The sequence below is a fragment of the Lissotriton vulgaris genome, chromosome 11, assembly GCF_964263255.1.
Source record: "Lissotriton vulgaris chromosome 11, aLisVul1.2, whole genome shotgun sequence".
NCBI classification, from domain to species: domain Eukaryota; kingdom Metazoa; phylum Chordata; class Amphibia; order Caudata; family Salamandridae; genus Lissotriton; species Lissotriton vulgaris.
This window is the reverse complement of record NC_141699.1, coordinates 329,468,800-329,592,661: the sequence shown is the minus strand read 5'-3', so window position 1 is coordinate 329,592,661 and position 123,862 is coordinate 329,468,800. Positions and strand designations below refer to the sequence as shown.

Sequence of the window (123,862 nt, the reverse complement as noted above, 5' to 3'; positions counted from 1 at the left end):
GTGAGTGGGGGCTGCACGAGGTCCAAAAATGCCTCCATCTTAGGTTCCATTTTCATCAACAAGAACTTGGTGGACAGCCTACCCAGGGATGTCGAGCAATGTAATGTTTCAAGGTTATGGTACCTTACAGCAACCAGTAACTCAGATCTCTGCAACCTCGGGCAACTATCCTCAGGTGTGACCCAAAGTTGGGGCAGACCAACTTGGTAGAGAAGAGCCTTAACGTGGGACAACCATGGTATGTTCTTGTTCTTTAGCTGTCCCCAAATTGCAACAAATTCTGCTCTATAGGATACAAGCTCTGGCACAGACCAGAGCCTTCTCCAGTAGAGCAGAGGTCGTGCAGCTGCCAAATCGTTAATAGGCTCCAGGCCCATGTCCAGCCGCAGCGTTATGAGAGGAGTACTTTGGGGGAGGCCAAGCAAAATTTGCATGAAAGCTTGCTCTACCTTTAGTAGACTATATATGTTCGTATATCCCCAAAGTTCTGCAGCATACAAGGCTGCTGGCCTTGCCTGGGTACGATAGATCTCAAGTGCAGGGGTGACTGGTTTAGATTGTGAAGTTCTGTGGAAAGTGCCAATACCCCTCATGATCTGCGACAATCTCAGTGCGGATTTAGACACTTGGTGGTCCCAGACAAAATGCTCAGTCAGCGTGACCCCTAGATAGACAAAGGTTTTGATTCGCTCCAGCGGAGTGCCACTCAGAACGGGACTCGGGCGGGTGTGCCTCGGGGGATTGAAAATCATAAACTTGGTTTTCTCCAAGTTGACCTCCAATCCCCGCGAGGCACAAAAGATCACAAACCCGTTCAAGACCCGCTGGATGCCAGTTGATGTCAGCGACAACAACAAAGTGTCGTCCACGAACATCAGAGCGGGCACCCGACCAGAAGCCAACTGCGGGGCATCAGTGTCCCTGACATTATTAAGATCGTCTATCAGGCCATTAACATAAAGGCTAAAAAGTGTATTTAAGGATTCGAAATTGGCCCGCCCAACACCTCCATTTCCGCTCGGCTTAGACACAGGGGCACCGACGGACAGGTGAGTGCCTTAATGGCTTCTCTGGCTGATAAAATAAGATCCGCCTTTTCACATGAAATAATAAGAGTATAAGGAGCTGAATTGGTCTCTGTTTTTTACTGGTAAACAGCACAAGGGGACTCTTGTTGCCCTTTTCCTCGTGATATAAAACAGCTTGCATTTCTGGGGAGCTCAGTCACAGTTACCCTCCAGATAAATCTCTATGCCCCTCTCACCAACACCCCTTGAATGGGATGGAGGAGCAGTTTGTTTTGTTTGGTTATTATAATGAGGAGGTCATTAAATTGCCAATAAGCGTATTAGGTAGAGACATCCCCAATGCTGGGAATACGCTGTGTGACATGAGATATGTTGCAGGATATGTAATTTCAAGTGTGTCATTAGGGATGTGGAGAGAGGGCTCTGTGTTGGCAGATGGGTACCTATCACACGTTTGTTAGGTTTAGTGTGTAGAGCAATTTGCTTAGGCACCGTAAAGTTGCGTACTTACTGTGTTCTTTTTTTCTACACCATAGAGCGGGGCCTCGTTCTCCCGAGCGGTTGCCGGGTGAGGTGAGGTTTTTCACCCACACAAGGCTGGGTGAGTATCACCTAGAGGAAATGCCTCTGGGCGATTAAGCTATTATGCTTGTATAGATGCAGAATACAAAATATTCATGCAGGTGTTTTTCTGTACAGTGGTCTATATTCTGGTGGCTGTGTAATTGTGATTTGGTGTTGTTATACAAAAACATCTTTTCGTTTGTTGATAGGAAGAAGACTATCTTCTCCCAGCAGTGGACGCCCAAATTCCTGGTAGATATGTATCTGTTTAATAGTAACATTATCGTCATCTCTTCCCAACTCATTACTTGGGTTTGGTTGCAGTAGCTATTTTACATTTCAAGGTCCTGAAGAAAGCCGGGGTAAAATCCCCTTAGGCTGAAACATGTCGACCATACTGTACAGCGCCATGGAGTAATAGCCCTCCACTAGGCGTGTTTTTAACTTTTTGACACACAGACTTCTGTATGCACACTTAGTCAGAGCCTGCGTAGTTAATTTTATTTATCACCATTTCTTGAGCACTGCACTTCACTTGTCCACTTCTTTGGCAAACACCATGGCTAAGATTACTGACATCCATTTTCACACTAGCACTAATCGGTTGGATGTGATATGGCTTGATCAGAAAGTCCCACGTGACGCATACTCCACCAATAAGGGTGGTCTGATGGGATTTTTTCTAGCTTGTTTGTTTCCAATAACTACCAACGGCACTGACACACATGCGCATCCAGCTGTTTTATAGTCACTGGTATAGTCATACACCCCCTCTAGACCTGGTCTGCTTTGTTGTATGTCATAAAAAGTGTAGGGGCCAGGACACAGCCCTGGCGTACACCCCTGGTTACAGGGAAGCGGGCCGAAAGTTCTCCATTTCTCCCGCACCTCACCTGTGCATAGTTCCCTGTATGAAATCTAATTAGGGCATTCAGTAAGTAGGGCGGAGACCTAATTCTTCCAACACTACCCAGAGTCTCTCCCTGGGAACCAGATCGAACTCGGCCCGCAGGTCCACAAAAACAAGGTAGAGGCTGCCACCCTCCACTCTTGCAGTTTTCCAATATAGGACCTGGAGCCGGAAGATCTGGTCCAAGGTCGAGATGCCGGATAGTAATTAATTTAGGGTATACCTGCATTATTATCATATGAAATCTCTTTATTGATGTCACAATTGCCTTATTAAACTTCGTGTTTTCCCACTGTTTTTTCAAAAATTTCTCAGGGGGAAGAGAACCCCACAAACCCACCTTATAATGGCCAGGCTCGCCAGCTGCACTCGCTCGTCATAAGGCCCTCATCCCAAACTTTTTTTTTACGCCCCCACCACTTTACAATGTCACCAACCCCCACTGAGCTAAAGAATAATGATGGATTCAACCCAGATCTGTGACTGGAGGGGAGTGTCTGAAAAGTTTCAGTGCTCCGTCCATCATCTCCTTGTGTTTGCTTTGTTCACCCCAAGTTGGCAGGGTATTTCCAGACCTGGGTCCCTTGCTCACTTTGCCACTGAATTCAAGCTAGTCTGGCTAATGAGGGGTGTTACCCTATACCGGTCCCAGGATGCTTGTTTCTGGTCCAGGGAAGACCTGGCTTGGCAGTTCGGGCTGGACTATTCCCATGAGGAATAGGGTCAAGACTGATTTGCATATGGCTGGGTCTGAACTGGGGTGTCGAAGTGAGCTAAAGAATTATGATGGATTCAACCCAGATCTGTGACTAGGGGTGAGTGTCTGAAAAGTTTCAGCACTCCATCCATCATCTCCTTAATAATAATAATACTGGAGCTTGTAAAGCGCGACAGGTACCACAAACAGAGGTGTCCCGGCGCTGAAGCAGCAGGCATTGCGTGCCGAAGGGCTACGGTACTAACAACCCATCCTAATCTGACCTAAAGAGCCAAGTCTTGAAGGCCTTTCTGAAACAAGTTTCTGAATTAGCCTGTCGGAGGTTCCCTGGTAGGGCATTCCACATTGTGGCCGTTCTAACTGTGAGTGCTCTACCACCCAGACGTGCTTTCTCAAAGCGGGGAGTACACATCAAATTTTGAGAGTTGGACCTCAGTGCTCGATTTTGCTTATAGGGACAGAGTTTTTTCTTTAGATAGCCAGGACATTTTCCATTGAGGGCCCGGTAGGCCAGAGTCATGGCCATAAACTTGATTCTTTTATCTACTGGGAGTCAGTGGAGCTCATGTAGATGCGGAGAGACATGGGGTCGAAACGGTATGCGTCTGACCAGTCTCGCAGCCGCATTCTGTGCCATCTGGAGGGAACAGATAGAGTATTTGGGGAGGCCAAGATATAAGCCTATTGCGTAGTCTAGCCTAGATGTTACTGTGGCATGGACTACGGATTTGCGTCAGTCTTCCGGTGTAAACATTTCCGAAGATTTCTTAGTTTACTAAAACATGTAGCGGATACCTGCTGTATTTGGGCCAAGAAAGAGAGGTCAGCCTCCCATCTCCCACCTAGATTTCGGATATGTGTGGCAGGGGATGGCGGTGGACCCATTTCTGAGGGCCACCACAGATCTGGATCTGGCACTGGGCCCTTACCGAAGAGCAGAACTTCTGTCTTCCCTGCATTGAGTTTTAATTTGTTTGTGTCTATCCATAGAGCTATGTCTCGCAGACACCTTTTAAAGTTCTTGAAGGCATCTACCGTCCGCTTCTGAAAAGGGTAAACCAGCTGGGAGTCGTCGGCGTAGGAAATCACTTTCACTCCCCAGTTAGCAATCAGAGGAAAAAGTGGAGCTAGGTAGAGGTTAAAACGTAAAGGGCTCCGAGCTGAACCCTGAGGAACACCGCACCAAAGATTTTGAGGTTTAGATTCAAATGATTGTAGGGCGACTCTCTGGGTGCGACCGCTTAGATATGATGTCAGCACTTTCCTCCCAAAGCCCACCTGTTGTAGTCTTCGGACCCGTATTGTATGATCGACAGTGTTGAATGCAGCTGACAGATCCAGGAGCACCAGCAGCGCTGATGCCCCTGAATCCCGCAACCATTTTACTGACCCTGCCACCTCAAGGAGAGCGGTCTCCATGCTGAACCCCACCCGGAATCCGGATTGTGTATCATGCAGGGCGCCATTACTCTCAATAAAGTTGTTCAGTTGGCGCTGGACCAGCTTCTCCAACATTTTACCTGGGGCGGGGAGCAGATAGATAGGTCTAAGATTGTTAAGGTCCCCTGGGTCACCATTTGTTTTGTTTCTCAGTGGGAGAAGCGTTGCATGTTTCCATTTATCTGGAAAGATGTCTGTGTCAAGAGAGGTGTTCCATAGATGCAGTAGTCCGTCCGTCAGGGAAAGGGACCGCATTTTCCACAGTTTAGGAGGGCATGGATCATCTGGGGCAACAGAACAGCATTTTTGAATTTGTTCTAGAGCATCTTGAGGCGAGATAGGTGTGAAATTAGTGAACAAAGATACCTCCACCGCACCCACAGGTATATTTAATTTCTCAGTTGCTTAAGATGTCGAGAAGGAGTCATAGAACTTTCAAATTTTATTGGCAAAATAGCTAGCAATATTTTTGCACAGAGCTAGGGACGGTATCACTTCAGTCTCTATCGCTTTGGGTTTAAAAAAGGTTCGGACCACTTTAAAGACCTCTCTACTGGAATGATCTGCGTTGTGGATGCTCAAGACAATATAATCCCGCCTGGCTGCTTTTAGTGACTAATGAAAATCTTTTAGTGCTTTTTTGTTGATTACCTTTGCTAAGTCACAGTAGCCCACTCTCCACTGGCATTGTAGTTGTTTGCACCTGCTTTTAGCTTCTTTGAGCGGTACAAAAGGGGGTGGTGATGGACGGAGCATCTGAATCAATCAAACACTCACACCCAGTCAAAAGATCTGGGTTTAATCCATCACCGTTCTTTAGCCCACTCTGCCACCCCAGTTCAGACATGGCTATATGCAAATCAGTCTGACCCTGTGCCTCATGGGAACAGTCCAGCCCGAACTGCCAAACCATGTCTTCCCTGGACCGGAAACAAGCTTCAGAGGACCGGTTTTTGGCATTCCAGCCGTCTTCAGCCCGGCTTACTTGAATCCAGTGGTAAAGTGAGCAAGGGACTCACGTCTGAGCATACCCTGCCACACTTATGGCGGCCAAAAGCGGTACAAAAGGGGGTGGTGATGAGGGCATTTGAGAGAAGGAGCGCAGGGAGACAGTCTAATGGATTTCACCACTCCACAGCAGCGGCAATCCATCGATTTGTAGCAGCTGCATCTGCATTGGGGTTAAAGGATAGATGAGGATAATTGTCCTGCAGAATAGGGCTTAAAGATGCTGCAGTCAGGTTTTTCCAGTTTCTTTTTAAAATTGATCTTTTGCCCTTAACTTGTCCAGGTTTAGACAGAATAAATGAAAAAGGATTCGGGTAATGATCAGACCACACCAAAGTGTAGGGAGTCACCATATCATGGGTAGTAATGTTTAAGAAAACTAAATCAAGGGTGTGGCCCGCTTTGTGCGTCGGGGAGGACATCAATTGTATGAGATTGGCTCCTGCTAAGGACGAGACCAGCTGCGCTGCTTGTGCAGAGTTAGGGTCATTCATGTGCAAATTAAAATCTCCAAAGGTCATAAAATTGGTATACACTTACAATTTTTGAGCAATAAAATTGCACAAATCGTGACATGCAGCCGCTGCACAATCGGGTGGTCTGTAAATGAGTATACCCGTGATGGAGGAAGAGGGGTTGATTTGTAGGCAAAAATTGAGTCCTTCAATGCCCTGCACGTTGAAGTATGATGATGGATTCAACCCAGATCTGTGACTAGGGGCGAGTGTCTGAAAAGTTTCAGCACTCCATCCATCATCTCCTTGTGTTTACGATGTAGGAACAACAGCATTCAGGGGGTCTTCACTTGTCTCTACATTTAGATCAGTGCCTGACGTTCGATGAGCTATGTTGGAAATGCGAGGAATCTTGCGTAATGGACTTCCCAGGATGTTGAGCAGTCACAACATCTCCTTTGCTGGTCACAACATGCTGTGTTGACGAACAAGCACTCTATCTCTAGTGAACATAACGTCTTTAGCATGTCAATGTTTGTCTGCATAGGCCTTCATTTTCCTTTTATGATTTAAGTATTTCATGTGAGTTTCCTCCTCAGCATTTGTTCTTCTTTTGGTACAGTGGACTAACATAGTCGTCATTTCTCTCCTGAAGATCAAGGTTGCAGGGCTTTCACCTGTGGTCGAGTGAGGGGTCGAATAGTAAGTTTTAAGAGTCTAACTTAAGACGGTTTTAAGGTTGAGCTTTTCTAGTACAGCACTCTGGGCAGCTTTCTTAAGAGTACTCATGAAACGCTCAACAAGGCCATTGGCCTGTGATCAAAGAGTGGCGCTCTTCTGTTGCTTCACATTAAGATGACTGAGAACATCTCTGAATCTCGATTGTTGAAAGGTGGGCCATTGTCAGCTTTAAGATCGTAGGAACACCCCATATAGTGAAGATGCCATATAATCTCTTGGTGACTCTTTCTTGAGTGATAGATGAGAGATCTTCTATCAATGGAAAACTGTATTATTCCTTAACAATCACATTTAGGTGATGTCCGTTGGCAACTCTGACATGTTTACGGTGTTATGAGTGATTTTTGATGACAGGCAGTTGCATAGATGAAAGACCTTCAGTTCTCTTGTCGAGATGTGGAAACCAGACTCTGTCTCAGAGAGCACATTTGGTGGCAACAATTCCACAATGTCCTTCATGGGCCACTTAAATTATCTGTTGTCTCAGACTCTTCGGAATGATAATTCTGGAACCGCTTACAATAATGCCTTCCCAAGTAATGGACAGTTCATCTTTGACTTTTTTAAACTTCTGGTAGTCACTGTCACTGGTAGGAGGACAAGAGCGTTGGTACCAAGACTGATGTGTTGTAATGTCTTTCAGGTTTAGAATGTCAATACCTTGACTCGTGGCAGTGACCATTTGTTCCTTCAAAATAACAGCTGGGGTGCTTGATTTCACATTGAAATTTATATATGCTTCAGCCGTCTTAGAAGGGTTGCCAGGGCACTGTGAAGGCACTCATGAGAAGTAGTCAAAAGGGTTTTGAACTTTCCCTGGATGATGCGCAATGGTGTAGTTGTATTCTTGTAATCGCAGACACCAATGTTCAATGCGAGGAGGCATTTTTGTCTTTAGACTGCCAAAGATGGTCAACAATGCTTGATGATCTGTCACAAGTATGAAGGGCTTCCCATACAAGATTACATGGAAATGTTCACAAGCCCAAATCCCTGCTAAGCTTCCTTTCTCAGGTTGTGAGTAAGCATGCTCAGTTTGGGGCACACATCTGCTTGCATATGCCACAATAAGTCTTTGATTTTTGTGTGTGTCTGCTGTCTTGTGCAAAGATGGCTTCCAACCTCAGTATGAAGCTTTGTTTCAAAGTAGGCCATTTTAGTAGCGTTCTCAATAGCTTGTTTGACTTTCTTTTCTGGAATCAATGCTCACATTCATGTGACTGGTGAGAAGGAACCTTCTTTTTTGTCAGGTCTCTTAATAGCACACTGACCGTAACAAAGTCTTACATAGACCTTGAACAATAGCAGGCAATGCCAAGGAATGAGCGCAACATAGAGACATCTTGTGGGGGGACTGGCAGTTGGCAACACTTGCACTTTAGCTGGATCAGGTATCATGCCCCCATCAGATAAGATATGGCCAAAGAATTTTAACTTTGTCTTATGAAACTCACATTTCTCAGCATTCAAAGTTAAACCTGCATCAGTGAGCAAATGACACACTTGCATGAGAGCTTTTCTGTGCTCCTTCTGTGTAGCTCCGAAAACCAATATGCAATCACTATAATTGAAAGCATTCATGACAGGCTGTATGATAACTAATGACATCTTGGCAGCTGATGACACACTGAAACGTGGGGGCATATTATCAAGGAATGGGTATAAAATTATCGCCGCTTTAGCGGCAGGAAACGGCCGGTAAAGCGGCGATAATGGGCTTGATAATATGCCCTTGAGAATTCCAATAGAAGCCCATGTTCTGGGCAGCCCATGTCCATGTTCAGAATTCATTGGGCCTTGCAGCAGAGAGGGTATAGTTTTAACATGACAATTTAGGAAAGGAAATACCACATTAGAACCTGAATAAATCAGATGAACTGCAAAAAACCCTTCGAATGCAGAAAAAAATTAGAGGCACAAAGATAAGTAATGGAAAAAACTCTACTATGAAAACATTCCACTTTAAAAACTTTAAAAAATCAAAAACTGGCAAAGTTACATTTCTGACAGAATGCGCAGAAAAAATGATCTTCCCTGCACAGTTGCCTTTACCAAATCCTATGTCACTAACAAACACTAACAGTACGCGTCCAGGAATGATCCTTTGCTTGATGTCTGTATGGGGTTTGTGAACTATTGTGACACCATTATCTAGATGGCCCCTTTAAATTGTTGTCGCTCTGTTGAAACCTGAAGACGGGTTTTTGATCTAACGTCCACTGGGTAAGCTTGTGACTAAGATATATTCCGACCAGGAGAAAAAAAGGAAAACAAAAATCGTTACTCTTGGAACTGAAGTACCTTGAAGGCAGTCTGAACAGCAAAGCATTTATTCGAATGTGCTGTGTCTTTCAATTACTAAACCCGTCTATAGAATGCATTTTAATTTCTTACATTTTGAGCCGGAAATCTGCATATTATATTTGTTATAATATACAGGAGAATTTCAAACTGTAAAAGTCTCTTTTTTTCCCACTGAACTTGTTGAATATGAAATACTATTGAGATGCAAGAAAATAAAAGGTCAGCCCACAGCAGAGTTCATCTTTCGTTTTTATTAAAATAGGACAGACATAATGTTTGTTACAGATCGTTTGAAAAGCTATATAAAAAACTCAAAGTAAATGAGAGGCAAGCGACACACATTTGTTGAAGTGAGATATAGGTTATGCTAAAGCTATGGTAGGCAAGCCTACTAAAAAAGGACAGTAAGTCACACTATAATGAGCATTTTCTGATTTAAAGAAGGGCTATTCTCTGTTTCCGCAAAGTAATTTGATGTATTCAGGCAGTCCCTTGATTACATAGTGTTGTATAACACTGCACACTGTGTCTGTTTTGGAAGGCGAGGGACTCGTTACCTTTTTCATCTGGGAGACACAAAACACACTTTGGGCTACTGACTGAGTGTCAGAGTGATGTGGTAATATTGGCAAAGTGAGTGAAGTAGTTAAAGGTAATGGAAGCTACTTGAGAGTGAAAAGATTACAAATGTTTACATTAAGATTATGGTAAACCTAAGGTAAGGGAACTTTTATAAGGACTGTCTGAGATTCTTAAGATTTTAGTAGCAAGATGTGTATTTTGTGAATACTTGCTTATGGGCTTTGACCTGAAGTGGACACGCTTAAAACACATAACACTTGAGGGTGAAAGTGCACTGAACTCCTGATCAATCTTTCTCCCAAGAACTTTATAAAATGTTGTTCTTCAAAAGCATTTTGAAAGCCTATTTCCGCCACTGTGTCCGTTGTTGATGTGCCTACTTCAAACAACACTGACAAGAGAGCCTCTATGTCTTGGGTCCCGTCCTCCACATCACCCAGCACATTGGTCAAAAGAGAGTAGGCTCCAGAACCCACTGCCAAAGGGTCGAAATACTGTTTTGCTCTAAAATATTGATTGCAGGACAATTTGAACCCCTTGCGTGCTCGTGACGGAACCGTTCCGTCACAAGCCTCTGGTGGGCTGTGCTGGTGACGGAACGGTTCCGTCACAGCCAGCTCGCCGCGCCTGTGCAGCGCGAATTCCGCGCCTGGGCTGTGCAAATTCCGCGCCTGTGCTGAGCGCTCTATTAGGCGGGCGGGGCTGTGACGGAACCGTTCCGTCACAAGCACAGCCCACCCGAGGCTTGTGACAGAGCGTTCCCGTCATGTGTACGGGAGCGCCGCGCGGCCCCCCTCCCCCTTAGCACTGCGGCGGAATAGCCGCCGCAGCTAAGGGGTTAAAAGCCTGCACAGTTCAAGAGACAACTTTTGATTTGAAGAATACATTATTTAATCCAATTGTTTTGCTGTTAAAATGTCTCCTAAAGGAAATTTTACTAGTTCCATCAAATTCCCACCCGCCGAAGTGATACAAATTCTAGAAGCTTTAGTGGCCTCAAATCGGTTCTGAAGTTCCCAAAAGTAAACACCTCATCTGTTTTCAAATCCTCCGAAAGGCAACATGTGTCACACTTCAAAATACCCCTAGAAAATCCTCCTCAAAGTACATTGATTTGGCCAAAACGTTGCAGAATTCTCTGGTCGGCATGATGTCTTAATAAAATCAACATGTCAAATTTATACAAGAAGCCTGAATTTGACCAAACTGATAAGCATGTTAATATTCCACTATCCCTTTACCCCGCTCAAACAAGTTTGAAGTCCAAGATTTACCTTAGAATGGAATCTTTCGTAGCATTTCAGTTTCTCTACAATGGCTATTTTGCTCTTCTTATTTTTTGGGGGTTAAAATAAAACGAGGCAAAAATTCTAGAGAACCTACTTTCTATACTTGCTAGACAGAACCTCCAAATCTGACAAAAAAGGATGGGTAGATTGATAAATTTGTGAGTCTCACTACACATGTCTAGGTATAGCCTTAATGTTTAAAGAAGAAAATATAAACTATTTTGCTCCTAATTGTCCATACAACTCTGGCACATAGTCGTCGTATTGAGCCTGGAAACAAGTACCAGCAACAGGGGCTCCAAGATTGTACTTTTTACGGAAGGTTGATGTACAGAATTTGGCACGGTGGTCAACAGAGCGGTTTCCAAGGACAGGCTCTTCACACTTGATTGGGCCGTGCTGCTCGTACACCACCCACACATATCGGTGAAGACCTAGGGGAAAGAAAATAAGCATTATAACCAAAATGGCAAAAGTCTTGGACCAAATAAGAGGACAACAACAGACATGAGGGCTGCAATTGATACGGGTCGCAACAGACCTACTTCTATGAATTGTACATTCTGTCACTAATTATTGTCATTTGACATGTTATCAGTGATGTCATAAATGGTGCCATAGAGCATGCCATGAGTGATGTAATATGTGAGGTCCTAAACAGGGGATGGCGGAGGTGCAAGTTATTGTTCGCTCAACTAACTATAACTGGTGAATTTGTGTGTTTTTTTTTTTTTAGTTCAAAACATTATTGTTGTCATTGACATATTCACCCAACTATAATGTTCATTTAACCTTTGCTTTTTCTAGTGAATTTCTATTCTTTTCTTTTTTTTTAACATGAAGTAATATTTTATTACAACATGTAAAGCCAACCACCAGCCGCGCACGGCACAGGAAGCCAACCCTACACTGCACACTGCTTTGGCTGTGCATAGCAGGGGGTTGGCCACAGAGTCTGGTCTAGGGCCAAGCCCTGTGGCCAATCCCCCCACCCCTCCGAGCCAGCACCATTGCTTACTACTAAAGTGGAAGGGGTGGGCCAAATGAGCGGAGCTTTTAGGTGATTTGGCGCCTTTGCATACTCAGCAGCAATTAAAAGGAAGATTCATGGACTCTGCTTTCAGACGAGGAGATGGCAAGAAAGAACCCAGTTGTCTTGGACAGTCACTACATAAAAGATGGTGCTCCAATAAATCAATGATGCATTCACCTCCATCAAGCCTTCCATATTTATTTTCTATGTGCAATTGTAAAGAAAACACAATGTCCATCAGCCTGGAAATGGTTGAACACTGTTGCATACTACTAATGTGGAAGGGGTGAGGCCAAGCGGGTGGAGCTTGTAGGTGAATTGGTGCCTTTGCAAACTTCGCAGCAATTAAAAGGGCTAATATTAGCCCCTGAGCCTTATTAGGCGCGGGGCACCCCAACCCCCACGGCCTTCTTTTTAAAAAGGTGGGTGCCCCAGTGCCCACCCAGGGCACTCACCATGCAGACCTTAGAGGCCGTGGGGGACCCACCCATAGGGCCTAGGGAGGCAGGGTATCTCTACCCTGCCACCTTATATCACTTTTTATTTTATTACTTCAAGACAGGGGATTAAGCCCCTGAATCTTGTAATGGCTGTAACAAATGTTGGAAGCCAATCAGATCACCTGCTCCCGCTGGAGTCTGACTCCTGCAGGAAAGAGATGGCCCAAAGGGAAACAAAGCACCCTGGGCCAGTCAGAGCACTCAAAGTTTAAATTGGTGCTCCTACAAGACTCTCTCGAACTCTTGTGGACCCAACAGTCCGGATATACAATTATATTTTAACCTTAATATCGTCAAATAACTACTGAATGGATTTACACAAAATCACAAAGAGCACAATCCGCTAACCAAGATCTATCTTCCTGCCAAATGTGGTGTATTTCTGTTTAGCAGTTTTGGCTGTAGCCCTGGCAAAATAAATGTATAAGTGTATGGAAAAAGCACAGGGATTTTGAATTTTGGGACCCTCTCTTTTTTTCTCAGCCTTTACTTGATATATATATGAGCAAAGGCTTACCTTGAAAAAGTTCCAGGCGGAACGAAACATGTCGGACATAAGCCACAAGCTGCTTGTTTTAACCTCATTAAAAAGCTACTGAAACGAGGCTTCCAGGTGTGACCAACTGTTTTTTCCTCCGGGATGAAACCCTGTTTTAATACGTATCGGCGTGGTTCAGCCGAATGGACTCACACCGCCACAAGAGCGCCAGCTTTCTCCCGCCTTGAGCCACCTTGCAGAATCGGAAAAACCGAAGAAGGGAGAGGGGCGCCACCGAGGACTGGATCTCGGCATTGGAGAGGTGTCAGTCTTGATGCAGACTGACCCGAGGAAGCCGGTCATTTTACCGAGGTACTTGAAGCAAGCGTCGCCAGAACAGCAGCGCAGTGCTCAACCCACTGGAGGGTTTTTAAATGAATCACAGGCTCTTCAAAGCACTGTCCGACCTCTCGTGTCAAAAAACAATTAACTGTCAATAACAACACTGAGGGAGACACGAAACCGAATAAAACAACTTGTGAAGAACTCGGACGATGTAATGCAGGGTCTGCAACCGGAGCACGACCACAAGTACCACAATGCATTTTTCACAGGAAGTGATTCCGCTAATGAATGCCACTGGAGGCAAATAAAATGACATTGAAAATCGATCTGTGGTGTGACGCTGAGCAAAGGCTTACCTTGAAAAAGTTCCAGGCGGAACGAAACATGTCGGACATAAGCCACAAGCTGCTTGTTTTAACCTCATTAAAAAGCTACTGAAACGAGGCTTCCAGGTGTGACCAACTGTTTTTTCCTCCGGGATGAAACCCTGTTTTAATACGTATCGGCGTGGTTCAGCCGAATGGACTCACACCGCCACAAGAGCGCCAGCTTTCTCCCGCCTTGAGCCACCTTGCAGAATCGGAAAAACCGAAGAAGGGAGAAGGGCGCCACCGAGGACTGGATCTCTGCATTGGAGAGGTGTCAGTCTTGATGCAGACTGACCCGAGGAAGCCGGTCATTTTACCGAGGTACTTGAAGCAAGCGTCGCCAGAACAGCAGCGCAGTGCTCAACCCACTGGAGGGTTTTTAAATGAATCACAGGCTCTTCAAAGCACTGTCCGACCTCTCGTGTCAAAAAACAATTAACTGTCAATAACAACACTGAGGGAGACACGAAACCGAATAAAACAACTTGTGAAGAACTCGGACGATGTAATGCAGGGTCTGCAACCGGAGCACGACCACAAGTACCACAATGCATTTTTCACAGGAAGTGATTCCGCTAATGAATGCCACTGGAGGCAAATAAAATGACATTGAAAATTGATCTGTGGTGTGACGCTGAGCAAAGGCTTACCTTGAAAAAGTTCCAGGCGGAACGAAACATGTCGGACATAAGCCACAAGCTGCTTGTTTTAACCTCATTAAAAAGCTACTGAAACGAGGCTTCCAGGTGTGACCAACTGTTTTTTCCTCCGGGATGAAACCCTGTTTTAATATATTTATTTATATATATATATATATATCTGAGAAAAAGGGGTGTCCCAAAACACGTTTTCCCCATGCAATTTCTTATAGGACCTTTAGCCGCAGCTACAGCCCGAACAGCTGAACGGAATTACACCAAATTTGGTAAAGAGGTAGCCCTTGGTTCAGACTCGTGCCTTTTGCTTATTTGGTGTAAATCCGTTCAGTAGTTCCTGAAAAAATGACAGTTAAAAGCATTTATAGATCTATGGGCTCTGAGGGTCCGCGTACCCTAAGCACACCCTGCCATGCACGAGTTGTATTTTAATTGGCTGTCAACACTCCAAATCAGGAAGTGTTGGCAGCCATCTTGTGCCTCGGTTCTACGCCGAGGCACAAATGCCGCAAAATGCGAAAAGGGGGCAGGGTATACACACCCTGACCCCTAGGCCTGTTCAGGGGGTTTACAAACAAAAGGAGCTCAAGGGGGAAAAGAAGGAGGAAGCTGCCCCCGACTCAATCAGTATTCAGCAATAAATGCCTGCTCAGGGGGTCCCACAAGGACCACAAGGCCCCCATTTTTTCTTATTTTAAAAATCGCTGGATGTGCATAGGATCCGTGCATCCTGCTGCTGGAAAAAAAAACCGAAGCACAGGCTCCCGCACTTTAAAGGTTATTAGCCCCCCGGGGGGGGGGGGGGGGCAAATCCTGGGGACATTTAAAAAAAATAGTGTGGGAGTGGTCCCAATCCCCCCCACACTGCCCCGGGGATCTTTCTGCTACGCAGTTCTGTGTCGATTACTGGATGTACTACGAATTCCGATTTACTCACCTGTTATCAGGAGAGACCTCAATGCAGCATCTTTGAGCCCAGTACTGATCCTGAAAAGTAATTCTAACCATACTTACCAGTAACTTGTATTTCCTTCCATAGGAATCCATTGTCTGGTTTTCATCAGAAAAGTTTCTAAGGGTCTATTTTCACAAACTACAAATATTCCTTAAAAATCGCCTGTATGACTTAAACACATTCTTTCAACTGTTTACAGGAGATGCACCAGTGCTGGATTCAGGATCCACCACTGAGTAAGAAAAAGTAACGATTACACTACTTACTTTCTAAGTGAATTTCCTCCCATAGGATAACATTGGTGATTCTATGTGAAAAAGTTTCTAAGTGTCAACTTTTAAAATACAATAATATTCTTAAAAATCACTACTGTAACCAAAACGCTTTTACTCATCTGTTTACAGGAGATGTCCCAGGACTGAATCTAGGATCCGGTCCTGTGGTTAGAAAAGTAATCCATAAAGTAACTAATTGCATTTAACTAGAATTCCCATTCAGCTCAATGTTGCATTGTGTTTGAAATTGTGTTGCCCATTGCAACAACTCTGACTACTGTACTTAAAACTCTATTGCCTATTTGCAAAGTATTTAAACTAAAGTAATTCATTCTGAGAAAGTATATTTTGTAATGTAATGTATAATGTAATTACAATGTAATTTAAAAAATAAAATATCTAAAAATGAATAGCTTAAAAACATTTTGTAAATCGGTATCAAAAAAATAAATATAAGAATTAATACATTTAAAAATTGTCATTTACAAAACCTTTGAAATTCACTGGAAAAAACCATAGGTTTCAGACATGTTATAGTTAGGAATTAGAATTTAAAATCCTTTGAAATTCACTGAAAAAACCATAGGTTTCAGACAGGTTATAGTTAAGAATTAACACAAGGTATGAGGATGACCGCAGCAATCCGATGTGGTTATGGTGTTCAATAGGTGGAACCAAAGTCTGTATCTTATAGGTACACCGGGTGTTCACCTCATGGATCCTGAGGTGATAGTAACCAATTGATTGCGAAAATCTTACAGAGAGTAAGAATAACCCGGGGCACTCTTGGGCACAATGTGTGCAGTGTATAAGTAAATACGAGTAATCCAAGGTAGAGTATATAGTTTACTCAATGCATGTAGCAAGTTTTTTCATAATTGTCCAATATTCCATCATATTAACATCATATGGTGAAATTATAGAAGCTTATCCATCATTAGTTGTCCATAGTAGATATATAAATCACTATTCCACAAATTGTCAAATCCCCGATGCATTTCGCACTGAAAAGCGCTTCTTCAGGGGGTCTAGAAAGGTAAAATGTACATATTTGTAACGATACTAGATCACAGGAGCCAGAAATACAAAGAAATAAATGAGATAAAAGTAATAGTCGTACCTAGAGTCGGAACGTAACTAGTGCAGAAGTGCATGTTCAAGATAAGAATAAGGACAGGAATCATGAGTGCCAATAACACGAAAAGAGTGAGTAATGGAACAGTGTCTAAAGATACTAGTGCCGTTTAAAGAGCGGGTACACATGTAAAGAATGAATAAAGTGCGAGATTAATGAGAGCGTGCAAGCCTAAAGGGTAGTGATAGTAGAAGGGGGATGCATGGTTGAATAATACTCATAGGGAAAAAAGGTGGTCATAACATAGAAACCAATAGCCGTAATTTAGACAATAGCCAAAATACAAACAAAAAGTCCCAGTGAATTAGCCAAACTCGGTGCCCAGCCGGCAAAAGTGCAAAGCGAGTGCGTCTAACGCGAACTGAACAAATTCTCACCGTTAACTGTGGGAAGAAGAAGCATCGGTAAAACCGTGTAGCGGAGAAAGCCAGGTCCCGGCTGTCTGTGAACCCGGAAGACGCCGCGCATGCGTGGTGCATAGGTATATTCCCAAAGGAAGATGAGCATAGAAAAAAGACTTTCCGTGTGTGAACCGTTATGTGCATTGCAGAAGTAAACAGCATGTGATGCCCCCAAAAATTGTAGATAAAGATATAACCAGAAAGTTGGAATATGTAATTGCATGGGTGTGAGATAGAAAGTAGAAAAAATAAAAAAAATGGAAAATGAGGAAAGAAGTGAGAAGATACATAATACATAGACCATAAAGTGATCAAATCAAAGGTCTAGAGTATAACAAAAAATAGGAAAAAGGTGGAACGTTACGTACATAAGTGGCAATATACAAAATTATCATTAGATAAAAAAAGGGGTGAGAACAATCTGAGGTAATAAGGAGAAAAGGCGAAACTAGATAGTCAAAAACCATATTGGTCACAGCAGTAAGAGAGATCATAAAACACGAACTGGATAAAGTGTACAATTGTCAGAAATTCACAAGTGACAACTAAATTCTAGTCTTTCATTTAAACCTTTTGGCTGTGTAGCCTGCAAGCGATATATCCAATATAGTTCGCGTTGAAGAAGATGTTTGTTATTGTCTTTATGAGGCTTTTTTTCTATTGTTTCCAAGATTAGGAACCGAATTTGACTGGGGTTATGTGACTGTTGTATGAAGTGTGCAGCAATGTTTGACTTCAAATTTTTTGTGCGGATATTACTCCGATGTTCATTCAACCTTACTTTAATTTTTCGCTCAGTTTTGCCCACATACGGTAAACCGCATGGGCATTTGATCAAGTATACTACATTGCTTGTGTCGCAAGTAGCTTTAACTTGAAGGTTGATGGGAGTTCCTTGGGTTGGGTGGGTCATTTTGGATCCAAGTATTATGCTATTGCAGTGGCTGCAGTTATGACATGGAATAGTTCCCTTAAACATGGTGTTGGTTACAATTGTAGGTTGTTTGATTAGAGCTTGTATGGTCTTGGTACGTTGGTATGCAAAAATAGGGGGCCTCTCAAAGATATGGTTGAAGTCCATTTCGGATTGTAGTAGTGTCCAGTGTTTGCAAATAACCTCTTTGATTCGGCGAGAATGAGTGGAGTATTTGGATACAAAGACAGGTCGAGTATCTTGATGCTGAACTTTGCATGTGGGTTTTAGTAGATCTTCACGATTTTTGAGTTTTGCTCTATCTTCAGCACTGAGTGTGATAGTTTTAGGATAACCACGCTGGTGGAACTTGTCAATAATTTTGGAACTGTTTTCTTTGTACAACTCTTCTGTCGATGCAATGCGTTTGGCTCTTAGTAGTTGAGAGTATGGTAAATGACGCTTAAGGCTGGGTTGGTGAAAACTTTTGTGATGCAAGTAATTATTGCGGTCTGTTGCTTTGGTGTAGATTGAGGTTGTGAATCGGTTGTCACATACTTTAATGAGTACATCCAGGAACGAAATTTCCGTCTTGCTTATTGTGTGAGTGAATTGAATCCGTTCATTCACTGTATTAAGTTCATTGATTGCAGACAGAAGTTGGACCTCGTTTCCCTGCCAAACGAGGAAAATGTCGTCGATATATCGAAAGTAGGTATGCAAGAAAGGTTGCCATAGAGAATTTTGCAGGATGTGTTGTTTTTCAAATGCATACATGAAAAGGTTAGCATACGCTGGAGCAGCACAGTTGCCCATAGCTACTCCAGATAGTTGAAGGTAATATTGATTGTCAATGGTTTTGAAATAGCTGTGGTGTAGAATAAATTGCATCAACTCCATTATGAAAACCTGAAGTTCCAAGGGTTTGTATGTTTGCACTAAGGCTGTCTCCAATGCTTCCAACCCCAAATTGTGGGGAAATGAGGTGTACAACACGTTAACGTCGATAGTGCACAAGATGATGGTATGGTCAGTGGGAATCTCAATGTTTTGTAGTTTGTTCAAAAAGTCTTTGGTGTCTTGAATGTACGTACTCATACCCTTGACACTGGCTTGTAGATGTTTGTCGATATAGGCTCCAGTAGGTGCATGTATAGAATTGGTGGTACTGACAATGGGTCTGAATGGCGGTTGTCTCAAGGTTTTGTGAATCTTAGGTACAAGATAAATATATGGTACCTGTGGGTAGTTTTTGATAAGGAATCTTCTGTCTCTGTCAGTGATAATGTTGGAGGACACTGCTGTGTTCACGATTATGGTAAGTGTTTCTTTGAAAGTGGTTGTGGAATCAGAATTCATCAACATGTATAAGTCAGAATTTTGTAGGTGTTCTTTAAGGCAATTAAGGTAGTATATGGAGTCCAATACTACGATAGCTCCACCTTTGTCCGCTTTACAAATCGTGAGTGACTGATTGTTGGCAAGTTATCTAAGAGCGTGCCTTTCTTGAATCGTTAGATTGCTCTGATTGTTTTTTCTAGTACTGAAAAGCGTGTGTAAGTCTTCTTGAACCGCACGTTCAAATACATCAAGGACCTTATGGCTGATAGGAGCCATAAAATTGGTGGGAGGACGTAAACCCATCAGGGTGTCTTTGTTATCAGTGTTTTGTGGTACACATATATTGTCGAAAAAATGTCTCAAGCGTAGTGTTCTCATGAATTTATAGAACGATATAGAAATATCTAGTTCATTAGTTTGATAGGTGAGGACAAAGTTCATACCTTTCTGTAAGACTTGTTCTTGTGCCTGAGTTAAAGGTATTTGCGAGATGTTGACCACTAAATTTTGTGGCTTCTGGTCGATTTGGCTGGTGGAAGCAATTTGTCTCTGTTGTTTACATCTCCTCGATCGTCTATTAGTTCGGGGCCTACCTCTAAAAAAGGCTCCGCGGTGGTGGTAGTTTGAGAGTTATTTCTTGATTCGGTAGTACTTTTAGAAGTAGTAGGTTGTTCTGATGTTCTACTATCTGAGGGTACAGGTTGTTGCCTTGGTCTGCCTCGTGGAGGCATTGTGCGGGTAGAATCTTCTGAAGACGATGTTTCGCCATCTGTTGATCTATTCGGTTGATTACGATTTTGTCTTCTAGTCGCATAAATTTCGGCCCAGTTATAGACTTCACCTAGCTTGTAGTCAACAGTGTCGCGTTTGAATTTTCTTAGTTTTCTTTCAATAATTTCCTTTATGTATTTATCTAATTGAATGTCGATGTCCTCTAATGTACTTGCCAATTCTTCTGATGTCATTTTTTGACTTAATTCATGTTTTAGTTGTTTGACCTCGTTTTCAAGTTCTTCTAAGAGTTTGGATAGCTCTTCGACTATTAAAAGGATAAGGTCAAGTGAACACTTGTTTAGTATTCCATACCATTTTTCCGTAAAACGTGGATTGTTTTTGCATAATGTTGATTTTAGAGGGATTCGCAAACCTCTGGGCATGCGCTGGACACGATGATATCTAATAAGTGTCGAGGCATGAAGTCTCTGATTGATCTCTCGTTTGGCTGTGAATAGTAGTTGACGAATGTTAGCTTGCGCTGAACCGGTACTTGAAGCAATATAGTCTGGCTCTTGGATCAATGAGTATATCCTGTCGGTATCGTTGGTGGTGAATTCAAAAGCATCTGCCTTGTTGTTGGTCAAGTTTGCAATGTCTGCGTATGACATGGTTGTAGAATTGTTGTGGGTGCAAATGCGGTGTGAGCCAGAGGGAAATAACGCAAGGTATGAGGATGACCGCAGCACTCCGATGTGGTTATGGTGTTCAATAGTTGGAACCAAAGTCTGTATCTTATAGGTACACCAGGTGTTCACCTGCTGGATCCTGAGGTGCTAGTAACCAATTGATTGCGAAAATCTTACAGAGAGTAAGAATAACCCGGGGCACTCTTAGGCACAATGTGTGCAGTGTATAAGTAAATACGAGTAATCCAAGGTAGAGTATATAGTTTACTAAATGCATGTAGCAATTTTTTTCATAATTGTCCAATATTCCATAATATTAACATCATATGATGAAATTATAGAAGCTTATCCATCATTAGTTGTCCATAGTAGATCTATAAATCACTATTCCACAAATTGTCAAATCCCCGATGCATTTCGCGCTGAAAAGCGCTTCTTCAGGGGGTCTAGAAAGGTAAAAGGTACATATTTGTAACGATACTAGATCAAAGGAGCCAGAAATACAAAGAAATAAATGAGATGCAAGTAATAGTCGTACCTAGAGTCGGAACGTAACTAGTGCAGAAGTGCATGTTCAAGATAAGAATAAGGACAGGAATCATGAGTGCCAATAACACGAAAAGAGTGAGTGATGGAACAGTGTCTAAAGATACTAGTGCCGATTAAAGAGCGCGTACACATATAAAGAATGAATAAAGTGCGCGATTAATGAGAGCGTGCAAGCCTAAAGGGTAGTGATAGTAGAAGGGTGATGCATGGTTGAATAATACTCATAGGGAAAAAAGGTGGTCATAAAGAAGAAACCAATAGCCGTAATATAGACAATAGCCAAAATACAAACAAAAAGTCCCAGTGAATTAGCCAAACTCGGTGTTCAGCCGGCAAAAGTGCAAAGCGAGTGCGTTTAACGCGAACTGAACAAATTCTCACCCGTTAACTGTGGGAAGAAGAAGCATCGGTAAAACCGTGTAGCGGAGAAAGCCAGGTCCCGGCTGTCCGTGAACCCGGAAGACGCCGCGCATGCGTGGTGCATAGGTATATTCCCAAAGGAAGATGAGCATAGAAAAAAGACTTTCCGTATGTGAACTGTTATGTGCATTGCAGAAGTAAACAGCGTGTGATGCCCCCAAAAATTGTAGATAAAGATATAACCAGAAAGTTGGAATATGTAATTGCATGGGTGTGAGATAGAAAGTAGAAAAAATGAAAAAAATGGAAAATGAGGAAATAAGTGAGAAGTGAGGAGTGAGAAGATACATAATACATAGACCATAAAGTGATCAAATCAAAGGTCTAGAGTATAACAAAAAATAGGAAAAAGGTGGAACGTTGCGTACATAAGTGGCAATATACAAAATTGTCATTAGATAAAAAAATAATAAGGAGAAAAGGCGAAACTAGATAGTCAAAAACCATATTGGTCACAGCAGTAAGAGAGATCAAAAAACACGAACTGGATAAAGTGTACAATTGTCAGAAATTCACAAGTGACAACTAAATTCTAGTCTTTCATTTAAACCTTTTGGCTGTGTAGCCTGCAAGCGATATATCCAATATAGTTCGCGTTGAAGAAGATGTTTGTTATTGTCTTTATGAGGCTTTTTTTCTATTGTTTCCAAGATTAGGAACCAAATTTGACTGGGGTTATGTGACTGTTGTATGAAGTGTGCAGCAATGTTTGACTTCAAATTTTTTGTGCGGATATTACTCCGATGTTCATTCAACCTTACTTTAATTTTTTCGCTCAGTTTTGCCCACATACGGTAAACCGCATGGGCATTTGATCATGTATACTACATTGCTTGTGTCGCAAGTAGCATTAACTTGAAGGTTGATGGGAGTTCCTTGGGTTGGGTGGGTCATTTTGGATCCAAGTATTATGTTATTGCAGTGGCAGCAGTTATGACACGGAATAGTTCCCTTAAACATGGTGTTGGTTACAATTGTAGGTTGTTTGATTAGAGCTTGTATGGTCTTGGTACGTTGGTATGCAAAAATAGGGGGCCTCTCAAAGATCTGGTTGAAGTCCATTTCTGATTGTAGTAGTGTCCAGTGTTTGCAAATAACCTCTTTGATTCGGCAAGAATGAGTGGAGTATTTGGATACAAAGACAGGTCGAGTATCTTGATGCTGAACTTTGCATGTGGGTTTTAGTAGATCTTCACGATTTTTGAGTTTCGCTCTATCTTCAGCACTGAGTGTGATAGTTTTAGGATAACCACGCTGGTGGAACTTGTCAATAATTTTGGAACTGTTTTCTTTGTACAACTCTTCTGTCGATGCAATGCGCTTGGCTCTTAGTAGTTGAGAGTATGGTAAATGACGCTTAAGGCTGGGTTGGTGAAAACTTTTGTGATGCAAGTAATTATTGCGGTCTGTTGCTTTGGTGTAGATTGAGGTTGTGAATCGGTTGTCACATACTTTAATGAGTACATCCAGGAACGAAATTTCCGTCTTGCTTATTGTGTGAGTGAATTGAATCCGTTCATTCACTGTATTAAGTTCATTGATTGCAGACAGAAGTTGGACCTCGTTGCCCTGCCAAACGAGGAAAATGTCGTCGATATATCGAAAGTAGGTATGCAATAAAGGTTGCCCCTGGTCATATATTCCTCACTATATTCATACACATGGTTTTTCCATCCCACATGTTATTACACCTCTCCAGGGGACTTCTATATATATTTTCTGTTAGCATTCTGGTTTGCTAAAGAGAGCGTATACTCTGTTTTGCACTGTATGGCCATTTTTACCTATTCGCCGATTTATATAAATGTTGCATCTCTTGCATTGTTTTCATCCTTGTCAACCATGTATATGTATATGTGGTTCTGTTTTAGCTGAGTTTAATATTTACCTGAGGATTTTCTTTCGTTTGTTGGTACTATATAGCATTCAGGAAATAGGACCCACATGGTCTCTTTCATAGACTCTTGGCGTCGCGCGTATCTTTTTCTCTTGCTCGCCGTACAGAGTATTTTTACTCTTGCTGTTGTAGTTTGCTAATTTTGTCCGGGCTTGGCTCCACCCCGTTTTTCCACCATGAGCATGATCCTGTGACTAACCTTCAGTCATTTAAACTCTTGGTGTGCACCACTCCGGTTTAGAACGTCTACGGCGCTGCAAATTTTCATGCCCAGCAGCCCATTTGAATGTTAAATGTCGTATACTTGTAAAGCGCACAGCTGCCCCAGCAAAGGGGCGTCCGGGCGCTATATACCGCTGGTGAACCCATCCTGGCTTTCCCTGTGAGATGGTCCCTCCTGGGCATCTCCAAGGTGAAGACAAGCATCCCCAGCCCTGATGGGGCCGTTAGTAGAGATTAAGCAAGCTATTGCCCAGAGTTGCTGAGTGGGACCCATGGTTGGAGTAGGCCCCGAGGCGAGAATTATCGAGTCTGCTGACCATGGCCCAAGACCCTGCAGCGAGTCGGGAATCGAACCCTGGTCCCGGGTCGACCTCTGCTTTCGGGTCTGTCGCCTCCAACCAGTGAGCCACACCACTTGTTTATTCGTGCGACACGCCTAACCCGGTAAGCGTTTCTGTGAGCAACTTTTGCCATGTGCGTTTTTAGCTCAGCATCCTTTGCACTTTGTAACATCTTGATACCATTCAAGCTTGTTGTATATTGCTCACCACATGATTAATAAGATAAGCTGCATCATATTCGGCGCAACCTATTTTTGGATCTCAATATACTGGTACTTCAATCTATGCTGGTATTTCACGCTTTGTAACATCGCGGTTGCCTGTCTTTTCCTCTTTGCACCTCTTACTTGTTTAAACGCTGTAAATAAACCATGGTTATCGCACTGAGTGCTTTTTTTATTACTTCTAGATATTCATTTGCATTTCTCTATTGTTTCAGTTTTAGTACATCGAGTTCCATAAGTCCTGTTTGCGCCTTGCCCTCCATCATATTCTTTATTTAAGGGTACGTATTCAAAGAGCCTGTAACCTTCTTGGCTGTTTCATCTTTTCCGAGCAGATTTTGCAGCTCGCTCGCTGTAATTATCACGTATAATCATACCTCTTGCTTATCTCTCTGATTTTTACAGCATTGAATCTTTCAACTTTATTGGGTCGCGCATAGCTATATCGGGCTTGAGATAGATTGATACATCAATATGTAACTGTCTATTTTTATGCTTTTATACCTGTAGAATATCATGCACCCTTCGTATATTGGGTTCCTTTTTTAGGCTAACATATTTCTACATTTGTTGGTCTCTTTGATCTCTACAGAGCCACTTATCATCTTCCCTCTACTGTGAATATATCCTTCTACACCATTGTACCTTTTTGGCTCACTGGACTGGCATTGTTTCAAGGACCTCATTTTCTCCAATTCCTTTTTCATTGTGGAATCCAGTAAAGTAAGTATAATTTTTCCCCCTCCTTGTCCTTTCTCTTCATGATTGCATTTTTCTTCTATAGTTGAGGGATAAGAGAATTTTTAGGACCATTATGTAGTCCTTGCCAAATTTGTGTATCTTTCTTTTTTTATTTAGATAGAATTCTCTTATTTTTACGGAAGATCATCTTGTTTTATGTACTTTTCCTTGGAGAAGTCACTACATTATGTGCTAAGAATAGTTTTTCATCTTTGGTTTGTTATTTCTTATCTTGTACCTTTGATCTGTAATGTATGTTACAGTGTTGTTTCCTTTGCTTTTCCTTACAGGGCTGTATTTTTAACATGTATGTTTAGGCCATTATTTCTTGATTTGTTTCTTTTTTGGCTCGCCTCTTTCATTAGAAAGTGAATGTGAGAATTTGTATCAGTGATTTTACCCTTCAAGTTCCCCTATTTCATCATTACTGCATGAATCTGTAACACAACAGTGACACATTTTGAATAAATTATATTTGATTTCCTTATACATATTGTTATCCCTTTTCAGAGCACAGCTTTCTGTGGTGAAACTTTCTGTCGCAACGTGGGTTGAGTCAGTCGTACACCTGGTACAACTAAAAGACCTGACAATTCATCTAAACAAAATTATCATTGTCTTGTCGTCATTATATATCGTATATCATCCATATCACTTTTTTTGTAACAAATTAATTATGATATTTAACTCTGTGTGGATGTTTGAGGTTATATGGTATTAAGTGAAAGTGGCAAGAATGTTGTGCGCCTGTGAGAGTCTCTGTAGCTAAGGTTTGTCATTTCTGTTCTCCAATGTATTTATATGTTTTTGTATAATATATCCAATAATTAACTAATATAAAAAAAATCAATAAATATTTTGTATTTTTCTAATATATTTTTGCTTTGAGTGTCACTGTTGCGTTTCCCTTAATTAGGTTATAGGATTTGCTAATGTTTTTGAAGTAGCCCTAGAAATTTTACATAATTGAAACCGTGTTTGACTGCACAAAAAGACATAGGGAGTCATTACGATGTTGGTTGGGAAAAAGTTTGACCGGCACTACAGTGGGAATGGTACCGCCCAACTATTAGTCAGGGGTTCCACCCACAATATTAGAATGTAACCACCCTACGGGAGGTCGGAAACAAACATTTATCTATTGCAGCTTGGGCAGCGACCGGAAAAGGGCTGCAGCACAAGCTGCAATAGAAAAATGTATGTTTTCCAACATCCCTGCACCATGTGGAAGGCACAATGCAGTGCCTGCCACATGGTACAGGGCTGTTTAGGTGGTCCCCCCAGGCCCCATGGAGGAGTGCCAGAGAGCCCTTCTAGGGGCCCCCAAAGCCACTTTTCTCCTGCCCTTTCATGGCGGGCGGACTGCCATGAAAGGGCATACGGAAAGATGGATCATAATTCCCATGGTGGTGCCTGAGAAGTCACCGTCTCCATAGTGTGGAATGCGATCCAACCGACCACCTAATGGGCTCATGGAGCCCGTCAGAAGCTGTCTGTCGGTCCCTGCACCTATGCAGTCCGACCGACAGCATCGTCATGCAGCGGCCTGACCGTTGCCTTAGGTGTTGATGGGACCAACACCGACATGCCGTCAGTATCGGTCCCACAGACATCATAATAACCCCCATTGTTTAAACATATTTCCAACATTTGCAGCAGCATTTGAGGATGTTTAAATGCATCAACATTTCTTTGTTTCAAGAAATGTGCAGATGTTTGTAAGCCCATTGTATGTTGAATGGAGGTATACAATGCTACTACATCAATTGTTAAGAGAAGGTACTCTGTTCCAAGATCTATTATTTTATATTATCAATAAGTCACTTGTATCTTTTAATATAGGCACTCTAAGTTCTCACTATAGGGGATAAATATTGGGCCACATATATTGATATTTGTTCATATAGTGAGTTGCATGCAGATGGGTTTACCTGGGGGCGGGGGCAGTCCAGTGCTTATGGATTTTTGGCAAGGAAAAATGTGTTGGTATCAATGGATGTGTGACCATGTGATACTAATATTAATCATTACTGATTAGATCCTCTCCTAGTTATGCTTTCAAAATGGGGTTGTACTTCTGTGATCATCTTATTTATAGGATTATGTTCCAAATTTGTGTAGCTGCCCTTTTCACTTAATTGTCACATTTTATATAGTCTTCAGTGTGGACTATTACCACATTGGCCCACTTATAGGCGGGTTTAATGATGGTTAATATTTCCCATGAGGTTCTTAAAGGCCAATCTCTCCTTCATGCTTACATTTTCTGATGTTCCTGGTTGACGTTGGTTTTTCAAATTCTTTAGATCCACAATAACAAGGTCATGGGACCCATCTATTTTATTGCCTGGGGAGAGTGGTGCACAGAAGTTAAAGTTGGGCTTTAGTTCACTAGGTCGATGTGTGTTCGTTTTGATTGCCAGTTCATTGAAAATATCCAATTCTATCATATCTTCTTCCTTCTTGTCATGCAATAGGTCAAAGACATTTTTCAAATCAGAAATTTGTTCAATTGAATGTCCATAGAGTCATTATTATATGATCTTTGTTTGGTGTGTGTTGATGTTCTGTTTCATGGCATAAACTTTTTTAGTCGTAGTTAAAATGGGTTTCTGGGTAAAATGTTAGTCATATTTGGTCCATTGTTGTTTCCGATTTTCAAGAAGATATTATTTTCTTCCAACTGACTCTTCTGGTTTTTATCTTTCTTTTGAATGACCACTTTGTCTGCCTCATCCATGACGTCTCCCTTTTGGAGCCTTTTTTCTCCAAATTGATTATTCTCATTTCCTCTAAAAAAGTGGACTTTGTTGTTGGTATTGATTAAGAGGTACTTTCCCCTTCGCTAAGTTCCTCATCGGATTCAATTATTTCCTCTGTTGAATGTTTAGAAATTGTTTGTTCAAAATCATATTTTTATGTTAAATAATCAAAATGCTTGCAAAAGTTAAAATTGACCCTTCATTAGAGTCTTTCTTATACCTTATAAGTTTGTGATGCTTACGTTCTTGAATCACTTCCACATGTTCATCTAATCTGTTTTCCATCTCCTTCCACCACATTATGAAGTCTTCTTGTTTGGAATTAGTTTTAATCTGAACTTCAATCATTTCAATTGAGTAGTTTGTTTCTTCTAGATCACTTTTTGCATATTTGATTACATTTGGTATCATATTCTTTGAACAATTCATGTTCATTTCTCCCCATTCTTGTAACCTCACATCAGAATGGTTTGACATGATGAAAATTCTTAATCCCCTGGTAACTCGCTCAAGTACTATACATTTTTCTAAGGCGATGATGTTCCAACTTTTGCTGATTTCTTTTTTGTACAGTCTTTCCAATTGCATAAAGGTTTGTTTAAATGACATTGTTATGGTACCTGGTTGGGCATTGTTTATATTAGCAGTTGTAGATTGTGAACACACTCCTGTGAAGATTTAATTTGCCTTCATGTTCCTTTTGGCTACCCTAGCCTCAATAATTCAATCAATGTGCTGTTTCAATACATAAAAATGATCTATTCTCACACATGCTTGTATCTAATCGAAATTGCTGCAATTAATCTCTAATGCACTCTGTGGCCCAACTTAAATCATTATTTCTGATTCTTGTTAGAGCTAGTGGTGAATATTTACAAAGGGTGCTTGGACATCAACAATTTTTACATTCCTATATGATATATTATGATTCTTACTCCAGGGAGTCTACCATCCAGGTGGGACCTTGCAATGCTGTCTTTTTGACACTCGAACCCTAGGTATGTCATAGAGGACTCCACACTATTTGCCAATAATATCTCTTAGTTATCTTGGTACTCTTGTTATAGGTGGGATTAGTTGGGTGACATTTGTTTCTCATATCAATCAATGTGACTGAACCTGATTCCAAATAGATGTTTGTGTTGCACAACTGATGGAAGAAAGCTATAACATTATAATTCCGATTTTACGAGATGTGCAGATGCAAGTTTCTACTGTATACTGTGAGTGATGTTTGCTTCACGCAGTTTTCTATAAGTAAACACCTGTTGTAACGGTTAAAAAGGTACTAGGAAAGTTGAGCTCTTGTGTTCACAGCACCTGCTGTTGACACAATGTTGCCTGGTAACTAATTGAGAGTGTTTGGGAGAAGCGTGTTCTAAAGTAATCAAACATTACCACATTCTAGTAATCCGTGGGATTCACAGCACTTCAAAGTGCAATTGCAAGGTACAGGATGTATGATGTATAGATCACATAAAAACTAATGAGATAAAAAAATACTCAAAGATTGCTCAATTTTATTTAGCTTGTTCACTTTGTTTATCTTTGTTATATTTTTTATACTTTTTCACGCTTATATTTCAAATAATTTTAGATGCAACTACGGATCCCAGGTTGCCACATTATGGTTAATATAGGTAGATAGTATAAAAACAATCTGGAGGAAGGGAAGTACTCAACACAAGAACAAGACCAAGAAGGTCAAAACCTGATGGTGAAATTGAGGAAAGCCAATAAAAGTCTATAATACTTGCTCCCTAGAGTGCAGCGATTTGTTTGCACTTGGAAGAAAAATTATAGGGAAGGATTGGTCTTCCTTCCTTGCCGGCACCAGCTGACAGCATTTGCCCGGCAATTATATCTAGACCACATTGTTACATTAAATAAATATATATGTATATATATATATTCACTGAAAAAACCATAGGTTTCACACACGTCATAGTTAGGAATTAGCATTTAAAAAACCTTTGAAATTCACTGAAAAAAACATAGGTTTCAGCCACGTTATAGTTAGGAATTAGCATTTAAGAAACCTTTGAAATTCACTGAAAAAACCATAGGTTTCACACCAGTTATAGTTAGCTGTTCATTTTACTCATACAAAACCTTTGAAATTCCCCCGTTATAGTAAGTTCAGCTAACTATAACTCGCGCGCCCGCAATGCACTGCGTATGATGTCACATATTACATCACTCATGACATGGTCAGTGACATCACTGATGACCTCATCCAGTGGATGTGTGCCTTTCTGAAAAATAATTTTTTTTATATATGTATATCTAAAGGTCGATGGAAGAATAAATGGGCAAGTAAGTGTCTAAATGGATGACTTTTTAAAAAAAATTGATTGTATAACTGACTGATTAATTGTATCTCAGTGAATACATGGGTTAGTGAGTAATGTTTAAATATGTAAATATCTGTATCAGTCTCACACATTTTTTGAATAAGTGGCTGCATGGGTTGGTGAGTAGCTACATGAGTGTCTATATACCTTATTAGTTGGTTTTTTGAGTATCATTATGAGTGTCTGAGTGTTCATATGGTTTGGTGGGGGATATTACTTAGCACATAGATGCATTAATGAGTGACTCACTGTTTATATGTGTTTTGAAGACAGCATGTGTGCAGGACTGTATGGGTGGATGAGTGTGTGTATAGGTGTGTTAGTGAGTGAATGACCAACCAACAAAATAATAAGCTGGAATGCGGAAGGCTTGCTTGATAAAATCAATAACCCAATGTGGCGATCCATGGCATTAAATCACGGTAATATATGCGTTCAAGAAACCTGGGCCACCACGGAGCTTCACATTATGGGTTACAAGACATTTTTCACTCCAGCTACCCCCAGCCAAAGTGGCAGACACAAGGGGGGTTTGTGCACTTAAATTTCAACCACTATGGGACTCCCAAATGTTAAGTTCTCCTCTGATGAATATTATCAAATCATAGTCACATCTTGGGGACATTTACAAAATATGGTGCTGGTGAACATTTATAATAATATCCCTCCTGCATCAATAGAACACGCCATTGACAACCTATTGACTGATCTCACTAGAATCGAGGATTATATGCCAGGTGACACAGCTTTGTTATGGTAAGGGGACTTTAATTGTCCTCTATGTCCCCGAGGAGTGGCGGGTGTGTGCGGGATGGGGGACGATAACGAAGGGGCCCTGAGCCATTTCTCCCATTCAAAACTAGGTGAGCTGTTCAACTCTATATTAGTTCATTTTTCTCTGTCATTCATCAATGAACTTTGCACCCCCGCCAAATCATTCAGACCAACTTTTAATGGGAGGGGTTGCAATTCGATCATTGATTTTACACTCTTATCATCTAGATATGCAGGGGTTGTGCTCAACTGGGATACCATCGACATTGCCCTCAGCGGTCATTATCCCATTTCTGTAACCTTGAAGGTTAGGGATTACGCTCTGAACCAAAAGAACAACATTATATACAATCCAACTCCACCATTATATACAATCCAACTCCAAGTAGAACTGGGTTTCGCATTAAATGGGACAAGGTGGTGTCTACGAATTTCATTCAGACACTCGTAAAGAACACTTATGAAGATTTTATAATCTGCCTGTCCAATGAAGGCGACGCTTAAAACGTTGTTGGTTCATTTGTAAAAATCTGCTCAGGAATAAAACACTCATTGACCAGAGTATCCCGCAACCCCCCAAAAGAGACTAAGGGATGGTTTAATGGGAGTTGTACCAAGGCACTTGTCGCTTTAAAGAAAGCACTTCATTCCTCCCCTAGGTCCAGGGAAAATATTCAGAAAGCCAGGCGTACCTATCGGGTGGCCATATTAGATAGGAAAAAAGAGCTAAAAAAGCTGGTGTGGTCAGCCCTCCACAAAGCTTCGGAATTGAAGGACAACACTGCCTTCTGGAAAGCAGTCAGTGCTCCGTTCCTGCAAGATCCCCAAGGTCACCAAATAGATCAGGCAATCTCAGCAGAATCATGGGTTCTACATTTTGAAGGCCTGTACAATAAAATAGACCTCAGAGGAATAATGCCCAAAGATCCGGAGGCACTGGTGGCCCAGAACCTGAGAAGTTCCTTCCCACTGGGCATCCAGTTCCATCTTGATGAAGTGATTAAGGCACTCCTAGAAAGCCCGGCGGGGAAGGCACCAGGGCCGGACTGCGTCCCAATAGAGCATGCCTGACCTTTGGGCTCCCCTACTGACCAATGTGCTTAACTGCGCAACTAAAGTAGGTTTCATTACAACCTGGCCGGAGGCTATTGTGGTCCCGATTTTCAAAAAAGGGGATAGTAATGACCCTGCATGCTACCAACCAATCTCTTTACTTGATGGTCTAATGAAGGTCGCTGGCAGGATCATTCTAAATAGAATGCAGCACTGGCTGGAAGAGCAAGAGGTCATCTCCAATTTACAATATGGGTTCATGGCTAGCAAAGGAACCATTGAACAGGAACTCAACCAAGCAATAATAACAGCTAAGTATATCCATGTCAAAAAAAGAAATCTTTACGTAACCTACGTGGACCGAAGCTCTGCATTTGATTGTGTTGACCATGAGATGCTTTGGCAAACACTATCCGATATTGGTCTAGACAATCAAATATTTACGTTTATTAAAGAACTCAATAACGGGGCAGGTGCACGTGTCAGATTTGGCAGGATGGGCGAGTGCTCTGACATGTTTCTGATTCACAGAGGAGTAAGACAGGGGTGCATTCTAGCTCCCCTGCTCTTTACTCTATACATTAATAAGGTAGGATCCGTTCTGTCTGAAGTTTACCACGACTACCCCACAGTAAATGGGACACCCATTCCAATACTCCTTTACGCGGACGACGCAGCAATAATGTCCCTGACTAGGGTCGGCCTACAAAAGGCGGTGTCAAAATTCTCAGAGTTTATGAAAAATAGAGGCCTTCGTGTGAATGTCTCTAAAACGTACACCATGCCATGTGGAACTAAGAATAGAAGGCCACCCTGCCCAATTTCTTTGGATGGCAAACAGGTAGAGCTCACCGATAGATTCTGCTATCTTGGCATAAACTTTGAAAGAAAGGGCTCCTGGAAACCTGCTGTAACTGCTAGGGGCATTGCGTTTACTAGAGCTACTGGCGCCTTGGTTAACTTTGCCAAAAATGAAATGAATGAAATGAAATGAAATTTGTTTTGTAGAGCGCATGGCTGCCCGAAAGCGTCCCATCGCTTGCTTAGGGAACCCGTCCTGGTATTCCCCTGCGAGATAACCCATTACTGGGCATCCCCAAGGTGAAAGCCAGGCATCCCGCTGCGAGGGGCCGTTGTGGAGATTAAGCAAGCTATTGCCCAGAGTTACAGAGTGGGACTCCATGATTGGAATAGGCACCGAGGCGAGAATTGTCAGTTCCGGGGAAATTTGAGCCCAAACCCGCCGAGGCGGGGAATTGAACCCTGGTCCGGGCCAGACCTCTGCATCAGGGTCTGCCGCTCCAACCACTTGAGCCACACTTCTCCACGGCTAGGCGGAAGACCAGTCAGAGAACTTCTCCAGATTTTTAAGGCCAAATGCATCTCTACAGGCACATATAGGGCCGGCCTCTGGGGGATTGAGTCGGTGGATACTATCCAACGCATTGAAAATCGCTTTCTACGCTATCTACTGGCCATCCCAAGGAGCACTGCAACATATGTGGCTCACATGGAAGTAGCACTGCCATATATCACAGACATTATTAAATCTTCCCCAGTCTTGTTATGGCATAACGTGTGGGTAAATCCAGAGACCTCCCTGAATAGAGATGTAATAAAGGATTGCCTGGCATTCCATGGGGTTGGCAACATTAAATGGTTTAACTAAGTTAAAGACCTATTGAAGGAAATCGGGCACCCGGAATACTTCGCCAACCCAGACAGCATGGTGAATGTGCCTAGAAGCACCCTTAAACTCCTCTCACAGCATCTGGCGAGAAAAAGATGGCGGGTAGAAAATCGCAAGAGGACGGTCACGGAGCATCTCCTGATTATTGATACCGAGGGGGTTTAGTTGTATCTTCTGATTGAACAACCCCCTTTTAACCGTATGCTCCTGACTCGCTTCCGTTTAGATTTCTTCTATAGATTAACAAGTTTCCCTCCGTGCAATGACTGGTCGAGAGAAAAAAGAATATGCCCTTGTGATGATGTTTCTTACCAGTCTAACCTCCATTGTATATTTTTCTGCACTTTTTATAGTCATCCGAGGAAAAAACTGTTAAAACCCTTACTTGTTTCTTGGGCCTGCGTACTTGTAGAGGAGCATATGACAGATTAAAATCTTTAGAAAATGAACGTACCATCGGAATTGGATCTTCCTTTTTGAAGGCAATCATAAGATTTAGGAACACAATGTAATTAAATATGGACTGGAATGTTCCTAGCTCGCGGAATGTGTAACAACCAAAATGAATTCTCCTACTGATTTGTTGCCTTATACTATGATATCCTTTTGATTTTAACATTTTTACAAGTTTTAAATATTTTTTAATAATGCTTTGTAATCGTAGTCAATCAACATGCATTGGTATTAATTATCTCTTTTAAATGTCTAATTTGTTGTATGCTTTCATGAATCTGTTTTTACAATTTGAATAAAGCTTATTGATTGAGTGAATGACTGTCTCAATACTGTCTTTATGACGAAGTACGTATATGTTAAACTACTATGTGTGAGTATTGGTGTATATAAGTGAGTATATATGTGAGTTAGAGATTTGAAGAGTTCCTGTATAACTAGGTATGTGTTTCTATAAGTGATCGTTTAAGAGAGTCAGTATGTGTATGTTTGTGTGTATAGCTGTATATACAAGTAAATGGATGTTTGAAAGTTTATTTGCATGTGTGAGTATATGTGTAAGTAACTCTATGGATGAGTATCGGTGTGTAACAGGATGTATAGGTGTATGAGTACATATGATGATTGAGTATATGTATGAGTGACTATATAGAACTGTTGGTGAATGAGTGGATGTGGAAGATGATGTTGGAATAGGTTGTTGTAACTGGTATTGGTATGCCATTTTCTTGAAAATTTTTGTTTCTGTTTTTGAATGTGTGTATCAAAGGTTATATTACAGTGAGAGGAGGTTTGATTGTATATTCTGTCAGTGATTTTACAGTACGTGTTGGCATCCTCCAATTGTCGGAGAGCTTCTGTTTCATATTGAGTTTTAGTTAGTATCACAATGTTCCCCCCTTTGTCCGAGGGTTTACAGACCAGGGAGGAATCTTCGCACAGTTTCTTTAGTGCCAATTGTTGTGTCTTCGAGAAATTACTTTTCTTATTGATATATTTATTATCATTCCTCAAACGTACCAGATCTTTTATCACTGCATCCGCAAAGGTATCTATAGCGTCTGTTCCCATAGTTGGCATGAAACTGGAGACCGGTTTAAATGTACTTGCTCCACCTTTTGCTGTATCTCCATGTCCACCAACATTTGAGTATTCCCAATGTCCAAATCAATGCCTTAGTTGATTTCCATTCTTAGTCTGTAACATGTATTCATGAATCTGCTGAAATGATTTGTCGATAATGAGTTAGTAATGGATTGTATTTAATGTAAACATTGATTAATATGTGATTTGTGCTTTATGGAATTGTGCTTACTATTGGACACTAAGATAGCCCATCTAGGGCGTGATATGTATCAAGGAGGTCATTGTGTAATTGAATAATGCAGGCCATGCCCATCCAGGGCTTTAAGGAACTATATGCACTAAATGCACTTTATCGGTTTTGTACCCTTGGTCATTTTAATGTGAAGGTGCGCATTTGACATAATATAATCCTGCAGTCTAGGCATACGTTATATAACGTTTCTAGTATTGGTTTGCACGTTACAATATGGCGGCTGCCACTATGTTCACAGTGTGTCCTCTTTTGATGTCAATGGTATACATGCAACAGTTAAATAGCACTAATGGGCGCGGCGCCTACCATGCAACAATTGACGAAGGCTAAACGCTGAAACGCGTCTTGATGTGCTGACGGTTTCCAATAAAATATCTGTTGAAAACCACCCCGTGAGTGCAGCGATCTTTAACAGGTTTATGACCTGGAGGATGTTTGGAGCAGATATATTCTCCATCCTTCCTTCCGGCGGTCGCCAGTAGGTATATATAGTTAGGATTTTTTCTCTATGGGACTTTTGAAAATTCTATGTCTAATAACTTTGGCGTTTGTGGACGGAATCGGCTGAAATTTTCAGGAAAATGGCACATTTTGTTTCTGAGCAGCCCCTGAAAATTTAGGGGGGCCGAGAAAAAAGGGGGGTCCCAAAACGCGTTTTTCCCATTCATTTTTCCATAGGGCGTTTGGCCACACTTTTAGCTTGAACGGCTGAATGGATTTGCACGAAACTTGGCAAAATTGTAGGGACTGGTAGCCCGATGTGCCTTTCCTGGGTCTCAATATATGTGCTCCAGTGGATTTTGAGAAATTAACGTTTAAAAAAACAGATATATCTGTGACAGCGTCCCGGGTAGCGCACCAGTTCGCGTACTTTTCGCGTAACGGAGCTTTGCGAAGCGAAGCTGATTGGCTCTCCGGTGTCTGTCAACATTCTAAACAGTCCGGAGCGGCCGCCATCTTGTCTCTCGGTAGGATCGAAAGACAAGAGGAGGCCAAAACGAAAGGGAAAATGACCATAAGGGGGCATAGTAGATCCTCCCTGACCCCCTAGGTTTGATGTGGAGGCTTTAAAAGGGCCCCGCGGGGCAAAAAGAAAAAAATAAAAAAATTGTTTTTTTCGTGGGGTGCGCCCGGTACGCGCACCGGAAAGCGGTCCGGGGAGCGTACTATAAGGAAACAAGAATGATTGACTTCTAGAATTCTAGTAATTTTTCATAAAGGGAAGGTAGTTCTTAAAAGAACTTTTTTTATTATTTTTGTTGTTTTTTATTTTTTTTATTATTTTTCTGAACACTTTTTATACTTTTTTTGTATTTTTTGAACGGTTTTATATTTTTTTGTTTTTTTTTCAGGGGAAAGAACGAAAAACAGGCATTAGAAACGGCTCAACAGGAGCAACAAAAAAAAAATCACTTTCTGGGGCGTTTTGAGCACTTGTGATTTTCAAATGCTCTGTTCATTAATGGAAAGCTCATTTCGCCGTAACAAAGCAAACCCCCACAATAAATGCACACCAGCTTGATATGTTGAAAATTAGTTCGAATAGCGGGGACCATCTCCCTCGCCTCTGGTCCCGAAAGACTTTCATGGGATGAGGTGGTGGCCACAAGAGTTGGTGGATTTTCACTTAGGTTACGCACCTCCGCCATACTATAATTTATAGGATGCCACCTTTGCATGTGGCGATGCATTGTATAGTTTCCAAAGCTATAATTTTTATCCGTGCCTCGAGACAGAGGTTCTTTACATATCAGGCATGTAACATAACGTGCATTCACCTTTTTTTGGCCTGCAGGAAATGAAAAAAACTGCCAAATAAAATTGGCCTTGCGGTGTGATTTCCGGGGCTCTTCAGGGAAAAATTTTATTTGATGTACATCTTGTTCTTCTTCTTCCTACTCTTCTTCAGTATTGGGAATAAACTGGGGAGGTGGCCCATCCTTCCTAGGAGGTTGTGGTGGTGGTGGGGGTCCACCAGCTGCAGCTACAATTGAAGCCATCTTCCAATAATGAAAATAGTTCTTCCTCTCACAAAGTTGAAAGTCAGAGTGAGAAAAATAGGAGGGGGCTTTCATCATTTTAGAAAAAAAAATGTTCTAAACCAATGAAAAGTGTAATTTTTAGGTCACATGACCTAGCTTTACATCATTCAGAAATACAAAATGAAATCAACCAATAAAAAGTGTTATTTTCAAGTCACATGACCTGTTATGCTTACGTTACGCGTCCCGTAACGCGACCCGGATCGCTTCCGAGTACCTGCGCTTCGCGCCTTGGCTTGCGTTCCAGAACGCTTTCGGGTGCGCTAACGCGGCGCGTCATAAGACGTATTACGCGGTAACGCAATACATCGCGCTTACGCGACGCCTCACGATATCGTTTTCTAACGTGGTGGTTGCGCTAATGAAACGTTTACCGGTTCGCGGAGCGGGTCGCGGAACCTTATTAAGCTAACAAATAAATATAAAGATATTACAAAAATATAAAATATATTTTTGAATTAGAATAAGAATACATTTTACAGCTTTTGATATTTGCTATTAAAAAACCATTGAAATTCACTGAAAAAACCATAGGTTATAGACCATATATAGTTAGGAATTAGCATTTACAAAACCTTGAAAATTCACTGAAAAAACCATAGGTTATAGACCATATATAGTTAAGAATTAGCATTTACAAAACCTTAATTTACTCGCACAAAACCATTGAACTTCGCATATATAGTTAGTTGCACTAACTATATATCGCACACCCGCAATCCACTGCTGATGATGTCACATATTACATCATTCATGACATGGTCAGTGACATCACTGATGACATCACTGATGACAACTCAAATGACATCACTGACCACATCACTGATGACATCATTCATGTGATAATACGATGAACCTCTTCAGACTCTAATATAACCTTAGATACACTCAGTGTAAACAGACACTCACAGACTGTCACTCATCCATGGAGTTACTCACACACCTAGTCAGTCATGCAAAGAATCAATCACACCTCCATTTCCTCAACTATACACACCTTACTTATTCAAACATATTGTAACACATATTTACTCTCTTATACAATCACTAATACAAGTTTACAATGATCCATACAGCCACTCACACATTCACTGGCTCTTATGCACAGTTATTTATATATGTCAATCTCACATGTACTGTGTTTTACATATATACTTACTTTGACATGTAGCACTGAGATATCCATTCACTCACCAATACACTTATGCACACAGTCAACCACCCATACAGCTGTTCCACATGCACTTTTGAACCCATACATCTAGTGAATCAACTGCTCACACATCTATGCACAGTCACACACCTCCCAGCCACCCACACACACACACTCACTCTCCCATACAAATACTTGGGCAACCAATCAATAACCCATATAGTTAATCATATAGCTACTGATCAACACATGCAGCAGTTTACAGAACAACAGACATAATGATGCACAAATTAAGACAGTTTAGTCACTAACCCATGCACTCAGTGAGACACATTTAATCACTCACTCATACAGTCAGTCATGCACCTACTAAATCCTTCATCCAGACACTTATACATCCACTCATTCTTCAATATGTAAGACATATTTTAACTTTACAGAAACATACAGTCACTGGATGATGTCATCAGTGATGTCATCAGTGATGTCATTGACCATGTCATGAATGATGTAATATGTGACATCATCAGCAGTGGATTGCGGGTGCGCGATATATAGTTAGTGCAACTAACTATATATGCGAATTTCAATGGTTTTGTGCGAGTAAATTAAGGTTTTGCAAATGCTAATCCCTAACTATATATGGTCTATAACCTATGGTTTTTTCAGTGAATATATATATATATATATATATATATATATATATATATATACACACCAAATGTTATAGGGACATTATAGTTAAGTTCGGATTTTACGCACACAAAACCATAAAATACAGCAGTTATACTTATCTCAAGTAACTAGAACTTGTGCTCTAAAGTAACTAGAACTCACGCCCCTGCCATGCACAGTTTTCTCATTAATGATTTCACTGCAAATGTTGCAGTGATACTATCCATTATGTAATCAATGATGTCATGAGTGATGTAATATGTTGGGTAATTAGCACTGCATGGCAAGGGTGCGAGTTATAGTTACCTTAGAGCATGAGCGATAATTACATGAGTTAACTATATACCTGCTGAAATTTTATAGGTTTGTGTGTGAACTCTTAACCTAGAACGTCCATGTAAACTTTCTAAGGTTTCTTTAATTATATTTCCTAATGCCACAGTAACCTTTTTGTTTTTTTTGTGAATTTCACTGTTTTACAAAATATAAATTGTACTGTGATTTGACCCACAAGTTCAATTTACTAATATGCAGTTTCACAAGTTTATAAATAAATTTTATTCACACATTCATTCTTATTATATATTTTAAAACTAAAAATGAAGGTAAGGTAAAGTATGTGCTCTTTCAATTAATGCTATGTACCAAGTCTTTCTATTCTTTAAATTCATTTTATGGATCTAGAGATCCATTGTGAATCCTCTCACAAATAAGGGGTATGCTGGTTATATTGGACCCATTCAATGCTAAAACAAAAACTAATTTAATACAAACATATGCTATTGCAATTTCTATAAGTAGATCACTGATAATGTGTGGGTGCATGAGTTTGTGTGTGTGTGTGCATTGGCTGTATGGGAGTGTGAATAGGGGTGTGAGTGGTTATGGTGTTCTGTGAATGGTTTTGTGGGTGTATGAGTGGGTGTGTGAGTGGCTGTATGTGTTTTCTCTTTGTGGTTTGGATCCGCAAATGCACCTGACTCTGTGAAGATCTGAGTGGATCCTTGTGAGCAAAAAATACAAATAAAATGTTTTTGGACAATTGTGTCCCAGGAGTAGTCCCTCACAGACTCCTCTATCAGTCCACGGCGTCAGGGTACCTCAGCAATAACCCTTTCTACCACTTTTACATTACACCTCTTCTATCACTTTTATATTTTATTCCCCCCCTGGGAACAATTTCCCAATGCCCAAAATGGTAGGCACAATTGTCCTCCCAGGCTGTTCCAGCCAATTATGGCATTGCTGTTGGTGAATGGATCCATGGAGGATCTGCGGCAGGTCCACACCTCTAGATATACATAAATCTTTTTACTTTAGTAACTCCACAACTGCTGTCAAAATTTAAACCAAATCACAAAAAGCAGTCTTTTTCTGGACCAAGATCCAGATTACTACCAAATTTGGTGTAATTCCTTTCAGCGGTTCATGTTGTAGTCGTGTTTAAAATCCCTATGGGAAATTGCATGGGGAAAAGGTTTTCTGGGACCCCCTTTTTTCTTGGCCCCCGCTTGACGGATCGCCCCAAAACCTTTTAGACCACAGCTGAAGTAACTGTCAAACTAGTTTTGAACATTTGGTGAACATGTGTTAAATGGTGCCAAAGTTATTAGTAAAACAACATACAATTTTCCTATGGAAACTAGATCCTAACCATAACTGCCTACTGAAGATGGCTGAAGTGGGCTGGGCCACTGATCTTTACTTTGTGATATGGTGGCAGCGCACATTATTTGAGACACTTTCGAACACACAAATGCTGAAAAAGCACTGACTGACAGCCCTTAAATAAGCATGTAGAATATGTGGGAAATTATGGGAGGTTCTTAAGGAGCTAGGCGTTCCTCCACAATTGCTACAGGCAATAATCAGACTCCACGTTGGCAATTTTGCCCAGGTTTGGTGTGGGAGGGATGGTGCGTTGTCTACTAGGTTTCCAGTTCACAGGGGGGTAAGACAGGGGTGTGTCCTTGCACCGACCCTGTTTTGCCTCTTTGTTAACAATGTCATATCCCATCTCGACAATGTTAGGGACAATGATGCTCCTAGGTTGGGAGGTAGTAGGGTCCCGGCAATTATGTTTGCAGATGATACCCTCCTGCTCTCCAAATCCCCGATGGGGATCCAACGGGTACTGGATGGGTTCGGGGATTTCTGCAGGGCGTATGGCCTGGAGATCAACGCAGAAAAAAAAACAAATTCATGGTATTTAATCCCTCCTCAACAACTAGGCCCAACCCAATCCTGGGATCCGAATGGTTGGAAAGGGTTAGAACGTTCCAGTATTTGGGGGTAACTTTACATGAAAATGTATTGTGGGCTCCGCAGATAACAAGATCCCGTTTAAAGTTATCCCAATTGGTGGGAGCAATTCTGAAGGTTTCGAATTCATCAACCTTCAAACCTGTTAGTCCAGCCTTGGAGATGTACAAAACCCAAGCCAGAGCAGCCTCTTCCTACGGTGGTGAGCTATGGGGCCACAAAGCTGGGATAGAACTCATCAAGGTGGAAAACAACTTCTTTAGACGCTTGTTGGCCCTTCCCCAAGGCACACCCTTGTTACCCCTAAGATTAGATCTGGGGCTCCCCTCAATAGGGGACGAATTGGCCATAAAACCATTGAGGTTTTGGCACAGGTTATAGACCACGGGCGAACTTTCCCACTACAGGCAAGATCTCAAGAACATCCTGGACCTAAATCACACTGACAGAATTCCATGGGTGGCATATGTCAAGTGAGAATTCTATCGCCTAGGACTTCCTGAGTTGTGAGACGATCCCGAAAGAGGTTGTCAAGGGGTGTCATGCAAGATGGTTACTAAGCTTTTTAAGGATAAAAGCCTAATCTCGCTCGTGTGTACATCGAAAGTTGGCACCCTAACTGAACAATTTTTGGCCACCAAAAATTCTTTTTACTTTGGAGGTTTTGTGGACATCATATTCCCGATTCTTGCAAGGAAGCTGTTCATTCAATGGAGGTTTGGAACACTGCCCCTTAAAGCCCTTACTAGTAAATGGACAATGTCGGACGATAAAATCTGTCCTGGGTACAGTGGGAATGTGGAGGACGAACTACATGTATTGTTTTTTTGCCCTGCCTACAACACACCGAGGAAATATTGGCTAGCGCCACTGTGCAGGAATCTGGGCATTAGAAACTATTTACAATCCTATAGAATCTTAAAGACAAGTACCATGCACCATATAGTTTTTGCAGTTGCCAAGTATTTAATGGCCATGTGGCAGATAAGGGGAAAAATACTGAATGGCTAATTTCCCACTAAATATGTACTGGATTGTAATGAAATGTAGCTAACTGTGTCCATAGCTCCACTGACTTTCCTGGAACTAAACTGATTTGTATGTTGCTCCTTGCTCTGGTTTTACTGTATGTTTTATGTTTTAAAATGTTTTAATGAATCTTTTATGGTCTCAAATGGCCGAAATAAAGAATTTTTGGATTGGATTGGAATATGTATAGAAAACATGAGTTTGGCAAGACAGCTAAAGATGTATTTAGACCACTCCTAATAAAAGTCCACTGCACAGAATAATGTAACTAGGACTCAGCTTAAATTTAACTGTCATTATTTTATTAATCCTTGCTTTAAATGTCTTGGATTTTCACCACATTTTGCTTTGAATTAATTTCAGGAGCTGCAAAACTCTGAATCCTGGGTTTTCTCCTGGAAAAAATCAGATTGGTATTCCCAAGTTAAATTTTGGTGGGAAAATGCAGTTGGGTGTAAAACCAATGCATATCTTGTACTCCTGATTGAATGTCCTCTGGGAAAATGTTCTAGAATCAATTTGGTATGTGGGCTGTAGGAAACAGAATTATGTGTTGAAGGGGATGAGAGCCTACTTCAATCCTTGTCAGAGTAAACCACAAAAGTCTCTAAGTAAACCTGTGCTTTACCCTCTGGTAGCTCAGCACAAAAGAAGTTAGGCTTAACTGGCAAGGACTGTGTAAAGTATCTAAGCAATACAATAATAAAGCAAAAACACAACAGAACTTATTTATAAAAGTAAAGTAACGTTTCAATAAATCAAGTGGCACTAAAATGACAAAAATAAGTAGAACCAGAGTTATGCATTTTCAAACTTTAAGGTTAAAACTAGCTTCAAAAGGAGGGAAATAACATCTGTGGATATCTGGTTGTGCAGGTTCAAGACAAAGTCATAAGTTCAGACCAATGCAATGGGTGTGCAAGCTGGCTACGGACCAAGGGGATAGGGTGCATGCTGGCAACTGACCTAGGTGCTTGCATACTTGTTGTCACCGTCAACAATGACGATTTGTCAGGCATACACTTCATCATAGCCTGCTCTCACGGGATTGGCAGATTTATTGGGCATCTTTTGCATTATAGTCTGAATCCCTGGGTAATGGCAGCTCGCCCATCCTACCTTTCATAGTTCATTTACGAGCCCTTTAATAGATTGTTAAGGACCCGGACCCTGGAAGTTCCACACCTCTTTGGGCCTCGCCCCAAGCATCAGTGGTCCGTTTTGCGCATTACTTTTGGGACACTAGTATTCAGTCTATCATCTTGCGATTTGGCACTCCGCCTGGGCAGACTACTGTGTCTACTTGTATTCGAAAAACTATATTGGAGGTGGCTCTCCTGAAGAAGGCAGTTTCCTGCCGAAACGCACGTTGAGACATTTTGGAAACCACACTCAAACTATTGAAATCCATGAGATTCTATATGTCAATTAATCACTCTGTATGTTTTTGGTCACACACGCAATTATCTTAGTATGCTGACAATGTATAGAAACCTTTAGAATGCAGTATGTGTGTATGGATGACTGATCAAAGTTAGAATGCTGTATAGTTTTTCTGTGATCTGTAGTTCTAAAAAAAATGTGTTTAAAGATTTTGCATTGCAATAAATATTTTTGTCATTTTCCATCCTTAGTGTCACTGCCATCATTCATATTAATATGTTTTAGATTGTTTATGAAGTAGCCATAGGAATTTCACAGCATGGCAACTGACCATGTTCCACTCGCTTGGAGTTGTACCTGCTGTCCTTAGCATGGGGGAAGTGTGGCACTGTGATGCAAGGCTCTGCATCAGGATCCTTGAAGTTGATGTTCTGGAGCTGCATGGCGAGTCCCTGTGCTGCTCTGTGCCTGATCTGTTTAAACCTTCCTATAAGCAAGGAAAAGTACACTCTGACTCCAATCAAGGGTGCAATAGCTTCAGGACAGCACTTGGGAGTTAGGACTCGCTTCAACAGAGGCCAGCAGAGGGGTTCGGTCTATTTCAGTCGGGTCAGCTGGAAAGCCCTCTGGAAGCTTTGTGTTTTCCTTTAGCTCAAACAGGATGTCAGCCAACTGATATTTGGAGTTACTTCTTGGGCCCTGCTTACAAGGTAAGTAGGAGTCCATTCTTCCTTCTGACAGTGGGGCAGACCACATTCTGAATCTTCTCAGGTTGAGGAGTCTGCTAATTTCATGTTGAGGGATGACACTTTTATGGGCAATGTCAGTCTGTGGGAAAGCTATGAAGGGGGAAAAGCTTGCTAAATACCCAGAGTGGACTTGAGGTTGAATGTAGAACCCTGTGCTAGTATTTACCATCCATGAACTGCAAAGGGCAGGAATCTCTAGTAGCACTGCAAGATAGGAATGTAAAAGCACACATCTCTTAAGTCTAGGGAAACCCAGAAATCCTGGGGGGATGCAGACAGAATCATGGTCTGGAGAGAGTGCATCTATAACAGGCTAGAACTGTCAAATCATTCACACCTTTTGAGAGTGATCATTGGGCAGAAGCTACCTGAAAACTTTGGGCAACACACTGGTGGCATAGACTTGGAAGATCCACACAAATGGAATATGTGCAAAAGGGCCTTAATAGACACATTATTGTGATGCAGTGAGTTTTGGAGAGCTGCGGTGGTCCTATGCAAATGCATAATCTAGAGGTTCTTCACATACAGGACCTAAAAAAATCTCAACCTGTCCGCCACAGGAGGAATCGAGAAAGCAAGTCCCAGGTGCCGTTTGAAAAGCTGTTGTAAGAGGTAGAGCCAGGAAACCCTAGACCAGATCCCTCACTTATACCCCAGTCTTGTTAAAATATCCTGGAATAAAGCCTGCCTGTTGGGAAGGTACATAGTAACCAACCAAGAAAAGATCAAAATAGTTCTGGGTGGAAAGGGGATATTTGACTTTTGATCCTATGCTGCCTGCTTGACTGGTTCCTTGGGTGAGTCCCAAAAAGATGCTGTTCCAAAATCAGAGGCTTCAGCATTCATACCTTCCAAGACTGAAATGTTTCCTGGAAGCCAAAGTGGATCGAACCTGAGTTAAGTGGTGATGAGCGTGCTCAGAAAAATGCCTGAAACAAGCTGCAGTCACTTGTTGATAATGTCAAGGAGACAGATGCCATCAGAGCCCTCTTCCAAGGACATAATGAGAAACAATAAGAGTCTTATTACGGGTTTTGCGGTCCATCCGTCGTAGGACTGCATCCACCCTGGCCAGCAGCCCCACTGAATAACAAGTTGACCACAGGGCCGGCGGTATGGAGGCAAGGATCTTGCAGCAGTGGTGAGTACTTTTCCCAAATATATCAATGCCTGTGTGTTTATTTTGACTGTAAATGTGTTGTATGCACAGATATGCATGAAATATGTTGAAAAATACCATATACCCATTACCGGGGTTCAGCTCATGTGTGGGCAGTCCTGGCAATGGTTATATAGTATGAAAAGGACTCGCCTGTAGATAACCGCAAATAGGGTTGTAATCTTCAGTGTGAAGATCCTGCTGCGATGGGGGGACCTGGAGAAATGGATCCATGTCAGATTCTGCCTGAGAGAACAAAAAAGTTTTTTTTCAGCTAATGCCATCTTTTCGAAATCGTATTTCTGGGCACCAGTGTATCAAGACTCCTCCATCCTCCGTAGAGAATATTTATGGATTGCTGGACATGCTGCCAATTTTCTCAGGTATAATCCCACTAATAGCATCTCTACTGATGAGGGAAGAATGCCAAAACACTGGTGTCTGATTTCGAAAGACGCCATTAGCTGAAAAATAATATGAACTTTGTGTGAAAAACTGAACTACAACTACCAAGAAGCTATGGGTTAATGGTGCTGTTACATGCAAGCAGTGCGTTCCTACCCGATTTCACTGGTAAAACTGATATGGTCAAGTAATATTTGATGAACTGTCAAACCCTGAGAGAGTCCTAAGTAAACCCAAGCCATCACAGGCCGTGTGTGACTCCTTGAATACATTTTTTATCGATAAGATCACTGAAATCAAAGCCAGCATTCCGCACAGGCCCCCACAAGATATTACCCCGTCCACACCCAGGAAGCCCCACTCTCTGAACCTTTCCCACCCATTGACACGAGACCTTGAATAACCTACTAGCTAAAGTCAAATCTGGCTCTCCCCTAGACCACTGCCCCCTTCATGTCCTGAAAGTGGCCCTCACGGCCTTCCCCGACCCAGCTCCTGCCCTCTTAAATCACTCTCTGTCCCAGGGCTGTGTCCCTAAGGCTTTCAAGGAGGCTATAGTAGTCCCCCCTCCTAAAGAAACCCAGAGCTGACCCCCAGACACTATCAAATTACTGCCCCATCTCCTTGATCCCCTACATGGCTAAGCTACTAGAAGCCCATGTGTCAAAATGCATATCCAACTTCTTGGAACAGACGGGATTCTTTGACCCTAGCCAGGCCGGTTTTCGGCCTGCTCACTCCACTGAAACAGTGACCTTAGCAATACTGGACTCCCTACGAGAAAACACAGACTGAGGCAATCACCAGGCCCTGATACTGCTTGACCTCTCAGCCGCATTTGACATAGTCGACCATAACATACTAGAGGACTGTGTCAGAGAGGCAGGTTTCCAGGGTCCAGCCCTTAGCTGGATTAACTCCTTTATAGAAAACCACTGCCAGGCAGTTTGCATCCGCCAATTCATTGCCCCCAAATTAAAACCAACTTGCGGGGTCCCACAGGGCTCTAAGCTCTCACCACATCTCTTTAACCTCTATCTACGTCCACTGGTAAGATCTTTGAAAGACAGGAAGGTGACCACCTTCAACTATGCAGATGACCTCCAACTCATGTTCTCAATCGACAACTCCCCCGAATCTATAACTGACTTTCAATCTACCATGACTTTCATCCAGCAATGGATGAACCGCAACCATTTAAAACTCAACCCCAGCAAAACAGACCTAATTCTGACAGGGGGAGGTCGCAATCCGTGGGGCCCACAATACTGGCCTAGCAACCTGGGACCACCCCGCTCCCTCCACTTCAGTAAAAAGCCTAGGGGTCACCATAGGCAACAACCTGTCCCTAAAAACGCACGTAGGCACGGTGGTCTCCGCCTGCTTTCTCCAGTTACGAAAAATCAGGAAAATAAGCAGGCTACTGTCCCACGCTGCACTGGTCCAGGTGGTGATAGCTCTAGTCCTGTCTTGTCTGGACTATGCAAATGCCACATACCTGGGACGTCCACTTGGCCTCACCAAGCAACTTCCGCTGGTACAGAACCAAGCGACCTAACCAATACACAAACAGCCCAGATGGCAACACGCTCCCCCCCCCTCCTCAGGAAGCTGTACTGGCTCTCTATTCCCCAGCGATGCGCCTTCAAAGTCAGCTGCCTGGTGTTCAAATCACTCTACGGTCGCAGCCCCAAATTCATTGACAATCTCATCTCTCGCTACACCCCCACTCGGAATCTCTGATCAGCCTAACTCCACTTTGACAATACCCACCTTCAAACTGACATGCCAAGGGGGCTGCAGGTTTGCGACCCTAGCCCCACACCTGTGGATCTCCATCCCCCTGGAAATTAGACTTGGCACCATTCTGCTCAATTTCAGAAAATCCCTCAAAACCTGGTTATTCACACAGGCCTACGACTAATCTGCTCTGGACTGGTAACCCCCTAGTTTCTCAAAGCCATTAAACCAACCGGTGTACGAGCGCTCTACAAGTCACCGTTAAGATAAGAATACTTGAACAGGGGTACCTGAATACCAAGAGTTATGGGTGTGATATGTGAAAGGTATGCATGCTTACCAATAGATGTAATGAAAATAATAATACCTTACTCTCTGGGGCACTGTAGGAGAACAAGGGACCACATTACAATGGGATGAGCTATGAGGAACAAAATACAGCACAAATAAAATGCACGGGCAAGAGATTTACTAAGAGTAAAGTATGTATTACTGTCCTGAGCAGGTGGGTTCAGACGCTGTCGCAGGCTCTTGGTGTTGTGATGAGATGCAGAAAGGAGTCCTATATCGAGCCAGAGGATGGCCACGATGGTGCTGCACAAATTTGCTGAAAATGCACAGGGGTGCCGCTGCAGCTGGTTAGGCACACACGCAGACACGCACATGCACACACGCACTTACACACACTCACACATAGGCAGTAGGGAGCGTTAGTCACATAGGCTGGCTTGAGGTTAGGCCCAATGTTCAAGGAAGCACTGCAGAGGGGCGCACAGTACTAGGTTCTAAGCAGAGGCTACATGGGCAGCAATTGTTGCGGAGGTAGAAAAAGTGCATGCAGTAATGGCAGCGAACTCTCAGGAACAAATCAGGGGACAAAAAAGGGCTAGCATAGGATTGGCAAAAATGGCTGCAAGGGGGATAGGGACATATAGTGCTTCCAAGAGACAGTGGAACAATGAACGGTTGCAGGAGAAATGGCCACACAAGGGGATTCAGGGGAGATGGAGAGCTCAAAGAAATGCTGTGGGGGGGTGGGGGGGGGAGGGGGTAGGGGCACCAAGATTTAAATAGATGGAAAGGTCTGTAGACAGATACATTCATTGAGTCTGAACAGATGGATATATTTCTGGACACGTTGATGACGTTATAGGCTAATAGTTCATGAGCACTATAAATAGTAAGGTAGACTTTTCTTCACATGCCTACTTCATGAGCAGCAGGAAAGGTATGGTGGATCTTACTAGATGTACTCAGAAGCCTATTCATTGAAAATGATGCACCTTTTTTTCAGTTTTTAACATTCTATTTAAGGAGCAGGGCTCCAAGACCTGGCTTGCACGCAATGAGTACAGAACTAATAAACAACTTTATTAAATGTCCGCAGCCGAAATGTAGGCGCTGTCCTTTTCAAAGACATAAGAAGCTAGCAGGAATAACATGCAAAGGATATTGAACAGAGAATCTGTTGACAGACTGGTATGTGTACACACCTTCTGTTCTGTCAAACCAGATCAAAAAAGTTATTTGCAAAAACGGGGACATTCCGAATAAAGGTGAACTATCTCTACAACTACTTTTGTTTGCTTTTAAAAAGAGCAATAATTTGAAAGACCGACTGGTCCATACCAGACCTAAATCCACATTGAACATCAGGCAAGATGCTCTCTGGGGTCTCTTACTGGTCCAAGGGCACTACCCGTGTGGATCATGCGCCCAGACTTCCGTCACACAATCCATCAATATTGGGACCGATAAGCCCTGGCTGTTGAAGCAACACACCAATTGCAATAGTGAGAGATTAATAAATCTCATTACTTGCCCATGCAATCTAAAATGTGTGAGGATGACCAGGCGCAAAGTAAAGACTCAGATCATGGAATACAAAAGCAACATTAGGTGCAAAAAACAAGCTACCAAGCTCACAAATCACGTTTTGGGGAAAAAAGTCACCTTCCGGGGGACCTGAGATGGACGGTATTGGACAAACCTATCTGTTATCTACCTCACCCAACCTAATAAAAACTCTATTCAAAATTGAACAAATATGGGTGTTCATATTGAGGACCATTGAGGGGTCTTAACAATGAAATGCCATGCTATCTATCTCATAATATGCCTACCTATAATAAGCTTAGGACACCAGTGTACCCATCACTACAATTACACTAGGTCAACCCCTTGGTCTCTCTGTCATCACATCCCTTTCTCAGATGTCAGCGGCTTGAGTTAAATGGATAGTCTCTGCACTCCATTCACTAGAATGCAACACTAAGTGTACATGTATGATTGGATATCTATTTCCTATTATATACACCTATTGGATTAACATTTCACATGTTTCCAAACTTGAGGTCTCCCAGTTGTCACGACTCAGGACAGAACTGCTTTCCTTCTCCCATGACGTTTTCTGACAGTTTGTCGAAACCAGCCAAACTACATTTCCCGGCCTGCCCTGCTTCCAAGCAGGAAGTACTTGAACAGGTCAGCCCGGAGTACAGGTCACTCACGGTGACCGGCCGGGCTCCAGTGTTCCTTTCCCTCTGCATGGTGAATGGCATTCTCAACCCTTACTTAGGTGCGTCTCCACTGGCCATGTTTGTTTTATTATGTTTTTTTGGTAATTTCCCTACCTTCTATCATACAGGCTGGAGACGTTACTGCCCTTGAGCGTCTATGCCAAGGACAGCTGAGTCATTACACCTGACCCCTGTTGGGTGAGTGTCCATTTCAGACACTTGTTTCTGGTGCTCTGCAAACTGGGTTCTAATTCTCGGTTTCCCTACCGCCAGAGTCACACCGGGCAGTCTGGGGGTCTCTTTCACATATGTATAAAGAATTTGTGTTGACACGGTTGTCTCCCAATTTTGTAGTCGAGATTTGCTTAACACTTTTTCAAACTGTATTGTAAATTTTTTATGTTTCCTAACTGGTACTACCAGCGAATCCATCACCTTGAAAATCCATGGATCACTGGTTTTGTATATAAAGAATATACTTTAATAATACACTTTATCTTGTATATCACCCCGACAGCGCTAGCACGTATCGGATCCTGAAGAAAGCCACAACACTTATTAGGTAATTGGCTGAAACATGTCGATCTTAGTACAACACGACTGGGTTTACTGTTTTCCCGTTGTGTCCTATGTTTTTAATCCAAGCACATGGCAGCCTGAATAAAGACATGCAGTGAACTCTGTAGTTAGTTTTTGATTCACCTCCTCTTCTTGTACTGTGTCCCTCATCCAATCTTGTAGCTCACATCGGGTATTAGTAATCACCCTCTGTTATGTTGCTTTGTATAAATTATTGTATTTGTATTTCTTTAAGTAGCTCGTGATGCCAGTGTTGTGGAATGGTTAGCTATGCTGGATTCTGGTTCTATGGGTCAGTTACTGTGGAGCCGGACTTGAGCAAGCTGTTTCCCTGGCACTCACCTGTTGTGTACCTTTTCTTGGATATATATATATAATAAAGGACTACTACAGAAATATCGATTAGATCCATTTCTACAATTGGCGACGAGGGAAACCAGTGTATTACAGTGGAATTTTCGAACTTTATTGCACTTCATGAAACGGAAAAAAAAAGGAAGGAAAAGGAATGGAAACACGAGAGGAATGTGGAAAAAACAGAGAGAACGTTTTGTGAATTCCTGCTGGAAGATTTGGGTTATTTATACATTGTGATAACCTTTCTGGTAAGCTTCATCCATACCTCGATCTGCGCTGTGTCAGTTAATCTCTTCCTCGGCTGCATCTTTCGAGCATCAGTAAGATTCGACACGGGCTGCTTAGTGACGCACACTCTGTTGTCTTGAGTTGCGTTAGGACGTCTCTGGCGGAATGACGTCAGTGCGCAAGGTCACGCAGTGTGATCTTACGCAGCAGCCATTTTGAGAGCGCAGGAGTGACGATTACGAGTCACTGTGAGATCGCAATAGAAGAATTACTAGTCTTTGAATTCACCAACTGAAAATGCATTTATGGGTCATTAATTGGAGCTGTTTACCAGCGGTTAGCAGGAGTTTACTGAGACTTTGGTACTAGCAAGTAACAACAGGTGAGGAAGTCGGGGGGAAGTTCTTTTTTTTTTTGTGTATATTGAATTTGATTCACAGTTATTGATTGAAGGAAAGAGCAATTTTATTTTTTTTGGGTGCATGGAAGAAGGTGATTGCTCTGTGAATAAAGGCAAGGAGATGGTACAACAAAACTATTCAATTAGTGCTCCTGAACCATTTTGGGCATCTGGTTCAAACCCACCATCAAATGGGTTGAATGGAAAGAATATTTTGTTAATTATATTAAAGCTATTGATGAGGCAAAGAAGATGAAGGCTGAACAGAAGAAGATAATTTCATTACATTTCCTTAGGGCCTATTGGATTAAAAACGTATTCAAGAATGAGTAAACAACTGGACCAGGATGTAGACGTGTTTGAAAACGCTATTAAAGATATGGATAGATACTTTGCACCAAAAGTCTGTATTGGGGTCATAAGGCACAGATTTTTCCAGAGGAAGCAGACAAAGGAAGAAACAGTGGATGAGTGGATGGATGATTTGAAGAAGCTGGCAATTGACTGTAAATTTGGTGTGTTACACGATGACTTAATTCGTGATCATTTGGTCATGCATAATAACAATTCGACCTTGCAGGACCGATTATGGGTTAATGGGGATGCGCCTTTGGATGATGTGCTTGCTATAATGAGGAAATCGGAGATGTGCGGCAGATGTGCAACAATTGTTAAAGAGTCTGATAAAGATCCAACCAAGACATCTAGGGCGATATGTAAAATTCAAGCACCATCTAAGAGTGTTCATCAGCAGTGGCAGAACAAAGGGACGGTTCAGCCTGCAAGATTCCAGAATAAGGACAGGAGGATAGATGATGCTATCGTTGTGACAGCAAAGAGCATTTAGCGTTTAGTAGATATTGCCAAGCATTGAAAAAAAAATGTGGGGTTTGTGGTTTAATGGGGCATTTTAGTAAAATGTGTAAGAGACGCACTAATGTAAAATGTATTTGGGATGTGGATGGTGGGGAGTTGGAAGAGAATGTGGACTATGATGAGTGTATCAAGAACATGAGAGGGAATTATGTCATTAATATCACGGAGAGTTCTTTAGAGGGTAAACCTGTGTGTGAGATTTCTTTAGGAGGTGTGAAGGTCTGGTGTGTACGCAGACTTGGATTCTCCTTACACAATCGTGAATGAGGAGGTTTGGAAGGAGAAATTTGTTGGGAGGATTGGGGACCAACTATGTGTATCTGATATTTCTCTGGTTAGTTATACGGGACAGAGTATTGAACTGCTTGGTTTTAGATGGCTTGTCTTTTTATTCAAGGGTAGATCTACTAGGGATAAGTTGTATGTGTCAAAGGTGGGACATCGGTGCTTGGGTGGTTTGATCAAAAGAACCTGAATATAATTTTGGACCCAAATAGCATAGAAAAAGTGCTGGTTTTTGATGACTGCAGCAAACTTAGTGATGTAATGTGTGAAAAGTTTCCTAAAGTGTTTGGAGGGGAACGTGGTACCTTAAAAGGTTTCGAACACAGAATTGTGTTGAAAGCGAATGCGGAACCTAAGGTTCACAAAGCCAGACCTATCCCTATGTTAATCAGGGATGAGGTCAAGAAAGAGTTACAGGGGTTATTATCTAAAGGGGTAATTGAGGAGGTGGAAACATCCGAATGGATTTCTCCCATTGTGGTTGCTCAGAAACCCAATGGGAAAATTCATTTATGCATTGATTTGAGGCACCTGAACAATAATATCGTAATTGAGAGATTTCCCCTTCCTAAGATCAACAAGATGGTGTCTTCATTGAAGGGTGCCACGTGGTTTTCAACTATCAACCTCTCAGCTACATACCATCAGGTAGAGTTGGAGTTGGAATCCAGAAAACTTACGGCGTTTATTACACCGTTTGGGTGTTTTCAATTTACGCGTATGCCATTCGGTCTGGCGTCGGCTGCGGCCGTATTCTAGCGTGTCATGCATAGATTATTTGGAGATATGGAGATGGTATAATTTTTTCAGGACGACATCTTAGTGGCTGCAGCAAATAAGAATGAACACGATTTGAGGTTAGGTCGGGTTTTAAATACTTTACAGACAGCAGGATTGACAGTGGAATTATCTAAGTGCAAATTTGGTCAAAGAAATGTGTCTTATTTGGGCCATGTTATTAGTGAAGAGGGGGTTCGTCCTATACCTTCACTAGTTGTGAACATTGTACAATCATTTACACTTACTAATAAGGTGGAAGTAAGAGCGTTTCTAGGCATGGCAGAGTACTGCGCTACGTTTATCAAGAACTTTGCTTCTAAGGTGTACAAAATCTGTGGTTTTCTCAGGAACAATGCTAAATTTGAGTGGACTAAAGCGTGTGAGGAGGAGTTTGTGTTGTGGAATGGTTAGCTTTGCTGGATTCTGGTTCTATGGGTCAGTTACTGTGGAGCCGGACTTGAGCAAGCTGTTTCCCTGGCACTCACCTGTTGTGTACCTTTTCTTGGATATATATAATAAAGGACTACTACAGAAATATCGATTGGATCCATTTCTACACCCTCCTAGTATATAAAACATCTCTGAGCTCCTCCCTCTCAGTTCGGGGGTTGTAGCCCGCACCGTGACTAGGCTTCATGGTGCGAGGAGGTTCACCAAGGATGAAGCATGCCACCTCCGGTGGGTGAAGGAAACAGTCCTCTAAAAGAACACCTTTTTCGCTATAAAGTGTTTTTCACTAAGCCGAAACTTCGCCTTTCAGAGCCAAGGGCTCTTGTGTGTTTTGTAAAATAATGTCATAGCCTTACGCCCAGACATATGCAGTCCCATTTTAGATATGTGAACAGGTTTTTCTACAGTGTGGCTCCAGTGAGTAGTAAATTGAGCAATAAATAGCCTGACAATTGACAAAAAAAAGCATATACTCAATGGATTTGGGAGGGGGGGTAGGAAATGTGTACAAATCTGGCGTGCTCATCTTTACCTCTTATGAATATCACTAGTACACAACAGCTCTTCATGCAGGTTTCTGTTTTGCTTCAAAGTGTGCACTTCACATAGAGCACTGCTCGCAACAGTCATTTAAGTGAGCACATCGGAGGCATCTTCAAGACCATGAAGGAATTTGGCAGTGGAAGGGTCTGCTGCCATCTTGAACCCCTAATAACCAAATCTGACTTGTAAGTAACACAGATCAGCTCAAAAGTAGGTTGTGAAAGTATGTCTTTGTTGTCTTGGTTTCAGGAGAAATTAAGTAGATTGCTACGCCTCATGACTGAAAAAGTGCCTTGAGAAAATAAGTTCAGTCTGATTTGCTCCTCAATTTTAAAGTGCAATAGGACCCAAAGACATAGTAGTGTAACAAAAAGGAAAACACCCCGTGCATCCTGCGGATGATGGACCTCTGTGAATCCCACATCTTCCTTATATCCATAGCCTTCGATTGAATGGGCCCCCTTGCATCACGCCATTAGCACACAAATCCATGGAGGGATCAGACACCTACTTAGAAGTGAAAGGCCTTAATTTGCTCTTGGAAAATCATAAAGGCCTTGCTATGCCTGTAGAAGATGAAAGGCCACTCAAAAGCAGGGTGGCTTTTACCAAGAACCACTGATACTAACCACAAGAAAGACGCGTTCTCGTAGATCTTATTCTGCTTGGTCTAATTTTCAAAGAAGGGCAATAGCATTACAAATACAATAAAAAATCATTAGATCTGGCTTTTTTAAATACAATAGTCTTAAAACACAAATTAAGTCATACTGACCTGTCCCTTTACCAGGCCCGGATCCAACATATTCTGTTTGGACACATCCAGAACTGAGATCATTTCCCTTCACATTTACTATTATGCAGTGGTGCCATTCCCTAAAGTGAAATAAATCATCCATTGTGAGAGTGTCCGTGCAAAGATATAGTAATACAATACAGATTGATTAACACCTTCACATCCTAGTGTTTGTCAAGTGTTTAATCTCACCAAATAACATTACTTCTTTACGGTGTTAAGACGTCCTAACTGCTATTGATACAATTAGCTTACTGGTAATACTTTTTAAATGTTAGCCCTGTACAATAGCAACAATATTCATATTTCCAATGGCCTACTCATGATAATAATAGGGGGCAGCATATTAGTGTATAAAGGAGCGCTTGCTTGAAGCATCTGCTCTGTATTTTACTATAAAAGCAGCACTTGCCTTCACTTCAAAGGGGAAACCAGGGGCCAGATGTAGGAGACTAAATACCAGTCGGTAACGGCCGATTTCGGCCGTTACCGACCGTCATTTGGTGTTTGACATGTAGGGGGCTTGAGATTTACAGAATCGGTAAATTTACCGATTCGGTAAAATACCGAATCGGTAAATTTACCGATTCTGTAAATCCAGATGTAGGTAGCACAGTAAACAGTGCCACAGGCCCTTAAGAATTCGCTATTTACCACCCAATACTATTGGGTGGTAAATAACGAATTCATGTGTACGTGCACATCTGTGCATGTACACCTGTGCCATGTGGCACACATACATGCCCTAAGGGCATGTATGTGTGTTACATGGCACACAAGCCAGAAACAGGGGTGCTACAGGGTGTCAAAGTGACACCCTGTCCCCCTTGGCAATTCAGTATTTTTACCGATTCGGTAATTACCGAATCGGTATTTGCCATTGATTCCTATTAGCTTCAAGGCCCATAGGAATTAATGGCAAATACCAATTCGGTATTTACTGAATCGGTAAATACCGAATCCTACCGATTCAGCATTTGATATAGAATGATTACCTACATTAGATTTACCGATTCATGAATACCGAATCGGTAAAATTCGGTATTTATGAATCGGTAAATCTAATTTACCTACATCTAGCCCCAAGATCCCATCCGCAGATTGGTGCCTTAAGTGACTGCAGTCACAGAGGCAGCGTGTTCTCTTAAAAACGTGCTGGTGCTTTATGTGCATCAGTGCTATCTGTATTACAGAAGGTGCCATATTACATACTATGCCCCAATGGCACAACTGACATGTGCAAAGGTTTTTTGCATCCTCTGGGCACAACGGTATTACAAAGGGAATGTATTTGAAACATCCTGTAATACAATTATCTGGTGAACCAACAACAACAGTGCCATCTTTTGATTCAACACTTCCAACGGCTGCGGGACGCCGGTTTAGATTCCGAACACGGCTCCCGCGGGTTGATGAAACGGCTCATTTCTCACCGTCTCTAGCGCGGCTGCATTCATTTGCGGTTGTGGGAGCTAACGCATATCGAAATTGAAGCTCCGACGAGCCGACGCAATTTATCTTTCAGGCGGAGGACACGGCACTACTGACATTGTTTTTAGCGCAGCTATATATTCTCCAACGGCTGTGAGGAGCATACTGAGATGGTGATCGATACTCCCACATGTTGACACAATTGCTCGCTTTTTCCTTTGGCAGTGTGGCTATCTTTTCCATTGGTTGTGAGGAGCTTGTACATATCGTAATTGGAGCTCCCACAGGTTGATGTCACTGTTGGCCCCTCATCTTACTGGGCTTAAACAGTAAGCCAGGTGAAGTGTAAACCCCAAAGAGAATAAAAGTGTTGATATATCCACAAGAAAGGATTAGAGAACACTCATCCTGTGTTTCTCCTAGATTGATTGTGGCTCCTGATGAAGGCGTTCTGTTAACGCCGAAACGCGCGTCGATGTTATACATTTTTCGCCACTGTTTTATTATGTATAAATTGGTGTAAATTTGTTTAATATAAGTTATTTAAGTATGACTGTTGATTTTTTAGAATTAATTAGTGCATATGATTTTGCACTGAGTCTTTTTTAATATGAATATGTACATTTAGAAATAAACTCAACCTTGTACTTTTTAATTAGTTGTTGTACTTTTTAATTATTTGTTGTGCTTTACATACCGTTTCTTTTCCCTAGTTGTAATATCAATTGTTTAACTTGTCACACATTATCTTTAGAGGATGTACCTTCATTTGCATGGAGGCAACACTTCACATCTGCACCCACGTTCATATTACAATGTCCGAGGCGGTCAGCTGGTGCACCGTCCGTGCACCCCCACTGAGCAACTCTCTGGAGGTGAGAAAAAGGTAACCATGGACCTCCAATATATCACCCTGCGGGTGGTTGCAGCCACTCACTTGACATGCCTGTTGTGGATCCATTTTTCCTCGTTGAAGTCCAGACAGGTGCTGCTTGTACAGTGAAAGACCAAGCAGCTGTTTCAAGCAGCCATTTTATCATTTACTAATGTTCTGCCCCCAGTGCATCAGCATAAGAGACAAGACTGCGAAGAAAAATGCCTTGTAGCCCGTTAACTAAGGCAAGAAAAGAAGCCCAGCAAGCAATACCAGCAATACGTACAGATCTGGACACATTGCTGACATGCCCTATAGAAATACTAGTGATCTTCCAAGATTTTAACGAATCGCTACACACAACTGCAATACACAAGAGCAGAAACTTAAAACTCTTTTCCTACCTCTGTTTAAAATCACTCTCCCAGAAATATCCCAATCACTTGAAGCACCAATCTACACGGGAGAATTAGTGCAAGCAATAGATGCCCTACCAACACATAACAGCACGTCCCAAAAGGCTATCCAGCATAATATTACAATCAGTCTCTGCCTTAATAGACCTAATACTGTCGTTTTCTACCTTTTCTGGGCATCTTATTAATTTGAACAAATGCAAGGCTCTTCCATTAACCCCTGTAACAATTATAGACTCACTTGTAACATCTCCATTCCATTGGCTTCCACATAATCTCTAATAGTTAGGGATTAGAGTCAGTAGAACACTTCAAAATATGATGCAAGATAAATTGGGCCCTCATGCTGAGAAGATGCGGGGAGGCATAGCTGTGTAGTCCAACTGAATCTCTCCCTCTGGTGAAAAGCACAATCCATTAAATTGAACATAATGCCCCACCTAAATTGCATTTTTACAATGCTCCCACTGTGTGCCCCAACAAAGCTAAAACGCACACTATCTCAGTTACCGAAACCCTACTTGTGGCAAGGCAGAAAACCCATACTTAAACTAGCTAAGTTACACTTGTCCACGGAATGAGGCGGGCTTTACTAACAACACACAGTCATACAGGTTATCCTTCCAACTAGCATGACTTGGATAACATATGCAAGAACACATTAAACCTTCATTTAAATTAAGATGGAAAATCGATTATGGGAACCACCCCTGGCAGGGGACTGGTGTATACCAAAGACAGACTGAAAAAATGAACCCTATCATTTATATGACCCCACATGCATGGCATAAATCCCCAGAGATGTTACTCATAGATGGGTGTCTGCATAATGAGGTCAAACTCTGGGGAAATGGTGCGGCCTGTGTACAGCGGGTGAAGAACCATTGTGGCAGAATTTGGAATAGTTGGAACTCTACACTAGGCCATCTGATCTCAGGTGACACTCCATCATATGCCAAAGCACAGCAAAATGTGACCTTCTACACTGAGATTTTCGGTTCTGCCAAAGTCTGGGGCACTGAGTTTGTAAACCTTATAGGAACAGGCTCAATAACCTTACCAGACTCCCTGATTCTATAATACCTCTTCACATGGGGTACATAACAAACTAGTCTCAGGATTATACAATCCAATCACTGATCATGTAATGACCCCAACTGCTGACTACTTACGGATATGTTGGACGGAGAGACTACACAGACCAAGGTTGCAAAGATACCTTACTGAATCATGACAAAAATCTTTAGGAAGCCAGAGTCAAATTAAGCTACTATAAAATACCGCAGAGGCGTCATCGGCTCTTTATCAGGCTGAATAAAGCGTGTCTGGCTACAGACTTGTGATTTTGGAGATGCTCAGCTCTAAACAGTGACATTGTCCATATTTTGGTGGAGTGCCCCATCCTCCAAAAATACTGGACGGAGGTTTGATCCTGAATAACCCAGGCCAAAGAGATTGCGGCTCCACTCAGTATTAAAGCAGTGTTCTTCCACAACACCAAATAACACCATACCCAAAAATCACGGCACACAGAGGCAGAACCATTGGTTGTACCAGATTTCCTTGAAAAATGATTTCATGGAATATAATTACTGAGAAACTATTTCACCTAAACTATATATTAGTAACTTGCTGGATATATGGCATTTACCCTTTCATAGAAACCAACTCCAAGAATGTCTTTTATATAGAAATTTACTTTCATTTCGAAATTGTCCTGTGCATGCATAATTTTAGAGGTGCATATATTTCAGACTTACTTGCAGAACATTTTTTGCCTGAGGAATTTATTAAGTGCTTTACTTCAGGGAACATCACTTCAGTTTTAACTCTTTAAATTGTAAATTACTTCGGACACTTAATTCACTGACCCCTCACCCCCTCTACAGACCGTCCATCCCTGAAGCATAATCCTTTTCCCCCTAAACCCCCCCCTGCCTTAATTACACAGATTCCTCACCCCCCTAACACCATGACCACCCTAAAGCCCACCAGTCCAAGACCAAACACTGTTTGCCCTTAAACTCTGCCCAAACCTGACTGCTAAAATCCCTCACCACACCTAAACTCCGTAAAGAGCTGAACCCTAAAAAAGTCCTAAACTTTATCCATCATGGAACCTTAAAAACCCCTCACCAACCCTAAACTATGCCCATCCATGAAACTTAAAAATCTCCCAACACCCCTACACTCCGTCCTTCCCTTACCCTAAAAACCCTCACCACCCCTAATCTCACTCATATGTGAATCCTAAAAACTCTTTACTACCCCTAAATGCCACCAATCATGATCTCAAAATGAAACCCTCACCATCCTTAAACTACACCCATCCCTGAATCCTAAACCCCCTTATCTAGTCGGTTTAATGCAGAAGGCTTTCCCAGACCTGGTAGATTGGGATTGGGACTCGCAAGTCCAACGGGCACATCGGTTGCCTCTGACTCAGAAGAATAGGGAGAGTAAATTCCCACGCCCCTTTCTCATCTACTTTGGCAAATTTTTATTGCGCCAGGCTGTCTGGCAGAAGGCTCGACCTAATGCCCCTATAGCTATAGGGGGACTCTCTATATTTGCTCTCTCTGATTTAAGCAAAGCTACAATGGACAGGAGGTGGGAGCTCCGCAAATTGATTGATCCAATTAAATCTAGTGGAGGACAAGCTTATCGCCAGGAACCTGCCCGCCTTACGGTCATTAAAAGTGGGCGCACTTACTTCTTTAATGATTTTAAAGAAGCTGAAGCATATCTCCCCAGCATTAGTACGAGCAAGAGCTAGAGCTAGATTAAAAAAATTCTGTCTAAATAAACTAGCATTATCTAGCATAAACATGTTGTAGACGGCACTATGGGTAGGGAGGTCATATACTAGGGGCTTATATTTAAGAATTATTTTCTATGGCCTTTCTTCCTTTTTTTTCTTTTTGTTTTTGAGAGGGATTGGGGGCCTCTTCAGGTACTCTACCGTATGTGCTGCCACTACAGCTGCAGCAGAAGCTGAAGGGTGGTTTCTCCCCAGCTGGGGTGGGAGCTAGGGGGGTGGAGGGTGGGGGTTTGCTGATCTCCGCAGGGTGGGGGGTCTTGGGGGGTGAAAACTTGAAAAAATGTACTTTCAAACTGACGGGGAGACATGCAATCAGGAATAAGCTCACAATTTTTATTGTCTGTTCTAAGGATAGAAGATTACCATTTGCTCATTGGTTTAATTTATATTTTGTATTTAAATGTATAAAATAAAATGTTTAGCATGGAATGTAGCAGGGCTAAATAGCAAAAAGAAGATATCTTTGGTGTCGGAGGAGCTAAAGTTACACAACCCTCATTTTTGCTTACTATCTGAAACACATATAGCTGGTAAAGATAAAAAGCTACTTAGGCAATTGGGGTATGACATTGTAGTGTGCTCTACTTTGGGGGCCTCTATCAGAGGGGTAGTAATCCTCAAAGACAAACGATTCAGGGTAGAAACTCTGCAAACTGCTTATGATAAAGATGGTAGATGGGCCATCGCACAGATGAGCTTTGAAAATAACAAATATGTTCTATGTGTGGTGTATGGCTCTAACCAGGATGAACCCAAGCTTTTTGACTTCTTAAATGTAAAACTTTTGGATTGGGAGGGTGAACTTATCATAATGGGGGATTTTAACTGCATTATGGATTATAAGATAGACACCACTAGGACCGGAAGCTATCAACGAATGTGTAAAACTAGGTCGTCTATTTTGGACTTATGCAGAATCCATAACATCAAAGATCCCTGGCGGTACCTACATTCAAAAACACGGGGGCATACGTACTACTCTGCACCTCACAAACTTTGCTCTGGATTGGACATGGCCCTAGCTAGCGACAGTTTACTGAACGCTAGCTTAATGACTATTTGCCCCCGAATCTCCTCGGATCATAACTCTATAATATTGACATTTTCTATTCCACACATTAGGACAGGTTCAAGACCATTTTCTTTTCCTAGATACTTAGTATCAGATTCAGCTTACATATCACAGCTCAAATTGCATCTTGTTGATTTCATAGAGATCAACATGAACACGGCTACCTGCAGTATGGTGTGGGACGCCTGTAAGGCAAGTATCAGGGGCTTCACACAGGCTTATGTTATTAGACAAAACTTGGAACATCGCAAGTCTAATGTACTATTGATGTCAAATATAGCTGACCAAGAAGAACTATTGGTTTCAGCGTTACGATCAAATCGGTCTACGATCACAGAAATAGGTCTCAAACTTGGGCAATTAAAATGTGATATTAAGGCTAAACTTATTCAAAAAAACAGCGTCAGAATACACAAGTATAAAATTGCGCAATACGAGGGGGAGGAAAAAATCGTTAACATTTTAGCCTATAAAACAGCGGAAGATAGAGCTGGTACTCTGATCACTAATATTCGGGGAACTGGCAACAAGATTTACGATCAGCCACATGATATTCTAGAGCAATTTGCTGATTTCTACAGAGTTCTATATACGCCGGAATCTACACCAAGCTTAGATGCAATACGGGACTATGTAGATGAGAACCTAACAAATATATATGGTAATTTAGGAACAGATTCACTGTCCAACACTATAACAGGGTTGGAACTTCATCAGGCCATCGCTGCACTACCTGTAGGAAAAGTGGCAGGGGAAGACACTATTCCCCTCGAGATCTATAAAGCCTGTCTGGAAGAATTGGAACCTCTGCTGCTGAGGGTTATACAATCTGTTGGGCTAAACAGAAAAGCTCCTAACTCATGGAACAGGGCCAAAATTGTCTTTTTTCTTAAAAAGGGCAAACCGAAAGAGGAGAGGGGGTCATATAGGCCCATCTCGCTGATTAACGTGGACGCAAAAATATTTGCAAAAATATTAGCATCAAGGCTGGCCCCTATCATGCCCAGGATTGTTAACTCGCAGCAACATGGGTTTATAACCGGGAGGGACACAACAACGCATGTTAATACAGCTATAACGTCGTTTGACGTGGCAGGGACGGAGTCGACCCAACTCGGCATGATTTTATTAGATGCTGAGAAGGCGTTTGACCGAGTGGGGTGGGACTATCTCTGGCACGTTATGACCAAAATGGGGTTTGGGGACAATTCTTAAAGGGTATACAGGCGCTGTATGATAACCCTATGGCTTGTATCAGCTATGGGGGGTCTGACTTCTTCAGATTTTTTAATTTCTCGGGGCAACCATCAAGGTTGCCCCTTGTCCCCTTTATTATTTGCCCTTTCATTAGAACCATTTTTGTCTGCTCTTCAGTCCCAATCTCGGATTGTACCTTTTAGGTCCGGTTCAGAAATACAAAAAATTACGGCATATGCCGACGATATTGCTATATACTCATAAGACATTATCTTGGCACTTCAAGGGATTTCTTTTGAGGCCTGCAAATTTGGGAAAGTATCAGGCTACAAGCTTAACCTACAAAAGACACAAATTATAGCTAATTACACACCAGCAGTGGCAGTCCCGGAGATCTGTAAAGTTGCCACATATTTAGGCGTTAAAATCACGGCCAAAATACGGGAAATTAATAATATAAACTATAATGAACTAATCAAATCCACCATCTTTTCACTAAAAAAATGGCATAGACTACCCTTGAACTTATCGGCAGAATCAATTTAATAAAGATGAAGATACTGCCTAAATTTGTGTATCTCTTTCGCTCTATTCCATTAGCATTAAACAATTCCTTTTTTAACCAACTAGATGGAGTATTCAGCAGCTTCATATCGGGGTATAAAAAAGCGAGAAGATCATTGAAGCTCCTAAAAAATGGCACTAATGAGGGCGGTTTAGATTTACCCGATTTTAAGTTATATTTTTGGTCTTCATTTGTAAAACGCCTTCGGTCCTTATTAAATAGAGAAGACGCACTATTCTTCCATGTATTTATGTTGAAAAGTGATTCAAGAATGTTTCTGCTCCGAACCAACGATCCCAATTACTACAAGAGGGTAAAATTTAAGACCGCTCAGGACATAATTAAGATCTGGGGCAATATATTAACATTTTGCAAGACTTCTTTTTACCATCCGAAGCTGCAATTATGGTACAACCCTGGCCTCCCGGGAATTTTCAATGATGGTACCGTCTCTAGATGGTCTAGGCTGGGAATCAATGTCTTGGGAGATCTTTATGGCACACAGGGATTTTTAGACTTTCGTACACTCAAACTCATATATGATCTACCTGAAACTATGAGATTTAAACATTTGCAGATACATGATTTTTTGATTAACAAAAAACAGATCCACGACATTCCTGATTGTGAGATCTGGAACTGCTTATATTCAACTAAAAATAAATCATTAATATGTGAAGCCTACAAGCACCTGAGTGTATTCAAAGCAAATGACTGCTCAAAATTAGTAGAGAAATGGAGCAGACAGCTTGGCTTAAACATAACACCTAACCAGATAACACACTCTTTATCGAATATTAACAACTTAGTCCGGTCATCTAGCCTAAGGCTGCAACAATTCAAAATCACATGTATGATATATTATACACCTGAAAGAATCTCTAAATGGTCTTCTAATAACACCTACAGTGATCGCACAAAATGTCCCAAATTTTCCGCTGAGGCAGCAGATCTGGAACACATGTTGTTCTCATGCCCCAATCTTAGGGAATTTTGGGGGGAAATATATAAGGTAAGGAAAATCAAGAAGATTGATCTGCCCATAATTACTGCTGCAACAGTTTTACTTGATATATACCCTGGTTCCTCGCCTTGGTCTGCTCTAGCTACAATTTTTATGTCATGTGCAAAATTAACTTTGGCCAGAGCTTGGACCTGCCCTGAATCGCCTACTGTATGGGATTGGTGGGCCTTAGTAACAGAGATCCATTCAATGGAGCTAGCCTTAGCGAATCTCAGAGGAATACGCTCATTGATCAAACATGAAAAGAACTGGGGCAACTTTCTCTAACATGATTATTATTAGATTATTAAATCTTTCTCTTCCCGCAAATACTTATGCTTTAGCTTTCAGTTCCTTGTTATAATTCTTTATCTTTTTATTTTTTTCTCTCTTTTTTTTTTTTGGTATTTATATGTATGTACCTTATTTTTAGGGCAGGAAAAGTAGTATTATTTTGTAACATGTAACAAGTGGAATCTTCCTAAGCAAGCATCGACCTGAGAGTATATGATGTCTTCTTTCTATGTAGCAATGATTATACTTTTTTTTCTTCTCTCTGTATGTATTAACATATGTCTTCCTGATCGGTTTGTTAAAAAAAAAAAAAAAAAATTAAAACCTAAAGCCCCTTTTGACAACTAAACTTCACACATCTATCACCCCTAAAATCGATCATAACCCATCCCAATGGCCAGAAAAATCGTCACTACTCTTAAAAATGATCTTTTCTTTAAAATGTTTCCTTTAATTAACTATGCCACATCTCACCCTGATTTCTGATTAAGATAGGCTGACGGAATGATGGCTCTACAAAAAGGGAGGGAAGTACACGAGATAAGAATTACAGTGATAAGAATTACAATCTGTGGGATACCCTTGACATAGTTAGCTCTGTGCCCCCTATCCCTCCCTTCATTTTTCTCCTTTCGTTTTTTATTAACTTCTTTCTATTCAAACATACTGTTCACCTACTAACAACCCTCCATGCTCTTTTTAGCAGATGCCATGCTTAAACCTACAAGGCAGTAACTTGTGTACTTTGAATTAGCATACTTGGCCGTACCAACTGTACTATAACATAGTTAATGATGGTTGGAAATGTAATATTGTCCTTTCTCCTTTTGTTTCAATAGCCTTGAGAAAATAAAGGAAAATGGCCACAGAGGTTTCCAGGCGACACTGAGGAACCTCCCTCAAACGTTTCAATTTGAGACATCAATCCTCTGTGGAGATGCCGGAGGTCATTATCCTCTCTACAATTGCAGACCAAGCCGACCCTACAGTAAAACATGTGGTGGTGGTTTGAACCGCTGCCTCTCTGTTTCCCTGTTCACTCTCTCGAGTGCATGCACTACTTCAAAGATCATTTTATATGTAATCTGGTACAGGATCCTGGTCTGTAGGAGGACCAATGAGGGTGTACCAGCACAAACTGGGTCAGTGCATCCCGATATATAATACGGACCCCAACTCTTACTTTAAAATCTGCCCTCACAAATTGTCTAATGTTGTTCAAGCCTTGGGGTTACTGAGCCTAGAGCCAGTGAGCATGCGCTGCTCTGAGAGACTTAATGAATAGGAGTAGTGAATAGAATTCCCACCCACTCTCCGCCTATTTTTGCCATTGGCTTGTGACTTGTGTCATTGTCCATCCTAAATGCTGGCTTCTGATTTGTCAATAGGCTTGTTAGCCTCTCCTTGGTACTGCCTCCTCTTCATTTGTCACCTCCCATGGCGGCTGGCCCTTCTACTTTGGTTGTCAAACGGTTCGTGTTATTTAGACTGTGAGAAATTTTTTCTTTAGTCAGGTTCTCCTAGTGTAGGCAGAATATGCTTTGGTGCCTTCTTTACTCCCGCCGTCCCTCCCGTTGTCTGTGCCTTCTCCCCCGCCCGCCCGTTGTCCATGCCTTTGCCCTCCGCCTGCTTTCCGTTGTACGTGCCTTTGCCCTCCGCCCGCCCATACCATCGCCCTCCCGTTGTCTCTGCCTTCTCGCACCCCTTCCTGCCCACCCTCCTATTTTCACTGCCTTCTCCCCCTGCCCACCTTCCTTTCCATTGTCCGTGCTTTCTCCCCCCCAGCTTGCCCTCCCTCCCATTGTTCGTTATGCCTACTTTTTGCAATGCAGTAGGTTTCGCATAAATGCAAGATTTTTTACATTGCAAATGCTTGTTATAACCTTACTTCACTATCTTAATCTCCATAGGTCCAAAATATTTTGCTCTTAGCACAAAATGTGGTTTAAACTGCTACGTACAGGAACTCTATCTACACATTATTGATTGCAACATTCCTTCCTAAACATTGGCCACTTGTGTACTGTATGTTCATTTCATAGCCTACTGCATCTTACCCGAATTTAGGATCTTCTCTGCTGGGGACATCAGGGTCTGTAAAAACCACAGTATAGAGCTTGCTTTTGTCCATTCCTGGCCAGTCAAAGACTGTTGGTTTGTCCTTAACCTTCAGTGTTTAAAATAAAAAGGGGAAACTGGCATTAAAAGTCCGATTTGAAAAACAGTAATGTAGCACAAACCTTGTTCCATTGGATACACTACTGAGTAATGCACTGCATATGTTTGTATTGAAAATGTCTAAATTTAAAATAGGGTATTAAAAAGGTTTATTCTTAACATGTTTTTAATATACGGTTTCCTGGAACAATAATGGACAAATAAACACATTTCTCACAGTCAAACACATACAAGTTTCAAGACTAAAATGTCTTTATCGGACAAAAGGTTATATATAACGTTTTTAAAGAGAAAAGGCGTCTTCATGGATTGTGGAGTGTGTTTGTTTTTGGATAGGTGAGTCGGTTTTGCAAGGGAGGCCCCACAGTCCAAACTCTTGCTGGTCATAAGTAAAATATACTTCTCTGGGAGGATAGTGAGGTGGCAAACTGACACATTCCAGGCTGTGCTGCTGGGCCAGCCCCCTGGTGGGAGCGGAAGGTTGCCCCTTGGCCAAGAGTTACAACCTAGAGGCAGCACAGAAACCGCTCGCTCTCCGCAAATTCCAAGCCGCACAGACTTCTCCACAGACTGTCTTAAAGAAATCCTGGTCTGAGGCAGGAAGGCGTCAGTTTTAACAACTGGGGCCTTTCCCCAGCTGGGAAAGATATACCCCTTTTTGCACTTAACTCTCAGGATAGTAAGATATAAAAGTCTAAGGCAAATTTCTTCAGCCGGTCCATTGCGAGCTACCAGTAGCTCACAGACACCTTCAGAGTAGCGCTCAGCCTTGAGTTCATTTTGCAAGGATCGCGTTTTCCTCTTAAAGTTAGGGGAATGCTTTGTTTTTTTATATTATTATCATCGAGCGGCAAATATCAGGGCCAGATAATGAGCAGTGTTGGACTCCACTTTATGACCCAGGTGGGGCGCAGAAGTGAAAAACTGAAGCATTTAACTCTCGAATAAAAGTCCTTGTCAACTCCATATTTGAGCTGAGAACAGAATGCTTCTGAATGCTTTTAAATGGGAGAAAATTAAAATGAAGAGTTAACTTAATGATTAATTTAAATCTTCATTTTAATTTTCTCCCATTACAAAGTGTCGCATTTACAAACAGCATGTATCTTACTCCTAGTGGTCAGTGCACATAGTGTCGAATTTATAACATTTTGTCATTTAAAAAAACATAGCTGTATTTTTTAAAGTGTAGAAAAATGTTCCATATCATGAACATTTTTACATTTCTACCATTTAAAAAAATAAATTTCGCTAAACATGGCGAAAGGCATATCCTGTGCCACAAGTACACATGACAAAGGCTCTCATTCACCCATACACACACATCCCATTCATTGCACACATGTTGATACATCGCATTATACCATGCTCTCACTGAGACATGTGGCATTTGTAATAGTGCCCCTAGTCAGTGTTTTTTTTAAACCATAGTATCTGGCTCCACTGACAGGCTTAGCCGATGAAATTGGGCATGGGGGTATCCGATAATAATAAGCAAGTAGTTTGGCCTTCGGTAGCTCAAGATGATTTTCACTGATCAGAAGTAGCTTTCACTGCAGAAAAGGTTGGAGACCCCCTGGTCTAAGGCTTCCTCTGGGAAGGTGCTGTGCTTTATTACATACACTACCAAATATTACACACAAATTAACACAAATGTGTGCAGCAAGGCAGTCCAAAATGCCTATTGGGGCCCTCTAAAGGGTCTCTCAATACAACAGGGTATGCACATTATAGAAAGATCCTAAAGGTCAGGTAACCCATTAAATATACCTTGACCCACTTGTGCTGGAGGCACCTTTAATGATCCATTAAAAATCAAATACTATCCATGTGCCTAACCCAACATTGAGACCCTTCGCGCCTTGAGACCTTCGCGGGTGAGTAGCCATGCTTAACAAACACTGATTGATTGAACATGAGGTAAGCATTAATATAAAGTCAGACCTACTAGCTCTGTAAGGGTGTTGCAACAGCACAGGTAAAATATGCATTCCAGTAGAATGCTCATTGATGCTCAGAATCCTGAAGAGGGTACAACTTTTCATGATCATAAATCATAGACAGTGATTCACTGTCAACAATGTACATATCAGTGTTTTCAATATAATACAGTTTGTCTTCTATCTTCATGTAGGGGTGGGCAGAACTCAGAGTATCACTCTGAGGAATTTGGCGGAGTTTCCTAAAAACTGAGATTCCACGGAGTTCTGCGACTTGGCGGAATTCACCACGTCGTGCTTCTCATGCTTTAAAATCAGTGTGAAATGCACCAAGCAGCACTCCTGAGGGCCCTCTTTCTCAGTGCAAACAGTCTCAACTTGCTGCAACTGCCTGCTTTGAGAAATCTCGCTGGGAGGTGTTATAGGGAAGAAAATTGCACCAGAGTACGTAAATTCTTGCTTGTTAACTTAACTTTGTCGAGTCGCGTGTAAAAAAAAAAACCTCTGCCACATGGCAACTGGCAGGGTTTTGCCGAAACTCCGCATTTCAAGAGGAACGTCGAGTGGGCAAAACTCCACGAACTCCGCCAGCAGAGCAGAGTTTATCGCACACCCTTATCTTTAACATGACTGCGAAGCATTCACAAGCTCCAGTAACACAGGTCAATTAATCACAGAGGCTCTAGACAAACTTCCTAGCTCTAGGTGTGCTTGAAATTGCAAGCAAACTCTCTCCACCCAATTCTTTCTGTGAGATTAGCCAAAAATCAAATGAGGCTCCAGTAGTGACCTGCCACTGTTCTTCCAGGCGGTTCCCAGAGCCAATTAGATTTGTTGGAAGTCACCTGTTCCTCCTGGGCATCACAAGCGCACAATATGTAAATTCTGAAATAGCTACATTGGCCTATTGGGTGCTGCTTCTTCCTGGGGCAATGTCCTATGATTCGACTACCACAGGAAAGGGATTTTCCTTTTTCTTTCTTTGTAGACGCAATGCACCCATCTCTATTTTTTTTTTTTTTTTTTTTTTTAGGCAGGTGCCCTTGCCCCAACTGTGGGGATACGTTTTTGGAAGGTTGAATGATAGCCCAAAATAAAACCCAAGTATATTTTTTCTATTTTGAGTCTAAAATTATATTTTAGCGACACTTTACTTTACAGTATGACCACAGCAAAAGGAACATAGGAAAATGCATTATGAATAATGCTGGGGATAATGAAGGAGAGATTGTTTGTTTCTGAGCTAACTTGCAGATGTTGGTTCGTTTTTTTAAGCATTGGGTAAGTAATGAAGTGAGCTTTATGTTTGGGGTGGGGATGATTGTTGTTGTTTCTTCAACACAGCTGAGCACATCTTAAAAATGTAATTTATTGTTAAAGACATTTAAATCTTTTACATTTCAAATGATTTCCATGTTACATAGACTTCATTCAGTTCTGAATTTAAAGTTTAATTAACTTTTGGCGTTTTTTTTTTACTGTTAAGTTCAAGTTTTAGTACAGAGTCAGCTGTCCAGGGTTCTTTCGTGTTCCAGGTGGCTAGCATTAAGATGTTGGAGATCGCATGCTCAAACAGGCTAGGGCCTCTGTGGCTGTGTGCTGTTGACCACCATGTGCATGCCTCCCAAGAACATTTGCTTGTATGGTAGGAAAAGGCCAGATTGTTATGAAGCTTGTAACCGCTAGCAGCCACAAAAGATGCTGGTGGACATTAGCAAAATTCAAATTTGTAATTTGCCTGTAATTACCAACTATTGCAACGTCTAGCAAGCACCCAAGATGTAGCAGGTTGAATGGTAGTACCTATTTACCCATCAAACCAACTAGAGAGTAAATTAATATGATGAAGCTTCTTTTACTTTCTAGAAATTCTCCTGGTAGGAACCTTTGAGAGCCAGTAGTCTGTGAACTCGCCTAGACCTTTCATTGTCTGTTAGTTATTCTTGTGCTGCAAAGGAACCAATCAATTTCCTTAAATCCAAGCATGTAAATGCAATGTTCAAAGTTGTCATTTGGGTTTCATGTGTTGATCGAGCCAATAGATCTGTGACTTGTCCTACTAATAACAATTGTATTTTATTTCATGTCTGACTGCCTTTCCCTAACCTGTCTCTGATAAGTGGGTAGGGCAGGGTAGTAGTCGTTCAAATATCAGCTTAACAGCCACATGTCAAACCCGCAGTCTGTTACGGCTTTTGAGCAAACAACTTGACATCCTGGGACTTGAGAGACAACACTTATTAAGAAAATAATCATAGGCAAAGCCATTAGGTCTCACGTACGAGATCTATTGGCCTTGTGGGTGTCTTTTAGCCATATTGTACAGCTGTGCTTGAAAGTTAGAAAAGAAAGTGCTATGAAGTGGCCAGAACGGGCAGCCTCATAGCGCTTTCTTTTTTGCTGATAGGCCTGCGGAAAGGAAAAAGCAATGTGGGATGTTGGGGGCAAACAATAACACAGAGTTAGACCATAGAGCGGGGCAAGCAACAACACAGAGGGACAAAAGCACATAGGTATCAGAAAGTGAACAGGGGATGGGGGAGGCGAGAGAAGTAAGAGGGCGATGGCATGCAAACATATGCACTCTTATCGATACTTCAACTAAAAAGTATCCATGAAAGGGCAAGCAGAGAAGGATACAGGTACATGGGCCATGCTCCATGTGGGAGACAACCACATGAATAGGTACTGAAGCTGGCACACACTGATCAAAGAACAAAAAATAATTCGAATGACTATGAAGCCAACCAGTGGTAAGAGATGAGTGGGTTCTAAGCCCACTGTAAGTAAACAAAATGTCTTGTAAGTGACAGCACGTGTGCTGTCTCAGGTGAGGCTTAAAATCAACGGGACATAACAGGGTGAAGGTTAATCTTGTACGTGTTCAGTTGACAACTATCGACAGTCAAGGACGTGTTTTGCTAAAGAAGTTTAGATTGTTGACAATAATGTGTTGTACCAGAAAGATGTTGCATTCAAATGCTTAAAGCTCCTTTGCAGTTTACTACTAATGTAAGAAAAGCATTCATGAGCTGAACATAATTCCAGAATCAGCACCTAGGATCTGCACGCGTCATCCAACCAGTGTAGATAAAAACAGTTCAGGCACACATAAGATAACTTCTCCCTTATTTTGGTTGTCCTCTTTACTGAATAGCACAAATGCAAACTAGGCATTCAGGCACTTCCTGGAGGGAGGAAAGGGTAACACAAACACAGGGCATCTCCTACATTCTTGTCCACATGTGTGGGGCTCTAAGTGGAAGACCAAACATCACACAGCTAGGTAACAATTAAGCACATGACACAAAGCCTCGACTCGATGCACGTCTGCAGTGCATCTCACTAGACTGAATTTGATTCTGTACAGATGTGGACTCCAGGCACTTAAGTCAGAACAGCAATCAGTTTAACCAGGTTTAGGCTTTTTTTTTCTCTCGGTGGTGGGGCGGTGGTGGGGGGAGTGCATCTCTTCAAAATTCATAGACTTGGGAAGGTGTCATGTAATGCTCCTTGTTAGAACTGGGGGTCTCTAGTTCGCTGGGGTAGGTACCACTGTCCAAACAGGACCCTTGCTTCTAGTCAGGGTAAGGAGGATACACTCTTTAGATAACTCCTACTCACCCCCTTGGTAGCTTGGCACGAGCAGTCAGGCTTATCAAAGGCAATGTGTTAGGTATTTGTACCAACACTCACAGTAACCCAGTGAAAACACCACAAACTGACTCCACAACAGTTTCGAAAAATAGGTATTTAATCTAAACTACACAAGACCAAAACGACAAAAATCCAACGTACACAGTTCAAGAATATGGTTGCAAAAGAGTTCTTAGGGTTAGCGTAAAAATAATCCACAGTTTGCCTCACGTTTTGCCAACAGTACCTTTCAATGCGACAAAAGTTCCAAAACAGAAGCTGGTGCGGTGGAAAACAAGCGATGCGTCACTCCTGAGACCTTGGGGAGGCGATGCGACAAACCCTCTGGACTTAGCAGGCGTGTTGAGACGAATCTGGTCTGTATATGGAGGGAGGCGATACCTTGTATGGATTCCGGGGCAGAGGTTCCGTAGGAAAATTCTTGCAAAGGCACGATGCGACGATCTTTAGGGACTGCGACGATCTCCGGGGTGACGATGCGCGACTCAGCTGCGATCTTTCAGTCGCAGTTCCTGGATGCGATGGCTCTGCGACGATTCTCAGAGCGACGTGATGCGGTGACCTCACCCAGCGGCGACAGGCTCTGCAACGATGTTTGCAGCGATGGAAATCTTCCCGCAAACAAAAGGTGCGACGTCTTTAGGCAGTGGCGACAGGGCAGCGACGATCTCGGTCTTCATAGCGGCAGAAATTTTCTTGCTCAATAGCGATAAAACTTTCAGAAAGTTCCTTAAAAGCTTGGTTTCCAGCTTCCCAACACAGGTACAACTTCCAGAGGCACCACAACTGGCCCAAGCACTCTAGGAAGGACAGAACTCTCTCAGCAGAGTTTAGGGAAGCTGGGGGTGAAGTCCTTTTGTTCCTGGGACTTCTTAACAGGGAGCCAGCTCTTCTCAGGCCCTTGGAGATTCCTCCAAGCAAGGGGAACCAGTTCTGGGTGTTCCTTGAACACTTTGTTTTCCTGGCTTTCCTTTCCTTTCAGAGTGAGGGGCAGGGTCATCAGCCGCCCAGCAGGAGGTGGAACCAGCATTGTGGAAGGCAAGCACCGCCTTATTCAGGCCCAGTGCTATCTCCTCCCACCACTCAAGTTGCAAATGTAGTCATTCAGCCTAGGGCTGACCCAGCCAGCCTCCTTGGGGCTCCCCAGCCCGTGCCACTCTCAAACCACACAGTCAATTCACAAACAGGCCAAGGCACACAGAAAGGTCACTTTCTAAAAGTGCTGTTCTCATACACAGGATTTAAAAACCACCTTTCCTAAAAAATGTGTTATTTATATTCTGAGTTCAGGGATACCAGACTGTTATGTCCGATCTTGCTCCTATGGGAAGATATGCTGGTAGCCACTGTGGCCAGCATACCCATGGTAGCCTATGGGGCAAGATAGCCTTACAATAGTGAAAAATGAAAATGGCTGTAATTCACTACCAGAGCATGTCACCTGCACTAGTGCATGCTCTACCTTTCACATACACTGCACTCTGCCCAAGGGGGTACTTTGGGCCTTCAATAGGGGTGACCAATGTGTACAGAAAGGGAAGGGTTAGGCCTGCCCAGTGAGGACACTGACCAGGAGGACATGGCAGTTCGCAGACTTCACACAGGCACTGTGGTGGCAGGCCTGAACACCATTTTAGGGCTACTCACGTGGGTGGCACAATCAGTACTGCAGGCCGACTAGTGGCATTTGTATCACCAGCCCTGGCACACTCAGTGCACTTTACTAGGTACTTCTTGGTGATACAAATATGCCAATCATGGATAACCAATTACAATAACAATTTACCCAGTGACAGTGCACTTTGACACTGATCAGCAATGGCAAAGTGCCCAAAGCATCTAAACCAGCAAAAACGAAATCCAGCACAGCATCAAAAATACAGGAGGTAGAGGCAAAAAGATAGGGGGAACCACGCCAAGGATGCCAGGTCTAACACTCCTATAATATATTAAACTCTGTGATGCAACCTCAATTTCACTCACCACAGTGAAAGTTGTCAATGATTATTGTGCTGCTGCTACTATGTTTGTTATATTCTTCCACCTGTCTTTTTTTCTACAAGGAGTGTGCCTATCCCACAACAACATATGCCCACAAATCTGCCTGAGTCCTGCTCTACATGCCCATGTATCTTCAGTTTTCATTCCCCATCTGTCATCATTTATAGGTATGACTCTGCATGCACGCTTGTGCATTTGATACTTGCCTGCTCTCTGGACTCCACGGTCTACACCAGCTGCTTATCTTTGTACATCGACCATAGGCTGATGTTTAGGAAGAAAACCAAAGCTACCATAAACAATGAAAGGTGGGAAAATAGCGCTAGTACATGGCCCTTGCTGGCTGTGTCATACTACTTTTGTTTTACTGATGGGAGTGGAGTGTGGGGGGACGGGTAAACAATAACATTGGTCCGACTGTGATGGAGAGCCAGCCAGCTACAGAACCCACACAAGCCCTGGTAAACAAAGTACCTCTCCTGCGACAATCTTCTCCAGGCAGTGAAAGCGAGTAGTATTTTTCCTAAGATGAATGCCCTTGGAGATCACTTGGAAGAAGGCAGAGACAAATCTCCTTCAGCAGAGTCAAAGAGCAATGGCTGGTGGGGCAACAAGCAGAAAAGCTAGCCTTTAAGATTAGCAGTCCAGTTGAGGGCTTTGAGCAGCACAGTAGTCTTCTGACCGATTCCAGTTGTAGGTCCAGAAGTATCTGATTTGTACTTCTACCCAAAAGTGCTTTCGAAGTGGAGGGGAAATCAAATGCTCACAATTCCTTTCAGCCCAGTCCTGTCTGCCAGGCTGACCCGAGGGGGGGGGGGGGGTGGAATCAGTGCTTTGTATGTGGACAGGACACTACCTATTGAAGTGTGTCAGCCCTTCCCATTCCTCCTTGCCCAGGAAGACCCATCAGAATGCACATGAGTGTTCAGAATGCTTCTTACTGTATTTCTGGATGTTTAGAGGGAATGCACAAAGCGTAGCTGTCATCCATCTGAAACTTGAATTGGAGACAGGATATAAGGCACAGAAGACCTAAGAGCAGAGAAAGGTACACTTCCTAAATGTGGCATTTCTAAAACAGTAATGATAAATCCAACTTTACTAGACCATTCCAAACATATGAAACATGGAAAGCTACTCCTCTCTGTTTAGGAATTACATTGTAAAAATGTATTCAGGAATTCCCTATGCTAACCTATGAGAGGAGTAGGCCTCATAGTAAAGGAAAACGAAATAGGCTGGTTTTACATCCAGGACATGTAAAACACAAAAGTACATGTCCTACCTTTTACTTACATAGAACCCTGCCCTTTGGGTTACCAAGGACCTTCCTTCGGGGTGACTTGTATGTAATAAAAGGCGAGTTTAATGCTTGGCAAGTCATTTTAAATGCCAAGTCAAAGTGGTAGTAAAATGCACACACAGGCCCTACAATGTGAGGCCTGAGACAGGTTTGAAAGGCTACGTGTGTGGGTAGCACAATCAGTGCTGCAGGCTCACTAGTAGTATTTACTTTTTAGGCCCTGGGTATATGGTATACCACTTACCAAGGGAGTTACAGATAAATAAATATACCAAACAAGTGTAGGTCAATCATAACATATTTGAGGGAGAGAGAGCACATGCACTTTACACTGGTTAGCAGTAATAAAGTGCTCAGTCATAGAACCAGCAAGACAAGTACAGAAATGTAGAAAGAGGCCGGCAAAAAGTTCGGGGAAAACCACTCTAAAGCTGTCAGGTATAGCACGTTTTATGTATATGTATATCCTACATCCATGTGTTGTTTTGTTTAGTATGTCTGTTGAAATGGAGTGCCCAATCACAGGGGTCTTCACTGGTTTATTAGATGTGCTTACATAAACACTTTATGAAGTATCCCTGCCTGCCTGCACTGGCTATAACCGCTTCAAGATGTTTTTAGGCAAAATGCAAGATGGTACATGCCTATCCTACTGGTGTGAAGCATTTTGTTTCACATAAATGTGCCATATAATAAGGCAGGCTAATTCTCTCCACATGTTACAGGTGTCACAGAATATAGTACCTAGTAGGTGAAAAGGGTATTTGCGCATGCAGAGTTTGTGAAGTTGCTACACTTGTTTTTATTGGATAGTCCTAACTAGGAGTGGTATCAGGGATTGTAATCCTTGGTCCTGATGAAAGCCACAAAAAAGGGTGACTCAAAACATGTGGACCATGTCGAAAGAAGGGTCATTAAAACCACACATACTTTATACATTTCTTCCCCTTTTATTCATACCATCTTGAGGACTGAATAAAGCATAACTTCCCTACCCGGCAGGTATTTTTGATTAACAATTAAATTTGATCCCTTACAATACTATGTTTGGTGGTCCCAAACAGGAGTTAGCACTTAGCTTGCAGGCTAGTGTATCTCCATGTTAGCCAATGGAACTGCCAGTCTTGTTACGGTGAAAACAGAAATTATGAGGATTCACTGTCAGGACGCCATTACAGACTTTCACTGTGCTACCAGAAGGAGGGAACGGCTGCTGCTGCTTAAGGCAAGGATTCTCAACCAGCACCTCGCGGAACCCGCTTCGCGGGTCCCGCATCGCTGTCCTCTGCCCATCCAAAGCTTGGCCCCTGCAGGGTGAGTGCGCGAGCGACAGGGCTGCGAGCGTGGGACCGGGACTCACTCTCCCAGGAGTCCCGGCAACCCAGAGGCCAAGTCACCTGGCCCGCTCTCCCTGACCGTCCCGCCCTGCATTTCTCCAGAAAAGGACTCCGCCTCTGCTGCTGTTTGGGACGCCATTACAGACTTTCACTGTGCTACCAGAAGGAGGGAACGGCTGCTGCTGCTTAAGGCAAGGATTCTCAACCAGCACCTCGCGGAACCCGCTTCGCGGGTCCCGCATCGCTGTCCTCTGCCCATCCAAAGCTTGGCCCCTGCAGGGTGACTGCGCGAGCGACAGGGCTGCGAGCGTGGGACCGGGACTCACTCTCCCAGGAGTCCCGGCAACCCAGAGGCCAAGTCACCTGGCCCGCTCTCCCTGACCGCCCCGCCCTGCATTTCTCCAGAAAAGGACTCCGCCTCTGCTGCTGTTTGGGACACCATTACAGACTTTCACTGTGCTACCAGAAGGAGGGAACGGCTGCTGCTGCTTAAGGCAAGGATTCTCAACCAGCACCTCGCGGAACCCGCTTCGCGGGTCCCGCATTGCTGTCCTCTGCCCATCCAAAGCTTGGCCCCTGCAGGGTGAGTGCGCGAGCGACAGGGCTGCGATCGTGGGACCGGGACTCACTCTCCCAGGAGTCACGGCAACCCAGAGGCCAAGTCACCTGGCCCGCTCTCCCTGACCGCCCCGCCCTGCAAAACCATCATCTCCATTGACGCCTATAAAAAGCGACGTACACCGCTGCACGGGAGCGCCCGGGGCTAAGCCCGGGCAAAGGGCGGGCCCTCTGTGGCCCTCAGAGGCCAGAAGAGGCCGGGCTGGGCCACAGACTCTGGTCGAGTACTACTATCCCATCTCTGCCTAGATTCCCTGGGTACACGGGTTATGTCCACTCGTAAAACTAGAAGTATGGCTGTGGCTGTTGCCGGCGCCAAAAAACTGACCGGGACCCTGGACGACTTTATTACCCGCACTCACGCATTAATCGATGAGGGAATCATACTCATGGACAGGAGAGTTTCACAAGACCTGGCCATGGCCAAGCGCTCATCACTGGGCCTGATAGCACAGGCTCAGACACCCAGCACTGACTCCCGGCCACAAATTCAGGCCCTAGTACATAGTCATGGGGAAAACGGGGACATGGATGCCACAAATACTGTCCTGGACCTGGAGGCTTCACCCAATCTAAACCTCCTAATAGGGAGTGGAACACAACCTCTAGTGTCAAATACTTGTGATACTACTGCCGCTATTAATGAGAGGGGCAGGATCGAAGGGGCTGTCCCTAAGCAAAATCATAAGGGCAATAAACAAACTACTTCTAAACGAAAGAAGGCCCAGACTCCCCCCAACCCCCCTAACGGTGATAAGCTCCCAGACGCTCCATCCTGCCCAACAGGAGGGTTACTTTCAAATAAGATCAGTCTACCCTTGAATCTTCTTGATGACACTTTAATTGACCAAAGTCTGGAGGAAATTTTAGAGCTTAGTGTTGATGTTGGAAATCCACCCACAGCGCCTCCACAGGTGGAGGTTGGTGCAATCACTAGTAACTCCGCGATTTTTAACATGCTTAAAATATTGTTAGAACCCATAGAGGCTAGACTACGTTGCCTGGAAACTGTCCTAAAAAATATACACAAGGACATAAGTGCACCCAGTTTTACTTTAAATCACAAAACCGCCCAGGCCACTAATCAGACCAAATCATCTAAACCCCAGGCGACCGTTAATAAAACCTTGGAATCCAATAAAGTGGCGAAGAATCGCTGTAATTCTTCAAATCAGACTGTCCCTAATACTAAGCCTCCTGTAGCAGAGAGAACTAAGAAAACCGATCCCGCCCAAACACCCTCCAATAATAACCCAACTCCCCAGGTTGCACCCAGGGATGGCCTATCCCAGCCTGTTAACCCTGAAGCACCTGATAAAGTGAAATGTAGGGCTCGGAAAAATATTCACCTTCCTCCTGATGCTTCTCCCTATGTGGTGATTCTCACTGGGGTCACTGAAATCCCTGCAACAGAACAAGAGTCGTATCAGGCTTTAAAAAATAAAGTATGCCATTGGTTAGCCAACAACTATCCCCTTCCGCCAAACATTCCTTGTAACATCCTGATGATAGAGAGAGCTCCATGGGTAGGAGATAATAGGAAAAATCTCCCAGGGGATTGTGTAGTGGTTACCTTCGAGAACACTGAGGTCATAGACTTTATTTGTAGTTGTAGGGCTCCGAGATATCAGGCGAGCACGGTGACTGCTAGACCACTTTCATATTTCTATCTCCCACAAAATCAAGTCGACAATCGATGGAGCTGGTTTAAGGGACCTAACGGCCGTAAACCCAGACAGAAATCCAACTTTCCCTGGGAGTCACAAACCCCTGGTCGAGAGGAGGGTTGGGACGGGGGATGGAATTTGGTTAGGAACAGAGGAGGCAGACCACCGCATGGTGGACCTTTTTTTGGCCCGCATTTCATTCAACCCTATCATTACCCCCAACAGCTGAATGGTCCTGTTAATCCCCTGTATCTCCCTATGGCGAATCGCTTTGAATGTCTCTCAAACACAGACTGGGTTGACTGACATATACAGGGCTCTCCAAAGGGAAGGGGACCTCAGACCATCTTAACTTCTCCCTGTGAGGTAGTGACAACAATAGATCCACCCATAGGTAATCTTCCTTTTACCCCTGATAAGAGTCTGGCGGAGCTTGAGAGCCAGAGTATACCTATTCCCCCCACCGATCCTATGGCGCCCTGTAAAATTCTCACCTGGAATGTGGCAGGTTTAAGTTCAAAGGCTCTAGACCCTATATGGCAAGGGTTTGTAAAACAATACGACATTATGGGATTTCAAGAAACATGGGATACCACAACAAACTTTGCACTGGATGGCTTCTGCAGTTTTTTCATTCCCGCAGTTTCTGGTGCAAGAGGAAGAGCAAAAGGCGGTCTATTAACACTGTGTTCCTTGGATCTGGTAGGAGCATTTAGACAAATAGAAACCGCATCCGCAAACACACTAGTCGTGGAGTGGACCCTACCTGATTCCCAAACTTTTTTATTGGTTAACTTTTACAACTCAAAGGAGTCCCCCTGTGTGAATGAACATTTGACTTTGTTATTAAATTTCTTGTCAGCCTATAGATATGATTGCACCCCTGCCCCAGAGATGATAATCCTGGGCGATTTTAACATCCACCCCTGCGAGGGAGATTGTCTTAATGATAGATATGGGGGCCTACCAACAGAAGCCATTCCCCATTTCGAGCACACAATGGAGGGTGAGTGTCTCGAGTCTCTCTTAGCGAATCTAAACTTATTTGAACTTGATCAAAGTAAGAAGGATCCCAGAGCCCCAACTTTTGTGGGCAAAGATGCTAACACCATCATAGATTTTATTTTTGTATCTTCTGGGGTTTTGGCAAAGGCACGCGAGTACATGGTGGTCACCGCTAGTTTCAGTGATCACAATCCTGTTCTCTTGTTGCTGGATCTAGATTGCTTTCGGACCTGTATATCGACAGACGTGGTAGCCCCAAAGGATTTGAAGACTAAAGACCAGGGAAGGCGACTAAAATGGGAGCAAGTAGTTCCCGAACAATTCTTTCAGTTACTCGCCCAAGAGTCCGAAGCCAACATGGCAGTGTGTCTGGATCCAACTGCCCGGGGATCTGAGGTCGTGGCTGCCTGTGAGGAGATTTGTGCAAGGATCTCCAAGAATCTGGAGTTAAGGTCTGCTGGGCAAAGGAACAAGAAAACTCATAAATGGTTTAATAAAGAATGCTCGCAGAAACACACTGCCCTGCTGAAAGCCCTAAAACAAAAACCTAGGGACAGGCTTTTAGTGGCTAATCTAAGGAAGGACTATAAAATCGCAGTCCTCAATCGTAAATCTCAAATTAAGGAGGAAGCGTGGGAAAACCTATTATCTTTGGATGTTTTGCGAGATAGCAAAAAGTTCTGGGCCACTGTTAACCAGCCTTTTTTTTCCGAAGATGGAAAAACTGACTTGGATTGTGTGATAGAAGATGGCAGATGGTTCGGCCACTTTGAAAATATTTATGAATCCACAGCATCTGGTTCACCTGATAGTGCCCATGACTCTCCCAACTTGGTAATGGAATTCAGCACTTTGGAGGTCGAAAGGGCGATTAAAGACACAAGTAAACACAAAGCCCCGGGCACTGACGGGGTCCCTGCAGATCTATATATCCAATACCCTCAATTTTGGTCAAAGATATTAACGAACATTTTTAACGCTATACCCACAGGTGGCTTCCCTTCCTCTAGGTTCACCACCATCATCGTGCCTATATTCAAGAAGGGGAACAGGGGGGATCCGGCCTGCTACAGGCCAATCTCCTTGCTGGACTCTGCCGTCAAGATCTTGGGCAGAGTCATCTTGCAAAGGCTCGGGGGTTGGCTTGAGGAGAGCGGGATCCTGTCGGACCTACAATATGGCTTCAGGGCACACAGAGGGACTATGGACCAGTGTCTTAACCTTCACCTTATTATTAGTAAGTACACTGTGGTGAAGGGGGGGCTTCTTTACTTAGGTTTTATGGATCTATCATCCGCCTTTGATTTGGTCAACCGCTCGAAACTGTGGATTATTTTGCTTAATATGGGTTTGGATACAACTCTGGTCAATTTTTTACACGATCTTCATTTAAATTTGTATGCTTCTGTTAGGGTGAACAGGGATGGGAGGTGCACAGCGAAGTTTAAGTCCGGGAGAGGTGTTAGACAAGGTTGTATCCTGGCACCTCTCCTTTTCACACTGTACATCAACTCCCTGGGGAAATCATTGAACTCAGTCACCCCGGATATTCCACGTATGGGGGGGGGTACCAATCCCGGTCCTCCTCTACGCGGACGACGCTGTCCTCTTAGCTCGGACTGGCACAGGCCTCCAAAAACTATTAGATCATTTTGGCCTCTTTATGGAAGCACTGGACCTTAAGATCAACACTGCCAAATCCCATGTCATGGTTACTGGTTCGCGAAAGAAACACACGAAGATCAGGTCCTTTAGCTGTAACAGCTCACCAATCTCCAGGGTCCCTTTCTTTTGCTACTTGGGCGTCACTTTTGACGAGAAAGGCACGTGGGGCGCACAAATGAGGATAAAACAGAACGGAGTTACCAGATCCACCACAGCCCTTCTGCATTTCGCCAAAAGATTGGGCTCAAGACCTATGGAAGCCATGACGCGTATCTACAAAGCTAAATGTCTGGCAATTGCTTCCTATGGAGCCGCCATATGGGGCTATGTTGCAAGCCCAGGTATTCAAATCGCAGAAAACAACTTCATACGAGCCTTGCTATCTCTCCCAAAATCATCCCCTATACATACAATTCACAATGAAATAGGCCTGGGTCACGTCACTGACCTCCTAAAAATGTCCCCAGTGTTATGCTGGGTTAAAACCTGGACAAATGAGGAAATCAGCCTAAATCATTGTATTCTGAAAGACTGTATGTCTCTGGACAAAGCCGATAACATCCCGTGGCTGGCGTATGTTAGAGCGGCATGCGCGAGGCTAGGACGTCCAGAAATGTACTCTCTGCCACATAATTTAAAAAAAGAGGATATAAAATGGGTCAAAGTGCATTTCCAAAATTTGTTGGAGGGTGAAAGGGAAATGGTTGAACTTGGCAAACCGATGGTACGTTCACTCTTCCAACTTTCTTCAACTACAGCCATGGAACCTTATCTGAAATATGTCACCAAGCCCTATCATCGCTTTTTACTTATAAGGTTCAGGTTCAACCTAATACACCTTGTGCTTGGCTCGCAGTCAAAGTGGGGCTCACCAGAAAACTTACCCCCCTGTTCCTGTGATTGTTTTTCTATACAGGACACCCTTCACTTAGTTATGCTCTGCGAACATTACCTGGTGGCTCGGAAAAAATTCCTGGTCCCTATCCTGAAAGATCTGAACTTTGTCCAGGTTCGGCCAGCTTTACTATACTTACAGATGCTGAGCTCGGTACAGGTCACATATGGGGTTGCCTGTTTTCTGGTAGCAGCTGCCAGACAAAATAAATTAAGATCTGCTGCTACTATGAATCACCTAAATTGATATTTGCTGAAATGGACACCTACCATACCTATCTTTCTTTTTTAAACTTTGTAAATTTTTAACAAAAAATCTTTACTGTGTTTTTATGAAGGAGTTGCAATCTTTTTTTCATACATGTTTAATTGTATTTTAACTTGGTATCATGTACGATGTTCTGCTTTTATGGTTTTAATTAACCGAATAAAGTTTCTTTGACTGACTGACTGACACTGTCAGGAAATGTCAGATGTAAAATGAGCATGTCCTCCTTTTAATATTAAGTACCCTGCCTTGTCGTCTACTTCGTCCTTTCCTAGGGGTGACTTATACATATTAAAAAGGAAGGTTGTTACTTGGCAAAAGGGTTTATTTTACTAAGTCGTGTTGGCAGTTTAAATGATGTCTGGCTAGGCTGCAGGCCTGACTAAATTAATCTGAGCTCACCTCACTGGTAGCTATGGCACATTGCAGATAGGTTTAACCTGGGGCAATGTGTAAAGTTTTAAGTAGTAGCAAAGCTGAAAAAAAGTGGAAACACCTAACAATAAAAATCCCAAACCAAATTAGAACCAGCATTAAAAATGCAATAGGTCTTGCCTTTCATTAAGTTAAATCCATTTGCTTTGCTACACAATACCATTAACGAAGCACATGGCTTTAACTTAATCAAAGGCGAGACCTATAGCATTTTCAATGCTTGTTTCACTTAGTTCCACTATTATTTTATGCCGGTCAGTCCAGCACGTCCCATTCTTTGTTCATTTTCCATTTTGTTTCAGCAGTTTCTCTCATCCCTCTACCAACCTCCCCTTCTTAGCAATAAAACGCAGCATTTGTTAGTTCTTAAAAATGTACAAGCATCTCGTGTGGGCAATAGCTTCTGAACAGCAGACAGAAGAAAGTGAAACCATTCTGCGCATCAGAGACTTGAGAGATGTGAATGGGTGTGTGCGTAAGGCTGCTGTCACTTTTTGAGCAACCAATGAGAGGCAGCAGGCTGTCAGCCAATCCGAGCTTGTGCTGCCCACAAGGTTCACAGTGTGGCAAAGAAAACTAGACCCAGCATGAGAAGTTAGGGGTTGCGCTAGAAATCGGAAGCCAGTGAGGTGAGGCGAAAATATGGAAGTGCATGGAACATGGCGCAGATTGTGAAATGTGAGCTAGTGTTAAGGATATTTGGAAACAATGACGCAACCACACAATAGATTTTTAAGGAACGCCGGTGCAGTTAAGTTACTCTGCAAGTGGAAGGGGGTGGATGTTTGACTGAAAGGGATCTAGAGCGGCGTTTTCATGTCACGCCATTCCAGGCATGTGTAGATTATTTACTTTTTCCACACTGCATTTGCAATATTACAATTACAAGAAAGCAAGTTAAATCAAATGTGAAAGAGTGACCTTTACATGCATAATAGTTGTTGTCGCATTACATAGGCTATAGGTATAGGGTAACTCTAGATTATGTCTTAGTGCCTTGTTTACTCAAGCAACAATTTAGATCTTGCCACAATTTATTATCGTCAGAGTTTCCGAATAAATCCGCCATCCTTTATGCTGTTGTGAAGGTTACTTGTAGCCAGTCTGTTTTTCACCTATCAACGATAATCATCAGAACCTTTAGTGTCAATTTCCTTACTGTTACTGTGTTGTCCTTGTGCCAGCGTGATGCTTTTAAAACAGTTTTATTAATTTTCAGTATATTCAATGCATAAGTGCAAGATAACATTCATGGCAAAATCAAAAGATGCACTCTGTCTTCCCCGTTGATGGCTTGATAAGTGAATGAGTATTCATATCCAAAACTTCAACATATTAGCAACATCTCTGATCGCGCTGAAAGTTTAAAAACAAGCGCGCGCCTCGTGCTGAAAGTAAAAAAACGTATTTAAAAAAAGTTTGACTAAGAGAGGAGGAGGCAGCAGGGGGAGGAGAGAGGGGAGGGGGCCTGCGCCTGTTTCCCTTGTGGGAGAGATCAGGAACCATCTGTTAATTACAATCAGATGGTTTCAAAGCTCGCTCCCGCAAGGGAATCGCCAAACGTGCAAGCGTTGCCATTGAAAGCAATGCAATGTGTGCATGTTTTTGGCTCAAAAAGTGAACCGATCACTAAAGGCCTCCTCCTGTGTAACGCATGCGCGCTGCGTAGTTGAGACCTAAAAATAGTAAAATGTAATAGTGATACCAAAATGACAAAAACCCAATAAGGGGAACTGAAGATATGATTTTCCGTTTAAGGGAAAATAGTGCCAAAAATCACACAATGCCATGGGCAGGTCAGTAGACCAGCATCTAGGTGCTATTTCAAGCAGAATGGGATGGCATGCAGGTCAGATACAAAACAAGGTCTGATAGGGCTAAGGGTTTTCACTTGTGAATCAGTTTCAGTCTCAGTGAGGTAAGGCAGCAGTCTGTATCAGAGGAGTCCTCACAACGTCAGGAGGGCATTGGACATGGTCCAGCTGAAGCTGTTGGTTTTGCCTGCAAAAGCTCTGAGCAGGAGCAATTCAAAATTCACACACAAGGAAGTCCTCAGCCAACAGGATACTTTTAGTGCCTTAACACCGTCAAGGCTTTTACCTTTGGACATAATCTCTTTTTTGTGGGGATCGGAAGTCTCCGGCTGGAAAAGGCTGCAGGCTGCATCCCACTACCGTGAGGTTCCGTGACAACTGTAAGTGGTGTTTTCGACTCACACGAATATGGTCGAGTCTGGTATCTATGAACCGCAAATGACGAGTTTAGTAAGTGTGCGCAGTTTCGCTGCGCTAACTTAAACCGTTCGTTTGTTATGTGGGTTTTTCATCTGTACCCACGGGTTCCATCTTAGATACGGCATCCATTTTGTCTCTTGCCCTCAAGTAGCCAGCGAACGGACGCTGTCCGCTTCGCGACCCTGGGACTCCCAAGATATCTGCGGAAGACACATGTCCTTTGTAAGTGTCTTTATGACGAGGGGGATGCTGCTGTAAAGCAGATGGCGCCGCTCGAGGCTCATCTTGCCGCACGGACTTATTGTCTCAGCCGTGCATCTCATTAGGCACGTCCCTTTGATGCCTGTATCTCGTGTTTCCCGATACCTCCCCTTTTACACCCTTTCCGATCTCCCCACTGTCTCCATCTTCCTCTGCACCTGTCTTTGTTCCTATTTCGATCTGTTTTACTGCTGATTGGAATGCACTAATGTTGGGAAGATGGGTTTTTACAGTTGAGAACCGCCAAATGTTTCCGCACTTATGTTCCGGACCTTATGTGTATCAAAGTGACCAAAACGACCCCTCTGGGGGATGATTGTGGGAACCGGGTCATAAACTTTTGTGTTCAATGTAACTCTATGGGTAAAAACTGTATAAAAGGAGCGATCCACAGAACCAATTTGAAGCAGTCTCCCCAAGTTGCACGAGTTGTACTTGTCGTGATTTCTGTGTTCCCTGCAGCAAATAAACCTTGAATCTTTGACGCCGATGGAAGTGTCCCGTGTCTCTGTCATTCGTACGCCGGAGCAGGTTACCCACGAAGGTTTCAGGTGTTGTGCCCTGGCACCGCTGGGTCTTAAAGAACCCAGTCCTTCAGTTGGCGCCCAACGTAGGGCTGCATCAGTGGTACCGGTCCAAGCCCGACGATCGTGAGGAACTTCGTGTGAAATCTCCGAGGGAAAGTGCACTCCGCTTCATCGATCCTGTTGTCGAAACAAGTGGCCCGAAGACTTTTCCCGCGAAGATTCCCGCCTCCTGACGGCTGCGACGGACTGCTGCCCTGACTGTAGACCTGTTTTGGCGCCTGGCGTAGACCTTGGTAGAGCGAGACGATTGACGGGCCTTCCTGGAGACGCCATCGATCTTTGAGTTAAGTATTTGTGGGTCGCTCCCAGAGTTCTTGGTTGTGGTTACTTAGTGGTTGCATGGTTCCATTGCATTTGTAGTTCTTGGTACTTTGTTGTGTTGTTTGACGACTGCAGCCGCCAAAAACCGAGGGTTTTGTTCTTTGCTGGGACTTGGTAAATCCCGTAACCCTTGAAGTTTGTGAAACTCGGCTAGTGTGCAAGATGCCTGGTCGTAGTACTTTGTTCAGTTGTTTCAGACCCTGTGGTGTGGATTCCCGACTGGAGGACTCGTGTCCGATACCTCCGGTTGGAACTCCCACTTATGAACTGTACAGTAAACATGGGTTAGGCCCGATTACTTTTAATGAATACTGGATCAAATACACGAAGAAAGATGGTGACCTTCGCTGGCCACCACATGGTAGCTTCGAGGCCCCGATCTTAGATAATCTAGAGGTTAAATTGTTCGCGAAAAAGTCAAGGCCGGCCATGTTTGATGCCTTTCGGTTGTGGCGTAAAGAAGCCCGACAGAAAGAAATCAGACAGACTAAGCGAAATCAGAGAGATAGTGCTGGTACCATTGTAAAGAAAGCAGAGCAGTTCCAGCATGATAAGGAGGTTAGGGAAAAGGAAGTGTTTGACAGATTACAGCGTATGACTATAGATAAGTGCTATCCTGCTTTGCCTACGGAGTCGGAAAAGAAGGATGAGTCAGTTGAGGATCCTTTAATGTCTTATCTAATGAAGTCGCCACCTCCGTACGTACAGGGTACCACAGCCCCTGTGATTCCCCCTGTACCTGTTCCTGCACCTATTCTTCCTCCGCCTGTTCCTCAACCTGCACCCGTTTTTCCGACTGTTCCTGTTCCTTCGTCTGTTGCTATCCCTACTGCTCCTCTGCTTCCACATACTCCTGCTCCCGCTACTGCTCCTGCTTTGTTAACCCCTGCTGTTGTTTCTGTTTCTACTCCTTCACTTGTTAGTCCTGTGTCCTATACTTCTCCCTCTACTCGTAGTCGTAATTCTCCTCTTGCGGCTAGCTTCTTTCATTCGCTCGGACCTGTTCTTGGGTCCGCTGGTTCAGATGGTCCTCAGAGGCGTAGCCAGCTTCCAGGTAATAGGGAACGTGCTTCACTATATAATATGGCGATGGGTTGGATGACGCACCCCCTTAGAAATCCACCCCGTATTGTACTCGACACGTTTTGTCAGTTCAATATACCAACCCAGAGATTTGTGTTCGAGGAAATGTGCAAGGTCCTTCGTGATCAGATATCGGCCGACGCACCTGACGAGGTGCTGACCGCGTTGTCTGATTTACAGCTTCAGTTTTCGGCTGGACTGATAGTGGATACCAACGTTCGACGAGCCGTTGAACGGTTGCTATCTTTTCGTCCCACTCCTATACCTCAAGCCTTGTTTGTTGAGGATATTGAAAGACAGCCAGACGAGTCTGGTCAATTTCCTATGCGAGAAGTTCCACCGGTTTGGATACCACCTAATCCTAATGCCGCTCCTCCGACGACAGTGGGGCATTTCCAGAGGATATGGATACATCTCCCATGGAAACGCTCGGAAGTATTGCAGGTGAAGCAATCTTTGCCTGACCCACGCAAAAATCCTACAGGGTATTACAAGGAATTATCGCAGCTCGTAGATGCTACGGTAATGAATCTTGCCGATATCGATATGTTGTTCGGCAATGTCGTACCGCAACCGGTATGGGCTAAGATTCGTCATGAAAACCACCCGAATGAATTAGGTGGTGATTGGGCTGCCATTGTAGCGGCAGATGCCGGACAAACGGCTGCTGCTAAACCCGACCAGCTGATTGTTGACCTTCCTCAAAGAATTATAACATTAATGAAAACTCTTATGCCAGCTATGAGGGTGAACTGGGACAAATTGTCAGCTTGTAAGCAAAAGAAGGACGAGAGTGTTTCCGATTTCTTTACGAGGTTCGAGGAGGCATTCATCGACCATAGTGGTCAGGATATGAGCACTGAGGGTGGTCAGAGGTTGTTCGTGGATAAATTTGTTTCGAACTTATTGCCCGATTTGAGCAATAAATTGAAAAATTCAGAAAGTGCATGGGCCGTTTCTACTTCAGCTCAGATATTGGCTACGGCACAATATTACGAGAATAGAGAGAAGGAGGAAAACGACCGTGCTGATAAAAAGACGAAAGAGCTAAAAACTAAAGTGTTGTTGCAACAAGCATATCCTCCACGTTCAAATCAGAATGCATCCCAACAGAATAGATCGCAGTCGCAATCGAATCGATCACAGCCGCGTAATGACTCCTCCTCCCAAAGATCCTCGTTGGGGTATAATCAATGTGCTTATTGTAGACAAGAGGGTCACATTAAATTCAATTGTCCTGTTTTAAATGAACGTAATAGTGGTAACTCATCTAGAGGAGGTCGTGGTGGTTCGCAGCAGGCACCACGTGGTAGAGGTCGTGGTGCTCAGAACGATCGTTCAGATAACTCATCGAATTCTGATAATTGTTTTGATCAACGTGGATCGTCGCAAGGACGATCTGCGCAGTACAATGTAGACGACTATTACGTCGATCAGGGAACTGACGACAGTAATTACTAGGACAGCCATAGACAAGGAAAGGGAGTGGTATCAGTTCCGGTTGATCAGAGAGGGCCTTACGTCGCAGTTGCTACATCGGGCGTCGTTGAGCCTTTTCTGTTGGACACTGGTGCAGCGAAAAGTTCCATTAAGCATTCGAAACTCCCTTGCGCACCTTTGTCTGGCTTAACAAATGTTTCCGTTGGATTCTCTGGCGCCCCCGTTAGCAATCCAGTTTCGCGCCCTTTGCCCCTTAAAATTGGGCCTCGTGAGCTAGAAGCTCCGTTGATTTTAACCACGGGTTGTGGTGAAAATCTTTTGGGCCTGGATTTGCTCAAACGTTTGTATGCGACTTTGTATTGTTCTCCTGCGGGTGTAAAGCTTACGTTGGGAGAGAGGGTTGTCTCTCCCATGTACTTGTCTCTCGATAAGCTTCCACCGGAATTGAGTTCTCTTCCTGCGTCTTTGTGGGCGACAGGTCCCAACGATGTGGGCCTACTTGATATCTCCCCTTATGTTGTTCAGCTGAAATCTAATGTGCGATTGCCACGTATTCCCCAATATCGTATCTCCCTTGATGGTGAACGAGCACTGTTAGCGATCATTTATGATCTGATCGAGAAAGACGTCATTGAAGAGACTCGGGAAAACGTGTGCAACAGCCCTGTATTGCCCATTCTTAAACGTACTGATCCTTCAAAACCGCCTTTTTATCGCTTTGTTATCGATTTACAGGAGGTGAATAAAATTGTGGTTCCTCAATTCCCTGTTGTGCCTGACATCACGGCGCTACTGACTCTGATTCCAGCTTCTGCATCGTGGTTTTCGGTGATTGACTTGAAAAATGCGTTTTTCGGCATCCCGATTGCTGAGGAGAGCAGAGACCTTTTCGGTTTCTCTCTCGGTGGACGCAGCTTCCGGTTTAAGCGCGCTCCTCAGGGCTACTGTGAAAGTCCATCGATTTACAGCCAAGCCTTGAAGGGTCAACTGGATGCGTTTAGGTTGCCGGCCGGTGCGGCCTTAATACAATACGTCGACGACCTATTGGTGGCTGCTGATACTCAGGACATTTGCAAGATTGCTACGGTGTTGTTGCTGCAACATCTCTGTGACTTGAATCATAAGGTGTCCCCTTCTAAACTCCAATATTGTTGTCAAGAAGTAACCTATCTAGGTCACTTATTGTCAAAGGAGGGAAGGAGGTTGACCCCAGAGAGAATTGCAGCAATTGCGCGCATGGCTGTGCCACAAACCCAAAGAGATGTGCGTGCCTTTCTAGGTATCACGTCGTACTGTAGGCAATGGATTCCAAATTTTTCATTGCTAGCGAAACCATTGGTGGCTCTTACGTGCAAGGATGTTTCGACTCCTTTACCATGGACGGAAGAATGTCAGAAAAGTTTTTCTGAACTGCGTGATTCATTATGTTCGGCTCCTGTGTTAGGTACTCCTGACTATAGCAAGCCGTTTACATTATATGTTCACAAGAGAGAAGGTTGTGCTTTGAGTGTCTTAACGCAACCTTTTGGTGGTAAGCAACGTCCATGTGCATATTTTTCCTCGACCTTGGACCCGGTAGCTAGAGCATTGCCGAGTTGTTTACGAGCAACAGCGGCAGCCGCGGTCTCCATCCGACAATCAGCAGGATTGGTCATGGATAATATGCTTACGGTGATGGTCCCGCATGCAGTCGATACTCTTTTTAATCGTACGAAAACTCAGCACTTGACGAGTGCGAGGTTGTCTGGGTACGAGTTGACGCTGTTGGCAAGCCACATTCAAATAAAACGTTGTAATGTCCTGAACCCGGCAACTTTGTTACCAATTAGCACAGAGTCAGATGAAGTAGCAGAACATGATTGTTACTTGAGGACAGAAGAAGAAACAAAAGGTCGAGTGGACCTTAAAAACACCCCATTGGAAGAACCAGATGGTACACTGTATGTGGATGGTTCATGTTTCAAGTTGCCGAATGGTGATGTGACTATTGCTTATGCTGTTGTAACGTTGAATACTGTTGTTGAGACTGCAAGATTAAATCAGACTTCTGCCCAAGCTGCAGAGCTGATTGCTCTTACTAGAGCATGTGTGTTAGCGAAAGGGAAACGTGTGAATGTGTTTAACGACAGCCAATATGCATTTGGCGTCTCACATAGTTTTGGACGTTTGTGGAGAGAGAGAGGTTTTCTAACATCGCATGGTACGAAGATTCAGCATGGTCAGCTTGTGAATGATCTTTTGGATGCACTTACGTTGCCTAAGCAAGTGGCGATTGTTAAATGTAGTGCGCATCGTAAGGTGACGGATGATGTTGGTCGTGGTAATGCGTTTGCGGATGAGACGGCTAAGGAGACTGCCCGGAACCTTAGCACTCGAATGTATGTGACGAGTTCGGTTAGGTGGCCTACAGAATCGAGTATGTGTGAGGACACTATCGAGAGTGTAAAGGCAATTCAGAATGAGGCCACCGAGGCTGAAAAGATGAAGTGGAAAGAAAGTACGGGAAAGTTGGATGCGAATGGTTGTTGGATTGATTTGTCTGATCAGAAAAGATGGATGTTACCGGATGCGTATGTGCTGGCCGTTGTGACAATGGCGCATGGGTTAGCACATATTAGCGCGAAAGGTATTTGTAAATTGTTGTCCCCTGTGTGGAAGAATGATGGTATTACGAAGTGTGCTGAACGCTTGGTTAAGAATTGTATGGTGTGTATGATGTACAATCCTGGCAAGGGAACCCCAACTCCTCCTGGCAGTTTTGCTCCCCCTTCATGTCCCTTTGAGGTGATCCAATTGGACTTCATCCATATGGAGCGATGCAATAACCTGAAATACGTTTTAGTTGTGGTTTGCGCATTCTCCCGATGGATCGAGGCTTATCCTCTCAAAGACAATACTGCTTTGTCTACTGCGAAAATCCTACTGAAGGAATATTTTCCTCGGTATGGAATGCCTAGAGTCGTGTGGTCAGATAACGGAAGTGAGTTTGTGGGTAGTGTGATGAAGAGTGTGTGTAAGGGCCTTGGAATTAATCAGAAATTCCACAGCGCCAATCATCCCCAGTCAGCTGGTTTGGTTGAAGGGTATAACGGCACCCTTAAGCTAAAGCTAGCGAAGATTCAGGCTACGACTGGTCTTTCGTGGCCTGACGCTTTACCCTTAGCATTACTGTCCACTAGGGCGACTGTACACTCCCGAGTAGGGCTTAGTCCCTATGAAATAGTGTTTGGTCGTCCTGCCAATGTTTGGGGGGTTCCTAGGCCAGGTATTTTTTGTGATCTCGAATATCCAATGTTGATCGATTATCTTCATGACTTGACTGCTAAACTGAGGTTAATTCACCAACAGGTTCACGAAGCATTGCCGACGCGGACGGAGGGTCCAGGCCACCAGCTCCAGCCCGGAGATTGGGTGGTGACGCGGAACTTTTCGCGCAAGAACAACTTGGACCCGAGGTTCACCGGACCCTACCAGGTCCTCCTTGCCACGAGAACTGCAGTTCGTCTTGAGGGGCGGAAGAATTGGGTGCACGCCACCCACACGAAGAAAGTCCCCATCCCGTTGCCAGCAGACTCGTGGGTGAGGAAAGGCATTGCATCAACTGAAACCGAAGGATTGTCGGCGTTTGTACCTTTCAGCGACGCACAACCTGTCGGAGAATCCTCAGTGCAGCAGAGAGACACTGTTGAACAATTGTCAGCAAAGGACTCAAGACCAGAACATTCAGCTGATCAACAGGACGCTGTCCCTTCAACGGATCCTTTGTTTCACGAACACACACGTCCTGGGAAAACCCGATACTTTTTGCGATCTAGCACTAAAGACTAATAAAAGATCCTGCTTTGTTGTATTGACAACTGCATTATCCCGTTTTCCACGATCAGTTTGAACATTCGTACCATTGTAATTATTTTGTACATATTCATTGAGCTTCGTTCCTTACACTTTTTGCTTCCACAGCTGAGAGACATTGTTTCTGCATATACACTTGTGAAATAAAGGCCGTAGGGCCGCACGCGTACTTCCTTCTGGATAGTAGGTCTTGACGCTAGGTTAAAGACCGTCGGTTCCTGGGAACTCCTAGGGATTGACTATTGCTACACAGAACGAAGTGCGTCAAGAAACGTTGCGGACGGTCATAGGGAATGGCATTTTCGAAGCTGACGGATTTGGAAGGAGCTCAGGCTCATAGATTCAAGCTGCAGCAACTCAGTCGTACCAAATGTTTTATATTCCAACTATTCGTATTGTTTTTGATTGCTTCTGCATTTTTGGCGGGTGGGGTGTATTACACGATGTTTTACTTCTTACCTACTGCTACACCTACTCCTACCCCTGACCCTAAACTTACCTCCACTGCTTCTCCTCATTCCTTTCATATCTTACCTGAACACAAACAGGCGAGACGTGCAGAATTCCGCAATAATTCCTTTATTCAGCTCCTCCATCAGCATCAGTTAGTGGTTAACACTACTAATTGTTGGGTGTGTGGGTTGATGCCACATACTACGGATAAGGGAATTCCATATCTGGTGTTACCGTATAGTTCCCAAGGGTCTGCTCGAGCATTTCAGACAATGTTCCGAAGCGCACTGGGTTTCCACCCCATTCGAGAACCACGTTCCCCCTACTCTGGTCCTACCTCGTATCAAAAACCTTTGTCGATAGCAATAGAGGATTTAGATAGCGATATCTATGATCCCTCGCTTATTCCCGAAGAAGAGGTACAAGCCTATAGGGTCCTAAGTAGAGGCGAATATAGTGTGTTCACCAGTGAAAAGCAGCTTAAAAGCTCGCCTCCGATATGGGTCGTACCCCACATTGGTAATTTTTGTCTCATAGGTCGTGGCCGAAGATCACAAGCCCGGCTTGGAGCGAGTGCTTGCACTGAAAATTACATGCTGCCGATGGTCTCGTCCCCTGTGTTTCTGGCTGCCAAGGGTACATACTTTATCTGCCATGATCGTGCATATGCATGGTTGCCCGCTGACTTCATGGGCTCATGCTTCATCGCAAACTTGTTGCCTCCGACGTTCACTGTAGATGCCGATTATCATAAGACTAGAGTTGTGAGAGGCGTAATTAGCGAAGAGGATACTGCCGGTCAAGAGGCAGAAGACTTTTTCAAGGGTTTCCTCCCGTTTTGGGGACCTATGGTTAATAGTAGGAACCTGAGACAGTTGACTCGAGTGGTAGAATCAACCGCTAATATTACTGCCAGTGCCCTTGGTAATATCACCACTGAACTTCAGGCGGATAGGCTTATGACGTTACAAAACCGTATGGTTTTAGATGTCATCTTAGCAGATCGAGGTGGGGTATGTAAAGTGATCCATTCGAGCTGCTGTATTTTCATTCCAGATAACGCTCCAACTGTCTATCAAGCCATCTCGAAGTTGCATAAGATCTCCGAATCCATACACGTGGATGTAGGGGATTGGACGCTACTTGGGTGGTTTTGGGGCCTGATGTCGACTTGGGGTTGGAAGATTCTAATGATCATCGGAGTTGTTGTGGTGTTCCTGTTCATGTGTTGCCTTTGTGTACAGTGCGGTCCTGCCTTATGTGGCCTCTGTGCTACAACGTGTATGAGACAGCCACCTGTTACCAAGGGGACTCGGTTGGACAGAGCTATGCTACAGCAACATCTCGATGGTCTGATGAATATCGAATATGATTCCGACTAGTGCTTGCCTACATGAGGGCAAAAGGAGCGTCTGAGGTTCCGTGACAACTGTAAGTGGTGTTTTCGACTCACACGAATATGGTCGAGTCTGGTATCTATGAACCGCAAATGACGAGTTTAGTAAGTGTGCGCAGTTTCGCTGCGCTAACTTAAACCGTTCGTTTGTTATGTGGGTTTTTCATCTGTACCCACGGGTTCCATCTTAGATACGGCATCCATTTTGTCTCTTGCCCTCAAGTAGCCAGCGAACGGACGCTGTCCGCTTCGCGACCCTGGGACTCCCAAGATATCTGCGGAAGACACATGTCCTTTGTAAGTGTCTTTATGACGAGGGGGATGCTGCTGTAAAGCAGATGGCGCCGCTCGAGGCTCATCTTGCCGCACGGACTTATTGTCTCAGCCGTGCATCTCATTAGGCACGTCCCTTTGATGCCTGTATCTCGTGTTTCCCGATAACTCCCCTTTTACACCCTTTCCGATCTCCCCACTGTCTCCATCTTCCTCTGCACCTGTCTTTGTTCCTATTTCGATCTGTTTTACTGCTGATTGGAATGCACTAATGTTGGGAAGATGGGTTTTTACAGTTGGGAACCGCCAAATGTTTCCGCACTTATGTTCCGGACCTTATGTGTATCAAAGTGACCAAAACGACCCCTCTGGGGGATGATTGTGGGAACCGGGTCATAAACTTTTGTGTTCAATGTAACTCTATGGGTAAAAACTGTATAAAAGGAGCGATCCACAGAACCAATTTGAAGCAGTCTCCCCAAGTTGCACGAGTTGTACTTGTCGTGATTTCTGTGTTCCCTGCAGCAAATAAACCTTGAATCTTTGACGCCGAAGGAAGTGTCCCGTGTCTCTGTCATTCGTACGCCGGAGCAGGTTACCCATGAAGGTTTCAGGTGTTGTGCCCTGGCACCGCTGGGTCTTAAAGAACCCAGTCCTTCAACCGTTTCCACAAGGCTGGATGCCTTCTCACCAAGTGTCTGCTGAATTGGATTTGCTACTGTGGAGAAGTTCAGAGCAGGAGAAACCGGTTTTGTTAGCCCAGCAAGGGCTTATGCAAATAGGCAGGGATGGTCCCTGAGGTTTGGAAGTGCAAACGGTTTTTAAGTCCCAGCTTTTTAAGGGTGTAAAGAGAAGTCCAGTTACACAGAGTCAAGGGTTTCGGGACTATGGGAATAGCAGTTGGGGGTCAGGAGTCCCTCCAGCAGAGACCGCCAGCACGGTTCAGTTGGTACTGATCAGATGACCTGGACTCTTTAGGAGCAAGGCCTCTTGCAGCATGTTGTGGTCCTATAGCCACAAAGGAGGTCAGGCAACTGACCCTTGGAGTCCACTTTGTTCTGGGTACAAGAGAGAGCAATTACAGGCCTTCAGGGCTCCTCTCGGGTCACAGAGAGCAGGTTCAGACCACTTCTGTTTTTCCTCAGGTCCAGAACGTTTTCTGAAGTGGGTGCCTGAAGGTGCCACATTTATGCCTGCCACCAACTAGTGGGTTGGGGGGGGGGGACTCCTGGCTCCTCCCTAATCAATGGGGTAAACATTCTAAGGGGTTCCCTACCCATGTTTGCAGCACTTTGTTTGCCCTGCTGCAGGCAACTTCACAGAGCACTTCACACTCAAAATCCAAAATTTAGAGCCCCCCACCCCCAATGTGCCGACCATGTGTGCCCATCCATGCACAGGGTAATGACCGATCCCTTCTCTGTGGTCACTTCAAACCTGTTCTGGATGACAGCTACACTCCCCCTTCCCCGGGTTTGGTGCCAGGCAGATTAGGAGGACAAAAGCAGGCGCCTTTCAATGTGTCACCTAACATGTGCTTGTTACTATGAAGGCCCCTCTGAAGTGAATTAAGATGCAGCACACCTTGAATTTCCCACTACTGGATATTAATCAATTGGGTATTGCAGGCATTTTATAAATCATTGAATGTTAAAGAAAGATCTGAGGGGGTCAAAAAATGTTTTACTCTGGCACGTTAGACCTGCTCCCTTGCATTCAGTTCTTCAGCTTTACAGTCTGCTGCCAACTTTCTCAAATCCCACATCATATGTGAGATGTATTAAAGGCACATTGCATCACACATGGAGACTTTGCATTTATGCCACCTGTGCATCATCTTTTCTTATCACCGGCTGTGTGTTTCCCTTAGCCAATGAAGCTCTTTCTTGTGAGAATATCAATTCTAATATTTGTATTGATTATTATCTGTATAAATGTCTCACTTGAATACGTTTCAAACTTAAAGCCCTCAAACAGGGGTTCCAGCCAAACCAATGACTACTGATTGAAACGTCATTGCACTCAAGCAATGCAGTATAAAAAAATTAACATTCTATCTTTATTTCCCTTCCCACATGACCAAAAAGCAACACCAGTTTGACACAATAATAGGGTCTTACTCAAAAAAAGAATGGACAGGTTACTTTTCATGAAAATATAGGGCAATGCAAACTCCTCCAGCAGTTGGCCAAGTTAGGCTCTCTAGTCAATTATTTCAGTTTGAACGCATGCAACAAGTGGTATTACTGATATTAGAGTGAGCCTACAAGCACATCACTGACTAGGTTTGCAGAGTTAGCTTCCGTAGTGCCACAAAATCATCCAAGATAGGTCAAAATCTTCATCTGGAACATCCTGCAGGAGGAGCAGGTACTACAAAAAACAAGCATTTGCAATGCAGTAGGTCTCGCATTTATTAGAGTTTGAGCTATTGGCATTGTAAATGACAATGCCTTTTATTCATGTGTTTCGAAAACCTGCAAGTGGTGCATAAACACGCACTTTGTACATATAGTCCTTTCTTACGAGAAGCAAGGCTGTCAGTAAAAGAGACTGCCAGCTTTGCTTCTCATAAGCAAGAACTATAAGTACAAAGTGCTTGTTAACGCACAGCTTGCAGGTTTTCAAATGCATAAATAAAAGGCATTGTCATTTACAATGCCAATAGCTCAAACTCTCGCAAATGTGAGCCCTAGTGCATTGCAAATGCTTGTTCTGTTTCCCCCCAAAATCCAGGAATCCGGCAGTGAGAAGACTAATAACGGCATCCACTAATGCCAGCAGCTCCTGTACAGCAATGCTGAGTCTCTGCTACCAGCACTAGGCCCTGCACCCCGGCCCAGACCCGGGGTCACACCCGCGCACCGTGCACATCTGGGACCTTGACCCTTGGCCTGAAACCCCTATACACTGAGCCACAGGCCCCCACGCACCGAGAAAGTTCCCCACAGGACCACCCCTGAATAGGTAACAGGAAGCCAGGGCATGTACCATTCTGGGGGGAGGGGCGGGGGGGGGGGGGGTCAGCCTACACTGCATGCCATGTGGTGGCAGGTCCCATGTGTACTGACCGGTGCTAGAGAGCGTCCAGTCCTACCTGGTTTAATACCCCCTCTCGCATCACCTCCTTTCAGCCGTGGCTGGGAAAGGCAATGGGCCACATGAGAGGTGTTTTATCATTTTAATTGGAAGAGTTCCCACTTTGTGCATGTATCCTTTTATTAGTAAGCAGAAGAGCTGACCCGTTGAGCTCCGAGGTTTACCAAAGAAGATACTCTGCCTGGACCAGGGCCACTGTCGAGGCTCCTCTGCGCCTCCCTCTGGGGCCCCTCTTCTAAGCACTGTGTGTTTCCTTTGCAGGCATCTGAACGCAGCAGGACTTCTACGTGCGCCTCATTGACTCCATGATCAAGCAGGTAGGTCGATGGAGCTCTGCCGGGGGCTGTGGTGTTAGAGGGCAGAGAGGCCAATCGTGGGGTAAGGGTGAAGGCAGACAGGCCAAGAAGGCAGAGCTCCTCGTATTTACGGCTTTCATCGGTACATGCAGTACGGGTTTCACAATGGAGGTGTGTAGTTGGAGGCGTGGGGGGGTTCAGAAGCTACACTCCATTCCATAAGTTTCATAGTAATGCAAACAAAACAAAACCAGGAACTAAGCTCCCCTTCTGGAAAATACCCCGAGCTTCCGGTAGATGTGGGAGGCGTGGGATGGGGAAGGGGCATGTGACCGCCCTTAACTCAACCACCACAAGTATATATTAGGAAACTGTACCCCCTTCAGTCTGCACCTATTGCACAAGCCCTGATTGGAAAGAATGCCCCTTGGGTGGGCTTGGGGTGCTGCTCACCACAGCTTTACCACCCTAGCTGACACTTCATACACACAAAGATCCGAACGCCCAGGGCCCATACGGCATTAAATCCAAGCCGAGTATGGTCAGATTTAAAACAAGCGGAACAGGCGATAAAAGCGGGTCTGAGTTTATTTTTTGCATCGCGCTTTCAGTTCGAGTGAAAGCACGATGCAAAAAATAAACATGCGCCGCCACACGAACTGAGGCCAACACGTCCAAACTAAAACCAGCCTTTACAATATAGGGAAAAAACGGCAGCAGATTTCATCTATGTTGATAAACAGAATGGGCGTTCAGGCCAGGCCAGAGCAGTATCCCGAGGACATGTATGTGGACAATTCTACATTACTCCAGATCGACTCTCAAGTGTATCTTGTAGATCACACCTTGGCAAGATGTGCAACAAGGATGAAACATTAGATAAGATGACATTTGTGCAAAGATCCGAACGCCCAGGGCCCATTCGGCACTAAATCCAAGCTGAGTATACTTCAGGTTTAAAACAAGCAGAACAGGCGGTAAAAGCGGGTTTGAGTTTATTTTTTCATCACGCTTTCAGTTTGTGTGAAAGCGTGGTGCAAAAAATAAACATGCGACGCCAATAACAAAGCCCCCGTCCCAGCTGAGCACGTTGTGAAGCCTTTGTAAGCAGGACAAGCATGCAAGTGGTGCGCGCGCGTTCGCCACAGCGAGACATCTGTTTTGCATTATCGGGCACAATAATGCAAACCAGATGCCGCTGCTGCAAGTAACAGACACCAATAGGACATGGGCAGAGCAAAGGTGGGATGCGCCCGCCTTTGCTCAATTGCGTGCTTTCTTTGTTAAAAAGACGCACGCAAAGCCCAATAGCCGGGGGGGGTGGGACGAAAAGCACGAGTGTGTGCGATTCCTTGGTCAGTTTTGAAACCCCCTACATGAGGTCTCTTGCTGCGCGAGTATTGCTGCGCACTGCAACGCTAGGCACGAGACCTAAAAAACTGGTTCGACAGTCAATGTTAGCATAATTCTAGAGCAAAGAGGTAACTGGAATGTAAGGAGAGAAAAAAAGAAAATGCAACCATGTATTTAGCTTCTTGTCTTTTTCTTAAATGTGATGGGAGTCAGAAGCTGCCACCTTTTGAAATTCAGATGACTGTCCCAATAATTCAAAGGGCGTTTCTTCTTTCCTGGAATTCCAAAAAGAATACAAGGAGGGATGTGGAGAGGTATTTTTGGCTCATCCCGGGTGCCCTCCCTCTTTTGCTGAAGGAAGAATTGGAGGGTGCCTGGTTGGAACTTCAGGTCTACTGCTTCTGGCAGGATTTGGCAACCTGTACCGGAAAGCAAAGTCTATGCAGAGAAAAAAAGTGAGGGAAGAGAAAATGTAGTTTCTGAAAGTGAAGGAGTGGGCAGTACTAGGACAATAACATGTATTAGAAAAGAAGCCAGTGTGGCATGCACTTAAATGGAACTTCTATTTTGAGGCGACCACAAAGTCCCTCGAAACGTTCACTGTACATACTGTTATTGAAACAACACATGCACCCACCCGTGCGTTCATGCACATGGCATTAAAAGTTAAACAACCATTGGCAAGGCCAATAGGTTTCACCTACGCGAGAATTAATGGCTTTGCCAATGTCTTTTAGTGATGTTGCACAGCGGAGTGAAGTGGTATGGCGTTGAGGGACCTGTAGTGGGGTGGGGTAGAGTGGACTGGAGAGGGGTGGGGTAGAGTGGACTGGAGAGGGGTGGAGTTGAGTGGCATTGTTTGGGGGTTAGAGTGCCACTTTGTGGAGTGGTATAGAGTGGCATACAGTGAAGGAGCATACAGTGTATAGAGTAGAATGGATTGATTCAGAGTAGAGTGGTGCAGTGGCACTAATTAGAGTGGTACAGAGTGCACTGGTGTAGAATAGAGCGGTATGGAGTGGGTTAGAGTAGAGTAGCAGCTTAGAGTGCAGTGGCATAAAGTGCAGTGGTGGACCGTAAAGCACTCCTGAGTAGAATGCAGTAGCATAGAGAGGGCCGACAAGAAGAGTGTACAGTGACATGGAGTAGAGGGGCATACACTGGAAAGGCTTGGGGTACAGTGGTGTAGAATGCAATGACATTGAGCACGGTGGCGTAGAGTACAGCGGTGCAAAATAGAATTCAGAGGCGTAGAGTGCAGTTTAGTGGAGAGGGAGGGAGGGGAAAAAGCTACATGTATGCGGATAAGGGAAGACAGACTTAAAACACAAGCACTCATATAGAGTGAGTTTTTAAGCACAAAAACAAAGTAGCTCCTAAAAAAGGAGCAGTGGATGGACACAAGTTCTTGTTCCATGCTCCAGGGGATGGTCAAACACAAGGAAAGGACATGATGCTGCATGCCGTGACAAACAGGAGCGATGCAAATGAGAGCTATGGGCAGGCTGTAATCCCATTGTTTGTAAGTACATGTGCTGTATAGGTGAAACGTAAAACTAGGCTTCCAGTGATGGGAGGCTGATCAAATTTTATGACCTGGCACAAAGTAGTCACCAACCATTGATCTCTCCATAGTCTAGTGAAGATACAATAGCAACCCTCCGCACTTGGTGGCATTGTTATGTGTGCAAAGCTCACAGCCTCGGGGAATCTACAACTATGTTAAAAGAAAGAATATTAAAGAGCTTGTGAAACATCCAAAAGTTGGCTTAGATTCAAGAAGTCACTGGGCAATAGAAAAACTCCATGCCAGACAAAGGAACAAAACAAATTGGAGGCAGGATGGCACAGTTCTAGATGCCCAAGGGGCAATTTTAAAATGTTGCATAGGGGACAAGCGGGCCGTGGCGATAAAGTTCTCCTAGAGTCTGTAGTCCTGCATTGTGCCACTGTTGCAACTTGGCAGTTGTGAGCTCTCTCTGACCTATAGGAGTGAGCTCTAAGGGGAGCGCAGGGGCGTAGGGCATTGTGTTTCAGGTTATGTAGAGGCTTCTTCAGTAGCATCTGTATGCCAAGTTCAACATTCAACATCGCGTTCGTGCACCAGGGTGGAAGAGTTTGAGGATCTGGGCTCTCTGCCATCCATCTGGCGATCCACTGGAGTTGAGCTGCCAGGAAGTAGTGCTCGAGACAGGCGCTGCCAGACCCCCTGGTCAGTGGGCAAATATAATTTATTTATAGCGGCTCTGCCGACTGGGGCCCCATATGAAGTCTCTGACCATATACTCCAGGGTGGCGAAGAAGGAGGCTGGTTTTAGATAGGCAGGTTGGCAAAGTAGTACAAAAACCTTAGTAGAGCCCCCATCTTTACCAATGCCACTCTGCCTGTCACTGCGAGGGGGAGTGGCCGTTAGTGTCCTGTCTAGGTTGCCGTCAAATAGATCTAGCGGCTGGTGATATATTCGTATTCCATGGCAGTGGAATGTGTCTGCACTCCACTTCACCCTTTCGCCATTGAGCACAAGACCTGGGTCAGGGTTTCCTGCGCCAAAGGCATAAAGCTTTGATTTGCCGATGTTTACTTTCAGCCCTGATACGGCCGCAAATTCATAGGATTTGGGCCAGATGTTCCAGTACGATTGTTGATATCCTGGAGATACACTAACAGGTGATCGGCATATAACAATACCTTATGTGTGCCATCACCTAGCAGTATGCCATCATACAGTTGCGTCCTTATCATCTCCGCTAGCGACTCCATCGCAAGCGTGAAGAGAAGGCGGACAATGGGAAGCCCTGCCTCCTCCCCCTAGCACTGGGACCATATCCGATATGTATGGGCCCGTCTTCACCCTTACCACTGGGTTTGTGTAGAGTAGGTGGGTTATTTTCAGGAATGCAGGGTTTATACCTTTCAAGTTATGTTGTTATGTTATGTTATGTTATTAACTTTTGTATCGCGCGCAGATGCCGCAGCCAAGAGGCGTCCCGGCGCTTTTGGAGATGGAAGACATAACACAACAGTGATGACCAAAGCACAGTGCTATACAGCAGAGAATAAGTGGGTTTTTAATTGTTTCCTAAACTGCAACAAATCGTGGATGGAACGAAGTGAAGCAGGCAAAGAGTTCCATAGTGAAGCCGCCATAACCGAGAAAGAGCGTCCACCCATTCTGGACTTTTTAAAACGAGGAACAATGGCCAAATTAGACCCTGCAGACCGAAGAGCTCTAGCAGGGACATAGTGGAGGATGGTCTGGGAGAGAATGGAGGGGGAGGCCAAATTAAGAATTTTAAAAGTGAGGCACAAAGCCTTGAACTTAATTCTTTGGCCTACTGAGAGCCAGTGAAGGTCGCGGATAGTACTACGAGCTGAAACAAATTTGGGGAGGCCGACCAACATCCTAGCCGCCGAATTTTGTACCCGCTGAAGACGGGCAAGCTCAGCTTGGTTGATACCCAGCAACAGAGAACTGGCATAGTCCAATCTGGTCAACACCAGAGCTTGGACTATGATCTGCCTGGTGTCCGCGTCAAAAAATTTAAAAATAGGCCGTAGGCTTTGTAGAGCGCCAAAGCAGGTTCCTGCAACACGTTTAATGTGGCAAGATCTAGTACGAGGCAGCCTGCTCTCAGCCATGTGCACGTAGAATAAGTTGCTATTCTGAAGAAGCGGCACAGGTTGAGTGAGGTGTTTTGGTTTGTTACAAAGCCATTTTGGTCTGTGTGTACCAGGGCGAGAACCACTTGTGCTAGCCTGCCCGACAATACGTTCGCCAACAATTTATAATCTGTGTTGAGAAGAGCGAGGGGCCTGTAGGAGCCAATGTCCGTTGGGTCCCTGTCCGGTTTGGGCAGCGATATCAAGTGTGTCTCTCATTGTCTCCCTAGAATAAATGATAAGGATATTGCAAGTCACCTTGCAGTTTTATAACCTTCTAAAGGAAATCGGCCCTTGGCATCGTTCCTCTATATGATTTGTCTGGGACTTTCAATATCCTTATAATGTAAGGGAGGGGGTACTTTATCTCTTGTATACTTAACTACTTGCTTCTAGTGGTGTATGCAAGACTACAGTACAAATAACGTTGCCCTGCCTCCCCCAGTCAGACACCAAATGATCTCCATCCTTACCATGTCTTATTCAACTAATCTACACTTCCGTCCTAACCACTGTTATTAAATGAATGCATTCTCTTTGGCACTCCTCTTTAAGCCTCGACTCTACTGCTGATTAGTAAAACTGAAAAATTGACATACAATCAGTGGTCGAAATGTACTAAGGAAGGTGTGGGAACTGTGATGCTGCACGCAGTGGGGCAGGGTGAGATCAGTGGTGTGGTCAAAGGCATGGCAAAAAAAAAATATTCTGTAACTTTTATTGGTCTTTCATCTTTAGATAACTACATATGAAATCCAGCCCAGCTTAAATGAAAGCTAAATGCAAGTTATGTTAATTGATGTGAAAAGCACTAGTGAACATTCGGAAACCACTTATAGTTATTGGGCTGCACCAGAGAGTAATAGAATTGAAAACTGGTTGGTGCAGTGGAGAATAGTGACTTGTGTATGTTTAATACTACCTGGTCCCAGCCTGTGACAGAAAGCTCTGTGAACATGTAAGTCATTATTTTAAACGTGCATTACACACAGTTTAAGGTAAGCTGCGACAAATGAGCAAAAAGGTTTAAGATAAAAGGAGAAAAAATTGCTTTCAATTATACATTTTAGTAATACCCAGACTGTACACAGTGCACTTTTTTCATAACTGTCTTTTTAAGCACACATTTCACAGGTTAGCTGGAAGCTCCCGTACAATGCCTCTAAAAAAGAATAAATGTGTGTCACCATGAAGCTTCAAGTGATTCCATCAATCAAAGCCAATACCAGCTTCAAAGCACCCAGAATAACTAGTTGTGTACATGTACTTTTCGTTCAGGCAAGCGGCCACCCTGGCAAGAAGGCTTCTTTAGCTGTCAGCCCTCCCTCGGTTTCACAGCTCAGGAGACTCCCTGCCTGACAATTCAGCTGAAGCATTTGTCAAAATTAACCTTCTCAGGTCGGTCGACTTTTCACAAAATGTGTGGGCATGTGTTCCCTTCAGACGCTCCCCCCTCTGCCACACCCAACCACTGCATCAGAAATTGACTGTCCAAACCCTGAAATAACTCATGTAAGCCACTCTCCACTCCCCCCCCCCACCCCCACCACCACCGTGGAACGTTCAGTATGAAAGTAGAAACGGATCCTCTCTTCAGCTGATACACAATATTGCTGGAGCTGCTACAGTGTACAGATGCTCTGTAGACATGCGTTACCGAGTACCTGGATTGCCAATAGCACTTCCATCCCCTGTCGCGGCCACGACGCACTATATTTCTCATTTGGCCGTGTAAACTTAACTGCAGACCAATGATCTGGGTTGCAGTCGCAGATTGGTCTATTGGGAGTTGGTGAATGATGTGCGTGTGGCTCCGATGCGCTCTGCAAACGTACGACGAATAGAGCTTGCTGCTCTTAGCAGACGGGCAACACAACAGAAAATGTCTTGAGGTTAGGAAGAGTCCAGTGAAACTGTAGTATGGTGTCTGAGCTCGGGTACCCCGTGGGGTGGGTACGTAAAGGTACCATGGGTTGATGGGATTGCCCCAACCAAGAGATGTCAGAAGAGCAAGCTGGAAAGTGACTGCACTGAAAGCAGTCAGACGCCTTTTTGAAGAGAGGGGGGTGCTGTTTTCTCCAGAGGGTTCTGTCAACATTCGTTACCTGTGTAGGGGTCAGTTCCTTTCCCAGATGGTCCACCTCCAGGCTCCCGTAGCACAGACGGAGCGGGTGTTTGGGCTTCTCCTCCACGTCCGTGAGGCAGAGCGGCCCGGTCCAGGCGGACAGGTCTACGGGCATGGCTGAAGGCGAGATGCGCGGAGCAAAAATCCAAGAGGCGAACAAACTGAGGACTGAGTCAGACCGGGCAGAACCTTCGAGTTTAACGAAACACTATTTGGCCGCCACACCCACAAGCACAGACCCGCCCCTGCCGACGGATAAGCTCCGCCCACAGAAGGGACCGGCCCGGCTATTAGCCAGCGTGGAGCAGCCGGTGGTGGGTGCGGTTCTTATGTCCTTCTCCCTCGCCCACTTCCCAAACTGTGCCAGCGGCGCTCCACGGGACTGCCTGACGGGTTGTCTAAGGTCGCAGGGCAGAGAGGGCCGTTGCGGCTGCAGCTGATACCGAAGATTGTTTTGTAGAGATGAGAGAGAGGGATGGAGGTAGGGACGGGAGGAGGGAAGGGTGGCAGACCTCTAAACGGGCATGGTGGGTCAGCAGAGAGTACAGTGCAGGCCGACATGAGTGAGACTAACACTGAATACACAGTCTATCAGAAACCCACAATTAGAGGTGGGCTAGCCACTGAAAGTTCGAACCATTCCGAGCCTGGCTCAGTTCGAGGTCCTGTTGGACCCTAGATGCCACAGCGAGCCGAGCTTCCATGTGGATTCTGCCTGACACCCATCCTCTATCCAAGATGTGGCTTTGGACCGGAGTTGTGGATTTTGGAACTGGGAAACCAGGTTGCAGCCTTGGCGTCAGCTGAACATCCTGCGATTCTGGCAAATGCACTCCCATAGCTTAGGTCGAGTTCGCGATATACAACAACTGTAGAACAATGCACAAAAGTGGTGAACACAAAGGAATGTCAAATAGATACCCGTTTAGCGGCTGATTTGTATAAAGTAAAACCAGAAAACCTGTATAAATCGCAGCTTCCCCGCTTCTATTGAGTGATATTAAGCACATATTTTATTTAACCAAAACTCACTTTCCTTTATTATTTGGTATAAAAGCGCTTTCAAATACGTAAGTTCAGAATACCAGTTGTACAAAAACGTATTGTGTGTAATTTAATAGACTATAATGTTGCTCTAAAATAATCTGGGCTATGTACAGCGTTTGCATGCCAACAGTCTAGCCTCTTATTTCACTAATGGTTCATGTTTAAAAACTATCACTTTTACCAAGTACTTCTCAGTGTAGTGCTTTAATGTGACGTTTTAATGTCAAAGATTGCGCTTGTTAAAGAAATATATATTTTTAATTTTGAAAAGACTTGATGCAATTTTGTGTAGTTTGTTGTGTGATTCACATTGCAAATATTTTCAGGGCTTGGCACAGGCTCTAAGAGCCGAGCCAGACCCTTGGCTCTGCTATTGCTCAGCTCTCCTTGTTCATTTGTTGGCTGACCAACCTCTACCAAAAATGCATTATTATAAATCTGCTCTATAATATTCAGATGTTAAACAAAAATAAATGGTACAGTTACTAAAAACATAGTATGTGTTATCCTCATTGGAAGGCGCTTTACAAATGTTGACTGGTCACCTTTCATTTTCTTATTACTGTATTGGCGTGTTCATCTGGTGCTAATGAGGTGGAACCTTTGCTCAGACAGTGCCAACATGTAAAAATAGCCAAATAATAAAGTAGTATTATCACAAAATGTGCGGAACTTTGCCATTTCTTGTCACGTAATATAGTCAACCCTACCACATAATTTGCTCCTTCCCTGCCGCATATTTTCATTTGTGAGTATAGGCAGGAGAAAAGTAGGGTGGCTTTACTACTACCACCCTCACAGGGGTTGGATTGCTTATTGACCAAGGTGTAGCCAGGCAGAAACAGTACAATTCAAGGTGCAGCGTACCATGAGTTAGTATGGGAGCCTAATAGGAGTACAGTATAGACCAGGTTACATAAAGGCTGCCAGGAGTGTAGTATATCATAGAATGAGTATAGTGTGGCATAGACTATATCTTAAAAGGAGCGGGCCACAACCTGACTGACACACAGTTCAATCTAGAGTACAGCCTTACAAGAGTACCGAAGTGTCCGCCAACCTGAAGGTCGCTGACATTTCCATGGTAAGGATAGCTAGGTGACAAAGACAGATATCAACAGACAGAGGTAACATTACCTTAACAACAGCAACATTTGGTGGTAGGAGATGTGATACTGCCAGGGATATGTGAGGGGCTTCGCAAAAGTGTACATGCCCATGAAGCATAACTAAGAATCCTTTGTAAGCGATATGGTGCATGAATTCAAGGATCTGTGCTAGACTCCCATGGCTGACAAATTATTACCGTCTACAGTTTTTAATGAGATCAACAGAGACATCCATCTCAAGTTGTTCATATCGGCCCCAATAGTTTTCCAACCCTATTTTTATTCATTGTGCATGGTATTTGTAGTTTTAGTTTTTGTCATTATACATGGTGGACTAAAAGTCTCTGAATCCAAAGAAAGATAGGCATTATGAATGGGCGTGAAAAAGCGAACTATATAAACTGTAAAATGTTGGTAATTAGTCCGGAACCATGAGTGGTTAGTCTAAACACCTCATCCTACTCTCCAACTCTACAATGAGATTGGAGCGAGAAGTAGGGAACAGAAAGTTTCACCTTTATCTGAAAATAAGCTGCTGTTGATCTGTGTGAGAAATTAGGGTACTAGTAGATGGTGGTGATTACACACATCAAATAATACCTACAGTCCTCGTCAGTTAGCCTAGTGCTTATGCTGCAAAACAGATAGGCTTAACTTAGAGGCAATGTTTAAAGTATTTATGCAGTATCAAAACAGTAATAAAGCAAAAAGACAACACAAGAAAAATCCCAAAACAATTTAGGAAAGAAGCACATTTTAATAAATAAAATGACACCAAAACAAGAAATCCAATAAGTGGATTCATGATTTTTTAAAAGTTTAAATATGATAATAGCTCCAAAAGCATTAAGCTCCAACTGCGGTCATCTGTTTATGCTTGACATGTACTTAGGTGCACGTTAAGGCCGTCTGTGATGAAGCATTGGTCGGATAAAAAAAAAAACGCTTCGTCCTGGTCGGAAGTGTTGGCTTGGAGCAAAGGAAATTCGAATTTTGCACAGAGGGAACGTCCCTTGGTGGCCAGATATTTTCTGTGCCTTCACATGATGACGTTTTTACCTTCTGGAGCTTGCATTCTTCCAGAACAGCAAGGCTGCAGCAGCAAAAGGGCTCCACGAGGCCGGATACTTTCTCCACAACATCCAGATGAATCGGATTTGCTGCTGCAGAAAAACTCCAAGCAAGAGCAATCTGAATTTTTTGCCAAGGAGCAATGCACCTTCGTTGGATCAAATTGGCAGGTTGGTTTGTTTTCCCCCAGAGGTCTTTGAAGCCAAAAAGTTTCAAAGTCTCAGGTTTCAGGAAAATGTCAGGCCGAGTACAATTTGACTCCAGTCAGGGGTCCAGGACCTCGGGTGCAGCACTTGGGGGGCCAGTTGAAAACTCACTCCAGGAGAGACCAGCAGCAGGGTCAATGGCAGGTCCAATTGAAACTGATCAGCTGGGCAGTTGAAAAGGTCTCTTGTAGGTTGTTGTGTTCTTATATCTTGAACAGGAGTTTAGCCGTATGACCTTTGTTTTAGACCTGGCATACTTCGTGTGATCTCCCCAGTCTTTTTGCCTCTACCTCCTGTATTTTTGATGTTATGCTGGACATTGTTTTTGCTGGTTTATTTACTCTTGGCAGTTTACAACTGCTGATTAGTGCTAAAGTGCAAGTGCTCCCTCTGTAAATTGTAATTTTGGTTGGTTCCCCATTATTGGCATATTTGATTTACTGTTAAGTCCCTAGTGAAGTGCACTTGGGGTTCCCAGGGCCTGTAAATAAATGCTAATAGTGTGCTTGCAGCACTGGCTGTGACGCCCACATGGGTAGCCCTGTAAACATGTCTCAGGCCTGCCATTGCAGTGTCGGTGAGTGCAGTTCTAAACCATTATTTCGACCTGGCAAGTGCACCCACTTGTCAGCCCTTAACCTTCCCTTTTACTATGTGTAAGACACACCTAAGGGAGGCCCAAATAACCTCCAGCGCAGGGTGCAGTGTATGTGAAAGGTAGGACATTTACTGGTGTGCTGTACATGTCCTGATAGTGAAATAGTACCCATTTCGTTTTTCACTATTGCAAGGACTAGCTCTCCCATAGGCTGTCATTGGAGCTGGCTTGTAACATTTTACAAGTGTAACTTTCAATTGGGAACAGCTAGAAATTTGGAGTTTAGGCTCAATGAGCTCAGAATGTAAAAACACATCTTTCAGTGAAGGTAGTTTTTAAACTGTGTTTGAAAATGCCATTTTTAGAAAGTGGGTATTTTCTTGTTTAACCATCCAGTACCTCTGCCTGTCTGGGGAATCAAAGTCTGGTTTAGATTGACCGGGGCCTGTTTGTGCATTCACTCTAGACAGTCACACAAAGAGAGTTGAGGTGATCCCTGCATATCCTGATTGCCCATCACCAGGCTGATGGGCCTTCCTGAGCTAGAGTGGTGAGAGGAGTTGTCACTGACACCTGAATAGGGCTGTGTCTGGCCTCTCACAATGATGTCTCTACCCCCCTGGGGTGTTACTGGAGCCAAGACCAGGCAGGGCAAGAACATTTGCAGTACAAAGAAAGTCCTTTGAAGAATGCCTACTTCAAAGGCCAAAAGGGGTATAAGTATTGGGCCTAAAATCCCATACTTTTTGAACACTTCTGGATCAAGAGCAGACTCTCCGAAGAATAAGAGCTGAAGAGTTGTAAGGAGGAGTACTGCCCCTTTGCTGTGTGGTTCTTTGCTGGGTTGCCCTGCATTTGCAGCTTCTGCTTTGGAGAGGAAATGGACTGGACTTTGTTGTGTATCCTGTTTGTGAAGTTTCTCCAAGGGCTTGTATGTGCTTGCCTCCTGTTAAGAAGTTTCCGGGCCATCAAAGACTACAAAGGCCTCACCCAACAAACTCCCCTGTGGCACGGTACACTGCTTCAATCCTCAACCGCTTTGGGCTGGTTCCGGGGATGGCACCTGGTGGGGATCTCGACCCTTGGGGATGTATTATGGGGCACCACCCTAAAATCATTCCAACAACTACAGTCGGACTTCGGCCTCCATTAGTCATAATTCTACAAATTTTTACAGCTCCGCCACGGACTCATCCCCGAGATACTTAATTTAGAGGCTCTCCCTGAGTTCCGGCCCTTGGAGGGCCACCTGCTAATGGGGGACCTTGGTCTACACAAGATCAGACAAATATATCAAACACTGACGACACACACACACCCACCACCCTCGACAAGACTCGACTTGCCTGGCAGGCAGACATTCCAGAATTAACAGATGATGATTGGGCTGAAGTGATTGCCAGCCTGAGGGGTGCGGCACTTTCCACACGCTACCGGCTCATCCAGTTCAATTACTTACATAGAGTATATTATACTAGGGTTCGATTATGGCAAATGGGAGTCATTCAGTCCCCTACATGTCTGAGATGTGGCAGAGAATATGGGTCCTTCCTACACAAAGTCTGGAGCTGCACATCTTTACAGCCCTTTTGGAACAGGGTTCGGTCATGTCTTAATGAAATGCTGGCATGGGTGCTTCCACTCGACCCATGGCTGTTCTTACTACACTCCACCGACGACATTGAGAAGAACTGACATAAACAGCATTTGCTGTTCCTAGCCCTCACTATCGCCAAAAGGGATATAGCGCAGGGGTGGAAGGCGACATCTCCCCCGACCATAGGCAAATGGAAGAACAAATTAGATAAATGTATGGGGACTGAGATTGCTGTCTTTGAGGCCCGGGTTGCCCCAGGAAACATCGTAAGATCTGGACACGGTGGGCAACATATTGTTTAATTGACCTGCCCCCGTTGCCCGAAGAAGATCCGTGAGTGGCACCCTCTGATCTCTGATGTTTATCACCCTGTGTTGTATCATTTTGTCGTATTATTGCTCTGCTAAGATCTATATTTTGAATCTGATGAATCATGTGCTTTATGGAGATTGAACACTGTCTGCATAATGTTTGTATTATTGTTTTACCAGCACGTTCGGCAGGTATTGTTTATTATCATAAAAATGGTTATCAATGCAAATATTATCCTAAAGACTACATCGGCAGCACCACTGAACTCCACTGCTGTGAGTTCTGATATGCCAAGTGATGCCAGTTCCAGTTCTGGGCCTTTGGAGGTTGTTCCTGCTGCAAAAAGCTACTAAAGACTTTTAAAATTGATGCTTCTCCCTTCCAGTTCCTGTTTTTCTGACATGCACTGCAGTGCCGGAAAAGTTTCCATGCACTGCCACAATGTGGTCAAAGAAATCAGTGCATCACCTCCCCATGGCTGAAGAAAGCACCGCAGGCCAAGTTCAGCGCATTATGTCTCCAAAGTCCGAGACCACTGCACTGACTCCAATGCAAGCCCAGCTGTGAGGCTGAAAGAATCAATGCATCATTGGGCGGCGGCTGAAGAAATCGACGCAACACCTGCTTGCCACCGCTGCATCGACCTCCAGCATGTCGAGCTTTCCTTGCATTGCATCTGTGCACCAAGTTTTCCAATGCATAACCCGCAGACCAGAACCGTCTTGGATTTTGACCCATCGCTTCCTCTTACTGCTCAGATTCGACACAACACTTCTCCTGCTTGCTGCAGAAGTGACTCATTGCCTCCCCTAGGGACATAGGAATCAGCTATCACTGTTTTTTCAGATGCTTCCCTCCTGTGCAGCTGTTTTTCCTTGTGGATTTTGATACATCTAAGGTGCACCACATTTATTTAGTTATATGGACAGAATTGTTTGAAACCTCTAAAAAGCCCTATTTTGAGATCTGTATGTTGGATTGTTGTTGTTTTTTCTCGTTTGGTTTAGATAAAGATTGATTATTTTTCTAAACTGGCGCGGTCTTCATTTGTAGTGTTTTCACTTTGTTACTGTGTGTGTTATGTACAAATGCTTTATACATTGCCTCTGAGATAGACTTGACTGCTTGTGCCAAGCTACCAAGGAGATGAGAAGGGGTTATCTTGGGTGTGTGACTCCCTTATCCTGACTAGAAGGAAGGGTCACTACTTAGACTGGGTGCATACCACTGCCAACTAAAGACCCCCATTTCTAAGACTTTGGAGTTCACTTCTTTGTCCTAGTTGCAAAAGTGAGGCAGTTTTTAGGGCTCTTCTGAGCTCACAGACATCAGGTGGGCAGCCTCAATAGAAAATATGCACTTTCCAATACCATTGAAGGCAATTGCATCATAATTGCGGAAGCGGGATTGCCGACTCCTTGTTGGGTGTTCCATTCCGACGGACATCGTAATTAGGGCCATAGTTACCAGCGTACCTTGGTGGGCCTCACTATAAAGAATCTGCTGTTGTTTTGCCAGATTCTCTAGCACTAGCTTCCCTTAAATCTGTCTCTTGGAAAATAAAAATATGAGAACTAAAGCATCAAAAATGTTTTCTTTGCTTATTTTTGCCAGCCAGTGGTACGGATCATATAAAAATAAAATGTAAGCATTATTGCCTGCCCCTGTGGGCAATAGAAACTGTTCATTATTCTCCCATAGTTAAGAGACTCAAGCTGCAGGCGAATTTACCTTCAGGAGCAACAGTCTTGGTCAAAGTCAAAATATATTTGAAGGAGGTCCAAGTAAATGGAGAATTGGTGGCTGCTCTGTGGACAGTGTGGTTATCCTAAACACTGTGAAATAGATGCTGGTTAGTTAGGCCAGAGCAGTACATCCCTTGGTAGTATGCAGTTATTATGGGACTTCTCGACCTGAACAAAATTGTTCAATGATAGAAGTGGTACTCAAGTGAAGGAGCAAACTTGTAGATCCTGACTTTGTTTAGTGGTACATTGCACCCTGGCTTTGGTAGTGGGTGCAAAGACTCAGAACTCAACCAGAAAGCATGGGGATACAGACTCAGAGGCCTGCAGCCTGGAGTGTCAGAGGAAGAAAACAGGAGCAGTTTGATGAGGGGGATAGTGCTTCTGTGTGTGGTGGAATGGCATGCAGCAGAATGCATACTCTTGCAACTATCTTCTCGTGACGGGAGGCGACCTTTACTACGCAGGCGTTTCACTGCGGTAGGTTTACAACGCAGGCTTTACAATGCAAGTCATTTGAACGACTTGCGCCGGATGGCGCTGGAAGCTAAGGAATAGTACGATTTACTATTCCAACACCTTCCCTACTGTACGTAGACTGGTGTTGGAATAGTAAATCGTACTATCCCTAAGTCCAGCGCTCTCCAGCTCAAGTCGTTGAAACGACTTGCATTGTAAAGCCTGCGTTGTAACATACCGCGAGCAACATGATCTCATAGTATCATCATATATTCCAAGCGACATATAGCGTGTTCCCCTATGATGGCTTGAGAAATCAGACTGGGTGCTCATCATAGGTATATTGGGGCTACACCACAATCTCTAGATATAAATGACCTTTCACTTAATTGTGAATGATTTGCGAAATTTCCAAGTTCTACATGTAGGATGTGAGTCACCTGTGTTCAACAGGAGACTAGGGATAATGGGGACTGCTAAAGTTGTTCTGGTAGATTTCAAGAATAATTCTTACAAATACGAGACTAAAACGTGTTAGCTTATAGTCTTTTATAAAGAACACCTTTTACATTGAAGTGGCTGCTTTGTTCAGCGCATCCTCTGTAACCGCCCTTGGACTTCCAACTCTTTTCATTCAGGACGAGAAAGATACCTGTAAGAGTTAAAAAAAAAAAGAAAAGGCAAAGCGATCTTAGCCTTGTTCCTTGTTTCTGTGCTATTTTGGTATGTGTGCACTAAAAAAACAATAAACTCCTTGCTACTATGTGACGTTCGCCCAAGATGGCCCAGGCCAAGAGAAAACAACAACACCACTTGTAGCAAAAAAGGCCACTTTTATTAAATAAGATCAGGCAATTAAATTTCATTTTCCATAACTCAAAATAAAACCTTTATAACTTTTTCCCAAACCATGTAATTTAGAAAATCATGCCAAAACCAACAATTTCATTTTTGAACATATTTCCTTAAATGTTTATAACCAAAACCTTTATATATTTCATCATATTAATTCACCCAAAATTTCATAAACATTTCACTTTCTTTCTTTTCATGAAGGACGATCAATGTCCGCTCTAGACAATGACCTCCCCCTTTTTCGCCTCAGAGTCAATGGAATAGTACAATTGCCTGTCCTATCGTGGCAATCTATCGGAATGTTAGCTTTCTCCATCTTATACATAGGTATGCATATATGTATACATTTTTCATATTATTATTATTATTTATGTATTCAGTTAGTATTTATTTATTTAATTTTTTTTTTTTTTTACAGGGTGGGTGGGTGGGCCTCACGAAAAGGCTTCCCAGCTCTCTTCACTACGCACTGTAAAATTCCCCTCGTTTGTCCGATGACGTCACCCCCCTCGCGCTGCTTTCCAACCCTCCAATCTGCGCCTCCGGCCTGTCCCACCGGGCGAAAATCCCCGGGGGGAGAAACGCTAACGCTTTCACTCCCCCCGAGGACCCCATCGCCCAAGATGGCCCAGGCCAAGGGAAAACAACAACACCACTTGTAGCAAAAAAGGCCACTTTTATTAAATAAGATCAGGCAATTAAATTTCATTTTCCATAACTCAAAATAAAACCTTTATAACTTTTTCCCAAACCATGTAATTTAGAAAATCATGCCAAAACCAACAATTTCATTTTTGAACATATTTCCTTAAATGTTTATAACCAAAACCTTTATATATTTCATCATATTAATTCACCCAAAATTTCATAAACATTTCACTTTCTTTCTTTTCATGAAGGACGATCAATGTCCGCTCTAGACAATGACCTCCCCCTTTTTCGCCACTCAGGAAAAACGCCAGATTTTTCCTGACCCCACCCATATGCCGTAGCAGACCATGTTGCAAAATACGTTCAATCATAACCAATCCCTGGTGAAACCCACAGATCAACATTTAATTCCCTGGACAACATATCTTGAATTTCGAGGATGTAGTACGCCATGCCCAATTGAGTTAAGTGAACTCCATCCTCTCTGAACAAATGACCCTCCTTGCCAGTGATGTTATCGTGCGCAAGTGTCAACATTCCCATACTTATACAAAAAACTTTCATTGCCTTATTTAACTTTTTTCGCGCTTTCTCCATGGCATTGTGATTCCTCGCATTCCTCCATTGCTTCCTGAAAACAAATTCAGTCCAAACTAATCTGGTACCTAGCCAATTACCTTTGATGACTGCCAGATCTAGTTATTATTATTATTATTATTATTATTATTATTATTAAAGGCTTTTATATCGCGCTCTATTACTAAAAAAATAGTATCCTGGCGCGTTGAAGGCAGAGCAGACTAGGTGGGCATAAATATCTAGGAATACAGGGTGTGGGGAGGTTTAGGCTATAATATTAAAAAGATGGGTTTTTAGACTCTTCTTAAAGGAGCAGAGGGTCGGTGCAGTTTTTAGATAAAGAGGTAAAGTATTCCAAGATTTCGCTGCTCTCACTGAAATCGATTGACCGCCAAGTCTGCAATATTTGAATTTGGGGACAGCCATTAGGCACAAATTGGCCGAGCGCAAAGGGCGATTGGGAATGTACAGGGAGAACCTATTTCTCAAGTAGACAGGCCCAGTGTGATGAATGGCTCGATACGCCAGCACTAGGATTTTAAACAAAATCCTGTGGGCAACAGGAAGCCAGTGCAACGCGCGGAGAAGAGGTCGAGCACTGGAACGCCTTGGGACGTTGAACAGGAGTCTGGCAGCGGCGTTCTGAATAACCTGAAGGCGATGAATCAGGTAAGCCGGTAGGCCAGAGAACAGTCCATTAGCGTAGTCTAACCGAGAGAGTATCAATGCCCGAATAACAGTCTCTTTAGCTTCTTTTGGTAATAGAGGGAAAAACCTGCGCACAGTTTTTAGGGTGAAAAAACAGACTCCAGTGACTTTGTTTATATGGTCTTCAAACTTAAGATTCTTACCGAACCAAACCCCCAAATTCTTCACTGGGCCCGACGCAGCTTTTGGAGGGGGTAGGTCGGTAGGCCAAAGACGGTCACTAAAGTCCTCAGGGAAAGAGCCATATAGCAAGATCTCGGATTTGCTTTCGTTACATTTTAACTGGGCATTAGCTAACCATTGGAAGACAGAAGATAGGCAAAATTGGGCCGCCGACGTATCTAAGTTGTCTTTGGGCCAGGTAAACAACAATTGCGTATCGTCGGCGTACGCCATAATTTTTGCATTTTGCATTTTCTTGATTAAACTGAGACCAGATAAGGAAACTAAATCATTTTCACCTAGGTGCAGAATCAACATTTCTGGTCCTCCTCTATCGTAACGAATTTTAGTGAGCAATGGAAAAAGATTCTCCCATTTCAAACCTCCTTTACCGCACCAGTAAAGTTCATAACGATCATTAGGTATGCCTAAGTTCCTTCCATATATCTGGTTGTCTGCAAAGATCGCAGCCCACTTGACGAATGAATGGCCTACGATCCATATCTGCTTTTTATCAGAATGCAAACCACGAATATCACCTAGGTAAAAGAAAATTGTATGTCAGCGAAAACAACAAGAATAAAACTCAAAACATTTTTTTTTTTTTTTTTTTTTTTGAACATGCTTGTATATTGATGTTGTAAGTTCGTTCCTTCAATGTTATGTACACTGTTTTTATTTTTTAACATATCTCTCACAACATGCAGATCGCCATCTACCAATTCTCCTGATCGTCCCCCAACCTAGTCCCAACCTAGCTGCTTCCGACGCTGCTCCTATTCTAAAAGAGTGAGTTGCAAAATTGGCAGGGTCTTCCCCCAGCAATGTTAAAGCTTTTCTCAAAACCATCAAAAGTTGATGACTAGTTATTTTAACCTTTGTACAATGAACAAAAATTGGGCCTTCTGAGAAACCTGTGGAAAACTTGAAAACCTTCCATTCACCCACCGGACAACATCCTATTATAGGAATGGCACGCAGATGAATCCAAACTCCACGCCCCAACTGATCAGTCTTTGACTTTTTTAACCAAATTCGTAACCTGTCCCCTTCAACAAAGACCTCCCTGCTGTCCAAACCCATTTCATCTCGTAAACCCAGCAATTCTGAAATTCGAAAAGCCCCGAAAAATAACCAAAGCATACATAAACGAAACAATTTAACTTCATGTACATCATAACAGACCTCAGGCAGTTTTGACAATAAACGCTGTAGTAGTTCAAATGAAATGGGAGCTCTCCCTTTCGATACTTTAAACTGTTCCTTTTGCCAACCTTTCAACATTTTTTTTACTAATACATTGTCAATGGGATCAAAACCCCAGTATAGATGCCCATAAAAAGAGACCCCAGCCAACTTGCCCGCAATGGTGGAATGTGAAAGACCTTTTGAAATCAACATTAGCACAAAATCCAGCACAAACGGAAATGGCATCTCCTCACTAGGTATAGTAGAAAAACTATTCGCATAACTTAAAAATTCTTGCCACGCCAGCCTGTAAGCCTGTTGAGTAGCCGGTGCAATAGAGTGTTCCACCAGACGTACGATGGTCAGTCCCCTAGAGCCCAGACGCTGAGGGGAATTGGAGTTTTCAAGCTTGCCGCTCCAGGGGCCAGTGACCGAAACCTTTGCCACTGAGAACGAGAAAGCGCATCAGCAATCATGTTATTAACCCCTGGAATATGTTTTGCCTTGAAAACAATGTTCAGCTTGAGAATCAACAACATGAACGCCCTCAATAAACTCAACACCCTCAAATCTTTTGCTTTTTGCCTATTGACAAGGTTAACAACTGACATGTTATCTACGTGAAACAAAATCGTTCTATTACTCAACTCAGGACCCCAAACCATCAATGCCACTAGTAATGGGAACAATTCAAGGAACGCAATGCTGCGACCTTGAGCTTTCCAATGTTCTGGCCATTCTTCTGCGCACCAGCGCCCACCCCAAAATATTCCAAAGCCATTCGCACCAGAAGCATCTGAGTAGAGCTGTACCTGCCACTGCATGCCTTCTTCGATGAAATATAAAGACACACCATTAAACTCTTCAAGAAAAAGCAGCCAAATCCTTAAATCTTCCTTGACACTCTTTGTCAACCTGACCCTGTGATGCGGCATAGTCGCTCCTGACATTGCCATACCAAGCTGTCTACAGAAAGTTCTGCCTGCTCGAACTACTCTGCAGGCAAAATTTAAATACCCTAGCAAGCGCTGAACTTGCCTCAACTGCAATTTGTCTACATTTAGAGCCTCCAATATGCACTTCTTGATTTCTTCTAATTTGCCCTGTGGAAGTTTGGCCAACATCACTGTTGTATCAATTTCGATACCTAAAAAAGTAATCGTAGTAGCAGGGCCCTCAGTTTTATCATGCGCTAAAGGAACTCCAAAGTCAGTTGCCAAATTCTGAAAGGCAGTCAATGCTGCTTTACAGTCTCCAGATTGTGCCAGACCCATGAACAAAAAATCATCCAAATAATGACAAACCTGTCCTGATGTACAAACCTGCTGAAACACCCACTGCAAAAATGAACTGAATAATTCAAAAAGGGCACATGAAACTGCACAGCCCATTGGGAGCACTTTATCAAAAAAGAAATAACCATCAAATTGTATCCCCATCAATTCAAAATCAGCCGGGTGAATTGGTATCAATCGGAATGCAGATTGGATGTCACATTTTGCAAGTTCTGTTAACCTTCCCAACCTTTTTACCATTTGTAAAGCTTCATCAACTGTGGTATAGGACACAGATGTGTCCTCCTCAGCAATAAAATCGTTAATGGACATTCCTTCCGGCCATGAAAGGTGTTGAATCATCCTATATTCCCCAGGTTATTTCTTGGGTATGACTCCTAATGGTGAAATAATCAAGTTCGGAAAAGGAAGTTGACAAAAGGGGCCTGCCACCCTGCCTAGCCCTACCTCTTCCCCTAACTTTTGCCGCACCACTTCAGGAAACTCTTTTACAGATCTCAAATTGTCTGCCCAACGTTTGATTCTCGGGCCCTGGTAGCTAATCCTGAAGCCTTCTCTAAAACCCCAATATAATTTTGATGCTGCCTCACTGTCTGGATAAATATTCAGCCATGGAACCAACAACTCCCACTTAATTGGGGTAAAAGCTTTTTGGTAAAGGATGGAGTGGTACCCCTCGTCCCCTCGCTGTTTGGCCTTGCTCTCCAATTCTGTTGCCCAAATCAACTGGGGCAGCCGGAAAACATTGGTGGAGCGCATGCTTACCTCCGCACTGAGAGCACTCGTGCTTGAAACGGCAGTATGGTCTATTACAGTATCCCCTGTTATAATTCGAACATGCCCCATTTCCACTTGTCTGTCCTCTTGCCATTGTCCCCGCCCCTCCCTGGGCGGCGTGCCCAAGAAAGGGCCGATACACAACTGGTAGACCACTAGCTGTGTGTGTGGTGTCTGGAGGATGTGAGGAGGACATCCACTGAAGCCAGAGCTCCATATCAATGTCCCCCCATGTCCTATCTGCAGCTATACTCATCCTGGCCCTGAACTCCTCGTCATAATTTAACCAGGAAAAACCACCAAAATGCATATGTGCCTTTCGCACAACATCCATATACTTAAATATGGATACCGCTCTATCTGGGTACCTCTCACAGTATATGCTGGCAAATATTAGAAAGGCTGATGTCCAGTTGTCTATATTACGAGGGACTCTCGGCCGCCTAGCTAATTCTAATTCCTCCTCCCTAGAACCCTCTTTAGCCTGAAGGTCGTGATGTAATAAACGGAAAACATCTACATATTCATGTTGCCAGATTTTTTGTTTGGTTTTCACACTTAAATGAGAGCCCAACGGCATCGCCATCCCCATATAAGGCAGTCTCTTTGGAACACTCAACCCTTCTTTAATCCCTTCTTGTGTTGTATTTATATCACTACCCATCTCACCTGCTGTAGGAAGTAACTCCTTGTTTTGCAGTAAAGACCTTTGTACCTTCTTCCTTGTTAAGGCATCTGTCTTTGTAGACGGTTCTATATCCCATGCCCCCCACCATCCTTGCTTACCCTTTGTTAACTGTTCTTCTCTCCTCTGGAGTTCCGTCTGAGAAATCCGCTCATGATTCTCCTGTAGAAAGGGTGCAGCCTCTTCTCTTGAAACCTGAAACGAGTTAGCAGAAGCTGTTGCCCCACCCTCCCTCTCTTTTTCCCTTTTTCTGTGAAATGAATCCTCCAACTCATTACAAATTAACTCTTCATCATTTTGTTCTCTATCACATAACCAAGGTAATTCCCCACACCTATCCCTCTGAGGATAAAAAATTTGCTTACTCCCACCTGGACGCTCCCCGTCCCCGACCCCCCCATCGTAACTGTTCCAATCTAAGGCAGACCCTCGCTCTAAAAGTCTGCCCGCCTTAGCTGAATTAGCTGAAAATCCAACCTTAAAACCACTGCGATCAGCGGCCGCCAGATTTAGGTCCTCTGTTCTCTGAGATGATCCTGCCCTGCCAGAAGTTTTCTTATTTTTTCCAGAAATACAAACCTTGCTCCGAAAAGCCTCTTCCTGACTCCTTGCGACTAACGTCTTGCTTTTATTGCCAGTCTTAGTAGCTGCACTCCGCTGGTTGTCCACCACCCTGTCATGCCCCACCCATACCCATTGCCCATCCAAGAGTTCGCCCAGGTTGTCTTCTTCGTCTCCAAAACCCACAGGCGCCTGTCGGGCTACAGGAAAGATATACTCTGTGTTGAAGCGTGTCTGTTCTAAGCCATTGTCATACATACATTCCAAGAAATGGTCCTGGCCTCCTTCTTGCTGCACCCTGTCATCCTCTCGATGACTAATGTCCACCTCCCAATCGCTTACTGACTCCTGCGCAGCCCTGTCTCTGTCTTGTGAAGTGCCAGCAATATTCTGCACAATGTCGAATTGTCCCTCTGTAGGCGTTCCCCCAGACTTATTCGTGACCTTTTTATGTAAAAAGGGGGGAAAAATACCCTGGCTCCCCTGACACACTTCAATTTGCGTCTCACCTTCCGAAGGCCCTTCGTCACTGTCACTTGAATAACATACGAGCCCTATGTCAGAGGGCACTGTTTCTGCTGACAAAATTGACTCTTCTCTGCTGTCTGTGCCAATGTCATTCCCACACAATACCTTCTTAGGAACACTAAATACTGCCACCGGTTTAGGTCTGGCTGCCTTCAGCGCTAATGTTCCAGCTCCTCGAGCCCCCTTTCCTCTCAACAAACCCGGGGCATTATCCACCCCGCCTTTGTCTTGTACCACTTCATGCAACAGTTGCATAGCTGACTCACCCTTCTGTCCTGCGCGTCTTCCGGACCCCTTCATCCTTGCTGGGGACAGGGAAAATGCTTTTTTCTGCGTTTTCAAAACTTGCCCACCTCGCCCAGATGACACTCGCCGGGTTCCTGCTGAGCGCGCCCTCCTCACACACCTCCTCAAAGTTGACGACGACCTGCAGGCTTCCACAGCACTCTGCACCCCTCTAGACGCGTGCCTCATGGGTGGCCTGACAGGAATAACCAGTGCGCCCGCACTTTCAGCTAATAAATCACTCCTTCCTGCTGCTTGAATTACTCGCAGGGCTTCTCGCAGTGCTTCTTGTGAA

The 123,862-nt window shown here is 43.5% G+C and overlaps 1 protein-coding gene across 1 annotated transcript; it reads right to left on the bottom strand.

Annotated features, from left to right (window-relative positions):
* Positions 1–9,404: 9,404 nt before the first annotated feature.
* LOC147679715 (phosphatidylethanolamine-binding protein 1-like) lies at positions 9,405–107,370 on the bottom strand. The gene is made up of 4 exons (XM_086943284.1): positions 107,130–107,370; positions 67,805–67,914; positions 56,054–56,154; positions 9,405–11,473 (listed from the first exon to the last, which is right to left on the bottom strand). Exons 1-4 carry the CDS (start codon positions 107,262–107,264, stop codon positions 11,256–11,258), a joined length of 564 nt encoding a protein of 187 aa, XP_086799410.1. The 5' UTR covers positions 107,265–107,370; the 3' UTR covers positions 9,405–11,255.
* Positions 107,371–123,862: the final 16,492 nt, after the last annotated feature.

Coding starts and splice junctions, on each gene's coding strand:
- LOC147679715 (XM_086943284.1), bottom strand. CDS start 107,264: ATGCCCGTAGACCTGTCCGCCTGGACCGGGCCGCTCTGCCTCACGGAC. Junction 67,915..107,129: donor AGGAACTGACCCCTACACAG/GTAACGAATGTT, acceptor TAAACACTGAAG/GTTAAGGACAAACCAACAGT. Junction 11,474..56,053: donor CGGGCCTGGTAAAGGGACAG/GTCAGTATGACT, acceptor TCTTTCCCCTAG/GTCTTCACCGATATGTGTGG.